The 144,179-nt window shown below is 42.1% G+C and overlaps 1 protein-coding gene across 3 annotated transcripts; it reads left to right on the forward strand.

Moving 5' to 3' along the window:
• The first annotated feature begins 8,345 nt into the window (after positions 1–8,345).
• Positions 8,346–74,200, forward strand: LETM1 (leucine zipper and EF-hand containing transmembrane protein 1). 3 transcript variants are annotated; one of them, XM_073342750.1, is made up of 14 exons: positions 8,346–8,576; positions 14,866–14,923; positions 21,830–22,283; positions 35,186–35,329; positions 39,602–39,739; positions 53,904–54,107; positions 55,782–55,901; positions 56,401–56,532; positions 60,323–60,502; positions 61,171–61,326; positions 66,752–66,886; positions 67,627–67,817; positions 69,736–69,874; positions 73,803–74,200. In XM_073342750.1, exons 1-14 carry the CDS (start codon positions 8,498–8,500, stop codon positions 73,950–73,952), a joined length of 2,280 nt encoding a protein of 759 aa, XP_073198851.1. In that variant the 5' UTR covers positions 8,346–8,497; the 3' UTR covers positions 73,953–74,200. The 3 variants fall into 3 exon arrangements, with proteins under 3 accessions (XP_073198851.1, XP_073198850.1, XP_073198852.1); XM_073342749.1 differs by having other exon boundaries at positions 8,369–8,576; positions 69,718–69,874; XM_073342751.1 differs by lacking the exons at positions 8,346–8,576; positions 14,866–14,923 and adding an exon at positions 21,655–21,673 and having other exon boundaries at positions 69,718–69,874.
• Positions 74,201–144,179: the final 69,979 nt, after the last annotated feature.

Here is a 144,179-nt window from a genome sequence, read left to right on the forward strand (position 1 = left end):
TCTTTGCCCCATTTTAAGTGTTAACTTAGTACACCTTCCTGCACTTCTACTGTACTTTTCTGGACGGTGGTGAATAAAGATAAGGTTAATCCTATATAGTTAAACTAATTCAAGGAGACAACCTGGATATTTCCATGGAAACAGATCATGCAGCCTTAAAGCTTAATGCTACTTTTAAATACTTTTACATCCCTGCACTGCAATGTAGCTTGTAAAGTTATTCCATGCATACAAGCATAGTGCTGTAGACAGATTTACAGGATACACAGCGATCAACATACATGGCAATCTGTCCATCCCAAGAAAATAATAGCTATGGGGAAAAACTACTTAGGAAGCTCAGCTCAGTAAAGCTCCTCAGGGGAAGGGTTTACAGCCACATGGATGGGGGAGGGGATTTCCCCCTCTGATTGTGGAGATGCCTTGAGATCCACTGGGAAATCCAGTTCCACCAATATAGATTCCTTGAGGAGCTAACCAGATTTGGCTTCCCAGTCCATGGTTACACACTACACCTTTTGGGTTGGTTGGATGGTGAAGGGGGCAGGAATAGATAGCAGCTGTGGATAGAGAGTTAACAGCATTATTTTCCCATGGAAAATCTGCTTCAAATAATGTGTATTTTCCAGGGGATAATACCGCAGTGAGCAGCTCCTTCATAGTTCTGCTTCCTCTCCATGATGACCTGTCCCCCCACAAACCTGGGAAGCTGTGTGTACATACTCAGTGTTAGCTTTCCATTTAAATCAGATCTTGTTTAATGCAGTCTAATGTTGTCCCTTGGGATAAGCATGTGCTGTGCTTTCATCTGGCCCATGCACATGCTCACTCAGTATTGGCAACATCAAGAGATCAAAAATCATGAGTCAGAAACCACCTCACCCCCCAAAAAAAACCCCTCATGATTTTTTGGGCTAATGACTATAATTGTGTGGTTTTTTTGGTCTGTCCTTTAATTTGTGAAGTCTGCCGCGCGTTTGTGTGAGAATTAGTGTCACCCACTCTCCCAAATATATTGAGGAAAGTGACGATGGTCCCTGTTGCAGGAGCTCTCACCACCTGCCCAGCAATTAATCCTGTCCCCCAGACTCCACACATCTGTCCCCACCATGAGTTCAGCTCCTCTCAGTTCATACCCCGACCCCATTGACACCCCCCACACCCTTAGTTCAGCCCTTCCATCCCCCACCCCACTTAGTTCAGTCCCCACCAACCCTGCTCAGCTTAGCCCTTCCCTCAACCCTGCCCCGCCCACTTCAGCCCTCATCCCACCTTAATTCAGCCCCACCAGTCCACTCCCCAGTTCAGCCTTTCTCCCCTACCTGACCTCTGCTTCCCCTGGGCTTTTTCGCCTCCTATCCTAAGCCTGGGATTGGGGAGGCTGCAGCTGGGTCCTGGCTCCCCTTTTCCAAGCTTGGGGGAGCATCTCCAGGGGCTCTTCACACCCTCTCTGTCCCTTTCCAGGCTGGGTGCTGCAGGGGAGGAGCAAAGACACCATCTCACAAGTGTTTCTCACAGGTGGGGAGAGGGGAGCAGAGTTGTACTGAACTCTTTGCTTCGTCCTGCCCTTTCTCCTCGTGTGGGAAAAGCAAGCAGAGGCGAGAGACTCTGACGGCTTCAGGCTGGGCGGAACTTCACAAGGGGGCTGAAGCTTCTCATGTCATTGTGAGATGAGTTCCCACACACTCTGAAATCCCATCACTTTATGGGAAAAAAAAAATCACAAGAGTTGACAATACTTCCCACTAGAGGTAAGAGTGAGAACTTACTCTTTAGTTGTTGCATCACTGGGCTCTGTTCATGTATCAGTGAAGTATCAATTTGGATTCCCATTAGGTCATTTCAAGCATCATAGTTTGTTTGCTTTGTTTTGTATTTTGTTTTTGGACAATTCCTAGTTTGCTTTAACAGAAGTCAGACGAAAACACCAAGGTCTAATATGAAATATGAACAGCAGTTTTGTTTAAATATTGTAGTCATTTTTATTATTTTTAAACCAGTATTAAACCAGGTTGGAAAGAACTGTTTACAGTTCTCTTTCACCAGGCTCACGTAATGCTAGTGTCACAGATGACATCATTTTTCAACAAGATGGCTGACCAATAACCCTTTCCAACAAGATGGTTGCCTTAGAAACTAGGCTCCAAAATGCCTATTATTAAGTTTTGTTTGTTTTAAACCCATGCATTTAATAGGTTATTCTTATGGACAAATGCGTCTTATCTGTGAACTCTCATATTCCTTGTCTCCACATATTGGAGGCTGTTTTTCTTTAAAGGAAGAATGAACTTGAATTTATGCCCCACATGTGGCCAACAGTCACTGGGCATTTTTATAAGGGGAAAACACTATTACTTTTGAAGCCAATATTACCCCTGGGGGACTTCGCAAATGTATAAAATGAATTATTGCTATTTTGAAACAATCTCTCTCTGTCTCTGTGCTGAATTTTCACAATAAGCAGAGTTCCTTCCTTTATATACAGTAATAGGCTATATTTCATAGTAATAAACAAGCAGATATTTAGAGAGATTGCTGTACACAAATTATTGGCTCGATTCTGCAAGCATTTATGCATGAGAATACCTTTACTCACACGGAGAAACCCTACTGAAGTTAATGAAACAACGCCATGTTAGTAAGGCTACTCACATGAATAAGTATTAGCGGATCTGGGGCCTAAGTAATCAACGGTGCACTGTTTGGTATCAGTTGTCAAAAGCTGGCTGCCTGCACAGCACACTATTCTTCAAATGCCTATTTCCTTTTGTCCGGACTTCCCATAAACTGTTATAAACAGCTTTGTAAAAGGAGCCATTATTACCTGTCACATTTAATTTGTTTTTTTTTAGTTGTTAGCCATATAGAAAGAAACAGGATAACAAAAACAGGGGAATGAGAAAAACATCACTAACTCTGATTAGTGAAGGAATGCATATTCAGAAGGAAGGAGCAGAAATGGTTTTTTTTAAAGATACTGTTGTATAATTAAAGTGTAATTATAAATTTTAACAGTTTAGCGATTAGAACAATTTATGTAGGTTGTGATAGATTCTCCATTGCTTGCAGTCTTTAAATCAAGACAGATATCTTTCTAAAAGACATCCTATAATTCAATCAGAAGTAACGGGTTTGATGCAGAAGCTATCAGCTGAAATTCATAGGCCCAGTTGCGTATTAACACATGGACACACGGGGCCTGTGCCAATTTGGGGGCCCCACTGGAGCACAGGAAACTGTGTAGAAGTGAGAGGGCTACCGGTGCTGGAATTGGGGCCCTTCCCCCTGCTCTTCCTCCCCAGAAGCTGGAGCCAGGCTGTGGTAAAGCTGTGGGGAGCCCTGGCCCACCACCTGCCCCCAGGGCAGCTCTTACCATGGCCCAGCTCCAGCTCGGCCAGGGGTAGGGGCCTCAGGGGGAAGAAGAGGAGGAGGGGTCATGACACCATGGTGACGGTGGGCTTAGTCCCTCCTCAGCCCCCCACCTGAAGAGGTTGGTGCTGTCAGCAGAAGCTGAATTTCATGGCAGGGGAGCTGATCACCTTATCAGCTCCCTCACTGAGAAGTGCAGCCTCTGATGCCACCACTCTGCATCTGCCCGAGGCGAGGCTACTACGTTCATGTTAAAAAGTGGGATGGCCATGACTCCTCTTCCCCCCTCCCGGCCCCCCCCGTTCCAGGGATCCAAATATTCTTTGTACCCAAGGCCCCAATAAATCTTAATCCCCTCTGCATAGACCTCTCTTATGCAGGCTACATGATGACAACGGACCCTTCTGACCTTAAAATGTATTAATCAGAAAGTCCCATAGAATGTAATAGAGACTAAAACTTTCTATATGTTTTGTTTTAAACTATCCAATAAATATAATGGAAAACTATTACAGACTGTAGCTTTTTAGAGTACTTTCTACAGTACTTCATTATGTTTCTATGTAACCCTATTGGTTTCTTTTCTAAGCTATTAAATTCTACAGGACTTTTCCATTGGGGTGAACCTACCAAGAAGTGTATCTCCCCCTCAGTCTGATCCCTTGGCTTGTGTGTTCCTTTCTGTAACCCTCTATCTTTGTTTATTTAGTTTGCAGCAGAGCAGGGACCATATTTTCACAAGTCTGTAAATCATCCATCACACTAATAAACAGAGCTGGTAAAAAAATAAAAAATAAAAAAAAATTCTCACAACAAATTTTGTAATTTGGAATTTTTCAACCAGCTCTAAAACCAAATAAATAATAATATAAATTCAACTGGGGAAAACAGTACTTTACCTTAGGAACAGTTAAATTTGAAAATAATTTGTTTTAGAACTGGCTGAATCCAAATACTGCTTCCTTCCATATTCTTTGGAGTGGAAAAATAAAGCTGCAGGGAAAACGTGTGAGGATTCATTTTAGAGAGACATATATAAAATAATTAAAAAATATTAACCATTCATTTATTACACTTGCAAAGTCTCTAGTGTTACAGGTGACTTCAAAAAGATTAGTATTTTCCCCTCCTATATATATTCAGGGACTGTGCTAATATCATCAATCACATTTTGGGTCAAAATGCAGATTTTGTCTCCCATTAAACTTAAGGAAAAACAGCACCTCTCTCGTTCAGGACAGCAGCAGTAACTATGTTCATAGGTGAAAAAGCATTTGTCATTGTGAATAACCCGTGAAATACAAGGCTTTGAAAAACAGTATCTTATTACCATTTCTGAGTCTGGTTCTGAGGCAGCCATCTTGCTGGAAGGGGATGTCAGCCATCTTGTTGACAATATACAACAGTTTTGTTTTTCCATGCTATATAGAATAAATAAGGTATTCAGTGTCACTCAAACCTAAAATAAATAGTGTTTCATATTTAACTAGTCTCAGATTCAATTGTACATTTTACAGTTTGATTTCTGTTATTCCCTATTTCTGTCTGCATGATATACAAAATGAAGTGTGGCAGCTAATACTGTCTTTATAGAGTTATTCACTGTGTGGTAAAAGATTATTGGAATGCAGGCCAGGAGCAAACTGATATTTTAATAATTATATGGTCGCAGGTGTTAAATTTTAACAATACTACTACAGAGTACCCTGTTGATAACATGATTTGTGTACATTTTCTCTAAATATCTGTCTGTATAGTACTATGAGAAATATGCCCTGTATTGTATGCAGTGTAATAGCAGGTAACTGCACTTGCTTAGGGGAAAATGATAAAACTCTCAGTTGCAGTTACCGGAAGCAGCCAGCTACTGCTGATAGTAGATAGGACTAGCATCAATACTCAACATATTTTTCTCTAAAAGGTACCTGTAACCAGCAGTCAGTGATATACTACATATCGGGGTGTGTGCATGCCATCGAATATGATTTCCATTAGAGAATATTTCTTTTGTTGAATGTACAGTGTTTGTTCTTCAGCAGTATTTTATTAACACTCTGCTTGAACTCAATATCTATGGCCTAGTTTACACTTAAAACTAAATTTAATGTACTATACTGACTGTAGAGTCCATCCTGCTCTGACTGAACTCTGTGGGAGTTTTGAGGTTGACGTCGGTCATAGAAGGATCAGGCCCAGTGTCTACTTACAGAGCTGCTGCATTCACGCAAAAGCTGCTGCTGATTTTTTTTAAAAACAGGTTTTCATATACAAAAATAAAAATCATCTTCTCAATTGTGTCTAAACTATCTGATCCTCATAAGGGTGATTAGAGCCCTGTGACGTTGCACTCCATATGTTTTATGGAAATATGCTTATGAGTGTGAATATCATGTAACTAGAATATGCTTTATGCAAAAGTTCTCTTGTAAGGTATCATAACAAAGGTTATAAACTACTGAAGATATTCCTCCTATTTGTATGCATGTATCATTCTTGTATCTGAAGCTAGAAATATGAAAAGAAAAGGAGTACTTGTGGCACCTTAGAGACTAACCAATTTATTTGAGCATGAGCTTTCGTGAGCTACAGCTCACTTCATCGGATGCATTTCCACGGTATGCATCCGATGAAGTGAGCTGTAGCTCACGAAAGCTCATGCTCAAATAAATTGGTTAGTCTCTAAGGTGCCACAAGTACTCCTTTTCTTTTTGCGAATAAAGACTAACATGGCTGTTACTCTGAAACTAGAAATATGAAGTATAACTCTGAGTTCCTATTGTATTTATGCAAAGCGTGGGCCATCAATGGTGGTTTAGCATCTTGATGGCTCCCATTGACTCAGACAATTGGTTGTAAGTGGTTTATTTACCTGCAAACCTTCCTATGTACCTATGGGCCAACCCAGGAAGAATGGAGACTAGGGGTCTTACAGTGACATGTGGCCATGTCACATGATACTGGAATCCATCTTAATCCTTGTACTTTTTCATTGATGAGGCGGGGATAGGGAGAAGCACAGACAAAAGATTTCCGCCTTGTGCTGATGCTATAAAAGAGGGTGGAGCAGGACAACAGAGGCTGCCAGTCATGAGAAAACCCCTGCTTACCACCTGAGATGTCTGCTGGCTCTAACAAAGACTGTACCAAGGGAAAGGATTGGGCCCAGACTAGGAAGGAGTCTAGTCTTGTGAAAGAAGCTTATTGGAACATCTCTGAGGGTGAGATATTACCTGATGCATCCGATGAAGTGAGCTGTAGCTCACGAAAGCTTATGCTCAAATAAATTGGTTAGTCTCGAAGGTGCCACAAGTACTCCTTTTCTTTTTGTGAATACAGACTAACATGGCTGCTACTCTGATACCTGTAATCAGTTTCTTAATGTATTAGGCTTAGACTTCCGTGTTTTGTTTTATTTTGCTTGGTGACTTACTTTGTTCTCTCTGTTATTACTTGAAAGCACTTAAATCCTACTTTTTATAGTTTATAAAATCACTTTTGTGAGTAAATTGTTGGGGACACTGGTGCATGGCCGCTAGGTAACTCGAGGGAATGGAAGACCACGAGTGTCAATGAAGCCCCCTCGCACTAGGCCCAAGTGTCCTTGGGCCCCCACCCCCCCTCCTGGAGGCACTTGTAGCAGCTATGCGTACTAGGCCCAAGTGTCCTTGGCCCCCCTGCCTGGAGGCGCTCACAGCAGTTATGCTGAGGATCTGCAACAATATGTCAGAGTCAGACTGCCTGAAACTAAACAAGGCCAAACAGGGCAGATATGGAAGAAAAATGCTGAATAACAGCAGCTTTATGTATACTTTAACAAATGATACAAAAAAGAAGGGAACTAGCTGGTAACTGGATTGGCTAGCTATATGGATACTTAGGGCAGCTTGCTATTGGATAAGTATGCTGAAGAAAGGATGTATAAAAGCCTGTGTAACTTCCTGCTCTGTGTGCAGGATTTGAGATTCTATTCTCCCTGTACCTTGTTTGCAGCTGCAAATAAACTTTTCTGCTTCTCCACCCCGTTGTGATTATTGGGTGACGCACACCAGGTAACGAGCCCCTGCTGTTGTTTTGCCTCTTGGCACTGGGTGCCGGCAACAAAGTGATTAATACCTGGGGGAGCAAACAGCTGTGCATATCTCTCTATCAGTGATATGGAGGTCGAACAATTTACGAATTTACCCTGTATAAGCTTTATACAGAGTAAAACGGATTTATTTGGGGTTTGGATCCTAATGGGGTCTGGGTGCCGGAGACAGGTAACTTGCTGAACTGTTTTTAAAGTCTGCAGCTTTGGAGGCATAGCCCAGAACCTGAGTCTGTGTTGCAGCAGCCTAGCATATCTGGCTCAACAAAGCAGGGTTCTGGAGTCCCAAGCTGGCAGGGAAAATGGGCTCAGAGGTCATTTCAGCACATCAGGTGACAGTCCTAAGGTGATCTCTGTGACCAAACCCGTCACAAGCCCCTAAAAAGGGCTCTGTCAGGTTTCGTTCAAGATTAAGGGATCTAAATGGCTTGATTTGCCCCATTTGTGCCAAAGAATACATTTCCTTCTAACACAACACAACAATACTAATCAGCTGGGGTCACTTGAGATGGATTAGATTACAAAAGGGTAGGATCCCATTCCCATGGCAGGCATTAGTATCCACTGACTCTAAGGATGAAGTGAGCTGTAGCTCACGAAAGCTTATGCTCAAATAAATTGGTTAGTCTCTAAGGTGCCACAAGTCCTCCTTTTCTTTTTGCGAATACAGACTAACACGGCTGTTACTCTGAAATCTAAGGCTACTGTTATGCCATCACCTGCCTGAATCCCCTCTCCACCTGCATCCTTGCTTCTTTCCCCCTCCCACCACAGACGCACAACTAAAACTACAGTTCCCAGCCTGCAGCGCTATTCATTCCCGAGCGGCCCTTGAGTTCCCAGCCTGCAATGCGACACGGGGATCCGTAGTCCAATGGGAGCAGCAGGGGGCGGGTCTATGCAAATATCGCCGGCAGTTGGTCACCTCGCGGGCGGCGCTTCTGTTTCCGCGTTGAGGCGCCGCGGGATTCAGGGACATGGCCAGGCCGGGAATCTGACGTTAACCTGAGCGTCACCTCAGCCACCGGCGCGCGAGAGAAGATGGCGTCCATGCTGCTGAAGAGCTGCAGCCGGCGGGTCTGCTGCCTCCCCAGGCCGCTGCACAGGGAGCCCAAGTGGGGTAAGGCTCGGGCCGGGGCTGGGCAGGCGCCGCAGCGCTGGGCTCCGGCTCGCCAGCGACTGTGGGACTCGAGCCGCCGGCTCCCGAGTCCCCAGCCTGGGCCCTGGTGCGAGGGGCACTGGGGCCGGGCGGGGCCCTGCGGCTGGGGGAGCTGGCTACGGGCCTGACCGTTCAGGGGACAGTGATTACGGGGCGGGCGGGAGCGTGGGGCGAGGCTGCCTCCCTTCCCTGCTTCCCGAGGTCACCGGGTGTCATCTGAGCAGCCCTGCGCTCACGTGGGCGACGCGCGTTGGGCGCCCGCGCTTGGTGGTCTCATCCTGCCTCTCGATCTCCAGCGGCGGGGAGCTCCTGTCGGTGGCCCGGGGCGGCGTCCTCCCTCCACGCGTCTCCTGGGCCCGTGGCTCCTTTATTTCTCTTCGCTGAAGCCTTGGGGTGCTCCTGGGCTGGCAAGTCGTCAGTGCTTTGCTTTATCGCTAGCTCTTGTGGCTGGAACCTCCCAGAAGTTTTTTCCTGTGTATAAACTACTTAGTTCCTGCTGTGCTTTGTCATCCGCTGTATTTGGCCTTTGAGTTAAAGTGCCATGGGCTTTAGTTTTCAAGGCGTTCTTTTTTTCAAATAAAGTGGGTTCTTTGTCTAAGCTACATATCCTGAAAGTAAATAAAAACCTAACTGACTCCTTGCAAGTAGCAAATCAGCCTTAAAATTGAGTACAATGAAATCCGATGTGCTTATTTTGTTCTAAGAATTTGGCGACTGACTGAGGTTTACCAAATGAGGTATCCAAATGTTTGTGAAACAGTCAATAACTTGTGACAGGTTAGTTCAGGGGGGTGGGCAAACTTTTTGGTCCAAGGGCTACATCTGGGTATAAAAATTGTATGGTGGGCCCTGGATGCTCACAGAATTGAAGGTTGGGTGCAGGAGGGGGTGAGGGCTCTGGTTGGGCATGTGGGCTCTGGGGTGGGGCCAGAAATGAGAAGTTCAGGTATGGGAGGGGGCTCCAGGCTGGGACACAGGGGTGTGTGTGAGAGAGCTCCAGCTGGGGATATGGGCTCCGGGTGGGGCTGGGGATGGGCACTTTGGGGTGCAGGAGGGTGCTCCGGGCTGGGACCGAGAGGTTCAGAGGGTGGAAGGGGGCTCTGGGCTGAGGCAGGGAGTTGGGGGTAAGGGGCTCAGGGGTGCAGGCTCCAGGCAGCACTTCAAGCAGCTTCCGGAAGCAGCGGCATGTCCCTCCTACATGGAAGCGTGGTTGCCAATTGCACGCTGCCCCATCTGCAGGTGCCACACCCACAGATCCCAGCAGCAATGGTATGTCACCCTATAGCTCCTACGTGGAGGCGCGACACCAGCCATGCGGCTCTGCATGCTGTCCAATCCGCAGGTGCTGCCTCTGCAGCTCCCATTGGCCGCGGGTCCTGGCCAATGGGAGCTGTGAGGGATGGCGCTTGGGGTGGGGGCAGTGTGCGGAGAGCCCCCTGGCTGCCCCTATGCCTAGGAGCTGGAGGGGGGGGGGACATGCCACTGCTTCCGGGAGCCATGTGACAATCCCCCGACCCTGCTCCCCGGCTGGAGTGCTGGAGCGGGGCAAGCGCCTGATCCCGCTCCCTGGTGGTAGCTTGAGGGCTGGACTAAAAGGCTTCACAGGTTGGACGCAGCCTGCGAGCCGTAGTTTTCCCACCCATGGGTTAGTTGCTTTTAACTGCAAAAAAGATTTGGTTTAATATTTGTGAAAAGGGCTAGCATCCGATGAAGTGAGCTGTAGCTCACGAAAGCTCATGCTCAAATAAATTGGTTAGTCTCTAAGGTGCCACAAGTACTCCTTTTTGCGAATACAGACTAACACGGCTGTTACTCTGAAACTTGATAGCTGTAGAAGCTTCAGTATTCTAGCCACAGGACATATAACAGTTGTGCAAGATTTGTTGCAATGCTTTACCAATGACCTTCAGTCTTGAGCTGGAGGAATCAGTCACCATGAATGAAGGTTAAATGGCTTTACCAATTCAATTCATGACCTTTGCTGAAGTTGCCAGTAAAGCTGCCACTTGTGATGGACGCTTTCTTTAATGTGGCATACTGGCCAACAACAGCCATCTGATATAGTGATCTCTTATAATTACTGGTCTTTGCTCAGATACTGAAGTAAAGGACGTGATATAAAAACTAAGATAGATTTGGGCTGAATTTGAACTTGTTGACATGGACAAAAGGTTGGATTTTATTACCATTACTTTGTGCCATTCAGTCCTTCCTACAGCATTCTAAATCTTCAGAATACAGGAAATATGTTTAATCTGTAAACTAAATTACAGAAGGGTAAATGGGCATACCACTAGCTTCTGTGGCATAGCAATATTTTCTCACAATGCTAACTGATTAGAATATTTCATGTTGGATGAGTTTTGATGTAAAAATTGCTTTAATAACACAGTTTGGCATAACTTAAAAACTCTTCAGGTATTCTGTAGGTGCCATATACGCTCATAGATTAAGGCCAGGAAGGGGCCACTGTGATCATCTAATCTGACCTCCTATATAACACAGTCCATAGAACGTCCTCAAAATAAATCCTAGGGCAGATCTTTTAGAGAAACATCTGGTCTTAATTTAAAATTTTTAGTGATGGGGAATCTACTATGAGCCTTGGCAAATTGTTCCAATGGTTAATTGCTCTCTCTCTGTTAACAAATTACATCTTATTTCCAGAATGAATATGTTCAGCTTCCAGCCTTTGGGTCATGTTATACCTTGCTCTGCTTGATTGAAGAACCCATTAGTAAATATTTATCCCCCATATAGATGATTATAGACTGTAATCAGGTCACCCCTTTACCTTCTCTTTGTTAAGCTTGAGCTGCCTGAGTTCATCGCTATAACACAGGCTTGCTAATCCTTAATCATTCTCTGAACACTCTCCAATATATCAACCTCTTTCTTGAGTTGTGGGCACCAGCCTTGGACACAGTATTCTGACATCAGTTACATCAGTGCCCATCAAAGGTAAAGTAACCTGCCTACTCCTACTCAATAATTCCTCTATTTATGCATGAAAGGATCTTGTTAGCTCTGTCGGCCACAGCATCACATTGGGAGCTCATGTTCAGCTGATTATCCACCAGGACCCCCAAATCTTTTTCAGAGTCACTGCTTTCCAGTGTAGAGTCCCTCATCTGCATTCTTTGTTCCTAGATATATACATTTCCATTTAGCTGTATTAAAATGCATTCTGTTTGCTTATGCCTAGTTTACCAAGTGATCCAGATCACTCTGAATCAATGACCTGTCCTCTTTATTTACCATTCGCTCATTTTTTTGTGTCATCTGCAAGCTTTCAGTGATGATTTTCTATTCTAGGTCATTGATAAAGGTGTTAAGTAGCATGTGGCCACAAACTGATCCCTGCAGGTTTTAACTGGAAACACACCCACTTGAAGATTACATGTTCACAGTTACATTTTGAGGCCTATTAGTTAGCCAGTTTTTAATCCATTTAATGTGTGCCAGATTAATTTTATATTCTAATTTTTTAATCAAAATGTGTGATGCCAAGTCAAATACCTTACAGACGCCTAAAAGTATATTACATCAACACTGTTACATTTATCAACTAAAATTGTAAATTCATTTAAAAAAATTAGTTTGACAGGATGTGTTTTTTATAAACCCATGTTGAATTGCATTAATTACATTACCCTCCTTTAGTTCTTTATTAATCAAGTCCTGTATCAGCAGCTTGGATTGATGTCAGGCTGACAGGCCTATAATTACTCAGGTCATCCTGTTTACCCTTTTTCAAATCTGGCAGATCATTAACTTTCTTCCCGTCTTCTGGAACTTCTGAAGTGCTCCAAGATTTATTCAAAATCAACAGTCCAGCAAGCTCCTCTGCCAGGTCTTTTAAAACTTAGATGAAAGTTATCTGGACCAGCTGATTTAAAAGGGGAACAGGGACACAGGCAGGCTCTATTCCATGTCCCCCTTCCCAGTTGTGATGCCGCAAACACTCTGTGGTATCACAGCTGGGAACAGAACACTGGGGAACAGACTCTATTGGCACATAGATATAAGCCTGACTGATGCTAAGGGCTATGGAATATGCTTACTTGGAAACTAACCCCAATAAACATTGCATTGTTTGCACTTTGGACTTCTGGTCTTTTGCTGCTTGCTGTCTGCGAGACAAGAACCAGGGAAGTGTGAAGGTGGAGGGAAAGCCCTCTAACACTTAGCTACTGGAGCTGGTCAGTGTTTAGGGAGAGGAGGCTGAGCTGGGACCCAGGATACCCTGTAAAAAGTCATTGGCAAGTGTGCACGCTCCCACAGTTTTTGCTCAAAAAAGGGCCTTTTTCCACTTTAAATGGCAAGTGTAGACATTGCCTAAGCCTTATTAAAGTCAAGATATACCACGTCTACCCTGTCTCCCCCCCACCCACCCCCAAGGCTTGTTACCCTGTCAAAGAAAGTTATCAGGTTGGTTTGACATAATTTGTTCTTGACAAATCCATGCTGTTACTTATCACCTTATCTTCTAGGTGTTTGCAAATTGATTGCTTAATTATTTGTTCCATTATTTCTCCGGGTACTGATGTTAAGCTGACTGGTTTGTAATTCCCCGGTTTGCCCTTATTTCCCTTTTTATGTATTGGCACTATATTTGCCCTTTCGCAGTCCTCTGGAATCTCTCCCGTCTTCCTCAACTTTTTGAAGATAATCGCTAATGGCTCAGTTATCTTCAGTCAGCTTTTTGAGTATTCTAGGAAGTATTTCATCAGACCCTGGTGACTTGAAGACATCTAACTTGTCTAAATAATTTTTAACTACTTCTTTCCCTATTTTAGCCTCCCTTTCTTTTATTTGGTTATATATTAATTTTTTACAGCTGCCTTCACTTTCCCTTTAAACCAGCAGACCCTTCTTCCTCAATTGTGGGGTTATGGCTTCTTGTAAGCTGTTGTTAAATGATTCTTAATTATCAGTCACAGTTTTCTGACTAAATTCTTCCTCCCTGCTGATTTATTTTATTATTGTTTCATGTGCTCCTTCAGCTGGAACATACCTCTGTTGTTAACCCATTGTTTCATGACAGAAATCCATTTATAATAGTTTTGTTTTATCTTCGATCCACTTTAATCTTAGTTCATCTTGTTCATTCAGCAAGTAAGTAGTTTAAGTGCTTCTTAGAATCTTAAGTATTCTTCCAGTAAAGATCAAGGCTTTAAGTACCACAGACTTACACTTTTGGAGTTATTATTTTCATGATAGACATTTTTCAGTTGAATTTTAAAAACAAATACATAGTATGTAAGTTCTTCTGTATCTGAAGCCTTTTTTAGGGTGTGTAAATTTTAAAAGGTTTCATGTCAAGGTTCCTTCCCTGCTCTGAACTCTAGGGTACAGATGAGGGGACCTGCATGAAAAACCCCCTAAGCTTATTTTTACCAGCTTAGGTTAAAACTTCCCCAAGGTACAAACTATTTTACCTTCCCTGAACTTTATTGCTGCCACCACCAAGTGTCTAACAGATATAACCAGGAGGGAGCCCACTTGGAAACGTCTTTCCCCCCCAAAATCCCACCAAGCCCTACACCCCCTTTCCTGGGGAAGGCTTGATAAAAGTCCTCACCAATTTGCATAGGTGAACACAGACTAAGAGACTAAGGTGCCACAAGTACTCCTTTTCTTTTTGTGGATACAGACTAACACAGCTGCTACTCTGAAACTTTTTGTAAATTTTAAAAGTAATCCTATCATTCTTATTACTCGTTTTACAGTAGGGGAAAATTGTTTGTCTACAGCTCTTATCCAAATGGATGCTTTTCTTGCTTCCTAAACAGGTAATCCTGGTTAAGGTTTTCTAAAGGGGCAGTGCGAAGTACTTTAAGCTGCAGATGTTCTCTTCGCAAATATCCCAATTATATTTATATGGGTGGTTTTTAATGCCCTGGCAACGAGGAGCATGAATCTTCTTTTTTCCTTTCTCTTGGCCTAGATTTGGCTAGTTCTCATGCGTTGCACATTGCTCCAGGTCTGAAGTTGCACATGAGAAGGGACTCTTCAGATATAGACACACTTCCAAAAGTTAAAATGAATATAAATTAATAGTGTTGTATAACCTTTTAAACAACCTACATTTTTGGCCTAACGTGCTGTACCTGACGAGAGTCATTTCTAAAGTAACAATTGGCCTTTTAAAATAATTTAGTTCATTATTAACATTATGGGTGAATTGTCTTCCTAAATTTCAATCTGTTTGCAAATTATTTGTTTTGTTGTTGTTGTTTTTTTTCAGGTAACTTGGGAGACCGTGCTTGTCTCAGTTGTGTGTCTCTGAGGTTGATAAACCATACGTAAGTAACTGTAAACATGACAATTATTTTTCTAGTCTTTTAAAACGCTGCCAAGCTATCCTAAAAGCTTTAATACATCATAATGGAACATAGTTACCAGTCTGCTGGACAAGGTACACAATTACTAGCCACAACCCATATTATAGAGCCACAAAGTGAGGCCCAAGAATAGTACCTTAGTCATATGCCTATTATGTTACTTTTGAGAATATGAATATGTGACATAGTTTCTTTTTCTCCCAATCCATCCTCCTTGTCTTATGCCAATGCAATAAACAAGCACTGTTTTTGTGAAAGCAATAAAAAGTGAATTCACTTCTGATGATCAATTGCAAGTGACACCACTGGAAGTGGAAACTCTCCTTCATAACACTGCTGGTCCACACTCCACTATCGCATACACATATGTAAATGTTGGTCTCAGTTGGTTTTGAGCAATAGTTGATAGGGCCCTACCAAATTCACGGCCCTGAAAAACGCGTCACGGACCATGAAATCTGGTCTTTTGTGTGCTTTTACCCTATGCTGTACAGATTTCATGGGGGAGACCAGCATTTCTCAAACTGGGGGTCCTGACCCAAAAGGGAGTTGCAGGGGGGGTCACAAGGTTATTTCAGGGGGGTTGTGATATTGCCACCCTTCCTTCTGCACTGCCTTCAGAGCTGGGTGGCCGGACAGTGGCAGGTGTTGACTGACGGCCAAGCTCTGCAAGCAGCAGCGCAGAAGTGAGGGTGGCAGTACCATACCAGGCCATCTTTACTTGTGTGCTGCTGCTGGTGATGGTTCTGCCTTCAGAGCTGGGCTCCCGGCCAGCAGCTGCCACTCTCCAGCTGCCCAATTCTGAAGGCAGCACTGCCGCTAGCAGCAGCACAGAAGTAAGGGTAGCAGTACTGCAACCCCCCTCCCCCGCCCAAATAACCTTGCGACCCCCTGCCGCCACAAGTCCTCTTTGGGTCAGAACCCCTACACCTACAACACCGTGAAAATTCAGATTTAAATAGATGAAATTATAAAACTTGTGATTTTTAAAATTTTATGACCATGTAATTGACCAAAATGGACTGTGAATTTGGTAGGTCCCTATTGATAGTTAAAGGGCAAGCACAGTTCACTTTAGCCCCACATTCAATAGACCAAGACTATATGTAACCTGTGTTACGGTCTTGGCTGAATCCTTCAAGTGGATGGTCATTATTGCACTCAACCTTTTGGGTCCTGTGCACTTCCCAAGCCTGCTGGTTCTGGGCAGAATCCAGTCACTGTTCATAAATCAGGGCTTCTAAGGTACACGACTAGGTGAAGACCTCTTGTCTTGCGCCCTTCTGTACGATGTGGGACTCCACGGGCCAACTGTCTTAGGCCCAAAAACCAATGCTGAGTTCTCCCAAATCTTCCCAGTCACTTAGGCTCCCCAGAGTTCCACCTCATTGATTTATAGTTTAACCCCTCAGGGATCATGTGATATGTAATGCAAGGAACACAGGCTTTGCACAGGAGTTTCTTAGCCACAATAACTTTTACTCTTAATGCATATAAGAGTTACATATGTTTAGGAAAAACAACAAAGCCTATACACTGTGTCCCCTAAATCTGAGCTCACCCCTTCCTGTGAGTCCTAAGCCTCTGAAAAATGTTGGAGGGTGGGCCCTCTCCTGTAGTCCTTTTGTTGTCTAGTAATGGACAGCCAGTGAGAGTGAAGGAGGCTAGAGCAGTTCTTGCCCTTAGGTAAGATTTCTGCCCCCTCTGTCAAGTAACCCACCAATCAGCTGCAGAACTCCAATCAGGTGGCTGGCTTGGAAATTCCAGCCCCTTGGATCCAAACTAGGAAAATCCAATTCACTCCAGCCCACTCCTATCTGTAGTAAAGCCATTGTCTTGGGGTAAAAAGAAAAGGAGCTACAGCTCACGAAAGCTTATGCTCAAATAAACTGGTTAGTCTCTAAGTTGCCACAAGTCCTCCTTTTCTTTTTGCAAATACAGACTAACACAGCTGCTATTCTGAAACCTGTCTTGGGGTAGACCCCCTTAATTGGAACACAGTCACAGTAAACATGTCTTGTGTTCTGGGAGGTATCAAGAATTAAAAGAAGCTGCCCTGGGTCTGTCCTTGACAACTTTAGAAAGCTGTAATTACATGTTCAAAATGTAGGTCATATTCTTCAGTAAGGTGGCTATCAGTGGAAGGTCACAAATTTTATATTTTTATACATACATACACCAATCTGTCACACCCTCATCCTTCAGTTCCTCTCTATCCATCTGCCCAAGCTGTCATAAAGCCAGTGTCTTCCTGTCTGTCATTTATGTAAATAATTGTAACCAGTTCATAAGTAATGTGTAATATACTCGAGTTTTAATTTTTTTAGGGGTTTTTTTGGGTGTTACCCAAGATGGTAGATCCGTCTAGGAAAAGAAGATTTGAAATGTTCCGAAAAAAAGTACTTGCCTGCAAGGCCTCTCCCAAAAAGGACCAGAAGGATGGAAAGACTTGAGTCTAGTAATGCACCAGTCTAGGAGAGCTTCTGTTTCAAAATAACACTACTCTTCCCAACCATTAGTAAGGCTGCAAGTCTGTCACGGAGGTTGCAGAAGTCATGGATTCCATGACTTTCTGTGACCTTCATGATTTCGGCGGCCAGTGTGGCTGATTCCTGGGCAGCTAGCTTTGGGGACCGCTGGAGCCCCAGAGGCAGTCAGCCACTGCCACTGGAGCAGGGGCCAACTGTCAGCCCCAGGAGCCCCCCAGAGCCGCACCATAGGATCAGCTAAGGTTTAGTCGGGGTATTTATAGTAAAAGTCATGGACAGGTCACTGGCAGTGAATTTTTGTTTAGTGTCTGTGACCTGACCATCACTTTTACTAAAAATACTCTTGACTAAATCTTAATCTTAATCATGAGTAGTGTTGGCACAAAGTCGTCATCTGTGCTAATATCAGATGGTAAATAACCCCTTTCAGTCTGGTTTTTTGTAAATAGTGGCTCTTAAGGAAATACTGAACTGCATTCCACCAATTCACAATATCAGTTTTTTGGATGGTGCCAGTGGTTGACCACACAGTAAGAAAGTGGTACTCTGACAAGGATTACATCAACAGACCTTGGCAGGACACTGACATTGTCCTGGTTTGATTGGTCCTGGGTGCTGGTTTGATTGGTCGATCAAAATTTCCACAAATTTCACCCTTTGAACGGTTTGGTAGAGAGTGTGTTGGGGGATCTTAAAGTCACTGGTGTGAACTCTGATCATCCTCACGATCACTTGGATACAGTCAGGTAAAATTTTCTGCAGTGCAGTTGCTCCCCGTCTCTGGCACTATATGGATGCATCCTATATATTATGGAAACTAGAGCTCTGGATTAAGCTGTACCATCACTGAATCTGTAGGGTTCATAGTTCCTGCTGGTCAGTGGGAGGTCATTATAAGAAACCTGCTAGCAGTGGGGCTCTGAAACAATGTCCTGAAAGAGAAAAAGGAGTTATTTGCAAACAGTAGCTCTTGTTTTTTTGAGTGTATTGTCTCTGCAGTGCCACTCTGATCCTTTCTTCTTCCCTCTGCTTATGCACCAAACTAAATAGGGTTTCCACAAAGAGAGGAGAGTCTGGTATTATATGTTTGGCTTTTTGAATGTAGGGTTTCAGGGAAATTCATGCACCTCCTAACTTCAAAGTGTTCTACAAATGTAATTCTAACATTTAATTTCCTATTGTATGGGAGTCTTTTCCATGCCTCTATTTTCTTGGTCCTTTTTGGAATACAAGACCACTTGTATTCCTGCTATACTTTTTGAGATGAGGTACCCAAAATTGAACATAGTATTTAAGGTGAGGGTTACAATCTAATTAGATAATGGTGTTTAAATTTGCTCACTTTTTTTGACCACTCCTGGGCACTGATCAGATATCTCCACGGAGCTGTCCATAATAACACTAATGTCTGAGTGCTTAATTTAGAATTGGTCAAATGTGGATTAATAGTTCAAATGTTCCTTTAAATGCGTGTTACCTTGCACTTTTCTACATTAAATTTCATCTGCCATCATGTTGCCAAGTTTTATTAGGTCCTTTCTCAGCTTGATTAAATTTAGTCATCAGCATATTTTACTTGCTTGGCTTTTCTATTCCTATACTAGATCATAAATAAATACATTAACATCAGACAGATACATACAACATACAGATCCTTTGAACAACTCACTATAAGCCAGTTTCCACATTGAAAATAGACCACTTAGTTTTACTCTTTTCCTGTATCAACAAATGTATAATCTGTGTTAGAACTACTCCTTGGGAAATTCTGCACCAAAAAATTAAACATTCTACCCATAATATTTTAAAATTCTGCATACGAGTTTCAGTTATTTTGGTAATATATTTCAAAATACCTGTCAAGAAGTATGTCTGTAACAATACAGAATAAAATAAATAAAAAATTATTTATAAAAAAAAAAAAAAAATTCCCACAGGAGTAGAGAGTTAAAGAAACCCCTATGACAGCCCAGTTCCGGTTTCTCTGTTATGCTTTTGTTGGGCGCCTCAATCTGGGTGTGTCACACATGCCAGCTGGAAACATCTTGGGAGAAGACTCTACCCGTCCGGTCTCAGACACCATCACCCCAACTCCACCAGAGCTGAGCTGCGGGACACCCACACCTCCCCCTCCATCCCAAACACCTGTACCTCCTACTCCCCAGGGCCAGTCTGTGGGGCTTCTCCCAGCCCAGACACTTGCACCCACTATCCTCCAGAGCTGAGCTGCAGGATGCCCCCACAGTCTAGACACTTGCACGCTCCCTGAGCCCAATCATGGAAACCCCCTCAACCCAGACACCTGTACCCCCCCCTCCAGAGCCCAGCCGTTTGGTGCCCCCCAGCCCAGGCAGCTGCATCCTCTGAAGAGCTTAGCCATGGGGCGCTCCCCTAGAGCCCAGGCACCTGCATCCCCTACCCTGTAGCCCAGCTAGGGGGTACCCCCCAGAGCCCTGGGATCTAGAGAGACAAACAGCCTGTGATGCTGGGTCCCAGGTTTGTACGGAGTTTCTTGCACACCACCTCCTTCCTTCAGGATGTGCTGGGAACCACATCTGCTTGGAACCCTCCAGCTCTCTTTCCCACCCCCACCAGCAGTGTCCTGTATTTGTGAGCTGGAGAGTCAGGCTCCGCTGGATCCAGTGGCCCCTAGTGGCAGCCAGCATCTCCATAGCACTAATTCTGCAGGGAAAAATAAAATTCTGCACGGAACATTAGTTGTGCAGTGGCACAGAATTCCCCCAGGAGTATAGAACATCTCACTTTGTCGCTGTTTAGTTTCTATCCCTCATTAGACCCACATTTACCTTTTCCATACAGGGACCTGGGGTTCCCATTTAACTAATTCCATAAAAATGCTACCTTGCAAGTGATGCTAGGTAGTTATTTTTGTTTAAAAATTACACAGGATTAATTTATTTAACTTCCCATAATTTTATTTTTTGTATCTTAAATAGCCTTTGACATCTTGTGATTAAGTACTTATCTCTTATCTTCTCTGTAGAAAAGCTGTGCTGAAGAGAGAACTTTCAGTTACAAAGAATAGCACCAAAAGGTTACCATTAACCTCTTTTTCCCACACGCGTTACAAACAAATCTTCAAATGTCACTGTGCATTAGATTTTGGTTAGTTTTAATTATATGGGAAGTTTGAGGGGTTTGTTATTTTGTTACTGAGATCACTAAGGACAAAAGTGTGGTTTGACACAAGTCTTACAGGACCCATTTTAAAAACTAATTTTAACTGGTGAACTAATAGATTTAATTATAAATTTTCAGAAAACTCATTCTGTATTCAGAGTAAGTGGTGCTATCTTTGGGAGGATATGCTTATTCTTCAAGAATAACGCGGTGGCTGAATTTCCTGCTTTAAATTTAAAACTCAACTTAGCCTTAACTGTAGAAAACTGCAAATGACTCTTCCATAATAAAATATTAAATCATAGTGTAGGACAGTGGTTATACTAAACAATTTTGAAAACATTTTCATATGCTAATAATGGGCAGGGGTGGGCTTGAAGAAGTTGTCTTGGGGAGTACTATATCCTGGGCACCATCACAGCATAGATTTGTCATGATCTGTTATCCTGAGCTATGATGGTTATCAACTGCCTTTCGGGGATTCCATCACCAGTATAGTTCATAACATACCAAGTTAAAGTACAGTTCTACACTTCAAAAAAAAAAAAAAAAAAAGCACTACAGGAATCCCTGATTGCATTTAGAGAGTGGTTTTAATTTTGTACATGTAATGAGGACTTTTGGAACAATGCCTTTATGTTCATTTTCAGAATACATTTAATTCCTCTTTCAGAAAGGAATCAAAAGGGGTTAATGAAATAGGAGTCTGTTGTCCTATACAGACCATCGATAAGATTGAGCTTGCAGTTTTAGCAGACCAAATATCTGCTGGAGAAAGAATGTTAGAGGTAAAGAGATGATAAAGGGGTAAATTTTAAGTAGGTTTATCTGATACTAATTTCCTTTCTCCCCCTTAACCCTACCTAGCAGCTTGTACTTTGTCTTTGTGTGCCATCCACAGAGTATAGGAGATATGAAATGCTTTAGATAAGTTACTTCTCACTGATTTCTAGTTTTACGTCTGCACTTAGCTTTCTAACCTAAATTGAAAGCATTCTGGTCACTGTTTTTTCTCACGTTTGAAATTTTGAAACAGTCTTTTTCCTCCCTTGAAAGTAGTTTACAGGAAAAGAACCTATAAGTAAGTTACAACGTTGTGTATATAATCACGGTTTTCAAGTGATAGTGACATACACTTTTTGATCTTCATAAATGTGATTTTAAACATATAGTAGAACTTCCTCCTTTAGCACATATTGTTGGATCTCTTAAATGCCTTTTTCTTTCTTCCTTAAAGGAATGTACACTTCAAATATTGCACTAGTGTCCACCCTGTTTACCTTTACTCCAAGAAAGATCAGTACAGTTGTTTGACTAAAGGACCTGAAAAAATGTACTTTAAAGTTGTGAGCTCTCCTGTCTCATGGACTCCGCTTGCAAGTTTGGGCATTTTGGGGCCCCAATATCTTCCAGTACGATGGTGGCATTCTTCACATCCCCGAAATGATGACTCCATGGTGGAAAAGTCACTGAAGTCTTTAAAGGATAAAAACAAGAAGATGGAAGAAGGAGGCCCTGTATATAGTCCAACAGTAGAGGTTGTTAAAAAATCTCTTGGACAGAAGATTGCGGATGAGGTGAAGCACTATTATCATGGCTTTCGATTGTTATGGATTGACACAAAAATTGCTGCAAGAATGCTCTGGCGAATACTTCATGGCAACGTTTTGTCTCGCCGGGAACGGAGGCAGGTAATGAGTACATGTAGTCTGTTCTATTTACTATTGAGTGATTAGACTCCTTGCCTGGGTTAAATTGAGTGGGTTCCTTGTCTTTTTTTTTTTTTCTTTGTATTTAGAATCAATAAGGTTACCTCTAGCATCCTTAGTTAAGGGAACTTTATCCAGTATCTGATGCAGCCAATTGAAAAAAAGACTGAGGTTTATTCATATCACATAAACAGTATCTATATTTATGTATATGTTAATTTATTTTAGTGAGTCTCCCAAACTTAGGGCTACGGAGCTAAACTGGCGCAGTTGCAATTGATGCAGTGGCACTGATTTAGCGGGTCTAGTGAAGACGCACTCAATTGATGGGAAAAGTACTGTATCATATATCAAAAATGAACATGATACAGAAGCTGTTCTATTCAATAGTTGTCTTGTTATATCAATTTTTTAATGCACTTGTGCAACGTACAGTAAACATTTCTTCTGACAAAAGGGACATCTTTTATTAGTCAGTTGTCAAAATATAATTTTTCAGGTTTTTTTTATGTACAAAAAATAATTATGCAATACTGGGGACCAATTGCTTACCAGAAGTTGTTTGAAAACCAAGCTATTTGAACTATTATAGTAGATGCTTTGAGTGTAAAATGGATAAATGCATATTTTATTTGTTCCTAAACAAAATAGACTAATTTGAAAACACTTAGAACCACTTGTGGGAGCTATGATTCAAACCAGAATAAATCTTAACACAATTTAGAGGTTGATGTTAAGAATGTTTCCCATTTTGCTTGGATTTGAAGGTATGTTCTTGACTCTGAATTTAAACCAGGCTTGTAGCTTTGATTTATTTTCTTAAAACTGTTTTTAGTACAATGACTAAAAATGGACAGGTTCTTGGTATGTAGCCTAAAAGGAGATGATTTAACTAAATTGTAGTTTTTCACCCCAGATGGGACCTGAACCCGCAATCTCTGACTTAGAAAGCCATTGCCTTATCCATCGGGCCCCTGGGGCCCAGTTGTTATGTTGTGTGACTCAGAACATATAGTAGTACATTCTCAGACATACAGAACGTAGAAAACTTTTGTGTCAAATAATACATTGAATGTCCTTAAATGATCTTGTTTTGATTTTCTTCAAAGTAAAAAAGTGCATTAAGTTTTTTTGTTTGTTTTTAAATCAAAGCTGTCTCTTTATGACAATACAGAGCCTACAGGAGGGCAGTGTTATACTATACCTGAACAGGGGAGGCAGGTAGACTGAGAGTGTATTTGGTATAATGTCCTTTTAAATATTTTGTCAGATCAGTGAAGCAGCTAAATAGTCTTGACATCGTGTGCTTCAACTCACTTAAGAAATATCTGAAATAATTTTTTAGGCTGTAGGCACATGTGTAGGTAAGTCACGTATTACAGTACTGGATATGTGTTAGAAATCCAAGAGGAATTCTATCTTTTCAGTTTTTGGCTTCCCATGTACAAATCTATGAAGGTTTATAGGTGTTGTTTTTTGTTTTCAAGAACTTGTGAAAGTTGATCAAAGAAAAACTAATCCTATTTGTAAAGATCATGTGTTCAGTGAGGGGCACTAGTGATTTTGTGAATTACTGGTTGACAATGAGTTGTTTCTTTAGTTTTAAAAAGTTTCCCATAAAACCCTGAACCAAAGATTTATATATTAAATTGACCAAGGGTCTTCAACTTGTACTAAAAGAATACTTAAAAAGTCTTAAAGGGGTGAATTCAGCTTAAAGTCTTGCCTGCTGTTGGCACAAAAAACAGGTAAGATTACTACAACTGGAAGAGATTAGAGAAGAAAAATATTTTAGTTCATTTAGTTACAATACTGGACCCTCGCTAGAACGCACATCTATATAACGTGAATTCAGATATAATGCGGTCACGGCCATGGATCCCAAATCTAAGTACTGTACAGTACAATTTTTTTGAGTAAAGCTGCGATAAATAGACTGCTGAGTGCTCTCCTGTCGACTCTAGTACCCACCAGAACAAGGAGCACAAGCACGGTCGACAGGAGAGCGTCAGCTATTCACATAGCTGAAGTTGCGTATCTTAGATGGACCCCAAGCGGTAGAGTAGACAAGCCCTAAGACGATTGCTGTAGGCCTAGAATGCCATACAAATGTAATGTAATAAAAATTTACAGGTACAGTATTTATCTTTAGAAAGATGTCAAAATGTCTGGGAAAAGGAAGGCTTACTCGGTGCAGGAGAAATTGGATGCTGTTGAATGACTTAAGAATGGCGAAACCCAGGCAAAGATTAGCTGCGATATTGGCATTAACGAGTTCACCTTTCGTGGATGGCTAAAGAATGCTGACAAGCTTGGAACTTACATTCAGAACCTGAATGAAGATCATGGCCTTCAAAGAAAATGAACCCGTTTAGCGAATGATGTCGATCTTGATTCTGCGTGGTACACGTGGTTTGTGCAAGAACAGCAGAAAGGCATTCCAATCTCTGGTCCGCTTATAGCCATGCAAGTGGAAAAATTTGACCGGGAACTTAATGGCGAATTCAGCAATTTTTAAGGCGAGTTCAGGTTGGCTATGGCTATTTCAGAAAAGACACGAAATCTCTCAGATTGCACTTTTGGGAGAAAAACGCTCTGCTGATGCCGACGCTGCGCAATCGTACCCTGCGAAGCTGAGGGAAATTTTATAGGCAGAGGGTTACTCAGAGGAACAGGTTTACAATGCAGACGAAACAGTAATTTATTATAAAATGTTGCCTGATAAAACCTGGCTGTCAGAACAGATGAACGTAAAAAAGAAGGATACAAACAGGCAAAAGATCGCCTTACTTTACTGTTTTGTGTGAATGCAACAGGCAAGCATAAATTAAAACCATTGTGCATTGGAAAGTCTCGCAAGTCTGAGTGCTTTCATCACATAAATGTGAATTGCTTACCGTTTTCATACAAGAACTCCAAATATTCCTGGATGACCAGAGAGAATTTTGAACAATCTTTCTTCACCGAATTTATCCCTTCTGTGCGAAAGCATTTCCGGGCAAAACACTTAGAAGAAAAGGCCATTCTTTTGCTAGACAACTGTCCAGCACATCCTCCGGCCGAAAGACTCGGAACCCTGATGGTAAAATATGGGTTGAATACTTACATAAAAACACGACTTTCAAAATCCAGCCGCTTGATCAAGGTGTTATCACCATTTTTAAGCAGCACTATTGACTGAACTTGGTACAACAAATGATAGAAAACGAGTTGTCTGTCACCGATTTTCTGAAGAAGTTGACTATAAAAGACTTTGTCTACATTGGTTGCAATTCCTGGAATTTATTACACGCTGAAACGATAAACCGCTGTTGGATGGTGGGACTGAGAGTTGTTTGGCCACCCGCTCCTGGAAGAAAATGAAGAAAGCAGATCACAGTCTGATGAGGAATACAACTTCGAGGGATTTACAGAGGAGGAAGTTGGAAGAACAGACATGGAGTGGATGCAGGAGCTGTGCCAGCAACTGTTTGGGCTCGGAGTGACTTTTCTGCCACAAAATATCGAGTCCTGGATAAGAGGCGACAATGAAGCAGAAGAATTTTGTCCCGTTGCTGAAAGTCTAACGGATGACCAAATCCTTCAGGCAGTACGATCAAACAACATTCCGGAAGTTGAAGAATTGGCCTTCGCCGTGGAAGAAGAGGAAGAGGACATCGTTCCAACGTCCACTGCGACCATAGCCAGCTTAGAGACTGCTTTGAGATGGTTTGAGATGCAAGATGTTGAGCCTATAAAAATTATGCAGCTAAGTAGTCTTTTGCAGTTTGCTAAGCGGAAGTGGCACAGCAGCAAAAAGCAAAAGCAACTCACCGACTTTTTTAAGAAAACTAGACTAGTTTATTGTAATGTCTACTTTAAACCTCTAATAAAGCAACACTTTTTTTTTCTCGTTTGTTTCCTTCAAGTAGGGGTTTATTTTCTAAGGTTTTCTATACTTTATGGATGTGACATTTACTGTATACAGTAATTTCATTTTAATGCGGTCCCCGCTATAACGTGGTACTTGGCATGGATCCCAAATCCCTCATTCTAGTGAGGGTCTGGTGTAATAGTACCTAGCTCTTATACAGTGCTTTTCATCCATAGAACTGAAAGCACTTTACAAAGGAATTCAGTATAATTATCCCCACTTTACAGAAGGGGGAACTCAGAAAGGGAGGTGATTTGCCCAAGGTCATCCAGAAAGCTGGGTCAGAACCAGAGATGGAACCCAAGTCTCTTGAGTCCTATTCTACTGCTCTGTCCACTAGGGCACATTGACAATGTTCTGTCATTACTTCCATTGTGTAGTCTAGTTAGTTAGTTAGTTTTCTCTATTTGTATGTGAGTCTTTCCTACAACAAAAAGAGTGAAAGGCATTTTTTTTAAATAGGGAAGTGTAAATCACAAAAATTGGTAGGCAGAAGGGGGCTGCAGCTCCGGGTACCTCTAGTATCTACTACTTTAACTCATTTTTTGAAATCAACTAGGTTGTGGAGATGATGCCTCTGAAGTTTTGTAATTTAAACTGTTATCTAGTTTGCATGTTTTACCACACTGGTGAATTGCATACATTTTTTTTCTTAGAGAGTTAAGGGCACAACTCTGAAGGTGCTCAGTGCTTCTCAAGGTTAGGCCCTTAAATGCCTGATAGAATGAAGTTCACTTTAGTGCAGAGTGCCCGCACAAATGGGGTGGATCCATGCTCCAATTATGCAGCACCTTTAAGGAGCTTTCTGCAAGGTTGTAAGTTTCATCCAGTAATGAATTACTTGCTTTGAAGTAGAACTTTATTTTAAACTTTAACTGTAATTTTCTATTGGTATTTAAGAAAATGTTTAAATGATGGGATGGATGGTCTACAGAGGCAAGAATTAATCACTTGTGATGCTAAATCTTCAAAGAAAATAAATCATACATTTTAATTGAAAGAGCACTTTGAAAACTTCCAAGCTATCATTTTAATTTGAACACTGCTTTTACTTTTCAATCAATAAGTTGGATTTCAATTTATGTTGGTGCTTCTGAATCTTTAGAGAGACGTTTTCCCCAAAAACAAATAGGAGAATATAGAAGGAGGGCTTGCATGGAGGTAAAAATAGAGAATTGTCTTGGTAGCTGGAGTTAGGTGTGAGGAGGAGAAACCACAAAGAACAACAATGGAGAACAAAAGTATTAAAAATACACAAATTGATATACACATTCTACATTGACCGTCTAGGTTATAGAATCTGTCTTATTCCAGCACAAATGATGATTATTTTTATTATTATTTTTAATTTCACATTATATTGAAGGAAATACTAGAATCGTAGATAGAATTCTGGCCTTTTCTGACTTCAGGGCTGACCCCAAGACATTTTATTATAACACTTTGTCGCCCAGTAATGGTCCAGGCAGGTGTCAAGCAAAAATAATGGCACGTTCTGGTTGGTGGGTTATAACGTTTTATACGTAGATAGCTTGTAATTAGTCATTATGTACCATCTTCCTCGTGATTTTTTCCTGTGGAACTAAATTTTTTTTAAAGAGAAATTTATTTTATATCACTTGGCTGCCACAGAGGTCGGCTGGGGTGTCCTTTCTTCTTTTTAGCAGGTGGCAAATAATTGCAATCTGCTCTTTCTCTGGTTGTCTTTCCTCTTTCCCTTTCCCTTTGCAAGTGTGTACATGCCATTACTTCCTATAGGCTCTCATTTTCTTATCTCACCAAGAGTAGCAGAGTTAAAGCACCTCTAGAAAAGTTGTTTCACACGAGTTTTGTATTTATTGCTATACAAAGAAAAAGCAGATTAAAATTTTGGTAGTGATTTTGATTTATGTGATACATTGATGTTTTAACTAAGATTGCAAAATAGAGGTATTAAATTATTAAAAACCATGACGCTCTAGCACTTAATCCAAAAAGTGAAACAAGTCTAGGAATAGGTCTTCTTAACTTTTTACTGGTTCTCACATTGGTGGCATGTGGCTAACGTATAAAAATAATGAACAGAGGAGGAGTGTAGTACTCCTGAAGATGAACTTGGAATGCTCTGCAATCAGGATAGCAGTATATTTTAGATCTTTTATTTAAAAAAAAATAGATCAAATGAAATAAAACGGTCTTGATAGCAGCTTTCAATTCCTGGAAAAAGGAAACCTGTTTATTCAGTGAGAAAATTAAAAACCTTTTTTAAAATTCAGTGCATTAAGATTGTTGGGGAAGAAAGTAGGGCTTTAATTACTTTCACATGCAATGGTTGAGAAGCTGTAAAAACAAAATTAACTCTTTGAGAACTGGCATAATTAAAAGACCCCAGTTGAGTAATGCAGACACATTCTTTAGCACCCCAAGAGTAATCTGCCTAAAGGTACTGATTAACTTGTATTAATTTTCCCTTTATCAGCCTGCATGACAGAATCAGTGAGTGGAACACTTCTTATAGCAGTTCAGTTGACAGCAAGTAGTTGAGGGGTTTTGGGGCGATGCGGGGGCCTTGAGAAAATAGTAATAAGGAATCTTGGGGAAAAAATGAGTTTATTCTTAAAGCAAGAATAAAACACAGCTGGCTATATTCAGAGTCTTCATTGTCTAAACTGCATACACTACCATGATTACATGCATGTTTGGTAATCTTGTGCAAAATATGAAAATAACCTCATTTTCACATGTAGTTGCTGTAATTGCATGCTTTTTTTTTGTAGCTAGTTTTAAAAAAATCAGTAGAGCCCTGCAAATCTGCAGCTATCCACTTAATATCTGCAGACCATGTTTGTGGATCATGGATTGGATGCAGATACAAATTTTGTATCCGTGCAGAGCTCTAAAAATCAGGCTCTTGATGAGGATACTAAAATGTTTTAAATCCATGGTATAATCCATCTTTGCTAGATTAACAAAAATAAATTCTATATTGTGATAGTTTCCATATATGCATAATATTAGTGCGTACTCATTGTTTTTATCTGTACATCTAAAACTATTCACAAAGTTGGGTATTGTCATTACCTCTGTTCAACAGATAGAGGGGAAACTGAGTGACAAAAGTTGTAACTTCAGTTAACGTGGTAGAACTAGAACCCAGCTGTCTTAAATCCTGTATCCTATTCATAGGACCACACTGCTTCTGACATGTTAAAATGTGCAAATCAGGACAGAAAGTTAGAAGCACTGCTGTTGAAAGACTGGTCTTGTCTTTAGGTAGCTTGTACAGGATCTGACTGAGAATATGTTGTTCCTAAGTGCTGTTGTCTAGCCGTGATTGAACTGTGCTGCTTGCAGTGGATTGGTGATCTGGTGCATTGCCATGTTTTTTCCTTGTCTAAGCTTTTATCTAAAGTGTACTTCTCTCACATGAAAGGCCTTGTTTCACACAGGTTTTTGTACTGCTGTAAGTTACATTTTCACACCGACACAGTGTGTTTGTAGTTTACTCCAGGGGGAATTCTGCACCAAAAAAATAAAAAATTCTGCTCACAATATTTTAAAATTCTGCATATTTTTTTGTCAAAATAATGCAATATACTCAAGTTGGTTTAAATAAATTACCAAAATAATTGAAACTCCATACAGTGGATGGAGAAAGGGAGTGGGGAGCATGGGAGAAAATCACCAAACCCTCTCTGTCTAATAGTAATGTAGCTAGTATTGATCCTTTACTTCTAGTTATTAGTCAACAAATATATGCAGGGATATGCTCAGTGTTACATCATAGGCAATTGAAGAGCAAGAGAGGGCTGGGGACTCAAACTCATAATTTCTACTGGCTACTGGCCATCTCCAAAAAGGTCAGTAGCAAACAGCTCATGGAGCACATTTTGATAGGAAATCTTTTCATTCCAAAAATTTAAACCAGTTCTAACCCCTAAAGCACCATAAGCATTTCTAAGGTTATATTGTCCTTTACAGTAAGACTCCTTTACACCACTCTGGCAATGTAAAGGAGCCTTAAAATTTTTATATCTGTTTTGTACTCCTTGGGGAATTCATGAAGAACAATGGGAACAATTCAAGCAGGCAGGCTGCTACATTTGGCTCTGCCTGAGGGAACAGAGCCTGTCCTACACCTACCTCTTCAGAAACACCCCAAAGCCCTTCCCCTCCACACCGAGCGTGCCACAATAGACTGCCCAGTCCCCCTCTCTTCCCCTGCCAGTGGTGATTTACATATCTACCAGCTGCTCTGGGTATCCAAACTGACCTGCCTGAACTGCCGGGGCGGGGGCATGACCGCTCTTGTGGCTTCCCTTTTCTTCCTGGTCAGAAGACATTTTTCTGCGGGGAAGCAAATAAATCTGCAGGGGCTGTGAATTCTGCACATGCACAATGACACAGAATTCCCCCAGGAATAGTAGTTGGATTGCTACACTGGTGTAAAAAACTTCAGTGTAGAAAAGGCCTGATTTACAAAAAGGCACTTTTGCAGTTTTAAAATACAGCTTTGTCTTTTCATTATATGGAGCTAGAGACAGTGAAGGAATGCCAACTAGAAATATGCTTTGTGGTACATTAGATGGTTAGATTACTGCATTTCAGCAAAATACTTAACTTCTGGATGACCAATTATCATAAGATTAGAACCAAGGGACAATCAACTCTTTTCACATACTTTCTTTAAAACTTATTCACCCCTTTTAATGCAGCTTTTCTTATTTCTTTAAAACATTTATCTTAAAATCTAGTGTGATTCTGATTAATATAAAATTTCAGGTTGGTCAAACAGGTTTCAAAATCTCGCTGCCAGATTATACAAAACTCACTGTTGGATTTTTTTTTTTTTTTTAAAGTAAACATTTTATGTAACCTTAAACCTCTTGACAGTCTCTGGTGAAATCTTATCTTCACACCAACTGACAAATTAGTTATATTTCTGCCTCCCCTTTCCTTCCTTTCTGGAAGCAATTATGAACAGATATCCAAGTAACCTGACCACATTAAGAGCAATAGTAACATGGCTAGGGCAATCAAACTATTGCTCGTGTAAAACTGTCAAAATCCTGCTTTTGTAGAAGCTAGTGAACTTAATCATGTGTGGAGATCAGTTGGGCCAAACCACAGTATAATTAGCACAAATTCTCCATTGTTATACTTGGACTTAGGATAGGAGATTTGGATTTCACCTTAAACAAACGTAGATGTATACGTACAAAGAGATTTTAATGAGTTATAAGCATAAATTTTGAGTTTTGCATTCTTTTAAAGAGAATAAAGGAAATAATTCCATATGTACTGTATCTGCATTTTCAATTCTCTCTAAGTATTTTCCTGTACTTACTTAGAACTTCTAAAGCTTTGCAGTGTTCATTAACCTTCCATTTTGGGAATTAATAAGTCACTTTTGATCCTGCAAACAGTAGATCAAAACTTTCAAATTTGGATGTTTAAAATTTTCTGGCTCCTGAATAAAAATGGTCTAACTTTTACGTGTTGCTGAGCACGTGCTGCTTCCAAAAGGATCTCACAGTTGAAATTTCAGTCAGATCTAGGAGAACTTTTGCAAGTATAACTATAATGGTATACTATACCAGCAAAGCGCTCCTAGTGTGGACGCAGATTATACCAGTGTCATAAATATAAAGGGAAGGGTAACCACCTTTCTGTATACAGTGCTATAAAATGCTTTCTGGCCAGAGGCAACATCCTGTTACCTGTAAAGGGGTTAAGAAGCTCAGCTAACCTGGCTGGCACCTGACCCAAAAGACCAATAAGGGGACAAGATACTTTCAAATCTGGGCGGGGGAGGCTTTGTTTGTGCTCTTTGTTTACGTGGTTGTTCTCTCTTGGGACTGAGAGAGGCCAGACAGAAATCCATCTTCTCCAACCCATCCTAATCCAAGTCTCCAATTTTGCAACCAGTATAGGTAAGACAGGCAAGGCGGATTAGTTTATCTTTTGTTTTATGTGAATTTTCCCTGTGTTAAGAGGGAGGTTTATTCCTGTTTTCTGTAACTTTAAGGTTTTGCCCAGAGGGGGATCCTCTGTGTTTTGAATCTGAATACCCTGTAAAGTATTTTCCATCCTGATTTTACAGAGATGATTTTTACCTTTCTTTTTTTTTAAATAAAATCCTTCTTTTAAGAACCTGACTGATTTTTCCATTGTTCCAAGATCCAGTGGTTTGGATTTTTGATTTTTGTAACCAATTGGTTAGGATATTATTCTCAAGCCTCCCTAGGAAAGGGGGTTTGTAGGGCCTGGGGGGATATTTTGGGGGGAAGACGTCTCCAAGTGGTCTCTTTCCCTGTTCTTTGTTTAAAACGCTTGGTGGTGGCAGCATACTGTTCAAGGACAAGGCAAAGTTTGTACCTTGGGGAAGTTTTTAACCTAAGCTGGTAAGAATAAAGTTAGGGGGTCTTTCATGCAGGTCCCCACATCTGTACCCTAGAGTTCAGAATGGGGAAGGAACCCTGACAACCAGCCAAACTGCACTTTAGCTCTATAACTTGTTCCAAGACACCTTGCTCCTCCATCCACAACGAAACAACTGGTATAGGCAATAGCACGGTTTTCCCAGTGTCTGCTCTGGGGACTTTTGCTGGCACAGCTGTTTTGGTCAGAGACCATACCTTGTCATGCTGCTGACAAGCATAGCTGTAGTTATCTATGAAGTCAGTAGTGTAGACCTGGCCTTCAACTTTTAATTGTAGATTTAGAAACTGACCTACATTGCCAAGTACCTGGATTGCTTAGTCAGTTGTTTTTCATTGAGGTATATACTTCCTGTTCAAGGTATAGTTCCAGACTCCAGAGAAATATTTTTCACATTGCGGTAACAATAAGTAAATACAAAGATTTTGCGGATCCTGGTGGTCTGGATTTGGCCCACGGTCCGACTACCCCTGGCTTACATGATAAAACTGGTACAAGCCTATCAACATTAGGGCCAAAGCAAAAGCTTTCACTCCCTAATGTAATTTAAATTAACACGCATGCAGCTAGTGCACAAAGGACTTGTGTGTATGTATACTACGTAATGCTCTGTTAGTTAAAAGTTGGGGGGGACATATTCTTTTCAGGTAGTTCAAGATTCTGGCATGAAGGCATCGGCCTGATTTGGAGAATTACACTTCATTTCCTTCCACTCCAGAAGAGCTATGGTTCATTTACAACAGTTGTGCGCATTACAATGAAATTAAATATATATCACAATTATAATGAGGTGAGGAAAAATGACTTCATTTGTTCTTGGTTACTCAGTCTCCAGTACATCATGCATGTAAGCAGAGGAGCGGAAGCAGAAATAGAAATGAATAAAAAGGGAAATTTAAAGCTGCTTTGAGGACCAGCAATCACCATCTCCTGTGTTCAGGTGCTTTCTAGGGTTTAAGTGAGATATTTAACAATCCTATTGAGACACAGTGAGGCTCATTATGTGCTTTGGAAATACTTTCACCAGTTTTCGGTACTGTAGAAATACTGGCACTGAACTGAAGTGTGTGGTAGCTTACAGAAAAAAGAAACCTATTATTATTTTATTGTGATTGCATTTATATAGATATTTAAGTCAAGCACATTAGTCTAAATGTCTTAACCATTCAGCAGTTGGCAGAAGGGCATTGAGCATGTCCATTGAGCAAGGAGAGTCATGAAGGCCCCACTTATTTGCAACACATTTGATACTGTGTCTGAAGCATTTGAGCTTTGCCCACAGGTGCTGTACTGTTGGATCTTTCACAAGATGTACATTCGCTATATTTGAAGCTTGCTCGTGACCTGGTATACTATCGAGAGGTGACACTGAGGTTGTTTTAAAGGAATTGTTCAAACAGGGTGCCTTGAACTAAGACAGTAGACTGGTGAAATAGACATATCTTTTAACTGGAGTAGTTGCAGCGTATCTTGCACCTTAAGGCTTGTTGCCTGGTGTCAGAAAGGGCAGTGTTGGACAGGACTGGCAGCTAGGTCAAGTTGGTCTCATGGTACCAGTTATTTCACATTGTTAGATCGCTGCGCAGGTACAAAATTTGTATCTGTATCCGATCTGCAAAAATGGTCTACAAATATTTATATCTGTAGATATAAAGTGGATATCGGCAGATTTGCAGGGCTCTATGACCAGCTCCACGGGTCACCATGCATCAGTCCTGCAGGGTTGTACGAAGTGCTCCCTTCCACCCCCAGCTCTCCAGAGACCTCCTGCCCCAGCATATCTCCGTCCTCGCTCCGGGCAAGGAGGCTACAATCCTGGGCCCTCGTGTGCAGCGCTGCCCTCCAAGTGGGGAACTCAAACACACCTGCACAGCCGCCGCAGCTCTAACACACACAGACACAACAAGGACAGACAGTGGTGACAACTACACTCCTCTCAGTGCCTGCCATTGCTGCCCACTAGTTTAAAGTACACCACCACCTCTTTCAAAAAGGCACATTGTTCACTATGCAGGAGCAAACTGTCGTGCTCCTTTATGGGAGTTGTAGTTTACCTCCTCCGTCTGAGCAGTCTGGGGTCTACAATTCCCAGAATGCCAGGCGGCCTGTTGCCATATATTGCAGCCTACTGCTGCATGGTTCAGAGGGCCGAGCTGGAGCTTGTTGGCTGGGTGACAACCGCTCTGTTTGAGTGAGTGTGTACTGCGATCAGAGCTCCATCCCTGCCTCCTCCCTCTCACATCTTTTCACCTCCTGGGACCCTCATATCTGCTGTTGGAGCCAGAGCATTTGTCTTGCCCCCATTCTGTCTGTTACAGTGTCACCCTGATTTCTATGGGGAGATCATTAGAGCCCTGCATGGGCCGTACTTTGGAGCAACTCAACTCATCTCATCATATTTTGTAGTTCCTGAGAATTTGAAATATCTTCATAGAACACACACGTTTGCTGGTTTAAATTGTAATATGTCTGTATTAAGCATTCTTTTGTTTTTAATGTTGCTGTGTAAAATTTTGTTCTTGTCTATTAATGCCTCTCATTTTTCTCCCAGTTCCTTAGGATATGTGCTGATCTCTTTCGCCTGGTTCCTTTCCTAGTCTTCGTCGTCGTCCCGTTCATGGAGTTTCTGCTTCCAGTAGCCCTTAAGCTGTTCCCTAGTATGCTTCCTTCAACGTTTGAGACAAAATCTAAGAAGGTAACCACAGCATAGACTTGGAATCAGTCAAATATTTAACAAGAACTAAACTATACTTGAAATTTTAACTTGCTCCTTGTTGAAACTTCATAAGCGAAAGCCTTGATTTGTTTCTTGATAGCAGGGTGCTAACATTTTCCTGGGTTACAAATTGCTAACTGTTTAACCAAAAAAAAGGAGTACTTGTGGCACCTTAGAGACTAACCAATTTATTTGAGCATAAGCTTTCGTGAGCTAGCATCCGATGAAGTGACCTGTAGCTCACGAAAGCTTATGCTCAAATAAATTGGTTAGTCTCTAAGGTGCCACAAGTACTCCTTTTCTTTTTGCGAATACAGACTAACACAGCTGCTACTCTGAAACCTGTTTAACAAAACAGTTTTAATAGTTTATTCCTGTTTAACCTGGCTGGGATATACGATTCTGGCTAGGAGGATGCTATCAATTTTAAAAGTTCTAACATAGTTCTAATGAAAGTGTGCTCAGTGCTTTAGACATTGGATTCGGTTTTAACAATTTACAAAACTTTCTGTTATGTCAGAAGTTGATAAAATTGTATTCCCAGACAAACCTATTTAAAGATGTAGGTAAGCTTGAGAGTAAATATCAGTAATATAAGGGTGATAATTCTTTTAATGGATAGTTACTTAAAAAAAATAAAATAAAATTGAACTTGTGAGAAAATGCAGCCTTCAACTGTACTGAAATTCATGGTTAAAGGTCACCTCCTCTTCTGCATACCTCCAGGATGCTGAAGAAAAGATGTTGATCTTCCCTTTTTTTTCAGGGTATGGCAGAAAAATCATTTTTTTTAATGGAAAGAGTTGCAACACTAAGGAGTGGTGGCTCTTACCTAAATATCATATGCAGAGGAGAGTAGGTTGGCTTGTTCCACTGAATAAAACCCTTGGTTTATTAAATTCAGACTGAATTACATGGCACTAACATGACATAAAATAGATAGATTTTTAAGGCCAGAAAGGGATCTTTGTGATCTAGTCTGACCTCCTGCATAATCCAGGTCACAGGACTTCCCTGAACTAATTTCTGTTTCATGCCGAACAGCTGTAGTTAAATTAAAGTATATCTTTTAGAAAAAACATCCAATCTTGATTTTAAAATTTCCTGTGATTGAGAATCCACCCCTTGGTAGGTTGTTCCAATGGTTAATTAATCTCACTATTAAATAATAAAAGTAAAATGCCTCTTATTTCTAGCTAGAATGTCTAGCTTCAATTTCTAGCAGTTGGATCTTGCTCTATCTTTTTCTGCTAGACTGAAGACCCCTCTATCAGATTTCTGTTCTCCATTATGATGAAGTCATTTCTTAACCATCTCTTTGATACGCTAAATAGATTGAGCATTGTAAGTCTCTCGCTGTAAGGTATGTCTTCTAGTCCTGTAATCATTTTCATGGCTCTCCTGTGAACCCTGTCCAATTTTCCAACATTCTTCTTGAATTGTGGACACCAGAACTGGACGTAGTGTTCCTGTTCATTAGTGCCAAATACAGAGGTAAAATAACTTCCCTACTCAATTTTCACCAGTTTTTACATGCAAGGTTCACATTAACCCTTTTGGCCACAGCGTTGCAGGGGGAGCTTAGTGTTCAGCTGATTTATCTGCGACCCTCAAGTCTCTTTTAGACACACTGCTTTCCAGCATAGTCTTTTCCGTCCCGTAAATATAACCTGTATTCTGTGTTCATAGATGTTTGACCTTACATTTGGCCATATTAAAATTCTTGTTGATTACTTGCGCTCAGCTACCAAGTTATGCCGGTACGTCTGTCTCAGTGATCTGTCCTCTTTATTATTTACCATTCCCTCAATCTTTGTGTCATCTGCCAACTTTATCAGTAATTTTGTTTTCTTCTAAATCATTGATAAAAATATTAAATATTATAGGGCCAAAAAGATCCCTTGGGATCCCACTTGAAACTCATCTACTCAGTGATTCCCTGTTTACAGTTACATTTGGAGGCCTGTCTGTTAGCCAGTTTTAATCCATTTAATGTGTGCCATGTTAACTTTCTATTGTTCTAGTTTCTTAATCAAAATGTTATGTAGTAGAGTCAAATGCCTTACAGAAGTCTAAGTATATTACATTAACACTACTACCTTTATCAGCCAAACTTGTAGTTTCAAAGAAACATGCCAAGTTAGTTTAATATTCCCATTTTCCATCAACCCATGTTGATTGGTATTATATTCCAGGACTCTTATTAATAAAAAAAATTTAAAAAGTATTAACAATTCCAGTATTTTGCCTGGGGTTGCTGAAAGGCCTATAATTACCAGGCTAATCTCTTTCATCCCTGTAAAAATATTAGCAGAACATCAACTTTTTTTTTTTTTTTTTTTTAAGTTCTCTGGAACTTTTTCATAGATATTAAGGTCAGAAGGGACCATTATGATCATCTAGTCTGACCTCCTGCACAATGCAGGCCACAGAATCTCACCCACCCACTCCTGCGAAAAACCTCTCACCTATATCTGAGCTATTGAAGTCCTCAAATCGTGGTTTAAAGACTTCAAGGAGCAGAGAATCCTCCTGCAAGTGACCCGTGCCCCATGCTACAGAGGAAGGCGAAAAACATCCAGGGCCTCTTCCAATCTGCCCTGGAGGAAAATTCCTTCCCGACCCCAAATATGGTGATCAGCTGAACCCTGAGCACTTCCCCAATTTTCCAAGATTTGTTAAACATCAACTTTAATGGTCCAGAGTGCTCCTTTGATAGCTCTTTTAAAACTCTTGGATGCAAGTTTTATGGACCTGCTTATTTAAAAACACTTTTTAGTGGCTTCTGTTTAACATCCTTCCTTAGTTACTGTTGGAATGGAAAGTATTTACTCTTACAATGATGATATATTATCTGGCCAACTACAGAATAGAAATATTTATTAATCACGTCTGCCTTTTCTGCATCATTACTGGAAAATCGACCGCTTTCATTTAGTAATGAACCAATACAGTTGTTAGGGCTCATTTTTTCTCTGATACACTTAAACATAAACAAAAACCCCACAACAAAGAGCTCCAGGTGGCAGCCCTCTATCCTCCCCCCATCTCCCTTTGGTTGTCCTTAACTCTGTTAGTCATAGATTTATTTGTGGTCTTTTGCTTCCCTTATCTATTTCCTAAATTTTTTATTTTCTCATTTATATTGATTGATATGAACTTTTCCTTTATTCCATTTGTTTTATTTTTATATCTGTATATTGTACTTTTCCCACTTAGCTAAGCTGGGTTTTTTTAATCATTGTAGTCTTCTTTCTCAGTTGGGAGATTGCAGCCTTTGGGGCTTCTAGTAAAAAGTTCTTAAATGGGTATTCCATTATCATTCACATTTTTCTTTTAAAATTTTCTCCTAGTTGATCTGACCATAATTTTCAGCTTTTTGAAATTTTTGCTTTGAAAGTGCTAAGTATACATTTTACTGCTTAAAAGAAAAGGAGTACTTGTGGCACCTTAGAGACTAACCAATTTATTTGAGCATGAGCTTTCGTGAGCTACAGTTAGTCTCTAAGGTGCCACAAGTACTCCTTTTCTTTTTGCGAATACAGACTAACACGGCTGTTACTCTGAAACCTGTCATTTTACTGGTTGGGACTTTACATTTATTATGTGCAAACAGAATAATCAAGTCAGGAGCACTTTTGCCTAAGCAACCACTAACTTTTAGTTCTGTGATCAGTTCCTCTTTAGCTGTCAAGGTGAGATCTAATATAAAATTCAGATTACCCTGTGTTGGATGCAAACCTTTTTGAGTTATAGATAACTTTAAGAAATTTCAAGAACATTTTAGTACTGGCAGCCTGAGACGTCCAGTTTGTCACTCAGATTGAAGATCTCCTGGATCACATAAGTGCTTTAGGAGCTGGTCATACTGTTCGCTCCTGTAATTCGGTGGTCTGTAGCAGACACAAACTAGTACTCCATCTTGTGGTTGTCTGTTAGACCATGGATCCATAGCATTCAAGATAATTTACTTCCTAGTTAGTGACTCCGAAACAGGTAATGCCATTTTTAACAGAGTGCCACTCTCCCTCCTCCCTTTTGCCTAGTCAGTCCTTCCTAAACAAGTTATAGATGGAAAATAAATGGCAACTGATCAAATGCTGTGGTGTAATGACATCTAACATACTCTAGTATTGGAAAAACCTCTGGAGCCTCATCCAGAGAGAGGTTTACAGGTGGGGGGAAGGGAGTCTCGATGGGTAGAATTGTGGAAAGGACATCTTAAAGCAAACATGCTCTTGTTTTTTATAGGAGGAGAGATTGAAGAAAGAATTGAGAGTGAAACTTGAAGTGGCAAAATTTCTTCAAGACACTATTGAGGAGATGGCCTTAAAAAACAAAGTAGCCAAAGGAAATGTTACTAAAGATTTTTCTACCTTCTTTCAAAAGGTAAAAATATAACCTTGTACTCTGTTCACATAAAAAGTGATTAGCTTGATATTTTTATCTTACTAAGCAATAGACGGTGACGAAGAAAACTAAGCTTGTGGCATAATTTGTTGCTACTTATACCATGGTCAGCTGACTTTACTCATTATGTTGGGCTTAAGTGAATTGTGCGTGACTATGCTGAGCAAAAGGTGCGCAGAAGTTTTGTTTTTCCAGTTACAATTTATTGTGCTGAGAGCTCACTTCAGTATCCCAAGTGGCACTTTCACTTAATTCAGTGCATTTCCATTTTAATTCTCAAATGTTGAATGCATAGTAGCTTCCATATTATTGTACACGGTGGCTAGCACAGGGACATGGAATATGAAAAGTGAGAGAAAAATGTAAATTCTGTTCTGGTCAGCTGGTTAGAAATTACTTAATTGTAGCCAGATAAACCTTTAAAGTTTGAGATAGTAGAGAAATCAGTGCAGACCTACTGGCTTTTGCCAGCCTACTTAGTTGTAGTCTATGCTAGAAAAGGTTTGCCAGTATAGCTATATGCTGTCATAAGTGCTTTTGCTAATATAGCTTATGCTGGTTCCCTGAATGAAGTAAGCTATACTAGTGAAAGCTTTTATTTTGCCAGCATAACTGCCTACGTGGGGCTCTTGCTGGTGTAGAAACGTTATAAAAAAACACACCCCTGACTGATATAGTAATTACTGTACAGACAAAAGAATTGGCCTTTAGAGTACACTCTTTTTTTTTTTTTTTTTTAGAGCAAATGGTCTGGTTCTAGACTGCCTGACCCATTGGGTTTACTAATATATGCAGCATTTATTTATTTCTGTTTTGGCAGTGCTCAGAGTCCCCAAGCAGGCATTAGGCCCCCTTTGTGTTTGGCACTCTTCAAACAAATTTTGACAGTCCCTGCCCCCAAAGAGTTCACGAACTAGTTAATATGCAACAGATGAATAAACAGACAAATGACAGGCAGGATAGTGGGATAATAACAGTAGAGACAGCTGTGATTACATACCTTAATAGTCACAGTGGAAAGGAAGGATGATTCAGTATATGTGGTAAAGCCTGGGACTTGGGAGATTGGTGTTCAGTTCCCTGCTCTTCTGACAAAGACTTCCTCTATGACCTTGGACAAGTCATTAAATCTGTCTGCCTCAATTCTCCATGGGTAAAATGATGCTTCCTTACCTCACATGGGTGTCGTGCGGATAAATACATTAGAGATTGTGAGACACTCAAATACTAAGTTGATGGAGCCATCTGAGTACCTTAACTAATGATGTCAGTAGTCACTAACCTAACCGGTGCCAGGCAGTAGTGACTTAGTCTTTTACTCTATAAAACTACTGTACAAGCACTATCATTGCAACACCCATGAGCTAAGAAAGAATTCCTGGTTTGTCTGTCAGGGTGCAGGGGGGATACAAGACTCAGAAAGATTAAGTGACTTGTGAAGGCCCTGCAAAAGATTGAGTGCAGAGCTGCAATTAGAACTCTGGAATTACTGGTTTCCATCCCCGAGCTCCATATGCTAGACCACACTGCCTCCGTGATTTAAGGAAACACATGCACTTTTATCAAACAGATGATATCATTTTCATGTACATAATTGATTTGTAGGAGGATTAATGGGGGGAAGGGGAGCATTATTAAACAGCATTAAAGTAATTTAATGAGGTGCTAGTAAAAGATAAATGCATACCAAAGATATTTTAGATCAGTTCTGTAAATTTTAAACTTAAAAATACTTTTCTCTTCCTGTTGGTATTCCAATTAAAATTAATAACACAATGTCTTGCTCATGTACACACCTCTATACTAATGGAACACTCAGATTGTGATGGGAAGCTGAGGTACGGAACTTGCATTTTTAAGGATAAAACATGCTATATATCTTTTGGCACTACTTGGTTTGTTTATGATGCGCCCCATACTAAAGGGACATTGTCTGATCAAATTTGCCCTGAAATTTAAAGCTTTATAGAACCTAATGTCAGTAGAAATGTTTCTGTGATTTTAAAAAAGGGGGTGGGAACTGTCTTGAATTAACATTCCCCTTTAATGTTTTGCAACGTGCAAGAGACTGCCAGGGACACTGATTAGAAATGGAGTATAAACAAAAGTGAAACTGACTTTTTTTTTCCATTATCCCATCTCGGAGAAATGCAAAAAGTTAAGTATAGGTGGGGTTTTTTTTGTTTTGTGTTATAAAATTCTTTTGGTACTAATGGCCTCTGTAGCCTAGGATGTTTCATCAACTCTTTTCACCTAGTAATGTTTTGAGCCCTGGCTGAAAGAGAGAGACTAAATTTGTAGGTGTGAAAGATGGGGGGCTGGAGGGGAGCTCCCACCAGTGAAGTCTAGGGGCTGCATTCTGAGAAATTTCAGCTCCTCTGTCATGCTAACTTTGGTTGGGGTTATATGTGCATGCAGCAGTTTCTTCTGGGATTCTGTCCCTAGACCAGGGGCACGCGAACTTTTTGGCCTGAAGGCCGTATCAGGTTACTGAAATTGTATGGAGGCATAGCCCGGCCCTTATCCAAATCCCCCACTCCCCCCCTCACCCCCTGAGGGCTCTCCCCCCCACCCCCCCAAGATTCCTGCTGTCAGTCCCCTGACCGCCCCTGGACCCCCCGCCCCTAACTGGCCCCTGCCACCACATCCAACCCCCACCTCCCCTTCCTGACCCCCCTCCCCCATCCAACCCCTCCTCTCCTTCCTGACTGCCCCCCGTAGTTTGCCCACCTCTGCCCTAGACCTTGCTTGGGTGCTCCACAGTCCATAGCCTCTGGGTAGCAGGTTTATGTTAAATTTGTAGATCCTTTAGCTGCAGAAGGGAGGACACTTGCCTTTTTTCCTTGCTTTCGTCAACCAGAGCCTCTTGACTGCTGCAAGGGTGAAAGTCTGATACTCTTTCCTTCTGCCAGAGCATTTTGACTGTCATAAGGTGGGGTGAGGGATCAGGAAGGAAAAAATCAGAGGCAGGACGACCGAGCAGAAGGGCTGCTGCTACTTTGAGTAGTATCCCTATGGATGCTGCACTGTAGGTGTGGCAGCGCCTCCTGTCCTTGGGATTGGAGATCACTGGGCTGCATATGCGCTCCTCCCTGTCTCGTGCTGTGGGCGGCATCTGTATATGTTCTGTCCTGTCCAAGTGCCTTTGGTCTGGGACAGAATCCAGAGCAGAACCTTTCTACCTCAACGTTTAGAGACTCTCCTTAACTTACCTTACATTCGTAGTGATTAGCAGTTTTCTGTTAATCCTCCCCCCAACCCCAAAATAAAATATTTTCGTTACTCTGCCTTCCCGTTACCTTATGCTTTCCCTGTTTCCTGCTCTCCCCCTCGGGACTGTGCTGGGACCTCCCAGGTACAAGAGGTGCCTCTCTTGTCGAGAGGCCTTTCCCATGAGTGACAGTCACTCACAGTGCATCTGCTGCCTCAGTGAGGTCCACATCGCACAGAAGTGCACCCACTGCACCATCTTGACCACCTGGGCCCAAAAGGACCATGGACTCAGACTAAATATTCTCCTCATAGAGCATTCTCTATGGCCAGTTTCAGACCCTCACCCTGCTACCTCTCTGGCATGGATCTCACCCCTGGCTTAGTCATCGTCCAACCCCTGCGTGCTGCAGTCTTCCAAGACAGGAAGACACTCTTAACAGGAAGAAACAGACTACTGCATCGCCTGGTAAGGAACCACCTCAGAGAAGCCATTTCCTGCGAGGTCAGTAGCCTCACTATCTTGGGGTCAGACTTAGCTTCCATGACCATCTAGATACTTCTGGTACTGGAGCTAAACAGAAGTCCAAGGACCCTAAATGGGCAGCACCAGGCGGCAGACATCCTGTCTCTCAGGACCGAGCAGCACAGTGCAAGAGTTTCCGAAATGGTACCGAGTGCCTCATCCAAGACAACTTCATGTGTTTAATCCCTGACAGCTGTTTCAGCACTGACCAAATCCTTGGCATCAGGCAAGATCTTGGTACCAAATAAGCCATCTGTACCATATGTTGGCCACTTGAGGGAATGCATTCTGCCCTTGCCACCAATAGCTCCTTCACTTTCCAAACAACCACCGGTGCTGATGATGCTTGCCTGCTCCACAGCAGTTCAGATATCCAAGGGACCTGATCTTCTTTGATATGCCTGAGTCTCTGCTTCTCAGTAGAGAGCTCCCTATAGCCCACGTTTTCGCTTGAAGTCACAACACTACTCCACTTCACCACTGAGAACTGCACCACTCTTGTGCCTACCTTTAAGATGCTGGGGGGAGGGATAGTTCAGTGGTTTGAGCATTGGCCTGCTAAACCCAGGGTTGTGAGTTCAATCCTTGAGGGGGCCATTTAGGGATCTGGGGCAAAAATTGGGGATTGGTCCTGCTTTGAGCAGGGGTTGGACTAGATGACCTCCTGAGGTCCCTTCCAACCCTGATATTCTATGATTCTATGAATCCACCCTTTCCCAGCAAGGAAGAAGAGGAAGAGAACGAAGAATACTCCGTTCTACCCACATATCCAGAACACACATGCAGACAATCAGCTGCTGGTCTGTGTTATCTGGAACCCAGAACCGAACCAGGGCCCTGGTACAGACGTCCATGGATGCAACCCACATGCCAGTTCTTCCACGTTGGCCCTTCTGGGACCCATGGGCTATGTACAGGGCACAGTTTCCCAAACCGTCCATAAAGCAGAGCCAGAAACGCACTATCAGCATCCTCATCCATCTCTCAACCACCTGATGTCGGCTCAGTAATGATGGAGGAACAGCAGAAGGAAGCTCCACTTCTCCTCCTCTTCCCCTGATGAGGCCATCGTGCTACCACTTCCTATGTCTGCAGGCAATTTCAGACACTTTCAAGAACTATTCCGCAGAATCAGAGCATCTCTCTCGATCCTGCTGGAGAGGTCAAAGAGCAACAACACAAGCTGCTCGATTATCCTACACACCTCCACATGGACAAGGATAGTCCTCCCTATTAATGAGGCCCTCTTGGACACTGCCAAGGTCTGGCAGACCCCAGCATCCATCCCGCCAGCCTGCAGGTGAATGGACAAAAAATACTATGTTCCTGATAAGGACTTAGAATTTTTTTTCCCCCGTTCTACTCCAAACTCCCTGGTCATCAATGCAGTACACCAGAAGGGACACCAATACCACCCCAAGGACTGGAAGCGACTAGACTTGTTCAGTCGCAAAGTATATATTCTGCGACACTCCAGTTCCATGTCGCCAATTACGAAGCTCTTATGGCCAAATACAATCATATGAACTACAGTAGAACTTCAGAGTTACGAACACTTTGGGAATGGAGGTTGTCAGTGCTTTGAAATGTTCATAACTCTGTACAAAGCACAGTTCAGGCTCCAGATCCAGCAGCTGACATTCCAGGCCAGGCTTCAGCAGCAGCTGAGCTCCCTCCTCAGCTCTGGAAGCTTTCTTGCAGGCAGCTTCTTTCCCTTGGTTGGACTGAGTTTTCAAGCTTGTCCCACGCCCGAGGTGGGGTAAAAGTGGCTCCAACCCCAGTGCTGCTTCTGCTCTACTGGCTCTGGCTGCCTTGGGCTGGCAGCCCCAGCATCTTCATATCTTAGCTGTAAGTGACTACCCCACGCATGGGGGTGGGGTGGGGACAGGCAGCCCAGATGTGCCTACCTTTAAGATGCAATACAGGTACAGTACTGTATTTGGTCTTTTTTTATATATTTTTGGTCTCTACTGCTGCATGATTGGTTACTTCTGGTATCACGTGTTGTCCGGTTGACCAGTCAGTCTGTAACTCTGGTGTTTGTATCTTTAAGGTTCTACTGTATTCTAAAATACGGGAATTCTATCAACATTTGCCATATCAGATGAAAAGAAGGAGCAATTCCAGGCACTCATGTCTGAAGGACACCTTCTCACCTACATGGCACTACAAGCCTCCCTGGCTTCTGCAGACACAGCTGCCCACTCCATCGCAACAGCTGTGCTAATGAAACAAGAATCATGGCTTCACCTCTCCGTATTCCCTAAAGAGTTGCAGACCATGGTTGAGGATCTACCCATTGAGGGTTCCAAACTATTTGCTGAGCCCACTGATGAATCCCTACATTCTCCAAAGGACTCTAGAATGACTCCACTCTCTTGGCACATATACACCAGTGCCGATGAGACATCGGGGAAATATCGGTATACCCCAAGATCCCAACCTCCACCTTTCACTCCTCACTGTCATATGGAACGCAACAAAGACGACAGAGATCCCATCCAAAGTGCAGACAGACGCCGCCTTAGTGGGCTACTTCTCGTGCATCTTCATCGAAACAACAATTTTGAAGGTTTGGTTGGCTCCAAGAAGCCTCCGCCCATTCCAGTTGCTGCAGCCATCTTTAACAACTTGCCGGTTTGGTGATCGTTTAGTCCCCTTTTATCCATCATGACGGCAAACCACTTCAGAGAAGTTTCAGAGTAGCAGCTGTGTTAGTCTGTATCCGCAAAAAGAAAAGGAGGACTTGTGGCACCTTGGAGACTAACGAATTTATTTGAGCATAAGCTTTCGTGAGCTACAGCTCACTTCATCGGATGCATGCAGTAGAAAATACAGTGGGGAGATTTTACATACACAGAAAACATGAAACAATGGGTATTACCATACACACTGTAACGAGACTGCTCAGGTAAGGTGAGCTATTACCGGCAGGGGGGAGGGAGAAAAAGGAAAAAGGAAAAAAAACAAAAACAAAAAAAAAAAACCTTTTGTAGTGATGATCAAGGTGGGTTCTGGAAATAATCAATAATCCTATACCTCCCTCCCAGCGCTCTCCACGTCTCTCTTCAGGGACCCCTCTCACAAACACCTTTTATGAGAAGAAATAAATCGCCTTCTGCAACTGGGAGCCATAGAATTGGTCCCATCCCAACACAGAGGGAAAGGTTTTTATTCCCACTATTTTCTGATCCAAAAGAAATCCAGCAGGTGGAGACCAATCTAGACTTGCGAAACCTCCACAAGTTTATCAAACTGCAATTCTTTAAGATGGTCACACTATCAACCATTATCCCAGCACTGGAACAGGGGGACTGGTTCACAGCCCTCGACCTCCAAGATGCGTATTTTCACATCACTATACACCCTGCTCACAGATGATTCCTCAGATTCATCTGGGGACCCATCGTTACCCATACAGGGTACTACTCTTTGGGCTCTCTACAGCCCCTCGAGTATTCTCCAAAGTCTTTGTGGTTGTGGCAGCCTACCTGTGCACACAAGGCATTGTGATATTCCCATACTTAGACTACTGTCTCCTCAAGGCTCCCTCCAAACCCTAGGCAGTTCACGCCATATGAAAGTTGATGCACCTTTTCTCGAACCTCGGCCTTCAAATAAACATACAAAAATCGACATTTACTGGTACAACGTCTGGAGTTTATTGGGGAACATCTGGATGCGATACAGGCCAGAGCCTGCCTTCCAGCTCACAGATTTCTACAATAGTCAACTTCGTATCCACTGTGAGAACCAGGATGTGCTTCCAACTACTTGACCATATGGCAGCAGCCAGGTTTGTGGTAAAACATGCCAGGTTGCGTTACCCAGAGCTGTGGGCTGAAAGAACCCCGGGTAACTTTTACTCTGTGCGAGGTGGTGTCAGGAAATAAATCAGGGGAGACAGGGCTGTCCGACCGATAAATGGCTGGCACAAACAGGACAACGCGAGTGCTTTCACTTAAAGCTAAACTTTACCTAGTCTCAAGCACTTGCACACATCCGCAACAGGTTAGTAAAACACCCCCAACCCTCGATAATTACCGAAGCTGAGTGTGGCTTTCGAGTGGCATGGCGGCTGCCAGTGGGGAACACAAGATGTATCCAGAGGGAGAGTCCAGTCCTGAAGAGTCCCACTACCTCAAACTTTTCCCCCTTATTATACATTAGTAATAGAATGACATGTCCCTTAAAGAAAACTTGTTAAGCAAGCAGTTCCAATGGGCAAGCAAGAGGCTCCTTCTGATTATTGATTAACGTGGTGTGGGTTTTTCCAGAGTTTGCAGCCTTGAGGCCCCAATAGACACTCCTGGGGCACATCCTGCTCTTCTAAAATGCATGTATCAGCAACTTCAACACAATTCTTATCAGGAAGGACGCGGGTCAAGTTGCCCTTTCTGTGGCACTCAAAACCCCCTCCCCTCCTGCCTTGGTCAAGCTGAGTTTGCTACATGGACACTTTACAGCCTGCTGACTTGGCTACTTTTAGCAATAAACCATAGTGGTTTCAGGCACTGTACTGGTTTGCTGACATCTCCCCGTACAGTTGTACATATGCTGTCTGCAGGCGTGACTACACATGGTGTATATACCTCACAGAAACCATCTTCACAAACTCTTATCCATGCCTGTCAAGATCAAGGACTCACTACACTGATGGACACAACCCCAAAACGTCTGTATGGGGTCCCTTTTCTCCAACCAGCACAGTCCCTGATTCTAACAACCAGTGCCTCCCTAAGTGGCTGGGGAGCATGTCTTATGACCCACACAATGCAAGGAATGTAGTCCTCCGCAGAATCCTTCATGCATATCAATCTTGTAGAACTGCGAGCGGTTCACAATGGGTGCCGACATTTCCTACCCCTGATCAGAAATCGGACCATAAAAGTAACGACCAACGATATCACCTGTATGTTCTACATCAACAGACAAGGCGGAACAAGATCCCACTCCCTGTGCTCAGAAGCACTGAAATAGTGGAACTAGTGTATTCAATATGACATCAACATTTCGGCCACATATCTTCCTGGACACCAGAACACCGTGGCAGACTCCCCTAGCAGACGATATCTCAAGACCACGAGTGGGGACTAGAGATAAGAGTCCTTCAGCACATATACAGCCACTGGGAATTTCCCCACATAGATATCTTTTTGCCACAGTAGTGAATGCCAAATGTTCTCACGAGTGGGTCTAGGCCATGGCTCTCTGGGAGATGCTTTCCTTATTATGTGGGATGCCCCACTATTCTACACCTTTTCACTACTTGTTCAAGGTACTTCATATAATACAGGTGGAATGAGCCAGAGTCATCCTCATAGCCCCAACATGGCCACGACAAATTTGGTATCCTTACCTCCTATAAATGACAGTATGTTTTCTGATCACCTTGCAGTTGATTCTGTACCTCCTCTCTCAGGATTGGGCTGGAGGATTCGGCCCACATCTGTCTCCTTCATTTGAAGGCATGGCTCCTTCCTGGTTTTGGGATTCAGAAATGACCTGTTCAGAGACAGCAAAAGAGGTTCTCTTAAATAGTAGACATGACATGACTTGCCATACTTACCTCCAAAAATGGGAAAGATTCAGATCCTGGTGCATATCCAATCATGTCTCAGCAATGAACACCCTGTTACCACTCATTCTAGATTATAGGCCTGACCTTTTAAGATCTAGACTGTCTACAAGCTCCCTTCGTACGTACTTCACTGATCTCCCAGCATTCCAGCCCGAGATAGATGGCTATTCCGTATTCACCCACCCGCTCGTGAAGAGAGTCTTTAAAGGTCTTTTGAACTTTTACCCTCATGTACAGGATTCCAACCTCACCTTGAGCTGTCTCACCAGACCACTGTTTGAGCCCATGGCAATGTGCTCCTACATTATTTCCATGAAAACAGTACTTCTCATAGCATTTCTGCCTGACCAATAGGAGAAATGGGGGCTGTCTTGGCATATCCCCATACACACTTTTTCATAAGGACAGGGTCACATTACGCATGCATCCAAAACACCTACCCAAGGTGCTGTCGTCCTTCCATTTGACCCAACCTGTCCACCTTCCCTGCTTCTTCCCAAAGCCACATACCAACCAACTTGAAGCGACACTACACACCTTGGACGTTAGGTGAGCAGTAGCCTTTTACCTTGATAGAATGAAAATTTCAGATGATTGTCACACTTATTCCTCTCAACTGCCAAACAACTGAAGGGAGTAGCTGTATCCAAACAATGCCTTTTCATGCATCCACCTGGAACTTGAGTGTATTCCACTCGCTCTCTCCACCTCGATTGCCTTTCTCAACCATGTGCTGGTCCTTGACATTTGCAAAGCGACCACCTGCAGTTACCCATGCCGCAGTTTCAGATGCCCTTACTGGATGCCACTCTGAAGCCCCAGCCTTCCTTGTAGGAGCACTGGTCTTACAGTTACCTACCGTGGAGCATCCATAGGGATAGTACTCAAAGAAGAAGAGGTTACTCCTCATGTGCAGTACCTAATGTCTTCAAGATGTGTGTCCCTATTGGTGCTACTTGCCCTCCTCCCCTCTGCTTTGGAGCTGAAAGATAAGCTCTGTGATAGAGAAGGCACTGAAGGCAGTTGGGCCAGACAGCGCAATATATTGATTTCTTCCCCTTCCCCCCACCCAGTGCGAGATGGGGAGGAGCACATATCTGGCCCAATGGGCACTGCTACTGAAGATCTCCGATACCCGGTGCAGGAGGCACTGCTGCACCTACAGTGGAGCACCCATAGGGACCCTACTCGAAGAAGTAGTAGCCCTTCTGCTCTGTCCTCCTGCCATGTTTTTGGTTGGGTTTTTTTTTGTTCTCCTTCCTGCTTCCTCACCCCGTCTTATGAGAGTCAGACTATTCTGACAGAAGAACAGAGTATCAGACTGTCACCCTTGCAGCAGTCAAGAGGCTCTGGTTGAGGAAGGCAAGGGAAAAAAGCAACGCTCCTCCCTTCTTGCAAATAAAGAATCTACAAATTTAACATAAACCTACTACCCAGAGGTTTCAGAGTAACAGCCGTGTTAGTCTGTATTTGCAAAAAGAAAAGGAGTACTTGTGGCACCTTAGAGACTAACCAATTTATTTGAGCATGAGCTTTCGTGAGCTACAGCTCATGCTCAAATAAATTGGTTAGTCTCTAAGGTGCCACAAGTACTCCTTTTCTTTTTACCCAGAAGTTATGAACCATGGCACACCCAAGCAAGGTCTAGGGACAGAATCCTGGAAGAAATGTCAGCATGCACATATACCTCCACATCTTGAAGAACATCAGTTACTGCATATGGTGAGTAACCTTCTCTTCTCATCCTTTAAATTTTTTCCCTTGTAAATAAGTTCAATGTCTTCCTCTGCTCCTGGACATAACTTTTTTGAGTAGCAGGAAATTGGCATGACTTTTGGCAGTTTCCCTGTGCTCCCAAGATTCTGAACAGGAATAATGAAACTGAGTTGCCTAATTTCTTTGGTGCTTCTTGGCAGACTTATGAGCAGCAGAAGAGGTACTGGAACTTTGTCTGCAGATACAGGAAGAATACCACTGCATTGATTCACAGTGGGAAGGTTAACGTTGCAACCATAAAAGCTAGTAGCAATTTAAAATATGGTTAACTTCTTCAGAAATTGACATAGGTCCCCATATTCACTAGGGATATTTTCTTACTTCTCTGTGATGATGGGTAAGAGAATTTTTCAAGGCTTGCCATGTGTGTGTGTTTGCGCTTGCGCACTGTCACACTACAACTTAAATCATTTGCAATATGAGACAAACTTCATATCACATTCACTTTCCTTACATCATACAGTGCAGATACCAAAATAATAAAAGGCTAGACTGCTTTCCTTCTTTTTTTTCTTTTTTTTAATCCAAATATTTTAGGTGTTTCGTTAGTGGTATACTTATCTTTCTCGGAGCCACTGATTAAAGCCCTACGTGATGTGTGATTTGGGAGTTCCCGAATCTTTTAATGCATTTGTGAACTGGGAAAGCTACTTCTGCACCCTCAACAGATTTTGGAAGTGTCAAAAATATCAAGAGAAGGGTAAACACCTTTAAATCCCTCCTGGCCAGAGGAAAAACCCTTTCACCTATAAAGGGTTAACCTCGTTGTCACCTGACCAAAATGACCAATGAGGAGACAAGATACTTTCAAAGCTGGAGGGGGGGGAAACAAAGGGTCTCTTGTCTGTGTGGTGCTTTTGCTGGGACCAGAGCAGGAATGCAGGTTAGAACTCCTGTAAAGGGCTAATAAGCAATCTAGCTAGATATGTGTTAGATTCTGTTTTGTTTAAATGGCTGATAAAATAAGTTGTGCTGAATGGGATGTATATTCCTGTTTTTGTGTCTTTTTGTAACTTAAGGTTTTGCCTAGAGGGATTCTCTGTTTTTAATCTGATTACTCGGTAAGGTATTTACCATCCTGATTTTACAGAGGTGATTCTTTTACTTTTTTTTAATTAAAATTCTCTTTTTAAGAACCTGATTGCTTTTTCATTGTTCGTAAGATCCAAGGGTTTGGGTCTGTGTTCACCTATGCAGATTGGTGAGGATTTTTATCAAGCCTTCCCCAGGAAAGGGGGTGTAGTGCTTGGGGGAATTTTGTGGGGGAGACATTTCCAAGTGGACACTTCCCCTGTTCTTTGTGTAACACTTTGGTGGTGACAGCATTTAACCTAAGCTGGTAAGAATAAGCTTAGGGGGTCTTTCATGTAGGTCCCCACATCAGTACCCTAGAGTTCAGAGTGGGGAAGGAACCTTGACAGGAAGCAACGGACTATAGTTTTTTCTTTGCCTTTGACAGATATGATGATCATAAAAATGGGTGAAATTCAAACTAAAACAGAAGAGAAAATACTATTATAAAGATCCCTTTTGCAGGCTACTGTAGTGGATCAGTGTTCCTAATTTCTGCAGAAGCTAATGTAGCAGAGCAGAAGGGCACTCTTAAATTGTAAAATGCATCTTCTCATTTCACCTCTCTCTCTCCAATTTATAGTCTCTTCAACATAGGGACACTCCTGAGGTTGATGCTTTCATAGCCTTCCTTACCTTCCAAATTTCTGTGTTCTCTGGTTAATAAAAGTTCATCTGATGACTGGAAAACTATCAGCCTCCCAGAGGACGAACAAATTCCCAGATTTCCAGCTAGATGATTCAATGACAAAACTTCATAGTGCAGGTTTTGTTTAGGTGTCTGAATATACATGAGATGCTAGCTCAAATAATATTTGTCAGGCAGAGTAGGATTTCCAATACTCTAGTGAAGACGTAGCCTTAATTAAGTACTATGATGGAATGATCAGGGTTCTAAATAAAACGGAATCATTAACCCGTAAGGTTCTTTGAACTCCATATCACTGGTAGTGTATTAAACGATGGATGATGTATAATTTTTAAATTTTAAAAAAGTGCAACTTATATGAAGATGAATCTTCAGCCATGGCATGTTGTGTTCTTGGGAGCAAGTTTAAAAAAAATTGAGAAATCCTCTTGTTTCTCTAAATAATTATTCCAGTTTCTGAATTAAATTACTTTCAGCTGCCATTAGACGTTATAGTATATAGTTGTAAAGTGATGTTAATCATTTAATAGACAGTGCCTTTTCATCCAGAAGGATTCCAGGTGGTTTTCAAATTAGTGTTAGTACACAGGAATAGTGTCACTTGGAAGTACAGACTCCTCTGCTGTAGAATATGGTAACAGTATATAGCAATATTACAAACTAGGTAATATTGTAGGTAAGGACAGGAAGTGAAATGTAATGTCATATCCGTTTGCAACTGTAAGGAGAATTTAGATAATTACCCAAATTAGCATTTGACGAGGATACCGGAGATGAAAACCTATCAGGTGCAAAAAATGCTGTTGCATCTTTAATAATCATAAATGAGGATTTCTGTTGTACCTCCAACAGCACAGCACTCCTTAACATTCTTTTATAATGGCTCCATACCTAATCAAAGAGAGCAGTTGTTATCACCATTTCCTGTAGCATATGGGTTTTTCCTGCAGATGCCATGTTCAAGTCCTGATTAGGCTTGACTCTGCTTAGCTCATGAGATCTGTGTAGGTCACCACTCAAGATATAGCTACAGTACAACCAGTAAATATGCTTATGTATTCCTAGATAATCAGTGCTGCACTGTATCAGAGCACTTAATTTATTTGTATACCAACCCATTCAGATTACACAATGCAGACTGTTCTGTTGACAACCTTTTATTTGCTGTGAAAGACAAAAGACCCTGTCTCTGAATACACAATGTGAAAACATTATGATTAATCGGAATTGGAACAAAATATTGTAGTTAAGAACTGTACAGTACTTATTGTTAAAAGCGATATTTATCCAGTAAATTTGCTTTGAGAGAATTTTTTTTTTATTTTCTTAGATCCGAGAGACTGGTGAAAGACCTAGTAATGAGGAGATCTTACGGTTCTCTAAACTGTTTGAAGATGAGCTTACACTGGACAATCTTACTAGGCCTCAGCTGGTGGCTCTCTGTAAACTGTTGGAACTTCAGTCAATCGGGACAAATAACTTTCTGCGCTTCCAGCTGATTATGAGGTTGAGGTCCATGAAAGCAGATGACAAAGTAAGTCATTTTAGTCATGCTTTGATTAAAAAAAAAAAAAAAAGTTTATCTGTTCCAATGCTATAATTAAGCTTGGCAGAATTTAATTTTTATATTTATATTTCTGGTGGATATTATCAATTTTATTTTAAAGCTTTTTAAAATTTTTTGTAGAATTAAAATTTCACAGTTGTGGGAAATTATAGGGGAGGAAGACAGTCATTATTTAGTAACATGTTGAGATTCAAAAAGTAATAACTTTTTATAATCTTTAACATAAAATGTCAACATGTCAAAACATATATAGTAAATATCCTTAATCAAACTTTAATAAGTTTTAAGCAGTATATTTCTTTCTTTGCCTATCTGTACATTTTAAAAATGATTATTGATGGAAATACTGGTTTGTGTGTATGGTGAAATCAGTGTTTACCAACATTTACGGATAAAAATCTAATCTTCTCAAGTGTAGCTGAAACCTAGAAACAAAACATTTGTATATATCTGCTTATTTTTGTTTCTTAGCTTTATTAATACTAATTGTATACTTCAGCAAAAACGCTGAAGCCTTAAAATTAGGTGAGCTTCCTCAATTTAGGAAAGAACTGCTGGCCCTTTAAAAATAAGGCAAAAAAGTATAGCATTGGTACTGGAAACATTCGGTTAGTGCGCTAATCTTAATTGAGAGTGGATTTCAGATTTGGTGTGGTCACAGGAAGATGGATTTGATGGTTTCATTGTGTCTTTCGCTAGCCATTTGTGCTCATTTTCCTCACTACACACTTTACCATGACTGGCAGCCTCTCTGTCCAGGAGGGCTAGAACTGAAATGTTTCATGTTAGTTCTGAATATATTAGGTCTGATTACATTGACAAAACTGTTTTGGAGAAGCTTGCATAATGTATGCCTGCACAAACAATATTGTTAATTGAACACTTTTCATAAGTGCCAAAATCCAGTAGCTTTGATTTGTTCTGAAAAGCCACTCGTGTTTGAAGGAAAACTTACTTTTCAATTATGGAAGTTTTGGGAAGGCAAGTCCTGTTTTATGAAGGACTTCTAGAGACAGATAAATATTAGTCAGTGAAAAATACTACAGTTTTCTGATTAATAAATTCATCAATACGGGCAGTACAGCTCTGAATCATCTCCTATAACTACAGCTCATTAACCCACCTCTCCAGTTCTTAAAATCTGCCAAATAGGGATCCATTGAGGTAAGGGGTAAGCATGGATTTGATAGGACTATCCATTTGGAAAGTTCAGCTATATGTAAATTAACACTAGGTTATTTCCTTTACATTCACAATACCATTTTAATCTTTTGATTTCTGTATGTTCCCCCATTAATCTGTGCTTTTATCTACCATTCATGACAATAGGAGTAGCTCCTTAGAATGAAAGAAAAAATATTTTTATAAGTTTAAACGTCATGTCATAGAAATGATTTAAAATATTTACCAAGAAAACCCAAAAACCCATGCAGCTCTGGAACTTTTAAAACAATTAATTCTGCTTGAAATGTGCAACATAAATGTTGTCTAACTCTCTCTTTCCAAATATTGCGGCTCTCTATTTTTTATTATCACAGCAGCCCCTAGTGGTCATTCTAAACATCTATGTGCTTATTGTTTTCCTGTTAACATTTTTACATGTTCATTACATGTGACGTGTTTATTTTACATCTTGTATAGCTGATTGCGGAGGAAGGAGTTGACAGTCTGACTGTTAAAGAACTGCAGGCAGCATGTAGAGCAAGAGGTATGAGAGCTCTTGGCGTAACAGAAGAACGACTAAAGGAACAACTTAAACAGGTATATGTCCAGTAAGATCACTTCAGTACTTGTTTAATCATAAAATAGTAATACTGTTCTGTGTAGGCATATTATGTAGATGAACAATATGGGTATTGGCCTTTACTGAACCTGTTACTATTTTCTGAGGTATAAAGTAATATACATTAATCAGACTAAAATTATAGAGCTTTCATAAATTGTGAGTTGGGTCTAATCAGATAGTTCTAAAGTTGATGTACACCTGATCCACCTTTTGTCACTTTTTGATCCCATGTATATCTTTTGTTTAAAAGAACGCAGCTCTGGCATTTATTGTACATAGCGGCTTTCATCTAAAGATCTCAGTTCTGTTGGGAATACATTAGTAACGGTAAAAGGTAGAGTATAAAATACACACACACAAAAGTATAAATTATATTTTATCTAGAGAATAAGTAGTAACTTTCAATTTGCTGTGAAATGCCTATTTTTCTGTGTGATAAAATATAACTGTATAGGTATATCTATTGAATTACAGTGGCTAGAGCTGCACCTGGACCAACAAATCCCCACTTCATTGCTTATTTTATCCAGAGCTATGTATCTTCCGGATACACTTTCACCAGCTGATCAGCTCAAAACAACACTTCAGACACTACCAGAGAGTGTGGTATGTATTACTTTATATAACCAGGACACTATCTTTCAACAAAAACTGGTTTCTCTAAAAACTGGCATTCTCTGTATATATACGTACTAATCACGTTATTAGTGTTAAGTGTTAGCTTTGTATTGGCCCTGGGTAAAAAGTGTAGCCACTGTGATGTACTTAAATGAAAAATGTATTCGTTTGCTTAGCTGGATGACTGGCTGACCAAAACCAGCTACAGCATTTGAAAATTTTGTATGCACTACTGCAGGTCAGAGTGACTAGGCAGCAGTTGGAAGACTTTTATTATGCATAGTCATGGGGAAAGCCTAACTGTCCTTAACAGGAGGCTCTGAGCCACCTTGAAAGCACACACAGAAAGTTGGCATGTACTGAAGGGCTGACCAAAGAATGATCCTCAAGTCAAAATGTGTCCTGCTGCACACTCATTTTTAATCCACAGGCATAACAGGCAAAAAACCATAGGTCTAAGCTTGCAGTACTACGTCTTAGTATGAGGTAAAGAACATAGTGAGCAAGACAAAGATCTTAAGGTCTGTAGCTTTTGCAGGCTCCACTGCCATGTTAAAGATGGGTACAGTGAGGGTGGCTGCAGTCTGAGTTATGCAGATTGTGACCCCCTGACTCCTGCAAGCTCCTGTGCAACGCACAGTTGGGCAAAGTATAAATTTCTCTATCTGCAAATTCAAGTTTCTCTGCTGGTCTCCAGTTGAAAATAAATAAGAGGCAGCCTGGCTGTCTATTCTTTCTTCTTCCATTTAAGAGCAACATATTGGGTGAGCCTAACTGAAATATATCTCTGATGTCCAAAATCCTGGAGTAAGCAGGAGAAACTAAAATTTGCCTGCTCTACTGCTTTGTAGAGGGAGAGAGAGTCTGTCCAACTCTTCATTAGTGAAGCATTTTAAGAGCATGCTGTATCTGAAGTCTTGCATTAGAAATTAGTCATGGGAGATCAGCATGATTCTCAAAACACACTAATTCCTCTTTGGAATCATCATTACTTGGCTCAGTTATAATTAAGCTTTCTGACAAGTATCTTGGGAGTAACTTTTTTCTCACAGATTTCTTGAGACACAACGTTTTAATCTTCTCCAGATTTGGAGAATAATCTTATCCCAAATCCCTGAAGGTTGCGTTTGGTTTCATTTTAATTATCTTGCCAATATTTTCTCTTGCTCCCTACTCATGGTGACAATTTGTTCCATAAACAAGACCTTAAAAGTCCCCAGGCTTTGAGATAGATATTTAGTAAAGTCTGATCTACACTACCAAGTTATGTTGACCAGAGTCTTGTTATGAATTTAGTTTTGCATGTATCCACACCTGAATTTGTTTCCCATAGGCACCCCATTACATTGACACAATAATATCACCTCCCCAAATAAAACAGGGCCAAAGTCAACCTACTTTATCACTATAGTGCTAGTGTAGACCTGTGTAAACCTTAACAATCCTTCATCAGCTGTCCTACAGTGCCCCTGTCCCCATTATTGTAGCTGCTCCAGTCACAATTTTGAATTCAGTTGTCTGGGGGGGTCACAGATATTGGAAGCCTGATCTGTCTCATCCGGTCTCTTTCAGTAGAAGGTTCTCATTTGAAAGTACAGGCAGTCCTCGATTTTACGATGTTCGCCTTAAGACGAACGGCACTTACGACCTTTCTGAATTGACACCCTGATTCAACTTACGACTGTTGGTTTCGACTTTATGGTGCTCGGTCCCGTAATGGAGTGGATTGCGGTTCCGAGTTACAACGTTTCAACTTAGGACTCAATTTTCAGGAACCATTTGTGTCATAAGTCCGAGGACTGGCTGTAATGTTAAAGCCATTTCATTTTCAGGGTATGCTGACAGTGGTAGCTATCATTCTGTCAGTTGACCATTACATCTTTAAGGCAGCCACACAGAACCTATTACGTATCTTTCCAAACACAATTACCTAAACACCACATAGTTCTTGTACTGATTCACATTCATCTACCTCTTTTCCCTGATTGATTGGGTTAATTTTATAAAAATTAAGCTATTCAAGGTTTTAAGTCAACTAGTAAAGACTGATACAGTATTTATTAAAGACTACATATTTATTTTTAACAGACTTGTAGGTGCTGTTTCAAAGATGTGATTATAGAAATATTTGTTCAGTTACAGCTTTTACTACATTGTTCCCACTGTGTTAGCAATGCTAGTCTTAACCATCTGTCAGGTTTCAGAGTAACAGCCGTGTTAGTCTGTATTCGCAAAAAGAAAAGGAGTACTTGTGGCACCGTAGAGACTAACCAATTTATTTGAGCATGAGCTTTCGTGAGCTACATCCGATGAAGTGAGCTGTAGCTCACGAAAGCTCATGCTCAAATAAATTGGTTAGTCTCTAAGGTGCCACAAGTACTCCTTTTCTTTTAACCATCTGTGTGTCTCACAACCATCTTTGTGTTGCTTCTGCACTGTCCCCTATTCATGGAACTGCCTGTCTTTAAATCCCTTTTAAAAGACTCCTTTCTTCACAGCTACAGACTAGGGACCGAATGGCTAGGCAGCAGTTCTGCGGAAAAGGACCTAGGGGTGACAGTGGACGAGAAGCTGGATATGAGTCAGCAGTGTGCCCTTGTTGCCAAGAAGGCCAATGGCATTTTGGGATGTATAAGTAGGGGCATAGCGAGCAGATCGAGGGACGTGATCGTCCCCCTCTATTCGACATTGGTGAGGCCTCATCTGGAGTACTGTGTCCAGTTTTGGGCCCCACACTACAAGAAGGATGTGGATAAATTGGAAAGAGTCCAGCGAAGGGCAACAAAAATGATTAGGGGTCTGGAACACATGACTTATGAGGAGAGGCTGAGGGAACTGGGATTGTTTAGTCTGCAGAAGAGAAGAATGAGGGGGGATTTGATAGCTGCTTTCAACTACCTGAGAGGTGGTTCCAGAGAGGATGGTTCTAGACTATTCTCAGTGGTGGAAGAGGACAGGACAAGGAGTAACGGTCTCAAGTTGCAGTGGGGGAGGTTTAGGTTGGATATTAGGAAAAACTTTTTCACTAGGAGGGTGGGGAAACACTGGAATGCGTTGCCTAGGGAGGTGGTGGAATCTCCTTCCTTAGAAGTTTTTAAGGTCAGGCTTGACAAAGCCCGGGCTGGGATGATTTAATTGGGGATGGATCCTGCTTTTGAGCAGGGGGTTGGACTAGATGACCTCCTGAGGTCCCTTCCAACCCTGATATTCTATGATTCCATGATACCACAAGAAATAGGCAAAATTTCAGGACAGCTGGGGGGAGGGGGGGCAGACCAGTGTAGTTAATAGTCAAAATTAGCTTTTATTTATACTCCTATTGTATGTATTTATCTTCCTCACCCTTCTGATGTTGCTTTTGACTTAGATTGTAAGCTCTTCAGTGTAGGGACTGCATCTTCCCATGTGTATGGTCTACCATGTTGGGGGAGATTACTGAGGTAAAAGTTAATCTAAAAATATGCTCTGCCAAACATGTCTTTTCTGAAGGAATGGGTTTTCAAAACTTCTTTACAATTTTGTCCTGAGAAAGATTCATATAGGGGACAGGAGAAAGGAATGACTTGCACAGCTGCTTAGTGATTTGAGAGAATGAAAAACTTTAACAATATCAAAGTAGAAAGGCTCTGTAGGTTTCTCAAAATAAACAGAATTCTCTCTGTGGACTGCACTAGTAGTATAATTTTTATTTGTTTGGCAGTGTGTTCATTGAAGTGTTAAGACCTCTGAATTCAAAATGTAGCAGTTTGTTCATATGTCATCCTTCCAATCTGTTTAGGCCAAAGAGGCTCAAGTCAAAGCAGCAGAAGTTGAGGGTGAAAAAGTAGATAATAAAGCTAAGCTGGAAGCAACCCTTCAGGAAGAAGAAGCCATTAGAAAAGAAAATCAAGAAAAAGAGATGGAAAGAATGTCTGAAGCTGCTGAGAAAGCCAAAGAAATCCTTCAGGTTGCAGCAAGGGTAAGTGCAACTTCCAGCTGTTGAGAATTAAGTGCATCAGTAGCATGAACACTTAGCCCATTGTGGACTCCATTGTGTTTCTTTTGGAATTTATAGTGCCTCTATTCTGGGTTTTGTCTGTAATCAAAAAGACTTCAAAATCCACATTTGGAAGATGTGGGGCATCTTAAAACATAGGAGGCAGAGGAAAAAGAAATATAGAGAACAATCCTGCAATTCAGGGGATTGACTAGATGACCTAAAATGTCATTTCCATCTGTTACGTTTGATTCTGTTACTCAAGGCAACAGGAGATATTTTTGTTTCTTTAAACAGTTTCCAAATTTTTCTAACCTAAAATATTCTTTTCAGTTGGATTTGCTAATATTTAACATTAAAAAAAGTGAATATACTTGCTATAACAGTGTTTGGCTTACTTGTCTATGGAAACTGAATGTTATTGTTGAATCAAGCCGTATCTTAAAAGGCATATTTTTATTAATATTTTCATGAAATGGGCTTACACATTGTAATTGAAATTAGTCAATCTGTAACTGGCAGAGATGTTCAGACTGCTTTTGTAGAGTCATGGAACCTGTATCTAATTAAGGAGATGATTCTGAAAACAAAGAAACATGATGCTGTTCTGTATTAATGAATGTCTTTTTGAATGTGGTTTTGAAATTCAGAAAGAGATGGAGTCTGCAGTGGATCTTGAAGCAGCTGCTGCACATGTAAAGAAAAGCCAGATAGCTGTGGATACTGAACATGAACTGGCTAGTGTGGATTTGACACTGCATTCAGAGACCTTGAAAGATACAGCACCAGTGTTAGAAGGCATTAAGGTAAATTTTGGAATCAAAGACCGGTTTTAAAACCATGTTTGAAAAGTGTAAGCTGATCCAGTATAAAAATATCACTGTCTTTAGAGGCAACTGAATTTCCTCAACACAGTTCAGTGAGTTTGAGGAAAATCTTAGCAGACTTGCTTATTTTAGCTATCTTACCTCCTGAAGAGAAATCTGTCTAGACCCAAACCCTTAGATTGCCTGCATACAAGGCCTAGGACAAAGAGAACTGCTAAGCCTGTCCACAATCTTAAAATGTTTCCATTTTGTGCAGCTGATATTCCTAGTTCTGAGGTTGTTTGCTGTGGCTTTAGAAGTTTTAGACCACTGCACTTCCATTTTTACTGTTTATTGTTTATATAATACCATTGGACAGGAGTATATGTATAGCAGTTTGCAAAACAAGATAAAAATGGGTTTCTTTCCTGAAGAGCATAGTCAGAAGATGGAAGAATTACTAACTTCTAGAATTAGGATGATGGTTTAGGAGACTTCTTTGTTACAGTGATGTATGTATAGCTTCAGGAACTCAATTTTGTTTTTTTCTGTATGTAGACTGGGTAACTGAGAGCAAGAATATGGCCCCTTGTCTCTATCATGGTGTAATTCCTAGTGTTCTAATATTTTGTATTGGAATCTTTTACATGTACAACAAACTCATTAATACAGGAATCAGCTGTGAACTAAGTTTTGACCCAGTCGGGTTTCCTTACAGGCTGCAGGAAGAATAGAGCACTTTAAAATGTTACTAGCTTTACACAGCTGCCAAACAGTATCTTAAGCTAAAAGGAAGAATGCCGGGATCATTATAAACTCACTTCTTTCAGTGGGGCAAGCAGCTTCTGTTGGCAGGATTCAGTGCGATTATTGAACTTACCACCTTTCATTTAGGTGTCGGTCTAGTGATTTAGGGAGCTTGTCCAAATCAACTCTATTGAAATTCACCCAAGGCCAGAGGCTTATTTGAATTTGCCAGAATCTTTTTGAAGTGTCCCTCTCTCCACTCTTAAATCTTGTTCTCTAGCTTGGCTTCTTTTAAATTGCTACTTTGGACTCCATTTGTGGATCCCTTAAGTTTTAAAAATGTCCCTGGGGAACTGAATGTTTTTTTTTTTTTTTTTGTTCCCAGCATTGTTTGACCATACTCGGTATTTTCCTATTTTTATAAGCTTTTCCTTTTTACTTTAACAGCTCAGTTTTCTAAAGAGATGAGTCTCATCATTGCATCCCTTGGCGAAGAATCAATTGTAGCAAAACCTTTTACCTTGAGTAGCTGTGCACTTCTGATACTACTTGTGATCAGGTTTCAGAATAGCAGCCGTGTTAGTCTGTATCCGCAAAAAGAAAAGGAGTACTTGTGGCACCTTGATGCATCCAATGAAGTGAGCTGTAGCTCACGAAAGCTTATGCTCAAATAGATTTGTTAGTCTCTAAGATGTCACAAGTACTCCTTTTCTTTTTACTTGTGATCAGTTCACCTGGATGTGGCAAAGGAATTGTCAAGATGAAGGGAAAACATTCTCAGGGTGTCCATTTTATTGTTTAGCTACTTAACACAAGATTTGAATAGCTAAATTATAGTGTTATAAAATGACGGGTGTGGGGGTTAGATGATGGTTGGTTCACTGTCCCCCAACATGCACAGGCCATAAGCCTAGGCATAAGTGCTTTGCTGGATCTTGGGCCTAATATACATATATTATGTTAAGAGAAGAATTTTACAAGCTTCTGAAAATCCATACTGTTTCGTGGAGGGAACTGAATTCATAAAGAGGAAAATGGAACCTTCTCAATCATGAATAACAATGCTGTATTTTGTTTATTACATTATTATAATCTGAAAATATTGGAAATATACTACCGAGTGGTTTTTGTGGACCCCATCAATGGCACCTGTACTGTGATCTTGAAAACTGACCTGCTAGGACACTGATTCATGCACAGTAGACTAACCTCACTATCATACAACAAAATGGTGAACTCGGCGCTCTCATTTCAGAGAACTCTCTAAAAAGATAACTGTTACAACCCCAAAAACCTAGAATATAATTATAATTTTTTTAAAGGAGTTGTAGGGGGAAAGTTATGAATTGATCAATACACACACAAACAACTAGTTTATCCGTTTTTTTTTATCTTGTTCAGTGGTTGTCAGATTTGCCCTGTGGAAAATCTTGTTTGAAAATGTGACTGTGCTCTTGGCTTCAGGCATTTTGTCACAATTAAGGAAACTTTTCTATAAACTCTTTTCCTAAAAGCAATACAAATGTCACTTTCTAGACTATATATTCTCTATAGTTTGTACTCTTCCTCCTCCCCCCGCCAATACTTGTTGTTTTGAGGAATTCTTCATGAGCAGTTCTCTGAATAGTGTTCTACATTTTCTAGCTTGTCTGATGTTTAACATTTTGAGAAATAAATTATTCACAGTAGTAGTTTTTGTGCATGTTTGTGTGCCTTTTCTAATTCAGTTTAGACTAGCATAGAGCATCTGCTTCATATATTAGTTTGAATGAACACTAACTTAATGCAACAACTTACATTACTAGTTACTATTCTCTTACATGCTGCAAAGTTTGAAAAGTGGCAGTGGTACCTATGTATTAAGGTTAGGAACATGTTTTACATTTCTAATGTTAGAAATTGAATTATTTAGCTGATTAAGGATCTATTAATGCTTTGTGTTTTGCTGTAGAAAATCAAATATTTTATGATGCTCAGTTTGGGTTTTCTACTATTTGTGGAAGTGTTTTCTGGAGTAAAATAACGTATATGGGCTTTTCCCACTTAGTCACGCACCTTAAATTTAACTTCTAGTTGAATTTCTCTTAGTTTTTTTGGTTAATTATTGTAAAATTTACTGTTGTTCAGGAGATGTGATGATCAGATTTCTCTGGACACCAGTGCTCCTACAGATCAACATCACTGCTAACTTTTTAAATGAATATTTTAAATTGCCTTTTTAGGTAATCATCACTGCCTTAGTTAAATGAAAATAAGTAAGGTTGTATTAATAGCAGGATAACTCCAACAAAGAAATTATATAGTCACTTTTTTTGTGGGGCAAAAACTTACTGTTTTAGACGAGTAATGAGTAATTTTAGATACTTTCTGAAACAACTTTCTTTTAAACTGATTGCTTTAACCCATTAAATAGAAGATGCATGGATGAGTTTGTGCTAATTGACTGTCATTTTGTCTTAGCTCTGAGACTTTTCTTTATTATTATGTTATAAATTTTAGAAACTACATTGAAAATGTGTAGGGAGATTGATGCTACCTGTAAATTAAGAGGTTTCAGAGTAGCAGCTGTGTTAGTCTGTATCTGCAAAAAGAAAAGGAGGACTTGTGGCACCTTAGAGACTAACAAATTTATTTGAGCATAAGCTTTCGTGAGCTGCAGCTCACCTCATTGGATGCCTTCATCCGATGAAGTGAGCTGTAGCTCACGAAAGCTTATGCTCAAATAAATTTGTTAGTCTCTAAGGAGCCACAAGTTCTCCTTTTCTTTTTGTAAATTAAGAGAATGCCAGAACCTCAGTTTTGACACGAAGAAGGTTCTCACTGTTTGTGAGCTGATCTCTGGTTATTTGATGTGTGAGTGAGTGAGAGAAAGACGCTCTTTGATATGATTCATGCAGTAAATGAGATATAAAATCAGGTACACAAGCATTGAAAACCCAGTACTGGTTGGTGTCTAAACAATCATAGAATATGAGGACCTCAGGAAGTCATCTAGTCCAACCCCCTGCTCAAAGCAGGACCAATCCGCAATTTTTGCCCCAGATCCCTAAATGTCCCCCTCAAGGATTGAACTCACAACCCTGGGTTTAGCAGGGCAATGCTCAAACCACTGAGCTATCCCTCCCCCCCCAAGTTAGGTGTATGTAGAACTCAGGTCTGCAACTATTACTTATCCTTCCTTACTCTTAGAATCATAGAATATCAGGGTTGGAAGGGACCTCAGGAGGTCATCTAGTCCAACCCGCTGCTCAAAGCAGGACCAATCCCCAATTTTTGCCCCAGATCCCTAAATGTCCCCCTCAAGGATTGAACTCACAAACCTGGGTTTAGCAGGCCAATGCTCAAAGCACTGAGCTGTCCCTCCCCGCAATGTGAATGTACAATGTGAATGTACACTGGTATACTTGATTTGTGGAATACTGAAAGTTCTTTCAAAATCTTGTGCAAACATGACTTTTCCAAAATAAACACACACAGTTAATAAAGAAGCATATTTCACTGTCAGAAATGGAATAAGGTGTTAAATGGACTAGCAAAAGAGACTTTGATATGTTAATGGTTGATGGCTTGCCTACCCCCCCACACACACTCTTTAAGTACCACTTGTTAAGTTGGGAATTGCAGCTATGGTGATCTGACAAAAAAGCAAAGCTTCTAGCCTGATTTTCTTGCAGATTTTTTCAGGAGAAAATGTTGATTCCTCATGCTACTGCTCAGCAAGTACATTCACCAAGAAGGGTCAGAGCTATCATTTAATTATTGGGAGAGTACATTATGATCTGTGCTCAGTGTTCATTTATCAGTGAACTGGGAAAGGATAGGTGATGAAGTGAACAGGCACTTTCCCATGAAGCAATTGGGTGAAATGCTTTTCTCATAAGATGGGCAATTAGAGCTAAATGTCACAAATAATTATAGCACTTTACAGTCTGTGCTACTTTTGTAGGCTAAAATGGTATTTATACAATTTTTTTCTAATGGATTAATGCAAATGTGTTTGCTTATGTCTTTGTCTTTATTTTAATTTCCTGGCTTCAGCTAAAGAGATTACTAGCCTTTCTTAGTTCTGTTTGTTTGTGACGAGCCATTTTTCAAGTCTAGCTTCTGGTGTTCTCATTTTGGGATAGTTGAAGGTTAGGATTTTTTACTTTTAAGTATTCGGTGTTTAAAAAGACACCAGTTTATAAGTCAGACAACTGTCTTGAAATGTGTTATCTGCTAATTTTACAAGTATTACCAAAGATTACTATAAATGTAAAGAGCTTAGAGGAGGAAGGAACTTTTTTTTTCAATTGATATGTGAATTTCAGAACTTTTCATAGTCAGTTTCATTCTTTCTTCTGTCAGTCATTTCCTCTGTTTGTGTTCTTTCACACAGCAACAGGTAGGAGAGAAACACTTTTTAAACAGTGGGGAAATATGGCTGTGAAAATCACAGAAATTGCCTGAGGGGCTAAAAGACAATTATAGTAACAAAAACTATCTTTAATTCACTTTTTAAAAATGAGTAGATTGATTGTTCTAATATACGTAACATCCATGCACCAATCTCAAAATATCAGTCTATGTATTTTACCTGCTCTGAAACCTAAAAGAATATAGACTCTCACTGTGTCAGTTTTTTTCTGAAAGAAACCACAAATGTGTCCTATGCTCATTTGGATACTTCACTTTTTAGGGTGAGGAAATAACCAAGGAGGAGATTGACATGCTGAGTGATGCTTGCACAAAACTGAAGGAAAAGAAGAAATTGTTAACAAAAGAAAAGGAGGAGCTTGAGGAGCTAAAGGATGATGTTCAGGAATATAGTGAGGTAAAGAATGGGGTGTAGAAGGACTATTTATATGCTTGCTCTGTCCATACATATTCTTAGAAAAACTAACCTTAAACGATAACAATTTTTGTGTGCTGAGATAACCCAAATTGGAAATTGTTGGAGAAGCCTACTTGCTCAGTTATTGTGTGGTACACTGTCATGCAGGAATGTCAGATCCTCAGCTTGTGTAAGTTGTTGAAGTTCAGCTGAAGTCAATGGAACTATGACAGTTTACATCAGCTGAGGATCTGGCCTCTGGTCTTAACTCCATGCTCACTGGGCTGACTGTGCTTTAGAGGCAGCTTGATATGAGAGGGGAATGGAGTGCCTCTTAGAATCAATGGAGAACAATTTCTTAAATCTGTAAAGTGGTGTTGGTGCTGGCTGAAAGAAGTCCGGGTCCAGTTGTACGACACTGGAAGGATGTGGGGTTGAAATCCTAGGATGGATGCAAAGGTTTTTAATTGGGAGGAGGGGAACAGTTGAGGATTCTTAGGACTATGTAAGGGACATGTAGAACTAGCCACAATGTTCATTTAATATCTAAAATTAACCTTCATTTTTAATCTCTAAATTTCACTGTTCCCATGTGTCTGATAATAGCAATAACTGCTTCCTCTCCTGATACAACCTTTTCGATTTGCATATGACTCCTGCTTTTCTGTTAGACATTACTGTATTTGTTGTTGCAAATTTATCTTCTCATTAATGCTTTTTTGCTTGAACATCTCCTCTAGGATTTGCAAGAGATAAAGGAGCTATCTAAAACAGGACAAGAGGATGTGGTGGAAGAGTCTAAGGCAAGCAAGAGGTTGACCAAAAGGGTGAACCGAATGATTGGACAGATTGACAAAATTATTAATGAATTAGAGACAGACCAAAAGGTGGTGGATGGACAGTTTGACAGTGGTGCTAGCCCACCTATTGGGTAAGTGAATGATGGCAACACACTTCCTTTTCAAAAAACTCATTCACTGCCATCAATCTGTGTGGTAGGCTGAAACATGAATTCTTGCCTTAGGTTGGTTTGGAAAAAAATTAATTAATACTTTTGTTTCAAAAGTTTGACGTTCAGTTTAATTCTGAAAAGTGACTGCAAAAATAGCATTGTGGGCTTCAATCTCAGTGTCTCGGTGATCTCCATCTCAAATCTGGTTAATATACAAATAAAAAGATGGGTTTCTCCCCAAACTCCGAGTCCTGCAAATTCAGTCTGAGCTTTGAGTCAGGATGGGTTCTTTGGGACCTTGCCTTCTTGTGCTTGACATCGGTAGTAAAGGTTCTGCAGGCCGAATCATGTCCTCAGTTACATTTGTGCAGAATACGTCAACATTTTATCTTGGCGCGCTTTCTGACTTCCAAACAAATTCCATAAAGGTTTTATTATGCAGATGTGCTACAAAATTCAAACCTCAGACACTCATGCAGTTCTGATTTCAGTGGGAGTCTCTCTTCTTGCCCCTCCCCCACCTTCAAAACTAAGGAACACCACAGCTCTCTCAGATTAATGTTGCAGTCAGGCTGCAGAATCAAGTTTCAGGCCTCATTCTGCTGCTTGGTGTAGAAATATAAAAGAGAGTCTGTACCCCAAACAGTTTATAGTCTAAGGATGAGTATTCCCTTTTTTATTAAGTCTTCACTCAGTTCCTAGCTTAATGTAAATTATTTCAAGTGCTATCGTAAGATTAAGACAAACATGATTAAAGGTAGTTGTAGGGAAAAACAGCTGATGACCAGTCTTAGCTGACAAAGAATGGCCTATATATTTTAATCTGGGCTTGCTGAATGTTTGTGGCCTCAAGTTACTTTTACCATTTGAGTCTGGTCACTGCAATGACGTCCATAGCCTCAGGATTGTCATGGCATCGGCAAAAATCCAGGAATTTTTAATGATGGTCCAGGGAAACATCCTCCCCCTTCTGAAAAATCAGTCTGTGGCCAAAAACCTGAGGTTAGGCAGATATGGAGTTAAAACCGTAGTAATAAAAACCACTTATCTTAAAGGATTGTTGATTTCATCATCTTCTGCATCTCTGTGTGACCTCGGTTGGAAGGTGTAAATTAGGGCTGTCAATTAATTGCAGTTAACTCGTGCGATTAACTAAAAAAATTAATCATGATTAATCACAGTTTTAATCGCACTGTTAAACAATAGAATACCAATTTAAATTAAATATTTTGGGATGTTTTCCTACATTTTCAAATATATTGATTTCAGTTACAACACAGAATACTAAGTGCTCACATGTTGTTTTTGATTAAAAATATTTGCACTGTAAAAATGAGAAACAAAAGAGACAGTATTTTTTCAGTTCACCTCGTAAAAGTACCGTAGTGCAATCTCTTATTGTGAAAGTATAACTTGCAAATGTAGATCTTTTGTTTGTTTGTTACATAACTGCACTCAAAAACAAAACAGTGCAAAACTTTAGAGCCTACAATTCCACTCAGTCTTACTTCTTGTTCAGCCAATCGCTAAGACAAACAAGTTTGTTTACTGAGGCAGGGTAGTGCTCCCTGAATGAATAGGACAAAGGTCTTTAGGTGCTGAGGAGCACACACACTTTACCAAACGTATTTCAGTTGTCAGTGGCTTCTTGTATTTGTGCAAATCAGCATGTGGAAACCGTAAGAGTGAATATGTCTGGAGGATAAAGACCTATCTAAAGAACTCTAATAACTGATAAATAATTCACTTCTGCTTTTTTGTTTTCAGTTCTTGATTAGGTTATAAACTTTTTGTTCAATATAAAATACAATTACATGTCCTTTACTATCCTTTCCTCTTCCTTCTTTACTTCTTTGTAGTAACTGTTTGCTGTATACAGGTTGTGTTTCCCCTTTAGGGAGAATCTCATCAGTATCAGCGAGCTTATTAGTGTGATGAAACAAATCCAGAAGTTTCCAGAGAACAAACTGAATAGGATTGCTGAGGCATTAGATGAAAACCAGGACGGCAAGATTGATATAGATGATGTTGCCAAGGTGAGTCTGCAGAGTAGTTTAATAAAATAAAAACAGTATTACACACTTACAGAACTGCTGAGTTAGGCTACATTTTACAATTTTCACTTAATTTCATATTGTTTTCTTTGCCCAGATCTTTATTTTGATCCTGCTGTGATTTAGAATATCTGAAGGATAGATCACTCTTTTGTGTTTGTGTTTTTAATTCATACTACCCACTGCTAAATTAATGGAGACTTTTTACCACTGGTTTGGGGGATGTGTTCATGATTTGCCCCATATCCAGCATTCACCTCTTCATCCTTAAACCAAAAGGTTCACTTTCCTAGTAAAAACCACATCTGTAGCTCTAACCCTCCCCTCCACAGATGAGCATATCATCTGGGATGCCTTTTGGTGGTACTCCCCATCTCTCCTACTATCCAGCCAACTTGACAGCTTGTTTTTTAATTAAAGCATTATGCTAGATATTTATAAATTAACTAAGTTTATGCACAATGCTTTGGCATATGAAAATACAGTTTAAAATAGTATTTGAGGAGGCAATTGGGAAGGGGGTAGCAAGGGAGGAAATATTTGTTCCCTTCTCTTAAGAAAAGTGCTGTGAGATTTTTAATGACTACAAACCATTAAGGCTGGTATTAGCCAAAATTTTTCCCTACTATATCAGAATACTAAACCATACGAACATATGAGAGATGCTTCATTGTGCCCTGCATTTCTTAAGCCTAGGGCACAATGACAGTCGTCCTGAGAAGGGAGCTGTTTGTCTCTGAAGCTCCTCTGCTGTTGAGCTACAGAATCTCTTCAGTTTTGAAACTTTAATCCTGTGGAGTTTAGGAGTTGTGTAGCAACAGAATTTCACAAAAAGGAAAAGGAGGACTTGTGGCACCTGAGAGACTAACAAATTTTTTTGAGCATAAGCTTTCGTGAGCTACAGCTCACTTCATCAGATGCATTCAGTGGAAAATACAGTGGGGAGATTTATATACACAGAGAACATGAAACAATGGGTGTTACCATACACACTGTAACGAGAGTTATCAGGTAAGGTGAGCTATTACCTGCAGGAGAGCAGCGCCGGGAGGGGGGCGCGGGCGACGACCTTTTGTAGTGATAATCAAGGTGGGCCATTTCCAGCAGTTGACAAGAACGTCTGAGGAACAGTAGGGGAGGAAATAGTTTTACTTTGTGTAATGACCCATCCACTCCCAATCTTTATTCAAGCCTAAATTAATTGTATCCAGTTTGCAAATTAATTCTAATTCAGCAGTCTCTCATTGGAGTCTGTTTTTGAAGTTTTTTTTGTTGAAGAATCGCCACTTTTAGGTCTGTAATCAAATGACCAAAGAGACTGAAGTGTAGAATACAGTGGGGTGTATATAAATCTCCCCACTGTATTTTCCACTGAATGCATCCGATGAAGTGAGCTGTAGCTCACGAAAGCTTATGCTCAAAAAAATTTGTTAGTCTCTAAGGTGCCACAAGTACTCCTTTTCTTTTTGCGGATACAGACTAACCGGCTAACAGACTAACAGGCTGCTACTCTGAAACAGAATTTCAGGGACCCCAATAGTCTGAACCCTCCCATGTTTCTTTTAGATGCACATCATGCCCGCTTCCCATTTAGTGCACTTTGGATATTCTGGGTTGTGCTGTAAATACTGTCCATTTCCTCTCCTTCTAGCTGTCGTGTTCCATTTTTTTTTCTCCCTTCCCACAGTTTTCCTGGCCCTCCCCTGTTTTCCTTTCTGTTACTTCAGTGGTGTGGAAGCAGCTCTAGGGATGTACTGAAACCCGTGTTAAACATTTAGATTGGTTCATTTGAAAGTCATTTTTCTGCTTTACACAAGTGATGACTTATAATAGCAGTGAATATAGTAAGAGCAGACTAGAAAATACAATATCTGGTCTGCTGAATCAAATTTTTTCCTTTTTTCCTCTTTAGTAAAAGTCCACTTCTTTTAGGCCTTCAGTTTTTAAAAAAAAATCCTTTCACAGCGGCTCTGAGCTGTTGTTGCATTCAACTACATTTATCAAGTTAAATAAAGACTAAAAGCTGAATCCTTTTCCTGATGTAATTCCATTAACTTCAGAGACTTAGGTGGTTATACGAGAGATGAAGTTATCCTTAAATCTCTGTGGACTGAAATCACCATTGTGGACTTTTATAGTATTTTATACAGGGATAATTAACTTTCTTCCTTTGTCTTCAAAAAGATTGAAAACCCTTTTAATTTTTTTTTAATTAAATGTGATTTTTTGCTCTGCATTTGGTTTACCTGGGCTTTAGGATCGTATGTTTATTCATAGTGTTTATCTATGATAATACTAATTTTTTATATGTCAAATTTTATTTTTAAAAAAGCTACTTCAGAAAAACTACAGATCCTGAAATGAGCTATTTTTCTGTTTTTTAAAAAAATCAAACTAGTGAGGGTTTTTTAAAATGCTATTGTCTCATCATTTTCTCATGCTTTCAGGTGATTAAAACTTTTAATTAGTAATTTATTTTAAAACCTAATATTCTTTTTAACTTGATAATGTTCTTTGATTTTACTCAAGAGGAAGATGATTTTACTCAAGAGGAAGATGTTAAGTGTATTAAAACACATCTGTGACATATATGGTAGTATTTGAGACACCATCATTATTTGAGTCTGTTTGAGACAACTATATTTTAGCTGTTGGTAAATGTTGATTTTACAGTGGTGATCACTCTTGTAGGATACAACCTGCTTTTAAATTTTGGTAAAAGCAAGTCCACATAAAGCAGAAGTGTCACACTCATTTAGCAGACAAAAGCTGAATTTAACTTATGGTCTGTGGGCCAGGGTATAAATTTAGGACTATGTACTATCTTCAGTCCATGGCAGATTTTCCACTTCCTTTCATTTGGAGGTCTGCACTAAGATCAAGTGCAGAAAGTGGCCTTTTTGTACTAATGAATATCGGGTCTGCTTTACCACTGCATTATAGGTTCACACCAGTATAATTCCACTGGTTTACAGCTAATAACACAATAGTAAATCAGGTCCTTAGTTATGAACATTTTGTATTATTTGCTCAGAACTTTATTGTTGCATTGAGCATCATTCAGTGCGGGAAAAAAGTCAGCTTTAGAGAAACCAGTATTTCTGCCCTTCATTTCTCTTCCTGCTTGTTCCTCCTGTTCTTCTATCTTAATTTCTTTTTCTCCAGCAACTTTCAGTTCCCACCCCCCCGTGTCCTTCAGTTCCAGCCACTAAAATGAATAGCAGTGTAATATTTCATGCTGATTTTAAATGTTGTCATTATTGGAATTTGAGCAAATACCTCAATGAGATAATGTGCGATGGAAGAGTTCAAACCTGAATCATCTTTTTAGGCTGCCTGCAGCCTTAGGAAGACACTACTGCATGAGGTTTACACTCAGTTCATGTTTGGAAGGCTTTCTTCACAATCAGTAAGGCCTACTAATATTTTAAAAAATGAAAATTCAGAATCTGAATGTCATGTGGCCTGCCCACATAGTTATACCAAGCAGCCTCGATGCCTAACGCCCCTGCTCTAAGGGTCAGATTCACTCTAGGTTTATTTAGTGTAGAGAATGCAATCTGTTGTAGCTTAAGCACCTTGAGGGACAAGCTTTTGTGCATCTGGTCCTTAATGTCTGCATGCATGTCCATAGCAAAAAGAACTTGACAAGGACAGTTCATTAGGAACTGAGCTTAGATCTCCAACCACTTTACATGAGTCATCAAAAAGCCACTGGATTTTATAATTTTTAAAAATATTGCAAAACTGGATTTTAGTATACGATCACATGCAACCAGTGGAATAACTCTATTTTGCTTAGACCTATGAGAGAGAGCTATTTGTCTACTAATTAGATTTAGGGTGTCAGAATACTTCACCTATGTAAAAATTAATGTTTTTGTGGATTTCCTTTTTTATGTTCATGTAGGTGGTAGAATTAATTGACAAAGAAGACATTGATATCTCTACAAGTCAGGTTGCTGAGATTATGGCACTGCTTCAGAAAGAAGAGAAACTGGAAGAAAAAGAGAAGGCAAAAGAAAAGGTTGAGAAAGAAGCTGTGGAAGTAAATAATTAAACTTCAGAATCTGAAGTAAAGTCCAATTTAACCAATACAGCTTATCTTCCAGTGTACTAAAGCCTGTATATATATCAGTTGAGATTCTGTGATGATGAAAAATGTTAATGCTTTGTCTGTTAAATGAGTTTGCTAGTGGCAAATCAAAGGTATATTTTGTGGAATATGGAATCAAATAATTTCTATTATCAAGCAAGTGATTTTACCATCATTCATAAAGATGAAAACCTTATGATTCTTTAAGAGCATGTTCTTCGCTTTGGAATCGTGTATTTGCAGTCATCACTGTGGTGTAGTGAATCACGAAACTTGATAGTTTCCAAAACATTAGTATAAATAGTGTATCTATCATGGAATAACATGTGTGAATGTCATTTATTTCCTTGCATCATGTAAACATCTGATCAGCAACCGTTAAACAAGGTCCAACATTGTTCTTCCGCTTCCTCCTTGAGCTTTTTGCGTAGTTTAATATAAATTTTTCCTTTCATCAAAATATTTCATTTTCCCTTGACACTACTGAAGGGGCTGTGGCATCAATAGTAAGTGTTTAGATTATTTAATTTTTTTCTGAGCTTCATATCCGTCCGCTAAACTGTTGCTTTACTAATACAGAATGTGGCATACTCTGATCTCTTGTGTTAAATCAGCTGTTTTATCTGTCACTTTTTTTATGAAAGAGAAATTCAGTAGAACTGAAACCTCCAATGAAGAATGATTTTTATGAGTGCCTTAAGCTTATTGTGATTGAAAAGTGGGAGTGGTTACTTCTAAGGCAGTTCTCATAATTCCATATGAATTATTAAAGCATTGGGGAAACAGGAACCTTTAACATACTTTCAGAATGTGTTCTGACACATAAATGGGAGAGTGCATATTTAAATACAGTAGCTAAAGTAATTGGAGGGGGAAAATGCCAATGGTGGTATTTTACATATATTTTTAAAAATTGCAGTTATAACAAAATGTTCGTTCTCATCTACCTGAATCCTGTATACAACATAACAGGCTTTCTTACCTCTTGATTTTTCATCTCAGGTATGAAATCACTAACCACGTGACAGTCAGAAAACATTATATAAATCTGTTCATCTCATGGCTGGCCTTACTGCAATGTTACCAAATATCTGGTATAAACAATGTTTTGAGTACATGGTTTGCTTTCTGGTTAACTGGTTCTTTTATTCAGTTTCTTCTCTAATTAAGTAATAAATTAATATTCGCAACTAGTGGATCTGGATTTACTACTCCATGTCTTTTTTTAAAAACTGAAGATTTAAAGCACAAATATTGACAATTTTAGTGTATTAATTTATTTTCTGATCAGTCTAAATTTCCCCTTGTTTCTTAAATTTCAGATTTAATTTGCCAAGGAATACTAATATTATGACTTTCACCAGTGTTCTTTTCATTTTGCATCCAGTAGGTCATAGTCTCAAATTTTTGTAATTATCATATTTATACATGTTAAACCTGCAACTAGAATGCTGTACATGGAGGAGAATGGAGTCTGTACCTTTTTTTCTATAGTAAAAATTATGTAATATTTCAAAAGTTTTGACTCCCAAACACATTTCAGTGTAATTCTTTATTTTTTTGTGTTAAATCTGAATTAGAATGACAAAAATGTTTATAGAGACATGGGATCGATATGGCTACAACTACACTGTAAACTAAAATGTTTATAGAAACTCCAAGTTAGTGGAAAAGAATATAGTTTGGGCATTCTTACTTGCATGGTGGATCATTATATTTATTGAATTGCTTCTTGTACATTTTGCTGTGGCAATGTACAGTTTGTTAGCTAATCTTAGAAGCAGGGTAAAAATGTTTAGTTCACAGCTGTAGAACATTTTTAAGTCTGTAAACTATGCAGTTTGTAAAGAAAGATGCTTACAGTGGGTAATGTGACTGATTCTCCTGAGAAGCACTGTAATTGCATCTTACTGAGTAAACTGTATTCCACCTGTGGACAGGTTGAAATTACAAAGTATTATGATCTTTGCGATTCTTTTACTGTATTTTTTTTAATGGATGGGCATATCTGCTTTCCTTTAAGTAAGGGTGAGGTATAGATTCCGGCATGAAGTCAGTTTCAAGATGTGTATTTATAATTTGACTATAACCTTTAAGGCTAAAACTTGCCCAGTATTCCATACCGTGGGCTGTACTTACCAAGGCATTGAGACATTTTGTCCCTGGTAAGTTTGGTTGTGTCTTTTGTTCATTTGAAATATTAGGTAGAGTGAATGAGAAAGGCTCTCTAAAGTAGGTGATAGATGTTTTTAAACAACATCCTTATTAAATGCATTCTGATACATTTATGGCTAAACGTTTTTCCTCTTGGACTCACCTGAAAACTGATATATTGAGATACTTGAATCAGTTAATTTAAAAGCACTGATTTCAATAACCAATGTCAGTTTCCCCTGTCATCTAAAGAGTTTTAAATAAATCATGTATAAATCAGCAATAGCTAAATGTGTTAATTTATTTTGAAAAATATTGGACATCCAAGGTACGTGGCTTAGAATTCTTAATGGCGAGCGTTATCTGCCATTTTATATAGTAAGTGGGCAAATCCATGACTAGCTAGACTTACTGCATGTTCTGCAGGTCTCAAAAATGTTGGCACGCTTCAGTTAATCACCAAGGGCCCCAAATGCAAAACCCTTCCTTAGGTAGTTTTATGGAAGTCTTTTAAACTACACAGGTTAATGGGGGTGGGGGTTTGGCAGGACTGGGCTTCAAATCAAGAGCTTTACTGCCTCTTATCTAGACCAAAAGAATAAATAAAATACTTCAGAAGGGATTGATGACTTTTAGATGTACAATAGCTGGTCATAGAACTTGCTCCTCTATGAACTATTTAATCAGGAGGTCTACATATTTTGTTTAAATTTATTGAAAGGTTTTATGATATTTGAATGAGCTTATGAGTTACACAAGCTGATCCTTCAAACTCAGTTAGGCAAGCAGTAAGATCATTGTTATATCTGTTTCAAGTTCAGGTAATGGTCTGATTTGATAAACAATTTAGCGGGGAAATTACATATGAATCTTTATTACTTATGGCTTACCAAAAAATTCCAGTTTGACAACAGAGTTAGTGAAATAGAGCAAAGTAGTATGTCCTTTATCTTCTGCCTATGACATAATTAGGTACTTTTCTAACTTAGTCATATTTCATCAGTTAAACAGTTCTTTCCAGCTCATGTTTTTTTCAAATACCCACTTTCACTCAGCTCTTCATCAGCAATCACATGCAATTGTTAAATCTGTCTGCCAGCTCGGTACCAGAAGGTTAATTTTATGGAGCACTTGTCATCTTTAAAAGATACTAATATTAACTGTTTTTCTGTTTGAGTGCCACATCTAACTTTTAGTGATGGTAATGGGAGTTTTTCCATTGAGTTCAGTAGGAATTGGATCAGACCTGAAAAAGGCAGTTTTTCTTTTTTTTGCCTCATTTGTTTTGATGTGTACATTGCACCCTACCAAAAAGCATTAAAGAAATTCATAAAGCTCTATAAACTTGAACTAATATCTTAAAAGAGTATTTGAAATAATTGGCCGGGGGGGGGGGGGAGGTTAGAAAGAAAAGCAAGATCTTAAATGCGGACAGGGATACATGAATAACTTTCAATTACAAACCAGTAGTCTGAAAGCTTTTTGATTCCCAAGACCTGAGTTTTTGAGATTCATTGTTTTTCTTGTGAGAATAGATGACCTCATTAATTCCTGAAGTGTGCAGGGAGCTGCATTCATGTAGGAGAAACACAGAACATTAAACTTGGGTCTTGGCAGATAAATGCTTTTCAAATATCTTTGCTTAGAATGTATAGCTAGGGTCTCCGATCCTGCAAAAAGAAATGTGTGGGCAGACCTATGCCTCTGTACAGAGCTGTGTTGATTTCATTGGGGCTGCATGCAGGCATGGATCTCTTTGCCTTAAATGGTAGGCTTTGTGAAAGGGACTGGCTCTTCTGATTTGTGCAGTTTGGAATACTACATGTATAGAATCATAGAATATCAGGGTTGGAAGGGACCCCAGAAGGTCATCTAGTCCAACCCCCTGCTCGAAGCAGGACCAATTCCCAGTTAAATCATCCCAGCCAGGGCTTTGTCAAGCCTGACCTTAAAAACCTCTAAGGAAGGAGATTCTACCACCTCCCTAGGTAACGCATTCCAGTGTTTCACCACCTGAGTTTTTTTTCTTGTAATTTATATATATCTAAACGTGTGCTGCTAGTGACTTAAGCTTTTAGATTTTTTTAGTATATATTTTTTAAAGCATTTGTTTACTTTGAACTTGAGATTTATTTCAAATTATGCAGTATATTTTTAATTTTAAAGAAATCCCATATTTAATTCTACTTTTTTGAGATTTGTTGTTGCAGTTTAAGGAGTTCAGCCCATTTTATAACACTATATAAAGGTAACTTACTCTCTGTGCTCTGAGCATACTGGTCCTAAACTTGCCACAGTACAATATAAATTTTTTGGGGGAAGTTTATTAGAATGTGTAATGTCTTCAGTTTTAATAAACTTGTAATATTTTTACACCAGGGATGTTGCTTCTTTTTATGACTTGACTCTTATTTATTGCTGCTTAGATGAGTTACCAGCCACAGGTTTGATAAATGGCGGATCCAGGATTACAACTACAGGATGACAGAGGGCAGATAAAGTACTAAGGTCTAAAATACTGGTTCTTCAAGTGCTTGTTCATGTCCATTCCATATTAGGTGTGCATGCTCTGCGTGCGCTGTTTCCGGAGATTTTCCCCCCAGTGGTATCCATAGGGCCGGCTATAGCACCCCCTGGAGGCCCACGCTCGTGCGCCGGTATAAGGGGTGCCGCCTACCCTGCGCCTGTCCAGTTCCCTCTTACTCCCATGACGGTTGCTGGAAAAGCCTTCTCTCTTGCTTCAGCAAGCCTTCTACCAGTGGTTTGTTTTGTTGATACATTGCTGTAAAGAGATAATTATAGTTGTTAGTTAGTTCCCTTAAGGGATGTTGCTCCCAAGACGGACTGGAGCATGCCAGGTCTCCAGGTTTCAAGCCATGTGCTGCATGCACTAAACGCATGCCCGTGAGTGATTCTCACTCCAGCTATTTAAAGTTCCTGGGGGAGTCTCGTGTGAAAGATAAGTGCAGGATCTGTCGGAGTTTCAGACCCTGCACTCAAAAAGACAAGGGTATCAGGTTGAAAGCCCGGCTTGCGGAAGACATGCTTACACCGGCCTCCGAGCTAAGTCAATTGGACTCTGCATCGAGCACGTCCCAGTACCAGGATCCTCTCATCACTGATGTACATCTCTGGTACTGGGAAAGTGGCACAAGAAGTGTACCAAAAGAGGGCACTCCTCCATGACCCAAGGAGACCTGGGGAGCAAAATGTGACCTGCTTTGGGCCACTCACCATCCACTTAAGGGTGTATGGCTGCAGAGGCTACCCTGCCCATGGTACCTAGTGGGACCTACCCCATACACCTGGGACTAGAAGAGGCATGGCACATGTGAGAAACCTTCCGTGCCAGAAGCCTTTCAGGCCGCCAGGGATCTAATGGCCCTACCGGTTCCTCCCACACTGAAGGACCACCAGCCTGCCATTGGGGAGCCACCTAAGACAGTGGCACAGTGGTCCCCAGCCTGTCATGGATCTTATTTCCCAGCAGGTTGCTGGCATCAAGATGCTGGTCTCCGGCAGGTTGTCACCAGTTGCCCCAGCAAAGGCACCGCCCCAGGCATCGGTCACCAGAGATCCGACACCAGTTTCCGGCTAGTCAGCACTGGTCCCCTGAGGCCCAGTGCTGGATACCGGAGTCCTGGCACCAGACACCAGCCCCCCGTAGTTGTTCACCAGTACTGAGGCCTCACTCCCCAGCACTGCCCTGGTCTTCATAGAATATCAGGGTTGGAAGGGACCCCAGAAGGTCATCTAGTCCAACCCCCTGCTCGAAGCAGGACCAATTCCCAGTTAAATCATCCCAGCCAGGGCTTTGTCAAGCCTGACCTTAAAAACCTCTAAGGAAGGAGATTCTACCACCTCCCTAGGTAACGCACTCCAGTGTTTCACCACCCTCTTAGTGAAAAAGTTTTTCCTAATATCCAATCTAAACCTCCCCCACTGCAACTTGAGACCATTACTCCTTGTTCTGTCATCTGCTACCATTGAGAACAGTCTAGAGCCATCCTCTTTGGAACCCCCTTTCAGGTAGTTGAAAGCAGCTATCAAATCCCCCCCTCATTCTTCTCTTCTGCAGGCTAAACAATCCCAGCTCCCTCAGCCTCTCCATAAGTCATGTGTTCCAGACCCCTAATCATTTTTGTTGCCCTTCGCTGGACTCTCTCCAATTTATCCACATCCTTCTTGTAGTGTGGGGCCCAAAACTGGACACAGTACTCCAGATGAGGCCTCACCAATGTCGAATAGAGGGGAACGATCACGTCCCTCGATCTGCTCGCTATGCCCCTACTTATACATCCCAAAATGCCATTGGCCTTCTTGGCAACAAGGGCACACTGCTGACTCATATCCAGCTTCTCGTCCACTGTCACCCCTAGGTCCTTTTCCGCAGAACTGCTGCCTAGCCATTCGGTCCCTAGTCTGTAGCTGTGCATTGGGTTCTTCCGTCCGAAGTGCAGGACCCTGCACTTATCCTTATTGAACCTCATCAGATTTCTTTTGGCCCAATCCTCCAATTTGTCTAGGTCCTTCTGTATCCTATCCCTCCCCTCCAGCGTATCTGCCACTCCTCCCAGTTTAGTATCATCCGCAAATTTGCTGAGAGTGCAATCCACACCATCCTCCAGATCATTTATGGTCTGGTCTTTGTATGAGGGATCCTCGTGTGACTCTGAGAGGGAGTCAGCGCCCTCATGGAAGAGGTGCCATCACCCCTCATACCAGGCAGACGTTGGTGCCAGTCCATTGACGTGCCCATGGCCTCCAGGGCAGTGGCCAGTCCAGTGGGAACCAATGGGGATTCCCAGCAGTACTGGGACAGTTTTCACGCACCCCATGTGTGGTGACCTCTGAGCGATAGGCTACAACCCTGTCACAGTCGGTACCAGAACCAGCCTCAGATTCAGACCATGGTACAAAAACCCCCGTGGCAGCCACATTTGAGAGGGCCCCAGGGGAGGCTGAGGACCTGGCCCCTTTTCCACCAGTGACATCCTCCTCATCTGCCCCGAGTGGGACGCCCGCGGGTCCAGTTATCCCCATGCCTCCCTTTGAGCCCACCAGGAGCTCCTCAAGAGGGTGGCTGCCAACCTGGGCCTGGAAGGCAGAGGAGCTCAGAGACAACAGACCCCATTTTTGATATTCTGGTGTCTACAACTCCCACCAAGATGGTGCTGCCTATGCATCAGGAGGTACTTAAACTGGTAAAGGTGCTTTGGCAGACTCGCTCATTTCTGCCCCCAACCTCTAAGAGGACAAAAAAGAAGTATTATGTGCCGGCAAAACGGTTTGAATACATGTTCTCCCACCCGCCCCCAAGCTCTCTGGTGGTTGCCACAGCCAACGAGCAGGATAGGCAGGGCCGGGCCAGGCCAGTGCTACTCCCAAAGAATAAAGAGGCAAAGCGCTTACATCTTTTTGGTAGAAATGTTTTTTTCTACTGTAAGCCTCTAACTCCACATCACAAACCAGCAGGTGCTGCTGGGGCAATACGATTTTGGTGCTTGGGACTCCATGGCCTGATTTAAAGACTCCCTGGCCGAAGACACGTGGCAGGAATTCTCAACCATCTTGGAGGAAGGAAAGATGGTGGCCAGAACCTCCCTCCAAGCTGCCTTAAATGCAGCGGACACGGCAGCCAGGTTGATGGCATTGGCAGTCACTATGAGGCGCAGTTCGTGGCTGCAGTCTTCGGGGCTGTTGCAGGAGATGCAGCAGCTGGGGCAGGACCTTCCATTAAAAGGGTCCTCACTGTTCTTGGACCAGATGGATGCAAAGCTGCATGGCCTTAAAGACTCCAGAGCCATGTTGCAGTCCCTGGGCCTCTATACACTGGCGGTCTTGAGAAAACACCTCAGGCCTCAATGCTAGTTTCAGGAGAGCTGTGTTGCAATCGGCGCACCTGTGAATTCCTAGCCCACCACCAAAGACACTGCTTGCGAGTCACCTAATATGGAATGGACATGAGCAAGCACTCAGAAAACTACCTACCTTTCATAACTGTTTTTTGAGATTGTTGCTCATGTCCATTCTATGACCTGCCCTCCTGCTCCACCATCAGAGTTGACAGCAGGAAGGAACTAGAGGGGCGCAGGATCTTCGCATGAGCGCGGGCCTCCAGCGGTTGCTAGAGCCGGTACTACAGATACCACTGGGCGGGGAAATCTCCAGCAACAGAACAGGTGGTGCACGCACACCTAACACGGAGTGGACATGAGCAACACGTCGTGAAGAACAGTTACAAAAGGCAGGTAACCGGTTTTTCCTTACTCATGCAAAAGTCCCATTGATTTTGAGGGGGATTATTTGCCTGAGTAAGGTGAGCAGGATTTAGCCATTCTTTTCCAGCGCCGTTATTCAGTAGTTAAAAGCTAAATGTCTGTCACCAGACACTGATGACTTGACCGTCAAAAATTGTTCCAAGCTGAAATGAGTCTCCTGGCAATGTTAGGTGAGGAGGAAGTAAAAAAGAGAGAGAGCAGAAATATGAAATACGGTGTGTAATCTCTTTAATACTGTTAGTTTAATAATGACTTAGCATGGCAAACTTGTGAAGTCTACAGTATATCCAATAAATAACAAAAAAAATGTTTTTTTCTATGAAAGAGCTGTTATGATTTATTGTCAATTTACCTACTCTTCTGGTAGTTTGCAAACATTGAGGCAGGGGGAGGGCAGTTAGGGCCCCAATTCAGAATGGCACTTAAGTACATCCTTAATTCTAAGCATATTAGTAGCCTCATTCAAATCAGTGGGACTTCTTGTATTCCTCTTAACGTATTTGTATTGAAATAGCACATAGGATCTCCACTAATGCACCAGGCCCCCATTTTGGTAGGCATCACTGAATACAACAAAGAGGTGGACCCTGCCCTAAAGATCTTACAATGTAAAAGTATCTTGCCGAACTGGGGCCTCAGTGTCAAAGTATTGCACCAGATAAAGGAGTCTCCAGACAGCAGATCGTTTTAAAATACCTAAATACATAAGATGAGGTGGGTTAAGGATTAACATTTATCTTTAATGAAACAGTTCTTGAGCCAAATTCTCAGTTACACCTTTGGCTTTTATCATAATGTTTCATTTAATTATAGTTTAGTTTGTGGAGGAGGACTTAATTACAACAATGATAGGTGTTTTTAATACTCTCAAAATACATTGAACTCTGGATCCATCATTGTCTTTACTGATAGATATGCATTCATCTGTAGGAAATACAATGTAAATGAGAGAGTACTTTACATTTCTCTTACATCTATAAACTAGATTTGTTTTAAATTCAAAGTGTTTTCTGGACACACCTTGATGTAAGGAAAAACGCAAAGGGATGTAGTTGGCCTAATTTTTGTGTGTGCATTCTATTAGCTCACTTGTGTATATAGTTGGAAAGTAATGCTGGTTCTGAAGTCTCCTGTTAGTTTTTATTGGAGGGGATTTTGTATATTGTGTGTTTAATATACAATAGTGAAACACAAACTAGATTCAGTAGTCAAAAGTAACTCTTTGTGAAGATCCCTCTGCAATTTTACTTCAGGAAGTAAGTTCCTTCTTTCATATAGTCATGATGAGACTGGGCCCGGCTTAACATTAACTAATGATTATGGAGTTCACATAGACAAAGTGCTGAAAACCCTCAAGAAACTAGGAGGCATTGACTGGAAAGGATTTAATAATCCCTAAGTGATTTCAGATGGTGTCTCAAGTCTAATCCTACCGTGTAAGGCATGTTACTGAGAAGTCAAAGTGAAACAAGGACCTTCTACATCTCTTATTACTTAGTCAAATATATTTGGATGAGGGAGGGGAAGAGGTGGTGGTGTTTTTCTTACCTCTCCAGGATATATCACCTGATTAAATGTAGAAACTTTAACATTTCAAAGTCTGAGTTAAACTGCAGGGAAAAGCAGCACAGACGTTCTCTGCCACAACTGGCTGCAATTACTCAGTTCTTATTTCGATATTGAAGTACCAGCAAATCATTTTAAACTATTGTTCTCAAGAGTTGACTTAGCTCCTCACAGAAGGTCTTCTCAAGTCAGATTTTGAGAGATGGGCCTGACTAAGCAACAATCTGAGCAGTAAAAATTAGGACATCTCTTTGAATGCTGCCACACTGGACTTAAGACAAGAGAAAAACCACACATAGCAGAAATCTTTTGTGCCAGCAGGAAGAGAGAAATTAATACTTGAAAACCACGGTAGATTTGGTGCATGTAAACTTTTACATGCTAATTAGCCACAGAAGAATTTTGACCTGTGAAGGATACATAAACTTCAGAGAAACCTTTATATCCAGGAATACACAAAAATGAATGCAGAGTACACAAGGATTAGAAACCTACTACAAACATTCTCCTACTCCACTCAGAGTTTAGAAAAATATTTAAAAACTGAGATCATTCTCACTCGTGTGATATATAGTGTATAGGAAGTGAAAACCAGGATTTCTTAACCATAGAAATCATTAAGTACTGTTCCTTATCCTTTGTATCTCAGTAGGAACTAAAGCCCCAGCCGAAATCACTGAAATGTTGTATGAGGTACAGTACAGACAGAATATCTTCTCTGGAGAGTCTGTAATTCAAGTAGACAAGACAAGACAAAGTATTATCCCCGTTTTACAGATGGGGAGCTGAGGTGCAGAGAAATTAAGTCAATTCCTTGAATTGTGAGCACCAGTCCTGGGCACAATATTCCAGCAGCAGTTGCACCAGTGCCAAATACTGTATTATCTTCATTATTTACCACTCCCCCAATTTGTGTCATCTGCAAACTTTATCAGTGGTGATTTTATGTTTTCTCCCAGACATTGATGATGAGGTTAAATTGCATAGGGCCAAGAACCGATCCTTGTGGGACTGCACTGGAAATGCAACTTCTTGACAATGATTCCCCGTTTACAGTTACATTTTGAGGCCTATCAGCTAGCTGGTTTTTAATCCATTTAATCCAAGCTCTGCGATACAACCGCATTTGCTCCAACCCCTCAGACAGAGACAAACACCCACAAGATCTCTATCAAGCATTCTTACAACTACAATACCCACCTGCGGAAGTGAAGAAACAGATTGATAGAGCCAGAAGAGTTCCCAGAAGTCACCTACTACAGGACAGGCCTAACAAAGAAAATAACAGAATGCCACTAGCCATCACCTTCAGCCCCCAACTAAAACCCCTCCAACGCATTATCAAGGATCCACAACCTATCCTGAAGGATGACCCAACACTCTCACAAATCTTGGGAGACAGGCCAGTCCTTGCCTACAGACAGCCCCCCAACCTGAAGCAAATACTCACCAGCAACAACATACCACACAACAGAACCACTAACCAAGGAACCTATCCTTGCAACAAAGCCCGTTGCCAACTGTGCCCACATATCTATTCAGGGGACACCATTACAGGGCCTAATAACATCAGCCACACTATCAGAGGCTCGTTCAACTGCACATCCACCAATGTGATATGTGCCAGCAATGCCCCCCTGCCATGTACATTGGTCAAATTGGACAGTTTCTACGTAAAAGAATAAATGGACACAAATCAGATGTCAAGAATTATAACATTCATAAACCGGTCGGAGAACACTTCAATCTCTCTGGTCACGCGATTACAGACATGAAAGTTGCAATATTACAACAGAAAAACTTCAAATCCAGACTCCAGCGAGAGACTGCTGAATTGGAATTCGTTTGCAAATTGGATACAATTAACTTAGGTTACCTTGCATAATGACTTAGCCACTCCCAGTCTCTATTCAAGCCTATTTCCCCTTGTTTTCCTAACCCCCCCCCCCCGACGTTCTTGTTAAACCCTGGATTTGTGCTGGAAATGGCCCACCTTGATTATCATACACATTGTAAGGAGAGTGATCACTTTACATTAGTTATTACCAGCAGGAGAGTGGGGTGGGGGGAGAGAAAACCTTTTGTAGTGATAAACATCCATTTTTTCATGATTTGTGTGTATAAAAACAAACATCTTCTGTATTTTCCACAGTATGCATCCGATGAAGTGAGCTGTAGCTCACGAAAGCTTATGCTCAAATGAATTGGTTAGTCTCTAAGGTGCCACAAGTATTCCAATCCATTTAATGTGTGCCATGTTAATTTAAAAATTGATCTAGTTTTTTAATCAAAATGTCACATGATATCAAGTCAAATGCCTTAAATAATTCTAAGTGTATTGTGTCAATACTATTACCTTTTTTGATAAGATTTAGTTTGGTTGAGAAAGGTATCAAGTAAATATATTCACTGCCTACATAAGATATAGGCAGATAATTAACTGGATACCAATGTAGTATGGAGGAGTAGGTTTACACTTGCTGTTGAAACACACAACCGTTGCATTTTCGTACCCCCCAATGACATTTAACAATAGTAAAGAAAAGGGATTGTGTTCAGCTGTAAACATACTTCTGAATCTGAATGTACATGCCAGGGGCAGTTCAGACTGGCCCCTGAAATACTTCATTCCTAACCTCGCTCCAACTTGATGTGATTCTGTCTGTCCAAAGTAATGGAAGGGAGTCAGCATTCATAGCTGAGAATAGAACTCAAGAGCTTCTGGCTCCCACCTGTATGTTTAGATCACTGCACTACACCCAAAACAAAGGTAAGGCACAATGAAATATTGGGAGGGAATCTGTTCTTTGTCCTCCTAGACAGTAAATAGAGATTTACTCTTTCTGGAGAAAGGGAGAATTTTTCTAAGATCCCTATTTTATTTTTGTTGGGTTTTTTGCTCTCCTTATTTTGATACGTCTTCCCACTATTCTCAAAGGCTGAATGGGGCTGGATCCTCTTGCCTGCAGAATATGTTTCAATGCTTCTCTGTTCATTAGCCAAAGGGGGAGAAGCATACTGCTGCCTTGTAATCGGTTTCAGCCTCTGGGCCTGAACTCTGAGTACATCTACACTAGAAACACTGCAGGTGTACCACTGTAGTGTAGACACATACTACAGCTATGGAAGGGGTTCTTCCTTCGCTGTAATAAATCCACCTCTCTGAGAGGTGATGGAAGAATTTTTTTGTCGACCTAACGCTGTCTACGCTGGGGCTTAGGTTGGCTTCACTATGCATTTCAGGGGCATATACTGGCCTGGAGAGCCTGAAATTCAGGACCTTTGCTTGGTCAGGCTTGTATTGTCAGTAAATAGCCAGGGAGCAAGATAATTCTCTTCATTTTCTTACTGATCAGAAGTTTTTGGTAGTGGGTCTGTGTGCTCCCTGGCCTTTTTGTCCTGACTTAGTTACCAGCTCCAATCCCACCAGCAAAGACTGTGTTGCAGTAAATGCCTCGGGAGTGGTTTCCTCAGAACCCCATCAAAACTATATTCCATCTCGTGCCAGGAGCTCAGCATGCTGACTGCACAGTGCTTTCAAGGTTGACTCCATTGGGGTTGTAAGACGCACAGCTCTATTGAAGTGGGACCCCAGCCGAGGAAGCTAAGGATGAGCGCTCAACCTAAACTCTGGCCCCAGTAGATGGAACAAAACCACAGAAAACATTTTGTTTCAAAGATTGCCTGGGCACAGCAGCTGTTGGATTCATGCTGGAGAAGCCTAAAGAAATCAGAGAGCTTTGCATTTTTGATGTAAGAAAACAAGGAATGGGTTCTGTGTTATAATTGATGTAAATGGTGGGGCCCAATATCAAAGATCAGTGTAATACCAAGTGACATTTGTTACACAAATCAAGAATTTGAATGGGATTATACTTACTATTTGAGTAAAACTTTCATGAGTGCTAAATGACTTAGGCTTCTAAGTCCTAAGGGCCTAAGTCCCATAGCTTTCTACATGCTTAAATTCCATTGACTTTCAATGAGATGTTGACTCCTAAGTCACTTAGGTGCTTTTGAAAATGTTACCCCAAATTTTGTAACTCCAACAGGAGTGTTTTTGAAGGCCAGGATTTTTAACAAGTATCTAGTGACGTGGTGCTTAATTTGGGGTGCTTAGCTTGAGACACCTTTAAAGGCGCCTGATTTCTTTCCAGCAAGTGCAAAGGACCCAATCTGTAAATCAGACCCTTTAAGATGTCTCAGTTTAGGTACCCAAAAATGGAGGCATCCCCAAGCTCACTTGTCAGTTTTAAAAATCATGACCTAAATCTCTTGTCAAGGGTGGCTAGAGCGCTGGCTGAATGCTCTGCAGTAGGAACTTCTTATTTTGGCATGAAATCTAAATAAATAATCTGAGCACTTCTCCTACATTAATCCTCACACCTCCCTGTGACCTAGGCTAGTATAGTCCCCATTGTATAGATGGGGAACTGATGCCCAGAGGTTGAATGGTCCATGGTCAGAAGGAATCCAGGGCAGAGACAGGAGAGCTGGGTTTTGTCCTTGAGTCCTAGGTCAGTGGCTTTACCACATGACCAGCTTTCCTTCCCTAATTTGACTTTATATTGCATAGTACTTTAATCAAAGTACTATGCTGCTTGTTAGTTCTCTTTGTATACACAAAACAATATTGAGGAAGGTAAATGAATCCAGCATGTTTTATCAGAAGCTTGATCCTGTTCCCATTGCAGTCAATAGTGAAAGTCCCTTTGACTTCAGTAGAGTAGGATCAAGCCCTTAAAGCCTTTTTAAAGCAATCGGTTAACAGAGCTTTCCCCGCAGGCAGGTGAGAGTCATTTTCCACCTTTTATAGAAGAATAAGACAAGGTGAAGTGACCCATCCTGGCTTACACAGTGAGTCTGAGCAGAGCCAGGAATGGAATCTCACTCCCCTTCCCTAAATGCTCGTCCATATTATGAAAATGAAGGACTGCCAATGCTGTATAAATCCATGTATGCAAGGGTGCATGTTGTGCTGTCAGTTCTTAAGCAGAACTCATTCGTGTCACGAGGGAATCTGCTTAAAAACCCATGACCAGGTGTGACTCAAGAATGCTCAGAAAAATCGCTCTTTGTCTTTCTGTCTAGATTTAACATAGATTCTGTGTCCTGTCCTCTACAAGTACCACCCTCTAGTGAGTCTGTAAAGCCAGATAAAATGTTTGTTTTCACTAGATGGCGCTCCATGACCACTTAGTAGTAGTTGCCTATTTGTGCTCTCGTGCCTGGAGCTTAACACAAATAAAGTGTAAGTGGGCATAACATCACATTACTCCAGTGAAACTAGACTGGGGGGAGGGATAGCTCAGTGGTTTGAGCATTGGCCTGCTAAACCCAGGGTTGTGAGTTCAATCCTTGAGGGGGCTGTTTAGGGATCTGGGGCAAAAATTGGGGATTGGTCCTGCTTCAAGCAGGGGGTTGGACTTAGATGACCTCCTGAGGTCCCTTCCAACCCTGATATTCTATGATTCTATGACTCTCAGAATAGGCACTGCAAAGAATAAAGACACCAAGAAGTTAAATGTGTTCAAAGCACAAAAGCCCTAGGTTGCTACTACACTTTGATGTTTATTACCCTCCTGCTATTTCTTCCTCCCAAAATCTGATCCTTCAGACCTGTTTAGCTGCCCAACTACTTGTCCAGGCCCTTTCCAGTGCTTGGCTTCATTATTGCTACCTCATGCTCTCTAAACATCCTCTTTAATTGTATTTGCCATCCTTCAGTCTACCTAAAACACAGCTGCTGAAATCATCTTCCCCATCTGCCCCGTTGGAGTATGTTCCCCTCCCTTGTTTGATGCCACTCCTATCTCTCCCTCACCACATGTATCCAGTTCAAACATATAGCTTTGTGTTCAGTGTCCCATGCCTCCCTGGCTCCTATCATGTTTCCTATCTCCCTTTCTGTTACATCAAGGATGCTACTGGCTCAATGCCCCATTGGTTTCCTTCTCCCATTTCGGTGCCTCTTTTTCCATATTTCCCCCCTGTGTTGAATTCCCTCCCATTCCCTGCTCACCAACCTGATTCTTCCTAAGATCTACTTCCCTGCAGAGTGCCCGTGAGAAGTGTTAACTTACTGTTTAATGTGGCCATCAAGAGCTACACTATCCCATCTGATCTTAGTAGAGTAACCCAGCTTCACTTTAAGCTCCTCCCTTCTGTCTGTTGCATCTTATATACTCTTCAGAACAGGGTTCATGCCAAGATTTTCAAAAGTGACTAGTGATTTTTGGATGCCTCAATTTTAATCACCCAATTTGACCCACCTAAAAGGGTTCTGATTTTCAGTGGGTGGGTGCTCAGCCCTTTCTGAAAAATCAGGCCCCTACAAGGTTGCTTAAATTAGATACCTACAAATTATTAAACACTTGTGAAAATCTTAGGCCATGTCTTTCCAGTCTCTGCAGTGCCTACCACATGTTGATTGCAGTGTAAATAATACTTGAGCTGACTGTGCTCAGCCCTGCATAAATTGGAAATAGGGATGCTGAAAAGGCCGAAATGGTCAATAGATATGTCTGTTCTGTATGTGGAATGGAGCAGGGTGATCTATCCTTCTCCCATGTGGGTGGAACAGAAAGTTTGCCATCTGTAACAAAGGCGAATGTGAGGCAGCATCTGCTCAAATTAAACATTTTCAAATCCACAGGCCTGGAGAATTTACACGTAAGAGTCATAAAGGAGCTAGCAGAGGAGGTCTCCAAACCACTGTTAATTTTAGCAAATCTGGAAAAATGGGGGAAATTCCAAAGGACTGGCAGAATGCCAATGTAGTTCCCATATTTAAAAAGGAACCTGTTAGCCTGATGTTGATTGTGGGAAAAATAATGAAACAGTTAGTTTGGGATTTTATTAACAAAGAAAGACTAAAAATATAGTTAAAGCCGCTCAGCATAGTTTCACGGTTGGTAGGTCTCGTCAAACAAACCTGTTTTGGGTATTTTTAGCACGATTATTTCTCTAGTTGCTAAAGCCAACTATGTACATTAGTATATTTGGATTTCTCCAAGGCATTTGACTTAGTACCACAGGACATTTTGATTTAAAAACTTGCATTACATAGAATTAACAAGGCACACATTAGATGGGCTAAAAACTGGCTCACTAACTGATCTTTACATGTAGTTATTAATGGGGGATAAAAATGAGTGGGGCTGTATCTGATGGGGTCCCCAAGAGATTGGGTCTTGGTCCAGTGTTTAACATTTTTATCAATGATGATATAAAATCTTTGCTGGGAAAGGTTGCAGATGAGATTGATTGGCAAGGCAGTAAATAATGAGGAGTGTGGCTTCCTGTTAGAGCAATATGAATCACCTGGTTAAATAGTCACAGTCCAACAAAATGCATTTTAATACAGCCTACACAAGGTAATACACCCGGGAACCAAGAATGCAGGCTATATCAGCAGGATGAGAGGCTGCCTTGGAAAAGCAGTGACTCATAGAAGAACTTGGGTCTTTACAGATAACTATTTGAGCTCTCAGTGTGGTGCTGTGGCAAAAGAGGTTGATGTGATCCTTGGTTGTACAGAAAGGGGAATATCAAGTAGAAGTGTTCATTCCCATGTTCATTCCTTTTCCTCCTGGGTTGTGGCAAGCACAGGAAGTTCTGCATTGCTATCAACATGCTCCTAACACTTGCAGCTCTGCATTAAGACAATGACTATAACCAAATCTCATACTTCAGGGCTTGCCTGCAGGGTCAGGAAGGATTTCGCAACTGACCAGATGTATTCTGGCTTTTGTATTTCTTTTTTCCATCCAGGATTGGCCAGAGCTGGAAATGGCACACTGGACAGGGTGGACCAGTCATCTGAGGCACAGAGAATACTTTCTCTTAGATGTGCAGCTGATGTGTCCTGCTCACATGCTTGGGATCTAATGGATTGCCAGATTTGGGGTGGCATGGGAATTTCCCCCCAAGTTGGTTTGGCTGGGATCTTGGGGGAGGAGCGCAGGTTACTTTACTCTGTAGTATGGAGTGTAGATTGCCTGTTAGGATCATCTCAGCATATCCCACCTAATCATTTCCCTGCCATCATGGCAATCTCCAGCACTGGTGGCACCTTGGTTGCTCTGGTTCTTTTCCTGTGGCTCACAGTTTAGTCTCTTAAGAACTGAAATGCTTTAGTCCAACCCAAGCTATTGGGCTCTACGTAGGGGTAACAGGGTGAAATTGTGTCCTGGTAGACAGGTGGTCAAACTAGGTGATCCACTGATCCCTTCTGGCCTTAAACAGAGGAAGATATAGAGTTTATATAGAGTCCTAGCCTTAGGGCGTTTACAAATGGATCACTCATTTAGGACCGGATCCTCAAAGGATCTGGATTTCAATGAGAGTTAGGACCTTAAATAACTTTGAGGATCAGAGTCTGACTACTTGGTATAGTGTTCATGACTGTACTTCTCTTGGCAGTATTTTCAGGATTGGACCCTTTATCTGACTCTAGGGGTCCAGTCAAACATATGATTCACTGGACCTTTAAGTGATTCATGTATATTTTTAAAATTTAGTCTGGTGGTGGAGGTGAAAGGGCTTGCAGAGGAAGTATGTTACGGAAGGATTTAAATGATAAGAAGGAGGTCACTTGGCTAAAACAAAATGTACAGCAATAAACCTAGTATGTCTATTCTCAAAGGCTATTTAAGGGCAAAACCGATTTAACTATTGCTATGGAACTGATGACAACTTATGCTGTTATTGTATAGCAAACAGAAAATACCAAGTACCATTGAGGAAGGCTTTAAAAAAAAATTAATAGCCGGTTGGGTCAAATGTGAAGGTGCTAAACTAATTGACTAGAATGTAATCTAAAAATAGAGAATTGAACCTCACGACAAAAAAGTAATGCTTCCCTTAGGAAGACTTAATCAAGTCCAAACAGAATGTTTTCTGACTGATGACCAATTACAATTGTATTTTTAAATGCTGCAATTGACTCTGTTCTCATTACATTTGTGGGGGCAGTTCACTTTCTTTTTTCGAGCAATTATGCTCATTCTGGTGCTATGATTAATGGAATAATGAAATTCATATCAGAATGAAAGCACTATGAATTGACAAAGTTATTTGATTTACATAGATTGTATGGCCTTTGGGCTAAGAAATGCTATATAATTATACATGCCTGTGGTTGGTCATGATTTGTATTGCAGTAGTGCAATCATGGGATTGGCCAGAATCATGGGATTAGCCCCATTGGGCTAGTCATGGTATAAACACTGAACACACAAATGGCGCCTGCCCTGAAGTGCTTACAATCTAAAAGAAAAGATGATGGGTGGATGCAGGAAACAGACAAGGGAGCTCGAGGTAACAATGAGACAATACTCGTCACCATGAGAATCCATCATCCCCGCATACCCGCTGACTAACCAGTGTTGTATAATATCATGGGTTTCCCTGGATGATGCCACCTCCTTCCCTGCCATCTGCTCATGCTCCAGTAAGCCAAAACTGCTGTTTCTTTGCCCTTTGGCAGCATAGCGCCCCCACTCCCCAGATCAGCAGCCATGTGAAAGGGTCTGCCCCAGCCCTGGTTTGAGGGTGATCAGGGTGGAGAGCTGGCCCTAGAGCTCAAGGGAGGAAATCCCACCACAACTCCCTGCTGCCAGCGTGCTCCCTATTGCAGGGGAAGGATGCTACTCCAGAACAGAAGCTCAGATCTGCCCAGGTGGGGATAGGAATTATTCTGGCCCAATCAGCTGACATAGGGTGGGGCTGGAGAGGGGATGCACGTATACTCAGGCCTTACTGATGTAGTAGCTGCTGCCGCTGAAGGTAGCTAAGGGACTGGCCTGGGGACTCGGGTCAGGGGCATAGCTCTGGCCAGGCTGAAGGAGCAATCCAGATTCTGCACAGGAGTGCTGACCTTCCTGGTGACGACAGATGGCAGGTGATACAGTAGAGATTGGGACTTGGCCGTCTCTGCTCACGCTGCCCCAGCACTAGTGTCCTGTGCATGGGACACAGAAGGTACTTTTGGTTGGGTTGGAGGGTGTAACCTGTGTATCTAGGTGTTGGTTGCACTATTGCGGGAGGGAGAGGAAGTTGTGTGACATCCAAACGATACCCTCAGTTATTACAAGGGATGTCTTCCCCCAGATAAGTACTGGTTTATAGCCGCATGCAGTTTCTATTTTGGGGGTAAATTCCTGCCTCCTCAACAGCTGTATGAGGGAAATGAAGGGTTTGGGCCTAGAGGGAGATAAATGTGATTCTCTCAGGCGGGTGGTTTGGGATCCACTTAATGAACTTGGGATGTTTACACTACAGAAGTAAGAGAGGGCAGAAGCAGGCTTGGAATTCAACATACCAGGTGGAGAACTGTGATCTCAAGGGAACAATACATGGTTTAATTTTTATGTTCTTCCCTACTTGTGTAGCTGCTATTCTAGGTTCACAAACACAGTCCCTCATTAATATGGACACTGATCTAGATTAGAGTGACTACAACTGGTGGTGAATCTACCGCATGGGGTCATATAATGAAAGGAAATATAATTATATTGTCCATATCCAAACTCCTTAGGCTTCCAGTCCATGAAGGCCTTGATTATGGAGTGTTACTTTGGGTATATCTGCCAAACTTTAGAGTACAGAGTCTCTGAATTACATTGCAGTTCATTCTCAGTTGCTCATTTATAGAATAAGCTCCTGGAATGTATATGTAAAATGCAATGAAGAAAATGGAAATGAAGGGTGACTAACCACTGGGACAAACTACCAATGGAAGTAGTAGATTTTTCCATCTTTTGAGCTCAGTGGTTTGAGCATTGGCCTGCTAAACCCAGGGTTGTGAGTTCAATCCTTGAGGGGGCCATTTAGGGATCTGGGGCAAAAATTGGGGATTGGTCCTGCTTCAAGCAGGGGGTTGGACTAGATGACCTCCTGAGGTCCCTTCCAACCCTAGCCTTCTATGATTCTATGTCTTCAGATCAAAACTAGATGCCTCTCTGGAAGTTTATGCTTTAGCCAGACATAAGCTAATAGGTTCAGTACAGGGTTAACTAGGTGAAATTTAATGGCCTGTGATCTATACATCAGACTAGATGAGCTGATGACTCCTTCTGGCCCTACACTCTCTGAATCTGAGAATGATCTTACATGTGCATAGAACATTTCTCTCTGTAATGTCCCTAAGAGCCGCACAACCTTTACAAACTTATGTACAATCTACACCCAGAGTTCACTTCATCTACCAGTGAACAGCAGAACCTCTGGGGTTAAACATAATAGCTCTTCAGCAGCCTATAGTAACACTGGGCAGTAGCCACAGGTAGGAACCGAAGAGTACCTTTTTAAAATTGAAACTGCAAAGGAAACTTGGGTCAACATAGTGAAAGGTCTCCAGGGTCCTCCCCAAACTACAACCTGAGTAAATATCCCTACTCTTAATATTTATTACTTGTGTTCTGTTCATGCCCAGAGGTCCCAGCCAACCAAGATTGAAGCCTATACACAGACAAAGTAGAGAAAGGTATAACAGACCCATCTTACTCAGGTCCGTGTGTGAGGCAAACGGAGAGGCAATGACTTGCCTGAGGTCACAGAGGAAGTTTGGGGCAAGGCCAGGAACTGAAACCAGCCCCCAAGTCCGAATCCTGCACTGTAACCACTTCCACCTCCACTTAAGCAAGGTGTTAAACTCTCACAGGAGATCAGCACCACTGTTTTATACCATCTCAAAAGATGAAGGTCCAGCAACACAGAGGGCTGCCTTCCCCAGCGAAACAGCAGGTCAGGACACTACCTCATTTATGACTTGGAGGGAATAGAGCTGCTGTCTCAGTCACTTGACAGCATTTCCTATAGCATGCAGAGGGAGACTTCGAAGAAACGTCTAGGTACTGAAGGAAATGAGCATTGGTGATCAGTAGTAAACCAATGTCCCAGACTAATATTACAGGACAGGGTGGTGCTGTAGATACCATTTTTTGGTCATTAGTTTTGTGGCACATTCTGCAAGATCAAAGGAATTAAAGCACCAGTGTTTTGGCCAAGTTCTAACTTTGGTAATTGCATTCTGCCAACCTGATTATTCTGCACTTTAACTGAATACAGTATTCTTCCCTTTCTCTCACTAGCTGTCTTGTGTAGAGTTGCTGTGTGCTATTAGAAAGCTGCTCTCTCACCCTAGAGACAGGCGCATTTATGTGGAGGAGGAAATGATCCATATATATAGCTTGTGTGTATCAGTTTAAGCTTGTAAAGCACTTTGGAATCCTTTGGGATGAAAGGCACTATAAAAATGGAAGTTGTTTGTTGTTATGATTGCTAAAATAAAACTTTAAACCCCTTAATGTAGAGTTCATTGAAGGGTTTACAGTTTGGGGTGTTTTATGAGGGGAGGAAAAAGGAGAGTTCAAGTGTATTATAGACCTAGTGCAGATATATATTTTTTTCCTTTTTAAAATAAATTGCTTCTTAGTATCAAATGGGGAGGAAAAACCTCCCTTACTCCATCAGCCATAATGGCATTCTCTTTCTGTTGGGAAACCACTAAAAAGATGTATTGTAGTGGCTGGGACCCAGATAGAATTTGAATGTCACCCTTTTCAATGAATAATACATAAGCATTATGCTTTTCAAATGCCAAGCCTGGGAGGAAGTAATCTCTCCTTCCTAAACTGAAAAGTGACATTGTGGATTAGAATTCCCGAGTTCCAAGGGACACAAGCTTAAGGGATCCTCTAACGATCTGCCTTCCAGGTGTTAGCAGTGTACCAGGTGGCACTACCCGTGATTAGAGCCCAGTGAATAAGATGCAGCAAAGAACAGATCTGATGAATTTAGCCTCTTGTTCTGAGAATTCTCCATGACCAGTTTATTCTTTTTTTTCTTCAACTTACTGGCTAGTTATTTTTTTGTGAATGATGCTTGGTCTCTAGACTGTTTGTGAGTAGCCTGTTGTGAGTACTTGCTATCTGAAATTTGACCTAAGTCAGAGGTTTGGTTCTGTTTCTTTGGGGAGTGAGGTGGAGAGGGATGTAATGCTAAATCCCTATCTACATTAGGAGGGTTTACTGGTATGGCTATCCCTGAAAAACCCTGTAGTGTAGACGTGGCTATAGATCACTGTAAAAGTGCTTATACCCATGTATCTTATTCTGGTTCCCATAACCCCCGTACAAGCACAGTTATAGTTGTATCCACACTAGCTCTTTTTACTGGCATAGCTATGTAAGTAAGAGCTGCCCCCTTTCCCCCCAAATCAACATGGTTATGCTGGTTAAACTTTTAAGTGTCGACCAGGCCTTAAAATCAGGCTCCTGGGGCAAATACTTGTACTCTCTGTTCACCCTGAATACAGAGATTCATTCAGAACAGCTCCCAGCAGATGACGTCAGTCTGTCTGTGATATGTCCCCATCCCCTTGCTATGTGAGCACCTTACACTTATTTAATGTATCTATCCTCCGAGCGCCTCTGTGAGGTAACAAAGTGCTATCTCCATTGTGCAGGAACTGAGGCCTGCTCTAAGCTTTTACAGGCAGAACTATGTCAGTTAGGGGTGTGATATTTTTCAACTTATTTTTAACCTACTTAGCTATGCTAGTCAAAGCCATAGTGTGCACGCAGGTAGAAGTGCGTTTATACAGTTACAGCAGTAAAGCCACAGGGGCGTGACCACGGTACAGGCTAGCAACGCAGGTATGTAACCAGAGTTCGGGATGGGCTTGTGTCCCCTGCAGTGCTGTGGTTTTAGCCATGCTAGCTGCTGTGGGTGCGCCTACCTGAACTACAATCGAACCCCTCATCGCAGTGTAAACATACATTCCGACACTAAGAGCGTTAGCCAGAAGATGGGGAGAAACCCCATATCATCTCTCTGTGAGACACGGCTGTCCAAACCTTTGGAAGGCTTTTGTTTCAACAAGTGGGCCTACATGATGCAAAGGAGGACTAAATCTGGAGCTGGCTGACCATTGTTTTTTCCACAGGAAACTTTCTGAAAAACTTCTCATTTTCCCCTACGTTTCCTCCCCAAATTATTCCCCCACCTCCCCTACCCCCAACCAAACTAAAAGCTTTAAACAAACAAAAATCAAAAACTTTTACCACAAAATGGTTTTTGGTTTATAAAAAAGCCCAACCCGAACAGTAAATCTGGACCAAAGTGAAAATGTTCAGTTAGGTTTTTTTTAAAAAAAGAAGCCATTTTCAAGGAGAATCTTTTCAGCCAGCTCTACCCACATCCTCGTTCGACTGAAATAAAAGGCAAAATTCCCGTTGACTTAATTGGGACCAGGAATTGGTGGCTCAGCAATTTTCAGCTGTGATAGTTAGCAGACCTACTGGATTGGCTCACCCAATGGACCAAGAGTGTCCTGGTTTAAGAACGTGTCTACATAGGGAAACTGACTGGATTAGCTATACTGGAATAGCTCCCTGCTATGAACACTCTATTCCAGAATCAAAGTAACTTTGCTCAAGAATAATGTGCCTCTTTAGAAGTGCCTGAAAATTTCCAGAATAAAGTGACTTTTTGTTTTGGAATAGAGTTCCAACGCAGGGCGCTATACTGGAATAGGCACCATGGAATAACATCTCCTGCAATTGCTATATCAGTCAAGCCTTAAACCTCTGCGGCTGGCACATGTCGGGGCACACCCAGCCCATACCACCACTGGCATGATCAAGTGGTTTTCTGTGCTAGTATGTGGCCTTGTTCCAATAATGCTATTATTGGGTTTGTGTCTGAGTGAGACAGAATGGGAATCACCTCAGGGCTTCTCTTAACTTTACTGCCATCTAGCATTCTCCTTTCCATTGTGTCCACCCTCTTGGATTATTTCCTCCAGGTATATTATATTAGGTTGCATTTTTTCCCAAAACAAATCATATTTTTTCACCAATGTTTCTAATCTCTTCAAATCCTTTGGGATTATTTTTCTGTAGCAACTGGTGTCTGCAACTCCGTTCCCTTTAGCCTCCTCTGTGAATTTCATTAAAGCTGGCTTTGGTCCCTCTTCCAGATCACCAATGAAGAAGTTAAATAAAAACAGACTGAATCCAGATCCTTGCGGTATCCCACTAGGCAATTTCCTCAGTGAGACACGTTACCATTTATCTTTACCCTGTCTTCCGGGGGCAATTTTCAATCTGCCTGACAGTGTTTCCTACCCAAACCAAACTGAATTATTCTTGAGCCTAAGATTTCAGAAGATCGTATCAAATCCTGTACTAAATTCCAAATATATGACATCTGCTGTGTATGCCACTCACCCCACAACTTTGTAATTCTGTAATCCCACTCCCATCCCTGCCCCAAGCTATCTAATTTGTCTGGCAGGATTTGTTCTCTACAAAATCGTGCTACTAACTAGTAATGTAGGAATTGCCATGCTGGATCGGACTAGTGGTCCAACTAGTCTAATAGTTTGACAGTCACCAGTACCAAATATTTCAGAGGAAGGTGCAAGAAACCTGGCAGTGATGAAATAACCTGCTTGTAGGGACAGCTTCTTCCTAAACCTGCCCCCCCCACCTACCCCCCCCCCCCCCGATGTTGGCTTACATCCTGAAGCAGGAAGGTTTATATCCCTTCTGAAAGATTTAAAATTTTTAAAGTCACTCTAGTAGTGACTTAGGGGCCTACATCACTTAACCACTTCTGGAAATGTTTCCTTTGATTTTTATTTTTTCCTTCCCCAATCCTTACTAGTTCTGGATGTTCTCATTACCTTCATAAATGTCTGATCCTTTTAACCTCAATAATATTCCGTGGCAATGAGTTACACAAACTAAATATGCACTTTGTGGAAAATATTGTGGATTTCTTTTATTAGTTTAAAATGTATTTGTGATAGGGGTGTCCACCCCCCACAAGCTTGAGCAAGTTAAAAGGGATCAATTAACCTAGGCTGCAGCTGGAGGAGAGTCAATGCTGATCAATCTAATTGATGATACCCAGCTAGGCAGAGGCAGGCTATGCTTGTATCAAGGTAGCAAGGTGAGAGCAAGAGGGGGCTACAGGCAGTAGCTCAGCAGTCACTCTCTGGAGAAAAAAGGAGTTTAGATTGGGATAAGGAGGCATTCTAGGGGGAAGAGTAGGTCCTGGGATCCTGCCCTGGTCTACAAGAGTCTGGTAAGAGGCCGAGAGGAGTGAAGTAGCTTCTGAGAGCGGAGGAGGCTCTGGCTGGTAAAGTTAGAAGTGTGCCAGGAGATAGAGATGTGGGGAAGGAAGGAGCCCAGGGAAATAGCAACATGGTATTAGATTGAGTGGACTGTGGTTACTAGGCAGTTCCCTGAGCTGGAACTCAAGAGTAGTGGGCGGGCCTGGGTTCCCCTGCCAGTCAAGTGACTACCTTACAGACAACTGCCTGATACAACATGGGACAGCTTGCCCAGGGGGACTCTGAACCCCCGGGAGGGGAGGACTGAATAGTGACCTGGCTGGAGGCGTGAAGAGGGAACACCTTGAGTCCCAGAGTGAGAGAGGGGCCACAGTGCGAGGAACCGACAGAAGGGGGTGCCAGACCAGGCGAGAGCTAATCCCCAGGCCCCAGCGGTGAGTGAAACCTGTCAGTGTTGCTTTTCAGCTTCATTGAATGCTATGTTGCTCCAGGTTCTGCCACCTTCTATCTGTCAAGTGTTTTACTAGGCCACATAGAGACGGGAAACTATATTTTTTTATATCTGTAATTTTCCAGTCTTTTAGTATTCTGATTTCATGGATTTTTTTTTTAAAGTGGTACAGTGTTTGTTAGCTAATGCCCTTAATAACCTGGGGAAATATAATCTGAACAACTCCAGAAAAGGGGGAAATTCTTTTTTCCTACCCAAACCAAATTTTCCCTTTGATTTTTATATTTTTCCTTCCCCAATCCTTACGAGTTCTGGATGTTCTCATTGCCTTCATAAATGTCTGGCCCTTTTAACCTGAATGATGCTCTGTGGCAATGAGTTACACAAACTAAATGTGCACTTTGTGGAAAATGTTGTGGATTTCTTTTATTAGTTTTAAGTGTGTTTGTGTTAGGGGTGTCCACCCCCCACAAAGCCTGCGCAGGTTCTAAAGGGTCAATTAACCTTCTAGGCTGCAGCTGGAGGAGAGTCAGGGCTGATAGATCTAATTAATGATGGCTGGCTGGCTGCATTGCCCTTCCCTGCTAAAATGAACAGTGGTCTGAGAGTGAAAAAGCATGGTCAAGGGAACCCCAAATACTGTGGAGCTATTGCAGTGATCACTGCTGGCTCACCTGCATGGAATAGCTGGCAGGGTTGGAGCCTATGTGAAGTGCACACCGCCAGGGGCTGGTAACTGAGACACAGGAAGGGGTAGGGAAAGGAGAGGTAAGGGTTAAAACAAGTTAAGTGTGAGTCCTATCACAGAGTAAAAGAATCTTATGGAAAAGGCCTCAGTTGATCAAGCTACTTAAGCACGTGCAGGTGAGGAGTCTACTGACTCCAGCACTTAGCTACTCGTTGCTCAGCTACCTTCCTGAATCAGGGCTAAGATGAGGGTGGTCTGTCAGAATAAAGGACACTGGAGAAACTGACAACTTAAGCTCTTACAAGTTTTAGTTTTCTCCATCATAGGAACGTGCAACAGAGAAGAGATTTCCTCTCTGGCTAAGTTGCAGTAAAGATGTAACAAAAGTCAGGAGTGCTGTTCACACTCCTGTTGGGAAATGTTGTATTTGCTATCGTTTCTGCAGAGCTGGGCCAACCCCTGGGTTAATACTTTAGCCTCACACGCACTGCTTTGCTGATCTCAGGATTTTCCCAGTATAGCCTGTATCAAAATATTGGGGGGAGGAATCAAAGATAATATAAACCCATAGAAACCAACACATCTTGCAAAAATTCCCAGAAATTGCATTTATTCTGCTATCTTCCCAACCCTCAACATCTCATTTAAACTTGTTTGGCTGCTCACATCTCTTCTTAGACTTTTTTCACCCTCTCCTATTTGCTGTCAGATACAGCCAGCAACCAAAACTTCATGGAACTCAACTTTTTACAATGGATCTCCTGTTTATAAGTTGGCTTTCCACCACCAGTCCATAGTTTTAAAAGTAACTGATTCCTGCTCATTAGCATGCATACATAATATTTTCTAATAAAGAGTAGTTTTGATGCCATTTTTAATACATTGAAGTATATGATCTCTTTGGGTCTCTAGAATGCGTTTTTAAAGACTCCTGCAATTTTTTTATACAAAGGTACTATAAATATATTTGAACAGTGGGAGACAGGAAGGTCTTATGGTTAAGGCTTAGAATGGGGGATTCTAGTTCTGACACTAACTTGCTGTGTGACTTTAGACAAACCATTTAATTCAATGGGTCTTGTGTGCTTAGCTCTTAGCTCCTTTGAATATTCCAACCTTAAGCTGTCTCGCTTTTCCTAGCTGTGAAATGTGGATAATCTCATACAAAGTAAACTAAATTTAGAGCCAGATTATCAACTGGTGTAAACCAGCATAGCTCCACTGAAGTCTGTAAAATTGCACCATCTGAGGATCTGTCCCACAAGTAATTGTAAGACCCTGCTGGTACCTCTTGTTCTTCCTCTGCTCATTGCCTCCCTATTGTGTTACACCCACGTACGGTGTCACATCTAAAATTACACGGTTACCTCTTGGTAGCAGGGTCCTTGTTCTAGTATTTGTACTGCAGAACACCTGGCATGCTGGTGTGTGCTGTAAAGAGAATTAATAGGGCAAAATGAAAGCAACAGTTCAGTTTCAGGGTCCCTCCCTCTCCTCTTGCCTCAGTACAAATTCTAATTCAAAACTGTTGCCCCACGTAGTTAATGCTTAAGATAGAAGTTCATGATTTATGCTGATTCCAGATTTAATAAATTATGCAGTGCATTAATGCAGAAAAATACTTACTGCTATTTTTATTTGGTTGGTATTACCCCTTGTATTTAGGGTTTACAGTTGACTGCTTTATCCACTCTATTTAAAATAGAGCATGCATGTTCTGGACCTAGGATACGTTCCTAAAACAGTAAATCTGGGGTTTTTTAGACCTACAGAGCAAAAATTTAATGGATTTTTATTTGTATTTTCCTCTTTTGTTGCTCTTACTTTAGTATTTTTACTAACTGGAGTGAATGGTATTTCTCTTTGGCTCTCTGTTTTACCAACAATTTGTTTACTAAACAATCAGGTTTAGTTTGATGTTTATTTGGTCTAATATTTCTATTGTCTTCCTCTGTGAATGAATACTATGCAGTTGTAGAAGAACCTTTCCTCAAAATTTCAGCACGTTATAAACGTTCCATTATCCTCTAGATTAGGGCTTCTTGAGCTCTTTCATACTGTGGACTATACCATAATAGAGATAAAATATTGCACATTATGTATCTTCCCCTTGCCTGGACCATCTCCTCCCTCCCCACCCCCCCTGCCCACACATTTGCAATTGTTTACTATTGCTTTAGCAACTACAGCAATCGCTTACAAGGTATAGTCATTTCATGAAGATATTTAAATAGCTTTTGCTTTCTCTAACGCAATAAGTCTTTTTTATCCTTTTGGAAAGTGGCTTATCACACTTGCTCCTTTTTTTCTTTGTTCTCTTCCTTCCTCTTGTCTGTGCTGCTTCTCTCAGCTGGAAACCAGAAGGGGAGCCAGCACTATGTACCTGGTCAGTTCTCCCTGGAGTGCCTGAGTCCCAGGCCAGTGCCTTCTCCTTTGAGAGGAGGGTGGTTTGTGATTAAGATACTGGACTAGAATTCAGGATACTTTCATAAAACCCTATGACTGACTTCAGTTTTAAGGATTTTCTATTAGGTACATTGGTGACTCATGAATGAATTTTAATGATTTCATTATTAAGCTATTATGTAACAAAACTAAAAATTAATGATAGCTTATGTACAAGTAATCATAACTTTTTCATATTTATAATGTGCAAAGAGAATAAAGTCCAGACCTGGAATGTAATATAATTTTATATATATATACACACACACACACACACACATATACACTGTGGTTTAATAGGGCCAGGTTCACAAAGCTGAAAACAATTAAGACAAATCAGATGGGAGAAAGAATTTGATCAGAAAACTGGAAATGATGATTGGCAATTGTTTCAAGAACAGTTGACTACTGTCCCAAAAGCCACAATCAAAGTTCATACTGGTTTAAAAAAACCAACCAGGCTTAGAGGGAAGTGAGGGCAGCTATAAAAAATAAATATTAACTAATGGAAAAAGGGGAAGTTTATAATGAATATAAATTGAAAAATAGGAATAGAAAATTGGTAAGGAAAGTAAAGGGATACAAGGAAAAATATATATGGCCAGCAGAGTTAAGGACAACAAGAGAGTTAAAGTATATTAGGAACAAAATAATTCTACCAAAGGTATTAGTCCATTATTAGATGGGAATGGTAGAATTATCCATAATAATGTGAAAAGGGAGAAGTGTTCAATAAACATTTCTGTTCTATATGTGAGGAAATTACAGATGATCTATTCTCATCATATGGTGATGAGAACACACTTTCAATTTCATTAGTATCTCAGGTAAAACAGCAACTACCAAAGCTAGACATTTTAAAATCAGCAGGTCCAGATAACTTGTATCCAAGAGTGTTAAAAGAGTTGGCAGAGGTGCTCACCTGATCATTAATGTTGATTTTCAGTAAGTCTTGTAACACTGGTGACGTTCCAGAACACTGGAAGATAGCTAATGTGTTAATATTTCAAAAGGGTAAACAGGATGACCTGGGTAATTACAGGCCTGCCAGTCTGACCCTGATTCCAGATGAGATAATGGAGCAGCTGATTTGGGACTAAATTAATACATAATCAAAGAAAGGTAATATATAATTAATGCCAATCACCATGGGTTTATATCAAATGCATCCTGTCAAACTAACCTGACATCTTATTTTTGACAAGAGTTTAAAAAAAGTTTGTTTGCTAAAGATAATAGTGTTGACGTGATATACATAGATTTCTATAAGGCATTTGAGTTCGTACCTCACAACATTTTGATTTAAAAAAAAAAATGTGAACGCTATAAAATTAACATGACACACATGAAATGGATTTAAAGCTGGTTAACTGATATATCTCAAAATGTAATTGTAAACAGGGAATCATCAGTTAGTGAGTTAATCTCTAGTGGGGTCCTGCAGGGATGGATTCTTGGTTCTACGCTATTTAATATTTTTATCTATGACCTGGAAGAAAACAACATAATCACTGATAAAGTTTTTGAATGACACAAATTGAGGGAGTGGTGAATAATAAAGAGGACAGGTCACTGCTTTACCAAGTGACTCAGGTCGCTCTGAACTGGGTGAAAGTAAGCAATATGTGTATGTAGATGTATACATGTAGGCCATCCTTACAGAATAATCAGCTGAACATAAACTCCCAGTGCGATGTTACTCTCTTACTATATGAAAGTACAACACCTAGCACAATTGACATTTGTCTTGGGTGGGGCCTCTAAGCTTTACTGTAATCTCTCCCCGCCTCCCCCTCCACCCCCCCCCAAAAAAAAAGCCCCAGCAAGTTCTTCAGACCATGGCTGGGCAACCATTGTGCTACATATGTAGTCATCCCCTTCTCTTCCCCCTTCCGGCCCCCACCCCGCACCGCAACCTTAGTATTTGTTCCGTTATTTTACTAATGACTGAAGTTGTTACTGTACGATATCTTCCAAGAACACTCTGCTTTCCTTAGTTAAAAATTGGAACCCTGTGGGCCTTTCTAACTTGCTCTGTTCTCCCCAACTTTTCAAAAAAATTGTTGGTGCTTCTGTATATGTTCTGGCTAATCCTCTTAATTCAACAAATCTAGCCTCTCTTAATTGTTCTAAAATTAAATCTTCCTAGTAAGTAAATTAAAAAAAAATAAAAATAAATGGAATTGTGTGGGAAAGGAACTGTGAAGGTGCCTGCAAGCTATGGGGGTAAGCACCCTTGAAATGACTCTAAATAAAATTAGTGAAGGTTGAAAAGGCAACCAGGAAATTCATACTACCGCTGAGTTTGTCCTTAACTCACCTGTTATGTCCAGTAAGATTTAGAAACAATGTATAACGTGAAGTACAGTCTGTCCTCCAACACTTAACTGCACAAGCGATGGTCTAAATGAAATAACGTTAAACTTCCTTGTTGGTTTATATCCTGACTTCAGTGTTTCATAGTTTTTTGTTTGTGCAACAGACACTCTTATCCCCACACATAAGTAAAAGGTCATGAATAATTTTACTCTCATAGGAAGGACTATTGGCTTCAATGGTGACCAGAGATACTCAGATGCTTAAATGTTTGCAGTAGATGATAGCCTTCAATACATCCATTCCTACAACAATGCACATGTTATTAGAGGAAACTTTATTTTCAGAGGGCATTTATACTCTTGAAATCTGTCTGAAAGGTCATCCTAACTCAAAATTTACATTCAGTGAAGTGTATTATCTTCATGGAAAACTGTATCTTTAAATGGGTGCTCCAAAATACCTGTCTCCTAAAGGCAGGAAGTGGGAAGGAAACAGTCTGTATTTTATCTTTCCACTGAAGAAATGGAGGAAAAAGTTAAAGGAAATGCCTATGGTATGAACAAACACTTAAACTATTAACAAAATTAACATTTCCATATTTTTTCCCTTTGATCTGAAAGTTGGAGTTGAAACCACAAAGCTGTATTCTCTACTCAGTGAAAACTGGCTCTAAGTCCAGGTGGGAAATGTGAGGCCTAGACCAATGTGCTGAAATTCATGGGAACAGTCTTGATTTTCATCTTTCTGCGAAGTGGTTATAGACTCATGTTCATTTCAGACAATACTAGGTCTTTTTATTATTATTAAAGAATGGCATTAGCGATATTTGGGAATGTATCTGAGCAAGAAATTATTTAAAATACTCAAACTTTCCCCAAACTTAGATCCTGACCTGAATTTTTATATTTTGGGCTTGTATCTAGTGGCGGTGCAACATCATCCTGCATTGACTTTACATTGCAATGCGATAGTGTTAAATCATCGATTTAGTTGGGGATTGGTCCTGCTTTGAGCAGAGGGTTGGACTAGATGACCTCCTGAGGTCCCTTCCAACCCTGATATTCTATGATTCTATGATCGTGGTAGAATTTTGACCTGTAGAACAAGAAGTTGGGGGGTAAGGAGGCTGGAGGACCTTTGGTTGGAAGTTAAAACTTATTAAGAATTAAATATATGGGAGCTAGCACTTGTAGGAAAAAAATCTTCTTCCAAGAAGACCATTGCCACAAACTGCTACAGGACAGTTCAGTAGCCTGTTGAGTTTTAGAGATTCACAAGAGAAAAGGTGGGACTCAGCTATGATCAAACACCCATAGAGAGGGTGCCAGACGAGGGGTCTATCAATTCCAGTATCCTATCATTAGTAGTGGTCAGTACCAGATGATGGAGGGAGAGGGGTGACACTCTGCCCCCTAACACACTTGTGGAATTATCTAGCTATCCAGGAATTTTCTTCTTAACTCCAAGCAGTCCGTGGTTGGCTTAGGCCCTGAAATCTTTACGTCCCGTATATATTTATCCTGGCTTGTATAACTGCAGCTGCCCTTATTATTCAGAAAGAGGTCAAGTTCTTGTTCTGACATTCATGAAATATCAAAACAATCACTGCATTTTTTTTTTGGCCATAAAAAGCTGGTGAAGATAGTAAAATGTTGTTATCAGCTGGTACATTCTTCTCAGCAGGACTGAGAACATCAATTTTGGCATGTAAATACATGCACCCAAACATTTTCAGTAGGGCTGCCAGAAAACATTCTGTTGGAAGCTGGCTTTCGGTGGAGAATCTGTGTTTTTGACTAAATGAAAACTTTCCCAGAAAATGTCTGCTTTCGGTGGAAACTCTTGACTTTGTATCAAAAACCCTAAACAACTGGCTGAAAACTCCAGTTTTCTCACCTAAAAGTGAAAATTTTCTGGGGGGAAACCTTGTCCAGACAACTCTACTTCACGCTTTTACTCCCAGTCTTAATATACTTGCTGAAAATGTCTTCTGATTAAAAATCAGAACAAAATTGGAATTTAATTACTGTTGTTCATTACTCCTTGGGCCAAGAGTGAGCTAGACCCATCGCAGAGCCAAATAAAGATACAGGGCATGACATTTCCATGTGGTTACACAGACTGTATGCCTGTGTAACTCTATTGAATTTAATGTGTAGCAGAATCAATGGAGTGACACTGGGAAAAGAATAAAAAATTGGCCTATAATCCCTGCCTCAGTGTTTACAATTAAGACTCTGCTACAGGCAATTATAAACAAGCTTAACTTTGTGCACGAGTCACTTGAACTACTGCTGTGCTTGAACTTAAATTCAAGTGTAATTTTTTGAGGGATCAGGGCCTAAGGGTATGATCCTGCAAGCACTTATTACTCCTTTATAGAATGTAGAATCTGATTTTGCAAATAGTTTACTAGCAAGCATCAGCTCACATCTTCATCCATGACGCAGGTGAGGGTTATGACCATATGTGGGGGAGAAATGGGAAGGGTTATAATAATATTGCAGAGTAACTCAGACTACATCTGAGTTAACCACTTTTATGTTTAATTTTATCCTGATGCAAATTAAAACAGTGGCATTATAAAGGTGACTGAAAATCATGCTTACTATTGGTATCTATATTCTATGCTCTTTGAGTCAGATATTTTGGATAGTAGAGGAGGCACCTAGGCCAGGCTTTGAGCTAGGTTGGTAGGAAATGATCTTAATGACTGTTTGAATGGAGCAATAAGAAAAGAAGATATGGAAACAATTCAGATTTGCTCCGTTTTTAACTCCAGCTATAGGCAAGTGTATGCCAGAACTTCTCTCTCCAGGAAGCTGGACCCTGAAGTTCACAGGTTTAGTTTGCAAGCTCACTGATAGCTGCTAAGCTCCCCAAGTTGAGCATGCTGAACATACGTACCAGCAAGCCTGCAATTCAAAGGGCTTCTAGCACAGGTGCTAATGCAGGTACAAGGTAACTACCACCATGAGATGGGTGCATCGGAATCTCCGGGCAAGTGAACCGGGAACTATGAGAGAAAACAGACTCGAATCTGAGTCACAAGGAAGGAAAGCAGCAGGGAAAACAGGAGCTAAGCCAAACAACTTTTATTTGCAGTTTATTCATTTACGCACAATACTATAACTGAGGCATTTAGTGCACAACACTTTCAGTATATAAATATCCAAATACCTTTACCAACTGCCTCACAGGACAAAGAGCTCCTTCCGCTGCAGGAATGGCTGGGTGAAGATCTGTGGCCTTGGTTGGAGCTCAGACTAGATGAATGCACTAGTCAATAGATTTTTAATATCAAGATTTGTTGTTACATCACTAAACACAAATCCCCAAACTGTCTCTCACACAGCACGAGGTCAGGCTGGTTGCAGACTTTTAATGGGGCTTCCATTTGTGGGAGACTGTCCTGGCACCTTGTGCTTCTCACTGCATGGCTGTCTGCCTGATGCTTTTCACCGGCATTGTCCTCTTCTTGAATTTCTCCTGTGGTTACTCACTGTTTTCCTAGGGGCTAAAGGTGGGACTGGGCACAAACCCAAGTGAAGACGTAGTCTCCACTGACGAACATATCATCTAACTTAGACTTGGCACAACAAACGAGGGTCATAAAATAGGGGGAGGGTGATGTTAATAAGCTCATCTAGTAACTCAAATGCATCTCTGTGATTACAGCAAGATCATTGACCCTGATCTTGTCTGGTGTAAATCAGCATAGCTCCATTAACATCAGTGAGTTCTTGCTGACAGTGGACAAGATAGGTTAATTGATATTAATGTCCATTTACACCAGCTGAGTATCTGGCTCAGAGTTTTTCCCTTCCCTTCCACCCCATTCTAAACGGTGAGATTTTTAAGAGGGATTTTAATGAAGCAAGAGTGGCTTGGCTCCTAGTCCAAAGCCTGTTCAGCAATGGAGAGTCCCTTTTTGCTTCAGTGGATGCTGGATGGGGCACTTTGTGAACAGGTTTGGCCAGTGCATTCCAGGGATAAGAGGCAGCCTGGCAGAAGGCTAGTTACACCCCTTGTACTGCTTTACCTGAGCCCTCCCTGCCTTAGGGATTACGCTCAGCTAGTGTTTGTAGAGCAGTAACTTGTGGTTGCTGCTTAGCCAGGTTATCCTTCATTACCTCGCTGCAGTTTCTTTTGACAGGATGTCAAGCCCTCCAGCCTCTTTGCATTTCATAGATTCATAGATATTAAGGTCAGAAGGGACAATTATGATCATCTAGTCTAACCTGCACAATGCAGGCCACCGAATCTCACCCACCCACTCCTGCAATAAACCTCTCATTTATGTCTGAGCTATTGAAGTCCTCAAATCATGGTTTAAAGGCTTCAAGGTGCAGAGAATCCTCCAGCAAGTGACCCGTGCCCCATGCTGCAGAAGAAGGCAAAAAAAAACCCCCAGGGCCTCTTCCAATCTGCCCTGGAGGAAAATTCCTTCCTGACCCCAAGTACGGTGATCAACTGAACCCTGAGCATGTGGGCAAGATTCACCAGCCAGATACCCAGGAAAGAATTCTCTGTAGTAACTCAGATCCCACCCCATTTAACATCCCATCACAGGCCATTGGGCCTATTTACCATGTATAGTTAAAGTTCAATTAATTACCAAAATCATGTTATCCGATCATACCATCTCCTCCATAAATTTATCGAGTTTAATCTTGAAGCCAGATAGGTCTTTTGCCCCCACTGCTTCCCTTGGAAGGCTGTTCCAGAACTTCACTCCTCTGATGGTTAGAAACCTTCGTCTAATTTCAAGTCTAAACTTCCTGATGGCCAGTTTATATCCATTTGTTCTTGTGTCCACGTTGGTACTGAGCTTAAATAATTCCTCTCCCTCTCTGGTATTTATCCCTCTGATATATTTATAGAGAGCAATCATATCTCCCCTCAGCCTTCTTTTGGTTAGGCTAAACAAGCCAAGCTCCTTGAGTCTCCTTTCATAAGACAGGTTTTCCATTCCTCGGATCATCCTAGTAGCCCTTCTCTGTACCTGTTCCAGTTTGAATTCATCCTTCTTAAACATGGGAGACCAGAACTGCACACAGTATTCCAGGTGAGGTCTCACCAGTGCCTTGTATAACAGTACTAACACCTTCTTATCTCTACTGGAAATACCTTGCCTGATGCATCCCAAGACCTCATTAGCTTTTTTCAGGGCCATATCACATTGGCGGCTCATAGTCATCCTGTAGTCAACAAATACTCCAAGGTCCTTTTCCTCCTCCGTTACTTCCAATTGACGCGTCCCCAGTTTATAACTAAAATTCTTGTTGTTAATCCCTAAATTCATGACCTTACACTTCTCACTATTAAATTTCATCCTGTTACTATTACTCCAGTTTACAAGGTCATCCAGATCCTCCTGTAGGATATCCGAGTCCTTCTCTAAATTGGCAATACCTCCCAGCGTTGTATCATTTAGTTTCCATTCAAACTAAATATTTAGTGTGTTGAGGGGACAGCACTGTTAACTGGTGGGAGTGCTGGGGAATAGGGTAGATGGATAGGAGCTTCCAAAGAGCCCGTGGAGGGACAGAAAGGTTTCCAGTGCTACTCTAGCACTGCAGCCCTGTGGCAGAACAGCTGTTTCCAATGTGCTGCTATATTAGTATCTTGGGAAGAGAGTTAATTAGGGTTTTATGAACTCCCTGCAACTTGCTCATTGTTTACTTTAATGAAGTGTCCCAAACTGAGTGCTGCTTTCTGGGTGTGGTTCCACCGGCATCAGACTGGGCCCATGTAGTTGTCCAACGCTGAGGAGACAGAGCGGTGTCCTAGGAAGAATCTCCAAGTCCTGGATAGTGCCACCCCATATAGGTGTGCTCTTTGCGTGGCCCCTCCACACCCTTCTCTTGCCCATGTATTTGGCTGCCAGGTAAGTCTCCTGCTGTGGGGCTGGATTTGCCATGTAGTGAGGGCTTATTCCATGACCTGATGCTCCTGCATATTTTTGTTTCCTCTTTCCTCCCCTTGGCTCAGAGTTATGCTGACTTTAAAAACTGCATCACGTTTTTCCTTTGCTGCCAAATTCTGTTACTTACACACACACACACACGCACCCCTGCAGGCTGCATGGGGTGTAAGACTGAGAATCAGGCCACCCACAAAGTAAATACTAACAACTGATAGGGAGAAGAGTGTTTGACTCCATGTTTATACTCAGTGTGGCCCATCACCACATAAGGTGCACTAAGTATCCTTATTTTAGTGGGAGCTGGCTTGTCTTTAGCAGTTGCCATCTTGGCTGGCACCATGGAGTAAATGGGGGTCCTTGAGACAGCAAGCAGCCCTAGCTGTTTTGCTAGCGAGCACAAAAACTGTTTTTGCCCACCACCGCCCCTCCCAGCAGCTGGACACAAAAAAACCCCAAACACCCCCTTCCCCCACAAAACCACAGCTGCCCAATCAGTGAAGAAGAGTAAAAATAACTGATAATCAGTGTAGAGGAAAAAAGCTTTCTCTGGAAGTTGCTGAACAGGATGGTGTGGTGTTTAGATGTTGCTTGTAATTATTAGAATTGGGAGCACTGGCTGTTGGGAGTCTGAAAGGACAGGAAACAGGAAGGAGGAGGGAGGAGTTGAAAAGGCTGAGGTGCAGTAGCAGCTCGGAAAAGAGGTTTCCACTTTAAAAAATAAAGTCCTGCTGAAGTTTAGTACCTTGCCTGGCTACTACAACATTTTGGTGATGAGGATGGATCTTCTGCCTCTGAACCCATGTGCACCCTTTCTACAAAGCCCAGGTGAGCCTCCAATTGCTTTTACTGCCTGGATCCATATGTTTGAGACTTATCTGCTTGCTATCAGTGCTACAGAGATTTCTGAAGTAAGAAAGCATGCTCTGCTAATCCACTGCCTTGGAGCAGAAGTGCAGTGTATATTTTACACTTTCCCCCTTGCAGACGATAAATATGAGACTGCACTCACTGAATTAAAGAACTTTTTTGTACCAAGAGTGAGCATAGTAGCTAATCGCTACAGATTTCGCCAGCGTGAGCAGAAACCAGGGGAGACTATAATGCAGTATATTGCTTCCCTGAGGAATCTGATTGTAACTTATGAGTTTGGGAATATGGCAGGTGAGATGATTAGAGACCAGCTCATTGAGAAAACAACCATACTTCATGTAAGAGAACGTTTACTTCTAGGACCACAACTTACACTAGAAAAAGCAATACCCATTGCTCTTCAGATTGAGTCTGCTACAGCTGAAGCCAAAATAATGAGCATGGATACAGGAGGCACAGTCCAGGCTGTGACTCCTTTTCAGAAAAGTTCACTATCACTGCAGACAAACAATTACAAGAGGAAAACTAATGAAAAAAACACCAAATCATCAAATTCAAAATACAAATCCCCCCAACACCTTGCAAGTGTGGAAGTATAACATTGTATAAGTATAACGTTGTTTAAGGGGACATGCTGGATACGTTGTATATGAGAGGGCATGCCAAAACATGTTACAAAGTATCTGAGGGAGCACACGTAGGGACAGTTAGCTTTTGAATGGAGAAGCAATTAAGATAGAGCCAGCACGTCTAAGAAGCAGGCCTCAGAATGGAAGGTGTGAAGGGCAATTAGTTAAGTTAACTGGAAGCTGTTAAAGGAGATTGTTAAGGGTGGCAGGTAATTGAAGATACGTGACTGGTCTCCGGGATCTCGAAGGGTGGTGACTAAAATCTTTTTCTTCTTTTGTCTGTAACTTCTCTGTAACTTGTTCTCCAAAAACTGTATAAATTAAAAGACACAAGCCCCACTCGGGGGGGGGCTCACTTCTAAATGTATTAGCAGAGCAGCTTTGCTAATAAAACAGAGTGGTCTGATAAATTGTGAGTCTGAGTCAAACTTTGACAATTTGGAGGTCCCACCGAGATGGCAAGCGGCTTCACTGGGGCTGTGTGATCCCTGACTGCCTTGCAGGACGATCATGGCAGCCGGCGCCTGGACACTTAGTCCAAGCGATCCTCCACAAGACAGAAAGGTACACAGCAGCAGCGCAGTCTACACCATTGAACTTGTTGGTTCCCACTCTGTTCGGGTAGGGGTCTTTGGATCCAGCTTCTGGAATCAGACGTCTCAGGTAATTATTATTTTTGTGCTTTAACCGGTTTGAGGACTGTCTTGTCTTTGTGTCTATCCATCTTCCCCGTGGTGTGTGTGTGAATCTGGGAGCCATCTCTGTCCGGAGACTGGCTGACCAAGGGGTCCCCATCCCCACGGTCTGAATAAGTGGAATCTGCACAGTGCAGCCGCACCACGCCTTGGGTATAACCCCTGGTGTGAAAGCAAGGGCAGTTGAGGCAGTAGCCTGTGGGCTCCTTTCTGTGTGTTGCACCGGGTACCGCTCTGCTGAGCCCGAATTTCCTTCTTGTGTGAGTGCTGTGTGAAGTCCTCCTGGATGGGTAATCAGAAGTCTAAGGTAGAACAGTTCTCTAAGGGAACTCCAGCTTAGAGAGGCAAATCGTAGATGGACTGAGTCAAAACTCACCTCTCTTAAAAATTCTATCAAAAAACTAACAGTTCAATTGGATGCAGTCTCTCCCACCACTAGTCCGAGTGCTCCCCTTTGCCCAGTCCTGTGCAATGATCTAGATCAAACCCAACCCCCACCATACTCCTGCGCAAATAAGAAATCAGAAAAGGAAAAATCTTCAGTGACTACAGATAATGAAAGTGAAGAAGATACCCTCATTGGCCTCGCAGCTCTGCAAAATATTATGAAGAAGAAATCCAAAGCAGACTGCAAAGATTCTCTTGACATCTCTTCTTGGAAAAGAGAACCTGATGGGAGGTTAATGAGAAACTCTGATCAAACTGTTGTGGCACCCTTACGAGTCCTTAAAATGGGAGAAAGTGAGTCCATATGGGATTATAAGCCCTGGACTCGTACGGAACTTTTATCTATAGTTAAAAGTTTTCCCAAACCACAGGAAAACTCTGTCAAATTTGCTGAGGAGTTTCTGTTAATCTGTGAAACCTATGAACCCTCTGAGACAGATCTCCTCCAACTGTGTAAATTGTTAGCTCCTGCCAGTTATTATGGAAAATGGTTGGCTGCCACAGACTGGCCAGCTGAGGCACGCCACTCAACCATAAAAAGTACTGGCCCAGATTCAGCATACAGAGACCGGTGTATGGCTCTTTGGAAGCGCCTGCATCAAGCCATTCCCAAAGTGTGGTCTCCTAAAACAAACTGGACAGCAATACGTTGCTGTAAGCAAGGGCAAGGAGAAAGCCCAGGTGACTATAGGTCCCGGCTAACTGATATTTTCCTACAACGTTCAGGAATACAAGAGCCCGATGTAAATGGGCAGGGGGCCTTGGCACATGCATTTGTTGATGGTCTTCTCCCTGCCACAGGCAGCATGTTGAAATGAATTAGTGTGGGATGGGAGACTGAAACCATGGACAAATTGCTGGCAGTAGCAGAGCATTGCCACCGCACTTTAAAAGGAAAGGAGGAACAGTCCTCCCAAAAGTTAATGGCTCTGCAGATACAGCATTATTCAGGACTAAGCAGACCGCACCGGGGACAGGGACGGGGTTGCGGAAGGGGGCGGGGGGCTGGATTAACTGGGGTTTGTAACTACTGTAAACAGCCTGGACACTGGAAAAAAGAGTGTCCAAGACGACCTAATAATTGTATGGGAAATCAAGTGAACCCCTCGCTGGTTCCTCCAGCTGATCCCCAACCCTATTTTTCATCCCAACAATGACAGGATGCTGGGGAACCTCACAAAGTTTTAGCTCCCTTATTACCTCTGTCCCCTACAGTCCTGACTGTAAATGATCTCTCTCTCCCTTTCCTTCTTGATACTGGAGCTTCTCTTTCTACAGTCCTCACCACTGACTTGCCTGAGGTTCCCTGATCTGGAAAATCTGTGTCTGCTGTTGGCATTACAGGGATCCCTACCTCTTTTCCCCTCTCAAAACCTTTGTCTGTTCAGGTCAGTCCCCTCTCTGAGGAGCACGCATTCCTCCTCTCTGATTCCACCCCTGCAAACCTTCTGGGACGTGACTTGCTATGCAAACTTGGCTGTTCTATTTACTGCTCCCCAGATGGTGTCTATCTGCAAATCCCTCAGTCTTCCTTATGTGATTCTGTAGCCTCCCTGCTGTCTGAAACTTCCCTCTCCACTCTGGTCCCTTGCTGTCCCTTAACTCCGTCCCTAGAGCACCTAATCTCTCAGGTTCCTTCCTCCCTCTGGCCATCGCACCCATCTGAAGTGGGCCGATTAAATACTGACCCAGTTCGGATTCGTGTAGACAATGCCAAACCTCTGCCTCGCCTGTCTCAGTATCCTTTTGAATCCTGAGGCAGAGGCTGGGATTGCTCCAGTTATATCTGCATTAAAAGAACAAGGAATTATTGTCCCTTGTTCCAGCCCCTGTAACACCCCTATCCTCCCAGTTCAAAAGGCTGATGGCAAATCGTGGCGATTTGTTCAAGACCTTCGAGCTATTAATCGTATTGTCATACCTTCTTTTCCAGTGGTTCCTAACCCTGCTACAATACTAGCGTCTATTCCTCCAAATGCAACCCACTTTACTGTTGTAGTTTTGTGCTCCGCTTTCTTCTCTGTCCCAGGTCACTCTGAATCCCAGTATCTCTTTGCCTTCTCCTACAAGGGTCAGCAATATACATGGACTACCCTTCCCCAGGGGTATACAGAGAGTCCATCCTATTTTTCTCAAGCCCTAGCCAGGGATCTCGCTGATCTGGTTTTCCCATCAGGATCCACACTGATCCAATATGTGGACGACTTACTCCTGTGCTCCCCCTCTCTGTCTGCCTCAGAAACTGATTCACTAACACTTCTCACAGCTTTAGCAAACAAGGGTCATAAGGCTTCTCGCACAAAATTGCAGCTCTGCCAAACCTCTGTCACATACCTAGGCTTCCTTCTCTCTCAAGGCTCCCGTACACTCTCTCCAGCCCGGGTACAAGCCATCCTTAGCTTTCCCCAGCCTTGCTCTCCACGCCAGGTCAGAAAATTCTTAGGCATGACAGGGTTCTGTAGGCAATGGATTCCCCAATATGCTTCTCTGGCTAAACCACTCCAAGAACTCACTCGATCCTCTGTACCTAACCCCATGCCATGGCCACTTGAAGCAAATGCTGCTTTCATCTCCCTTAAGCAGAATTTAGCCTCTGCCCCTGCCTTAGGGTTACCTAACTGTAACCCTTCTGCCCGTCAGAGTTGGCAGCAACAAGGGCCGGGTTCAATATCTAGGGGTTCCATTCCAATAACACAATGCAAACCGGCTCGAGCCCCCACCCAGTGACCTGGGAAAAATATATACCACCCCCGCTGGGCGCCTCCAAGAGGCAATACTTCCCCTCTCGCAAGCACATAGTCTGAGTGTAGCAAAAGTCTTTTAATAACAGAGAGAAACAATGTGGCATTATGTTGGGGAAACACCACCAACAGGATTCATAACACAACCCATGAGCAAAAACAACCCCACCCCAGGCAAATTGGGGCATGCCCTTTTCCCTTTGGTTCTTGAGTCCAGCAACCCCAAATCACCCAAAGTCCCAAAAGTCCAATGCCCCAAAAGTCTCTGTCCCTGGTCAGGGCAGCCCCAGAGTTCGAAAGTTTATCGGCGGAGCTTTACCTCCCAACCTGGGTGGAAATGGGACGGGGTAAGAGGCACCTTACGTGATCTGAAGCTGACCGCCCCATAGCTCCATAGCGGCGCTCCGCCAGCCGCCCCACGAACTCCTTCGCTCAGCTGCGCTCCGCTCCGCCAGCCGCCCCACGAACTCCTTCGCTCAGCTGCGCTCCGCTCCGCCAGCCGCCCCACAAACTCCCTCGCTCAGCTGCGCTCCGCCAGCCACCCCACGAACTCCTTCGCTCAGCTGCCCCACGAACTCAGCTCCACGGCCCACAAGCAGCTCCTGCCATCCACACACTGCTCCGCGTCGAACTGCTTCACCAGCCGTCCCGCAAACTGCTCCACAATATATCTTCAGGCTCCCCCACTACTTAACACAACACTCAGTGATTTCAGCTCTTAGGTGAATTCAGCTTATAGTAGGGGAGCCCCAGTGCTGGTGCACTGTCAGCCCAAAGTGAGCTCAGCAGCCTATAACTAGACTTCTAATGAAATCAAAATTAGCTCTGATATTCCACAGTGGAGAGAGGAGGAAGTGCAATCAGCATGTAAGGCCCTCACCAAGGGGCCCATGCCACCAAGTACTACTACTTGTCCCCAGCCTCTCTCCATTCACACAGTTTTGGAACCCATGACCCTTGCCTAGCGAGTGCTACTTAGTTGATGGTGAATCCCTCCATCATAACAAAAGGCCACGTACAGTTCCAAGCACAGTTCCCATAATCAGGGTAATAACAATTTATTCTTCCTGCCCCAATAACAGAGACACTGGGGATCCCACAGCAGCCAAAGTGACCATTTGGGCAGCTATGGTCTCATTCTAGGCGTGGTGGGTGTGCCTATGCAAATGAGATCGGCCCCTGAAGTTCTTTTCCACAACTTGCCACACCTCACCACCAGATGTCAGGGTGGAGCTCATCCTGACACTGCTTACATAACTATGACAAGCCTTTTACCCTTTTCTGTCACGAACAATCTGCTTGTGCCCTCAGGGTTCTTACTCAGGAGCACAGTGACAGAAATCGCCCGGTGGCTTATTTTTCTGCAACCTTGGACCCTGTAGCCCAGGGTTTACCCCCTTGCCTACGCACTGTAGCTGCTGCAGCGTGCCTGGTCGAGATGTCTGAGTCCCTTGTCCTCCGCTCTCCTCTCACTCTCATGGTTCCCCATTCTGTGGAAACTCTCCTTCTGCAACGCAACACTGCTCACCTCTCCTTTGCTCGCCTCACTAGGTATGAACTTTTGCTGCTTTCAGCCTCACATATCACTATTAAGCGCTGCTCCCAGTTAAACCCTGCTACCCTCCTTCCTTTACCTAGTGATGGTGAACCCCATGACTGCCTTGCAACTGTCTCCGCTATCCCTGTCCCGCGCCCCGACCTTTCAGATGTACCTCTCCCTAACTCTGACCTGGTATTATTCACTGATGGGTCCTGTTATAGAAATGAACAAGGCCACCTTCTTGCAGGGTACGCTGTGGTCTCTCTCTCTGAGACCATAGAAGCTGCGCCCTTCCCCTCTGTGACCTCTGCCCAGGTGGCTGAACTGATTGCTCTAACCCGTGCCTGCTTTCTAGCCGAGGGGCTCTCTGCCACTATTTTTACTGATTCTCGGTATGCCTTTGGGGTTGTGCATGACTTTGGCACCCTCTGGCAGGCTCGAGGTTTTCTTACCTCTACTGGTACCCCTATCAAGAATGGCCCCTACATTGCCGCCCTCCTGTATGCAGTTTTTCTACCGTCTGCCTTGGCAATTAAGTGTACTGGCCACTCAGTGGCAGACACCGAGGTGGCAAAAGGTAATGCACTTGCTGATGCTGCTGCAAAACATGCCGCCGCTATAAAACCTTCACCAGAAGCGTTTCTTGGTCCCCTCTCTGTCTCTGTAACGCCACCATCCCTGTCTCATCTCGCTCAGCTCCAGGATTCTGCCCCAGAAACAGAGAGAGACTCCTGGAGTGCTTTGGGTTGCTCTTTGCATTCTGATTCCCTTTGGCGATCGCCCACCGGTACCTTTGTAGCCCCCCTCTCACTCTACCCATCTCTAGCTGCCCTGCTACATGGTGTTTCGCATGTCGGCAAGGAGGGGATGGTCTCTGCTATGAGTAAGGCGGGGTGGTGGGCTCCCCATTTCAGCTCCTTTGCAACCCGCCACTGTGCTGCTTGTGTTACTTGTCAAAGCCACAATGTAGGCAAATCTGTAAAAGTAACACAAGGGTTCCGGGGTTTGCCTCAAGCACCTTTCCTACACTGGCAACTTGATTTTGTACAAATGCCAAAGTGTCAGAAATATGAATTCATTTTAGTTATAATATGTCTGTTTTCGGGTTGGATTGAAGCCTTTCCCTGTCGCAAAGCTGATTCATTGTCCGTTGCAAAATGTCTGTTAAACCACATTATCCCTACCAAGGGTATTCCTGCCACTTTGTCTAGTGATCGGGGAACACATTTTACTGGAAAAATTGTTCAACATCTAAACCAGGTATTACATGTCACCTACCTCTTGCACTGCCCTTACCATCCACAGAGTGCAGGGGCAGTTGAAAGGCGAAATGGAGTGCTTAAAAATAAGCTGGCAAAAATCTGTAGTTCCATAGGGTTAAACTGGCCAGCTGCTTTACCACTGGCCCTCATGGAAATTCGGTCATCCCCATCCCAGAGAGACAAATTGAGTCCATTTGAAATCATCATGGGACGCCCTATGCAAACAATGGCTACTATTACCCCAGCCCCAGACCTAAACCTAACTCACAGCACGCTCCTCCAGTACTGCAAAGGGTTAATGCAAGCTGTGAGCTCCTTCCATTCGCAGGTGCGAGCAGCTTGGCCGATGGAACCCACCTCTGCTGCCTGTCACACTCTTGAGCCTGGTGATTGGGTCTACCTGCGGCACCACCTTCGGAAGCACACCTTGGAACCCCGGTGGAAGGGTCCATACCAGGTACTGCTCACCACCCAGACAGCAGTGAAATTATCCGGCATCGCTGCATGGATCCACGCCTCACAGTGTAAGCCAGCACCACCTCAAGGGGACCAAGCACCTCTGCAAGACCACGCAGAACCAGCTTCAACCCCAGAAGACAAAGAGGAACAGCCTGCAATACCTTACAATCTGCGCTCTCGTAAGAGTTGCCAGAAGCAGAGGGTAAGCAGACAGCAGGACCCAACAAACAAGAAGCAGTAGTGAGCCTAGCGCCTGCTGCCTGGTGGACGTAAAACCGTGACTGCAGTTCCCTCGAAAGGGGTTGTCAGAACCAGAAAGGGTCCTGCTTCCAACATGTGTCCTTTGAGAAGCTTAATCCTCAGCTACTGTGTCCTGAGGGTCTGGGGAATCCAGAGTGACAGTGACAATTCTTTCATCCAACAACAGGTGCAGATAGTCCAGATCCTGAATATTTCTAATTGCTGGGTCTGCAGCCACATCCTAGCTCACTCACAAGCTAGTATCCCCACCATGGCAATCCCTTTGAATTCCTCAGAGCTTGCTGGAGAACCCTATCCACTTAAAAGGACATGGAAGGAAAATGACACTTGGGGGCTGGGAAAAACATATGTTCTTAAACTTATAAGTGTGGTGAAAGGAAAGGGCCACTGGTGCTGGGTGTGTAATGGGACAGGGCTGAATCTAGGGAGGAGCAGCTGTCTCCAATACATCGTGTCCCATGGTGTATGGGACTATTCAAACAAGGTTGGAGAATGGCGAACCGGGTATGGAAAGATAAACTTCCTCTCAACCTGGGATCAAACCAAAGATTCAATCTCTTGCTCCTCCTACAGCCTCCCTGAGAAAAACAGCACCATCTATAAATGTCATGTGAATGCTACCTCTTCTCCCAGTGAAAATCATCCTGTGCTCTTTGGGGGATACTATTCCTCCTTCGTAAATTCTTACATGTCAAAGGGTTGCAGTCAACCCTTCCCAGCTTTAATGGGACATCATTGGGTTTGTGGGGAAAATGCTTACACTGTGTTACCAGAAAATTGGTCAGGTATCTGTTATCCTGCTCAGCTTTTCCCACAATTCCGGCTGCTTCAATCCCTCCCACGAAATCGCCTCCGTAATTTCAGGCAAAAAAGGAGGGACTTGCCAGATGCTAAATGATATGTGGATAACATAAGCCCCCTAACTTGGGAAGAAGCTGTTGGCATTTCTTTAGTCCCAGTAGGGGGGGTAATCCACCATGCAAAAAGGCTTTTAAGGTTACAAGCGGTGGTTGAGATCATGGCCAATGAAACAGGAGAGAGCTTAAAGCTCTAGCCAAAGAAGCAGGAGTGGTGCCCTCCAAAACCGTCGGGCATTAGATATAATACTGGCAGCCAAAGGAGGGACCTGTGCTCTAATTGGAACAGAATGCTGTGTATACATACCTGATAATACTAATGAGGTAATAAATCGTGCTAGCCATCTGGAGCAAATTGCGTACCTTCCCCACGAAGAACCAAGATCCTTGTGGAAATGGATAAGTAACTTATTTAATTTCTCTAGTCTGGGAAACTGGTTGTTTCAAGGAATCCTGACTATCCTATTTGGAATTCTAATAATCTTTGTGTGTTTTCAGTTGATTTCTTGTTGTATCCAAAACTGCACAAGACACACCGTCCATCAGGTTACCCCTAACCAGAGTGCTAATCTAATGTTGTTAAATGTCACCAGTGAAAGTAATGAAAAAGAACGATTGATGTATGGAATCCAGTAAGTCATTGGTCATGGGCGTAGCCTTGACCAAAAGGGGGGATTGTGGAAGTATAACATTGTATAAGTATAACGTTGTATAAGGGGACATGCTAGATACATTGTATATGAGAGGGCATGCCAAAACATGTTACAAAGTATCTGAGGGAGCACACGTAGGGACAGTTAGCTTTTGAATGGAGAAGCAATTAAGATAGAGCCAGCACGTCTAAGAAGCAGGCCTCAGAATGGAAGGTGTGAAGGGCAATTAGTTAAGTTAACTGGAAGCTGTTAAAGGAGATTGTTAAGGGTGGCAGGTAATTGAAGATACGTGACTGGTCTCCGGGATCTCGAAGGGTGGTGACTAAAATCTTTTTCTTCTTTTGTCTGTAACTTCTCTGTAACTTGTTCTCCAAAAAACTGTATAAATTAAAAGACACAAGCCCCACTCGGGGGGGGGGGGGGCTCACTTCTAAATGTATTAGTAGAGCAGCTTTGCTAATAAAACAGAGTGGTCTGATAAATTGTGAGTCTGAGTCAAACTTTGACACAAGCTACACAGGAAGTCCAGCGAACGTAGCTCAGTGCAATCTTGTAAAAAGATTGGGCATTTTGCTAAAGTATGTCACAGCAGCTAGTTCAATCAACAGGTGAATGCAGTCACAATACCAGGTGTTACTGTGCTGAGCGTGGACAAAATCACTGCTGCACATATTCCAGAACGAATAAAGTGCATGGTAAACGTTTCTGCTATACCCTCAGGCAAATCACACTCTATTCAGCTAATGTTGGACACTGGCTCAGCAGTATCTATACTACCTGATTCCATCTATTTGCATTACTTTAAAGATGTGCCTCTTACCTGAACCCAGGCTTCACTTGGTGTGCTATTTGAAAAACCATATTCCAGTATATGGCTGCCTGCCAGCAATAGTTACTTTTGGTGATTGCTGTGTAACTGCAGAGTTCTACATTGTCCACAATGGCACTCCTATTCTTGGCAGAGATTTATTGGCTTCTTTAAATCTCAGGGTAGTTAATGGACAAATTGATCTTCCTCAGCAAAGCACTCTTGTGGTACACACACCAGTTTCTGCTGGGACCCAACATCAGGTTGAGGAGAAACTTGGCTTTGCTTATGGGTTTCTGCATAAAGTTAAAATGCCGAATAATGTGATGCCTGTATGACAGAAATTACAGTGCTTACCATTTTCAGTCAGGGAAGCTGTTTCAGAGGAACTTAAAAAACTTGTTCAAGAGGACATTATCGAAGAGATTAACTCCTTGGAATGGGTTTCACCTATAGTAGTGACGCAGAAGAAGGGTGGAGGCCTTCGCCTTTGTGTGGACTTAAGGGAGCCAAAGAAAGCTATTGTGATTTGACAGCCATCCTCTTCCTTACATAGAAGAAGTATTTGCAGAAATCCATGGAGCAAAGATGTTTTCTGCTCTTGATTTGCAGAGCGCATACCACCAGGTTATGTTGCATGAAGATAGCAGAGAACTCACAGCATTTATTGCACATGAGGGACTATTTCGTTTTAAATGTGTTCCATATGGTCTTGCATCAGTCCCAAGTGCCTTCCAAAAAATGTCATTGATTTTGAAGAATCAGCATGGAGTTCAGTGCTATTTTGATGATATTATCATGTTTGGAAATACTTCGGAGGAGCATGACAATAACCTGAAGTCTGTACTAAACTGCATCAGCAAAGCAGGCCTCAAGTTCAATAGGTCCAAATGCAAATTTAGACAAACTGAACTCTCTCCTTTCTGGGGCATACAATTTCACAGGCTGGACTAAAACCTGATCCGGCTCATATCCTGGCAATTTCAAATGCTCCTCCTCCAACAGATTTGCAAACCTTGCGTTCCTTCTTGGGTCTTACCTCCTGGTATGCAAAATTCATTCCCAATTATGCTTCTGTCATTGAACCGTTACGAGAATTACTACAGGGGAGTTCAACCTTAGTGTGAACAATGGATGCACAAGCTAGTTTTTAAATGGTGAAAGACTTGATTGTACATAGTCCAGTACTTGCAGTGCAGGACTGAATAGTGCCCACAATTGTAACTACTGATGCTTCTGATTATGGACTTGGGGCTGTCCTCACACAGCTTCATGAGGACACAGAGAGAGGACTGTTGCATTTGCTTCAAGGACACTAAGTAATGGTGAGAGAAAATATTCTACAGTCGAAAAAGAAGCACTTGCTTGTGTCTGGGCTACTGAAAAATGGAGAACTTACCTGTGGGATCACACGTTCAAGTTGCACACAGACCACAGCCCTTTGGTGACGTTGCTCACCACAAAAGGACTGGGAAGAGCAGGATGTCTTATTGCTAGATGGTCTACAAGACCACTCTCTTTCAATTATGAACTGGAATATAAGCCTGGAAACCAAAATGTGGTCGCTGATTGCCTTTCTTGCCTGCCTTTGCCTTCACCAGATGGTGGATGAGGATGTAGTAGTTGCGCTTATTACAAGCACTCTTACTGCAGTTACAAGAGAACAATTTCAAGCTGCTTGTTCAGCGTGTCCAATTCAACAAAAACTATGGGAATTTCTGACAAAAAGATGGCCCGGTAACACTAAAAATCTTGACCCAGTTTTGCTGCCTTATTTTAGAGTTTGGGATGAACTTTCTTTGCTCGATGGCTGTGTGCTACAAGGTACACCCCGGCTACTTGTGCCAGAAGAATTACAGTCAAAACTCATACACCTGGCACACGATACTCATCAAGGAATTGTCAACCAAACAATGACTACAGGATCTGTATTGGTGGCCAGGGATGGACTCTCTCAAACTGAAGCACTCATAAAATCCTGTGTCACTTGCCAAATGCATGATAAGACAGCAGTGACATGTACCCCTCCATTACAGCCTGTTCCTCTTCCTGAATCTGCATTGGGGAAAAGTGGCGATTGACATTGTAGGATCCTTTTGATACTGCTCCAATTGACTGTCATTATGCCATCACCTTCATAGACTATTTCAGTAAATGGCCTGAGGTAGCGTTTACATTGCAAATCTCTTCTCTTGTCATCACAAACAGTAATTAAGTTCCTCTCTTCAGCTTTTAGCAGGGAAGGTAACCCCAAAGAACTGGTTTCAGATAATAGTAGTCAATTTACTTCCCTGGAGTTTGAAACTTTTCTAGCAGAGAGGAACATTTTACACAGAAGGTCATCCCTATACTACCCTCAAGCCAATGGGGAAATCGAATGGTTTAACAGAAATTTGAAAGAGTTTGCAAACGGCTAAACTGGAAGGGTGATTGTGGATAACCTTCACTACTGATTTCTTGCAAGGATACCTTGCTACACGACATGCCACAACACAAAGATCACCTGCAGAGTTACTGCATGGGAAACAGATGAATACTAAACTGAACATTGCTGGATTGTTAAAGGCACAACCTGAGGCCCCAACCGAGGATGACATGAGAAAAACAGCTGAACAGAACCAAGCAAAGTATAAGGCTTCCACAGACAAGCAGCGGGGTGCTAAGGAACCAAAGTTTCAGTGTGGTTCCTTCGAAATACAAAAACCTGGAATTTTACACAAAGGGACCATAAATTCACAGCTCCTCTTAAAATCATAGAGAAGAAGGGACCTTACACCTATCGACTTTCTGATGGGCGGGTATGGAATGCTTCTTATCTTGCACCTGCCTATGCACCAAGAGGAGATTATGTCAACACCCAGTCTGCATTGGATGACTTCACCATAGTATCAACACAACACGACATTGCACTGGAACCGGGGCTTGAGAGATGGCCTGTCAGACCCAGACGACCACTTGTCTGGACTAAAGACTATTATGTAGTATCTATAGTGTTTTTATTACAGTAAAATCTGTCAACAGTCTAGTGCCTTGTTTCCTATTTGTTCCTGTGGTTAGAACAACAATGTTTATTGTAGTTGGGAGAGTTTCTTCTTGAGAGGAAGGAATGTGGTGTTTAGATGTTGCTTGTAATTATTAGAATTGGGAGCACTGGCTGTTGGGAGTCTGAAAGGACAGGAAACAGGAAGGAGGGGGGAGGAGTTGAAGAGGCTGAGGGAGAGCTACTGAGGGTGCAGTAGCAGCTTGAAAAAGGGGTTTCCACGTTATTTTTTAAAGTCCTGTTGAAGTTTGTTAGTACCTTGCCTGGCTACTACAACAGGTGAGTGCCCTACTTGCTTGCCCCTAGAACTGGCCCTGCTTTCAGAAACAAGAGCAGGAGTGCTTGCAGCTTCAGCTAAAGAGGCACCTCTCATATTGAGAGATGTAACAGACCCTCATTCTCTGTGGATTGGGCAGAGGTGGGATAATGGGGTTCACTCACTGCAGGAGCACCACCTCCTTGTGGCCAGGTGTGGTATAGTAGCTATCTCCCCATATGGCATCTCCTACCGACAGTCACTCCATCACTGTGTTGGTCTCTCTCCCTGTAGCTTGGCCCTCCAGCCAAGTTATGTTCTAGTCCAAGCAATGACATTTTGTAAGGGTATCAGAATCCAATGACCTTACTATAGGTTTCCATCTGTCTCTCGGCTCTGTGGTCCTTACCCCCCTTTTCTCAGGTGGTTTTCACACCACCTTTCTTAATGGCTGGTAGAAGAAACCAGACCCTCCCTCTACTCTGGGTTCCAGCCCAGGGACCCTGTAGCTGGCAGCCAAGGTCTGCTCCCTCAGACCCCTTGCTGCCTACCTGGATTGCTTCCTGCCTCTTCTAGCTTCTAGAGTGACTGCAAACTTTCTACCTGCAGCCCTTTTCTGGCCCCACCCCAGCTGGGCTTCATCATCAGTTAAACCTGGTTTTCTCTTGCACGCTCTCTCTTAGGTGCTGCCATGTATGTTAATTGGCCTCTCAGGTCCACATTAACCCCTTCAGCGAGGACATGTAACATTTGTGTCCCATAATAGATGGCTGTAGTTAAATCTATGTATTTATTCCAGTGTTTAACATGGGCAGCTCCCGTTTTTGGTTGGAGCTAAATTCAGTTCATGGCAGTGTGGACATGTTCCCTTTCTGCTTGTAGCTAGACTGGTGCAAGTTGTCCTCCCACTGCTGTTCCCCACTGCATTGGCTGCTGTGGAATTGACTGGTTTGTTTACCTTTCTGCACTTGCGAAAGTCCACAAGTGCCTGTCAGATCAAAATGTTTCAATGGGCTAGTCCAGTGGTTCTCAACCTATTTTATGCAGCCCACAATGTTTTACCTGGGCTGCATGTTAAGAACCACAATGTACCCCCCAACTCCTTCCCCACAGACCCCTATGCCCACCGCCTTCCACCCAGAGATCCCTCCACAAAGTGGGGCCAGAAGTGGAGCCCTGGGTAGGGGGCCATGCAGCAGGGCCCCCAGACTCTGGACCTGGCCACAGGGCAGCCATGTGGCAGTCCAGACCCCAACCCAACGGGGCCAGCCAGCAGCCCTGACACCAAACCCAGCCCTGTGGGGCCAGGTGATGACCCCAGACTCCCGATGCAGAGTGGGTCCAGGAGCGGAGCCCTGGGCAGGGGGCTGTGCAGCCGTGTGGCAGTCCGGACGCCAACCCCACGAGGTCGGCTGGCAGTCCCGATGCCAACCCCAAACCCTGCAAGGCCAGGTGGCGACCTGAGACCCCTGCCATACCATGCGGCTGGGCAGCTGGGAACCCGGACCCCACCTTGTGGCCTTTAGCACGCAGCTGGGCTGCAAACCACTGGGCTAGTCTAAAGATGAGAAATGGTGCCAGAGCAAGGGAAGAGAGCTCAGGGAGATGCACTGGCCTGGGGAGGACAGTAAGACCAGCTCTGATCGAGCTCCTCAGACCTATCACTACCACAGACAATTCTCAGCTGCTGTTGAAAAGCCAGCCTTTATGAGGGTCACTTAGGCTTCTGAACTGCAATATCCAATCAGTTTGATCACTTAAGACTGTGAAGCACGTTACTTCTCATAAATAAGCCAATGCTGTGAGAACAGCGGGGAAGAGTCAGGTCCCCTGGTTTTTGCAATAACCAATAAGGTGCCTCAAATATGTGTGTAAGTGGCTAACATGAGGAACTCCTGTTGAAAGTGGAGACTTTCATGTTCTGGCTTGAGGCTCATTAAGTTGGCAGTTTTCTAAGAACTTTACCCCCCCCCCCGCGTCATACGACTGATGTCCATTCTGGGTCTATGTTTATGAAGTTCCTCGTTGTTTAAGGTTTGCATTAAAGGGCATTTCCCCCAATTCTAAATGTACAAGACCGTTGTCAGCTATTACTCATGTAATTAGCCAAAACTTCTCAGGAAGCAGGGGTAACAGTCACCATGTAGTAAAAATAAACTGAGTAATTTTTTTGTTTCTCTAAATTTATTGCAAATATTACAGGTCCAGGCTGTAGCTTAGTGTAAATCTAGCTTGTGTTCTGTTACCTTTCATAAGGTCAGTCTCACTCTATAGATAGACTTAACTTGGCTGACTAATGACAGAGAGACTTTTATAAGGCCCTCATATCATTCATCTTTACATGTCAGTCTCATAAATCACTAATTAAACCAATAACATTCTGAATAACTGGGAAATATTTTCATAGCTGAAATCAAACGAGCCCACGTGCTTTAACAATCTGCAATGAAAATGTTTGTCACTGGTTTTGCTAGGGGTACAACTCAAGTTTTTAATCTGAAAGGACTCTTTAGGACTAAGGAAACTGATGGAAAACTTGCTGTCTTATTAGCTTAGCAAACTACCTTTCATTCCTGTCTTTTTTTCTTCTTCTATGCTGCAATATATATGGCTTTTCCAAAAAGTTACTATAAATAATAGTAGGGAAAGCCTTTTTTGTTTGCTTCTACTGTAACTTGCAGGATGTGTGGTCGACAGAATGTCAATAGGGTTTTGAAACCCAAAGCCTTTACGCTTATGTACCGTGGTATCTTTTGTAAGTGTAGTTAGCTATTGATTTATCATCTTTCACTGGATATATTATGTTCAAAATTGTTTTCTGTATTCTAAAGGGGGAGAGGGGATAAAAGCCAGGAATTGCGGGAAAAGAGAAGCTGTGTTTTAAGGACTCTGCTTGTCTTGTGACAACACAAGTGTAGCTGCCTGTTTGTGCCCATTTGTGATATAAAAAATCTGTAGCTCCATACAGACCATCGCAGTTGAAACTGCCTGTCTGTTGCCTGTAGATTCAAGACCCTGGGCTCCAAAGCACAGGCCCTTGCTGAACTAAAGAAGAATCTCCATTAGCTTTCGTATGAGGGTTTATACGTGTTCATCTTTACAATTTTGCTGTGGATAGACAGTTCTTATCTCAAGCTTTGGGTACAGTAATTATAAGTAACACAATGGCCATAGCTTTTAAAAGTGCACTCATAGTTTCAGTAAAGCAACCCAAGTATGGCAGTGGAATATAGTTATGGGATTCCATCTTTGCACGTAGTTGAGGATAAACACGTGTGAGCAAAGTTTATTCACTTCAGTTAAGGAATATGGACGTTATATGAGTTTACCCTTTTTTGGGGGGGGAGGGGGGGTTTGGCCATGATGCAATACCGACTATAGTCTCTAGGGCGACCTAGGGTGGTGGAGCAGGGTGAGGCCCTAAGTGGGTTAATAGAATGAATTGTCTTAAAAAATCCTCCCAAAAACCAAAGGCCAAAACAACCACTCCTTATTTTTTGTCTTTCTAATTTTCCGAACGCTAATTTTCTTGAAGCATCGACGCCCTTCCCTCAGGCGGGGAGATGGGTGTGTTTGCTATAGTATCTCATGGTGTAGGATTTCTTTATGTCAGCTGACTGCTGCTTCTAGAATTTAAATTACTTTGATTCAGGCGTGGAATGTTCCAAAGGCTAGCACCCCGAGCCACTGCTCGGCCTTATGTGTTGGCCAATGGAAAGAAAAAAGACGGTTATTCTGCTCTGAAAACCACATTATGCGTTTCCTAGCTGCAGTGCAGATCACTTACACTGAAAACTCTGCACCAGATTCCTGCAACAGGTCCCATGGATGACCGAGTCAGAATTAGAATATTTGTTGATCGTAAGCTTTTGGGGGCAGAAGCCACGTGCTTGTACAACTGCGGCCACAATAGGTCACCAGTCCTGGTTTTGGGACTTCTGTGTGCTACATGAATGTAATGATTAAATACTATTACTTCTCTCCCCCGGTTCCTGCTACAATATACAGGCCCTGAATAGCTGGAAGTTTCTGCTAGAAGTTCAAGAGTAAACTGATCCTACGTAATGGCATCGCTTAGCTTCAGAACCTTACTGCAACTAACGGGAGGAGTTCATACCTCTCTTTGGTTCTGGGCCACATTCATCCATCTTCTGGAGTCAGTGCTGATGCCCCCAGGATGAAATGGTCCCATGGGCTCTGCCTGTACACTCTCTCATGCAGCACCGCATTGGCTTTTGCATAGAACGCTCTCTCTGGAGCCAGCAGAATGAAACCTCTGTGGGGCCTTTTCCTCCAGTGAAGCTTCTATTGTGCACATAGCAGTGAAGCCACCCAAAAAAGGACAGCATTGATTCAATCCCGCCTGTGCGCTGTTGAGCATAGCGCACCACGACTCTACATCGAGATGCTCTGCGAGCTTCAAGGGCCAGATTGTGCATACGGTTGGAGTGAGAGATGGGCACATGAAGCCTTTACTTCCCCACCACTGCAGCTAGTCCTCTGAAAAGGAATGGGGTAAAACCATGGCCCTGCCTCCCCTCTACCCACTGTGGGAATTGACTTCAAGCCATGACCTTTCCCTAACAATAGAGCTAAAGAGTCTGATCCAGTGTGCACTGTAGTCAATGGAAAGACTCTTATTGATTTCCATGGGCTTTTGAGCAGGTCTGAAGTGCAGAATACACCACAGAAATGCTATCTATCATACTTATACCACTAATGGGGGCTGCATATCTGAGCACTTCACAGTCTTGAATATATTTATTTTTGACCATCTCTGTGTGGGAGAGAAGTATTATTATTATCCCCATTTTACGGGTGGTGAACTTAGGTACAGACTCAGTATCTTGCCTATGGTCACACAGGAAGTCCTGGGCTGGCACCCCAACCACTGGACCATGCTTCCTCAGTAGAGCGTAGATCCAAAAGCAAAAAATTCCCCAGTAGGGAAAAAATGTTTTTGTTCCTGTTCTCTGTAGCAGGTAGTCACTCCCTCAAAATGTTACACAATCTCATAATGTGCTGCCCAAGCAAATGTAAAGCATAGCTGAAGGGATGCATTACTTTCTATGCCAAAAGTTACATGATATAAACATAATTAAAGGGGTGGCTTTGTTTTGAATCTCTCATTCTAACCAATTATTATGTCAGATAACTTAGCATTACATGATATTTACACTATTATCTAATATGTTTTAATGAGAGAGATACAAGTTAAATTATTTTTCCAGGTGATAGGTAATTTCTGGTCCTATGTATTATAGTTTTTTATTATGGAGAAGCTGTTAATTAAAGGACCTGTGCATTAGTCTCACTATAAAACTGGTTTCAAATCTCTTTTCCCAAACGCACATGAGTGTGGTTCCCAGAACTGCACAGAAATGACACCAGGGGTGGGAATCTGGTGTGATTATGGTGGTGCTGATCTGGGCATGGAGTTTGGGAAAGGGGGCGTTGAAAGACTGGCATCCTCATCTGGGCATAATTAAGGTTGTAGTTATAGAATCATAGAAACGTAGGGCTGGAAGGGACCGCAGGAGGTCCTCTAGTCCAGCCCCTTATGTTGAGGCAAGACCAAGTCTATCTAGACCATAGCTGATGGTTGTTTGTCTAACCTGCTCTTAAAAACCTCTAGTGACAGGGATTCCATGATCTCCCTTAGAAGCCTACTCCAGTGCTTAACTATCCTTAGTGTAGAAAGCTTTTCCTCATATCTAACCTAAATCTCCCTTGTTTCTGATTAAGCAGATGACATCTTGTCCTGTCTTCAGTGGACACAGAGAACCATTTGTCACCATCCTCTTTCTAACGGCCTTCAATGCATTTGAAGACTATAATCAGGTTCCTGCTCATTCGTCTTTCCTCAAGACTAAACATGCCCATTTTCTTTAACCTTTCCTCATAGGTCAGGTTTTCTAAGGCTTTTATCATTTTTGTAGATATCCTCTTAACTCTCTCCAGTTTGTTCATATCTTTCTTAAAGTGTGGTGCCCAGAACTGGAAACAGTTCTCCAGCTGAGGCCTCACCAGTGCTCATTAGAGTGGGACAATTACCTCCTCTGTCTTACATATGACATTTCTGTTAATGTATGCCAGAATATTTGCCTTTTGTTTGCAACCACATCACATTGACTCATATCCAATTTGTGATCCACTGTAACCCCTAGATCATTTTCTGCAGTACATACCACCTAGCCAGTTATTCCCCATTTTGTAGTTGTGAATTTGATTTTTCTTTCCTAAGTGAAGTATTTTGCACTTATCTTTACTGAATTTTATCTTGTTGATTTCAGGTCGATTCTCCAATTTATCAAAGTCATTTTGAATTCTAATCCTGTCCTCCAAAGTGCTTGCAACCCCTCCCAGCTTGGTGTCATCTTCAGATTTTTTATTCCTCACTTCACTATCTAAGTCATTAATGAAAATATCAAATTGTACGGGACCCAGGACTTCCCCTTGCAGGACCCCACTAGATACCTCCTCCCAGTTTGACAGTGAGCCATTGATAACTACTCTTTGAGTGTGATTTTCCAACCACGTGTACACCTACTGTATAGTAATGTCATCTAGGTCTTATTTCACTAGTTTGCTTATTAGAATGCATATGGGACTGTCATAAATCATTACTAAAATTGAGGTATATCACATCTACCACTTCCTCTCTGTGTAACTCTGTCAAGGAAGGACATTTGGTTAGTTTGGCATAATGTGTTCTTGACACGTCCATGTTGGCTATTGCTTTTCAGGTCTGTTGTACACTGGGTGCTTATGAACTGATTTATTGATAATTTATCTTTCTAGATAATGAAGTTAGGCTGACTGGTCTGGTCTATAATTTTCTGGGACTTCCTAGTTTCCTTTTTAAAGATAGGTACTATGTTTGCCCGTCTCCAGTCCTCTGGGACTTTGCCAGAAGCTAGGAATGGGTGACACGGGATGGGATGGATGGATCACCTGTCCTCCCTGAGTTCTCGAAGCTAATTGCTAACAGTTCCAAGATTGCTTCAGCTAGTTCATTATGTAAATTTAATCAGGCCCTGATGACTTGAATCCGTTTAACTTATCTAAATAGTCTTTTAACCTGCTATTTCCTTATCCTGGCTTGTGTTCCTTTCCCCCTGTTAATATGGATTGTGTTAGGTATCTGGTCACAATTAAACTTTTTAGTAAGACTGAAACAAAATAGGAATTAAGCACCTCCGCCTTCATTCCTAGCACTTCTTGCCCGCTTAGAACCAGACCTCCCTTTTCCTTAGTTTTTCTCTTGCTCCTAATGTATCTGTAGAAACTCTTCTTGCCTTGTAAATCCCTTGCTCTATGTCAGGCCTGCACAGCATGCAGCCCCCCGTGGGTTCACTGTGCGGCCCACAGGGGGTGTAGGCAAGCGGTGGGGTGGGGCAAGCCATGGCTGGCTGGCAGGTGGGCGGGGTGGCGAAGAGGCTTGTGGTGGTGGGGGGGCGGCAAGTGAGCTGGGGGTGGGGGCTGAGGAGGCGAGCCAGCGGCGGGAGGCAAGTAGGAGAGCTGGGGGGCGTGTGGGGATGGTGAGCCGGGCGGGCGGCCAGTGGAGGCAATATTGGGTTTACCATGGTGCCACTGGGGCCGGGCCCACGGGTCCAAAGGGGCCCTGGCCCGGCCCGGCCCGCTCTTCTCCGTTCCCCTGCTCTCTCCTATGGGGGAAGAAGCTTGATGCTGCCAGCAGCTGGGGCTCCTCCCCTGCCTCTTCCCCCAGCGTCCTACGTTCCCTCCCCTCCTGCTCTCCCTGCAGCCGCTTGCCGGTAGGAGGGAAGGGGAAGAGCGGAGCCTCAGCATGCTCGCTGCTCCGGGGAGGAGGAGAAGAGGAGGGAGCATGGCCTTGGGGAAGGGGCTGGAATCAGGGCATACTCCCTCCAGCCCCTACCGTGAGCACCCCCAGCCCCCTGTCCACCCTGACTCCTGCACCCGCCTCACACACCCCCAGTCCCCTGCCCTGACTCCTGCACCTCCCCAAATCCCCACCCCAATCCTGAGCATCAAACAGGAGCTTCCCTAGGTAAGCGCTCCACACCCAGCCGGCGGGCAGGCAGGGTGGGGAAGAGGCCAGTGGCTGGGGGGCAGGTGAGCTGGCGTCGGGGGAGGAGGCGAGCGGCAAGTCGGTGGCTGGAGGGGGGCATCCATTTTCGCTGTTAATTTTTGTTACTGTGTTGTGTTTAAAGTACTGTACAGGATCTTTTCAGGGGGAATAAGGCAAAACGCCACATTTATTAGTGCTACATGTAATAATCAGCACTATCATATGCATATGATATATATCACACTCATGCACTCACACACAAACACACTCCATCTTGCTGCTGTTACCAACGAGTTGCTCCCCTTAACTTCACTGGCCAGGTGAGTTAGATGGGGGAGGGGTGGAGCCGAGCTTCTGCCGATCCGGATCGATGCTCCGATGTTGACAAGATGAAACCCAGGGTTCTCTGTAAGACACCTTACTTTTATAGCAGCTTCCCTCTTATGCAAATTTCCCAGATTCAAAATCTGGGACTGTGTCCGTTGGTCCTTTTTTCTGCTTTTCTCTGGGCTGGGGGTTGTCCCAATGCTGCAAAGAGGGTGTTCTCATAGGAAGGTGCTTGCTTCTAACCCCCAAGGCCATCGGTATGTCTGCTCTTCTCAAGTGGGCTGACTAGAGATGTTTGATTGTCCTTGGTCTGGCTCCCATCACCGCTCCAAGGGTTACAGCTGTCTGGAGGCGCCTGCCTTCCACGCGTTCCTCATTCACACCTCATTCATTCAACAGGGCAATTGATTATAAAGTGGGGGGAAGATCTTATTCTACTTCTAGCAAAAAGACATTTTTCTTTTACCTTAAGTCTACTACCTTAGGGGCCTGCTAGAACATATTACCAAGGTTCAATACAAAGTCATATAAAAGTTATACAAAAATGCATATATGCAGAGATTTATCTACAAGTGCATTGATTGACGGCTCTGTGCAGTAATATAGTGACCCCTGGGTCTTTGAATGAGGCTTTATACTTGGGGGGGCGAGGGGCGAGTCGGGGGCGAGTGGGTGGGCAAGCGGCGGGTGGGCAAAGAGGGAAGTAGTGAGCCAGCAGGAGTTCTAGGGGCAGGCATGTGGGTTTCTGGCAGGGGAGGGAGGAGGTGAAAGGAGGCAAGTGGTGGGTGTGGGACTGACTAGGAGGGACGCAGCAAGCCAGCAGGGGGTTAGGAGGTGAAGAGGGGTGTGATGGTGGGGCCGAGCGGGAAGGGGGCAGGTCCTATTTTACTGCTGTGATCTGGTCACCTTATGCACGCTGTTTCTTTCCCCCCTACAGGCTTCAACACACCATCAGTGCCTTGTTAGTATGCCATGCGCCGTGAGATATCTCTTCTCTTTGTGTGTGACTGTGAGTGTTTCCCTTGTGTTTGAATTTATTCAATACAGCCTTGAGCTTCATAATGGATACCATGAGTAAAGAGAAAAATAGAATCAAAGCACAGAGTTTTCAACACTCAATGGACGAATAAATTCTTATGTACTGTTCCAAAGGCAAAATACTGTGCCTCGTGTGTCGCGAAACGTTAGCCGTTCCAAAAGAATACAACCTTCGGCGGCACTTTGAAACTAAACATCCCAATCTCACCAAATTGAACCCAAATGAAAAAATAATTTTGAGACTTTCTTGAAGGGATAGACGCCGAGTGCAGTGACTAAATCTACCATACGGAAGTGAGGTGGTTGAGTCGAGGAAGAGTGCTCCGGTCTTTTGTTGCTTTGTAAGAGGAGGTAGCAAAATTCCTTGAAAATGGGCCAATAAAATTCCCAGAGCTTGAAAATGAGTCCTGGAATCAAGATCTCTTTTTCTTTTGTGATATTACAGCACACCTGAATGATCTCAACATTCAACTTCAGGGGAAAAAATCAACGTATATTTAAATGTGTGCAGCAGTGAAAGCTTTCAAAATGAAATTGAAACTTTTCAGAAGTCAGCTGTCAAAAGGCGAAATGTGTCACTTTCCCACTTGTGCACAGCATATTCCTCAGCACAAACACGCCGAGTTAGAAGAAAAATACGCAAAGCACATGAATCTTTTGATTGAAGAATTTGACGGAAGACTTACTTTGTCTAAAGAAGAAGATGTCCAGTTGAAGCTGATTGAAGATCCCTTTTCTGTGGATCCAGAGGAAGTGCCACTAGATTTGCAGTTGGAGGTTATCGAACTTCAGTGTTCAGTAGTTTACTGAAATAAGCACAGAGAAAGCAGCCTGCGGGACTTCTACAAAAGTCTGGACAATGAAAAATACAAGAATCTTATCGAAGTTGCGCTGAAAACGTTCAGCATTTTTGGAAGCACTTACATATGTGAACAAACATTTTGCATCATGAACACAAATAAAAACAGGCAACGTTCTTATCTGACTGACGACCATTTGGAAGACATTATGAAAACATCCACTTCAAATATGACCCCCAAATACGACAAGCTTGTTGCTGAAAAGAGATGTACTATCTCTCATTAAATTTGCAAGGTAACTATGAAAAGTACAAATGTTTTCTTTCAACGGAACAGGTGTTTCATTTTTCCATGATTCATAAAAAAAATTAAAATTAAAAAAAAAGTTTGCTTTAATTGAAAAATTCTTAATAAAGTATCACCCCCCCCAACCTTCCTTTTTGGTCCTCAGCTGTTTCGGTGGGGCAGCACTGGGGAAGGAGGGTTTGTTTCCGTGGGGCGGGCGGCGCGGGGGGCAGGGGCATTGTTTCTGCGGGGCTGGGCCGCGCTGGGAGCTGGGGGGTTCGGCGGGGCCGGGGGGTTTCGGCCCTCAGCTGGTGGGTGGTTTTTGGGTTTTTTTGAGTAATGTGGCCCTCGCTGCTTTACGAGTTGTGCAGGCCTGCTCTATGTAATTCTTTTTGTACCTGAGCCTTTCATTTATTTTTTTCCTGCATGCCTGTGCTGTTCCCTGCCATGTGTTTGGTGCACGATGGCTGTACCAGTGGCAAGGTTTGTGAGTTTTGGTTTAAAAAAAAAATTTTTTTTTTTAAAACTACTTTGATCACATTTCTGATAATGTGTTTGATTAAAAAAAAATTACCAAAAAAATGAAATTTTTCACAAAAGTTCATTTCAGAGAAGGACTTTCATTTAATGAAAACGCTTATTTGAAAAATTTAAACCAGCTGTAACAGTAACTTTAGAAATTTGCATTTATATGTTGCACTTTATTGAAGATTTCAGAACACTTTACTAAGGTAGATATTTTCCTCATTTTACAGATGGGGAATTAAGGCATACAGTGATTAAGAGACTTACCCAAGCTTGTAGAGGGCTTGATCCTATAAGTGCGTAGTACCATAGGTAGTCCCAGTGATGTCAATAGGACAACTCTTTGTAGTACCCACTATGCCTAGCAGCATGTATTTGTACAACTGGGCAGAAGTGTCATTGGAACCCAAGCTACCTTATTTCCAGTCCTGTGCTACAACCACTAAGTTAATGGAAGAATTCCAAACCCTCCCAAGTGATAAAAGACAAATTGGTAGAAGGGGAAAAATATTTCAAGGCTTTTTTTAAAACCAGGATCACAACAGAGGGGGTGTGTGTGTGTGTACGTACACACACACACACACACACACACACACACAATATACTCTAACCGTGTCCTCCTAATTGTACATGGGATCAGATGTGCAGACTCTTCACTCAGATGTGAAATTAGTAAAGAACTAAAGATAGGCAGCTCCAGGTTTTATCTTAAGTCCTAGACTTTAGATTTCAAATATCTGGGTGTGTTTGTGAATGAGCAGATGCAATTATCCTCTTGAAATCTTCTGTTCTCAGGATATGCTGTGTATAAAGTTACCTTTTCTTGGCTGCTAGGCTGACCCTTGAATAAATGCACTGAGCCATAACGTGCTGTTTGTTCGACTCTCCTGGACAGTGAGTATGCACATGGAGTTCAGTTTCTGTCATGCATTTATCATTCATATAGCATAAAGCCGCCTGTTTCATATTGAGTCCTTGCTGTTGGATGTCAGGATGACCCAAGCGTAGTACAGGTTAGAAAAACGTGATGTGAAAGCGAGAAGCAGAAATATATTCACAGGTTCGCCATTTCATTTTAAACTCTGAAATCTTTTTCTCAAATTAATTTCACTGATCCGTGGATCCAGAACCCCAAATTAGATCTGAGTTTGTAGGTGAGCCCATTTTAACAGTGGCTTGAATCTGAACAGCAAACATCAGCCCTCTGAATCTTGGGAAATCTTGAATCTAAACTTTGAAACCCCACATTCGGACATGTTCTGTCCAGCTAATCTAGTTATTGGGCTCAGTGCAGAAATTACTGGATGTTCGATGGTCAGGGTCGTGCAGGAAGGGAGACTAGATGATCGCAACTGCCTTTGCAATAATTTAGAAAAATAGATTAATAGATTGTAAATATAATCTATCTAAATTGAATCTGGGTATTTCTGCCAAACTCATAACTGTGGTAGCTACTGGCTGAGCTTGGGTTTTGGTTTAGGCCCATCTTTATCCAGAACGTTACTTTAATCGCTCGAGGGAGTTTATTTCCATACTTTCCTTCTAGCGTGTAGAGTATGTAATTAAAAAAAAATACTCTGGCAAAGACAGTAATGCTTTGAGTTCTGGAAAATATTTTCTTCATGTGTATGGAAGAAGCTGTTTTGCTTGGCTTTGCTTCTGAAATACATGGCACAACATGTATGAAATATTTGAGGCCGTTATGAGAAATGAACTTTTTTTTAAATTTGATTTACCTTTTGCCTGTAGACACCCACAGACTCCAGGCTTGTGGGGGAGTGAGGAAGAGGATTTGATTTACCAGAAGCCCCCAGAACAGTTACATGCAAACTCTTTTCATTTAAAAAACAAACAATCTCCAACACCTAAAACTAAGGAGAAATTTCTGTTGGAATTTCCCCTTAGTTTAATGCCTCTTAAAACTATGTTCTATAGAAACCTAATAACCCTCAGGCACGACCATAAGAAACATTATTAATAATAATAATAATAATTAATAATAGCCTTTGAAAAACCTACAGATGAGATTCAGCTTACTCTCCCACCTGAATGCAGAGAGGAAGTGGCGTTAAGGGCCCATTTGCTTTCTGGTGTGGGCTACTCATCTGGTGGAGTGTATCAGCCTTTGGGGGCAGAGTAGCCTCTACTCTCCTTCCTGTGGAGGCAGGTGGATGATAATGAATGGAGCCTTTACTCCTCCCATCACCTTTGCCCCAATGCGCCAGCCAGGGGGAAGTAATCTGAGATCCAAGGGGGAGGGCAAAAGGGACTAACTGCTGCCCAATCCTCAGTTCAGTCCCTGGTATAAATTAGAGCAGCCTCCACTGGTAGATGTGCTGCTGGTAACCCTTAAATGTCATTATGCAACCTGGGATCACCAAAATTGAGTTGAGTTCCAGGAATGCCTCTGACGTGCCCCCTATTTTCATTCACAGAAAGGTGCAAAGGGGCTATCGATTAGTGGTTTTCGAACTTTTTTTTTCTGGCAACCCAGTTGAAGAAAATTGTTGATGCCCATGACACAACGGAGCTGGTGATGAGGGGTTTGGGGTGCAGGAAGGGGCTCCAGATTTTGGGGCGGGGCTCAGGGCAGGGAATTGGGGCGTGGGCTTACCTCGGGCATCTCCCAGTCAGCGGCACAGCAGGGGTGGAGAGGCAGGCTTCCTGCCTGTCCTAGCACTGCACTGCGCCCCGGAAGCGGTCAGGAGCAGGTCCGGCTCCTAGGCAGAGGCGTGCAAGCGGCTCCCCATGGCTCTCGCCTGCAGGCAACGCTTCCCCAACTCCCATTGGCTGGGAACCAGACCTGCTGCTGGCCACTTCTGGGGTGCAATGGGGTGCCAGAACAGGTAGGGACTAGTCTGCCTTACCCGGGCAGCACCGCTGATGGGACTTTTAATGGCCTGGTCAGCAGTGCTGACCAGAGCCGCTGTGATCCGTTCCATGACCAAGTTCTGGATCTCAACCCACAGTTTAAAAACCACTGTCCTAGGACAATGTCTACACCGCAATTTTATAGCCCTGCAGCCTAAGCCTCCTGAGCCTGAGTCAGCAGACATGGGCCAGCTGCGGGTGTCTTATTGTAGTGTAGACGTAACCCATGTGACCTGCAGAGCCAGTAGAGCATTGACAGTGGGACAACAAGCTCCCCAACGCTATCCCACCAATGCGACTCAGCCCTGAGCTGTCGGTATTGCCTGGGCAGTTTGGTCACCAGGCCTGACTGCTCAAATTGATAACAGAGGTACCACTGAATACCAGTGTTTGGGTTTTTAGGATTCATAGATTAAGTTCAGAAGGGACCATTAGATCCTCTAACGTGACCACATGTGTAACACAGATCAAAGAACCTTACTTGTTAATTTCCTCATCAAGCCCATTAAGTCGGTAGGAGCCATAGCATATCTCTTAGACAGCAAGTGATGAAGGATCCACTGTGCCCCTACATCAGTTGCTCCAATGGCTCGGTGCCCTTTGCTATTAAAAATTTGCACCTGAATTTCTCTAGCTAGGGAAATAGACACCTGTCTGGTAGGAGCCAGATTGAGGCCACCAAACATTGATCAGACGATAATCCCTGACAGTTACAAGACATCTGGGCTGCATCAAACCAGTGGCCTAGACATATAAAATCCCTCTATTCCATTACCAATCCCCTGAGCTATCCAGTTCCCTAAATTCAACAGGCGTCATGGGCTGTTAGCTACTTGAATTTTCATAGTAACTGACAAGAAAACATTGCCTTTGAATAGAGGATATGTTCTTCCCATTAGTCTCCATAAATAGAAGCAGGTCTTACGTGTCACTGGCACGTATCATGTAGGAGTGGTTAACAGTGTTTAACTTGGCTGTAGTAGCATCTCTCTAAGGCAGTCCGGGCAAGCACTGACATGTGCATGCATACACGCGCTCTCTCTCTCTCTCAAACCCTATTGCAGAATTTGCTACGCTCCAGAATGTTAGTAAGATTCAGGGGGAAGCAGGGAAACCATCCCAAAGGATTGATGACTTGGCACTGCCTGGTTAGGATGATTTAAATAATCCATTAAAAGGTGAGTGGTTGGAAAAGCAGGCATCTCTCATTCTTCCCCCGCAAGTGCTATTCATTCCCATTATCCAATGAGGGGCTCCATCTCGGATTGGCACACTGAAGCTGCAGGATGCAGAGGAAGAGCTGCTCAAGGGAAATTCATCTCCTCTCAAAAGGATGTTTCTGCTTGGGGAAGGGAAACCATCTGGCAGCTAAGGTGATTCCAGCTGGTCTCAATAACCGTAGTTGGAAGGAAAGGTTAAGGAAGCTGGTTTTATTCTCAGTGGGCAAGAGGAGACTTCAAGGAGAGGGAAACCCCATTTCAAACCCATAAAAGGGATTGTGATATGTGGTTCAAGGTAAAACAGAATGATGCATACTATCTCCAGGCCTGATCCAACTCTCACTGAAGTTAAGGAGTCTTTCTGTTGCCTTCCGTGGGAGCTGGGTTGGGCAGTAAGTGTGTGTGTGTGTGTGTGTGTGTAAATGGTATATTATGGGGACACCAAAAGATCAAACCAGCTGCTGTAGTTGTGGGAGTCATTATAATTTCACACGGTTTGGGGGTGTCCACAACGAAACACTAACCCAGTGGTTAGTCTGCCTGTCCACCCACTCAATGTGTCATTGTTGCTCTGGAGAAAATACTTTAGGGACACTTAAAGGTTGAAGTTCAGCATGTTTCCAGGGATTTGTCTCATCTTTGGTGCCAGAGGTGATGCACCCAAGTGAAGGTGAGACATTCATATGGAGAGGATACCATGCCCGACATGATTAAACTGTATAATTAACTTGTGCACTCATCTCATTTGTTTCCTCAAATCTCTGTCCCCGCAGGCAGTACACTCTAGACACTAATGAAACCAGAGCCATTCACAAAATGGGAAATGCTGTTAACTATGATGCTCCCTAGAATAACTACTGAATGAACAGCATTGCAACGGACTATGGACTACACCATGACTACAGGATTCTCATCTTTTAAATTCCTCCTCAAAACATAATTTACCGGTTTCCACTGCCACATTCTGCTCAGGTAAAGGCCATTTCCACATCCAGCGCGGGGGAGAATGCTCTCTCCTGTGCACATCTTTCTGCTCCATGGTTTAGTGTTCCTTTCCTGGTACATCGTCCATGTTTTTGTCCCACTCCCGTACTGTCGCTCTAGCTCCTCAGGGAGGAGCTTCTTATATGTTTTGAAAAACATGCATACAGCAGTATGTGAATAACAAATAAAAAGTTATTTGAGAATCTTATTTACCTGACATGAAGGCATGAGGTACAGATTGCTGCTAATAGTGTAGCTGCGATTTCCCTGATCCTTCAGTATCAACCTGGAAGTGCAAAGTTAAGCAAAAATGAATCCAGATGTTTCAGAATTGCCAGATGGCTTAATTCTAATATTACTGGGCATTTATTTTACGCAGAGCAGTTCTGCTTATTTTCATACTTGAAAGTATCTGGGAGGGGACTTTGATTTCCACGTTTATGAATCTAGTAAGAAGTAACGTGCCCGTAACATTTTAATCCTGAGTATTATCTCATCCCAAAACTTCAGGGATGCTAGTGTACACCTCCTGTATTGCATATGGGTAGACAATTAACAACCAAAATTTCTGTTACGTTTATTCTCATACATGCCTGTCTTTTAAGCAATCACATTTTCCACAGAAGATGAACATGTTTAGATACCACTGGTTCTTGGGCATTCTGTGTTGCAAAATACTTTGCATCTGTCTTATTTTTCTTCATGAACAAACAGGTAGTTAGCATACAGATTTGCCATTAAGTAAACTTCCGGGACACACATTACAGCTGGTTTACATGCAACTTAATCTGGTCATCCATATTCTTTAGAGGCTTGGATTGAGTTTTCATGAAATATTCATAAGGATGTGCAAAAATGTGCAGAATTGGAAGGCAGGAGGTCCTACTGGACGGGGCCCTGGATTGGGAGTCAACTCTGGGTTCCATACCTGGCTCTGTCACTCACTTGCTGTGTGAAGCGAGCCAGCTACTTCACCATCCTGGGCCTCCATTTCTAACTCTGTCTGTCTGTCCTCTGTTCAGGTTGTAAGCTCTTTGGGGTAAGGAGTGTATCTCGCTATGTTTTTTTGAAGAGTGCTTAGAATAATGGGTCATTGGTCTTTAGTAGGCACCTCTAAGTGTCTTCGTAATTCAATAAGGAGTCTGGTGGCACCTTAAAGACTAACAGATTTATTTGGGCATAAGCTTTCATGGATAAAAGACCACTTCTTCAGATGTAATTCAATTAACGTCAAATTCTTATTTTTGCCTTTTGTAACAAAAATGTCCATTTTCACAACAGAATTTTGCTAAATTACAGTATAAGTGAATGATTATTGGTTCTGTGTTTCAAGAGAATATGTTTTTTGCACTGAAACCACATTCAAGTCATGCTTTTGTTTATATTTAATGGGAAGATAGCAATTTTGTTGAATGAAATGAAATTTGGGAGGTGGTCCACTGCCTGGAAACAAACTGACAACAGGGTTTCATTCAATGCTGCGGTGGTGCCAAGTTTCATGATTTTATCATTAATGCCATCCTATTTGATGGGTGTTTTCTTTGAAGCCCTAGCTCTTGGGAAAAGTCTGATTACATGAGAATCTCAGCTTTCATTCTAAAAAGATAAATTTTTAGCCTATAGCATGGAGGAGAAAAGCATGGACCCTGAAGG

Source organism: Lepidochelys kempii, chromosome 4 (assembly GCF_965140265.1).
Source record: "Lepidochelys kempii isolate rLepKem1 chromosome 4, rLepKem1.hap2, whole genome shotgun sequence".
Taxonomy (NCBI): domain Eukaryota; kingdom Metazoa; phylum Chordata; order Testudines; family Cheloniidae; genus Lepidochelys; species Lepidochelys kempii.

Excerpts from the sequence above, each read along its gene's own strand:
- LETM1 (XM_073342749.1), top strand. The coding sequence starts at position 8,498 with ATGGCGTCCATGCTGCTGAAGAGCTGCAGCCGGCGGGTCTGCTGCCTC. Across the intron at positions 22,284-35,185 it reads CTCGCCGGGAACGGAGGCAG|TTCCTTAGGATATGTGCTGA; the intron begins GTAATGAGTACA and ends TTTTTCTCCCAG. Across the intron at positions 67,818-69,717 it reads GGTGCTAGCCCACCTATTGG|GTTGTGTTTCCCCTTTAGGG; the intron begins GTAAGTGAATGA and ends TGCTGTATACAG.